General features: G+C 42.1%; 3 protein-coding genes across 3 annotated transcripts in view; all 3 read left to right on the top strand.

The window, feature by feature from the left end:
* Positions 1-816, top strand: part of LOC117730064 (glypican-5-like) — a 39,672-nt gene extending 38,856 nt beyond the window's left edge. The window contains exons 11-12 of the mRNA XM_034531550.1: positions 510-616; positions 713-816. Of these exons, the coding sequence (XP_034387441.1) occupies positions 510-616; positions 713-808 (203 nt within the window). The 3' untranslated portion in view covers positions 809-816. The remainder of the gene's footprint in view (positions 1-509; positions 617-712) is intronic.
* Positions 817-9,713: 8,897 nt separating this feature from the next.
* On the top strand, positions 9,714-44,295 carry LOC117729806 (glypican-1-like). The gene is made up of 10 exons (XM_034531177.1): positions 9,714-10,020; positions 32,824-32,982; positions 34,303-34,520; positions 35,735-35,908; positions 37,785-37,950; positions 38,794-38,924; positions 40,069-40,206; positions 40,535-40,665; positions 42,333-42,508; positions 42,775-44,295. Exons 1-10 carry the CDS (start codon positions 9,870-9,872, stop codon positions 42,954-42,956), a joined length of 1,626 nt encoding a protein of 541 aa, XP_034387068.1. The 5' UTR covers positions 9,714-9,869; the 3' UTR covers positions 42,957-44,295.
* Positions 44,296-47,909: 3,614 nt separating this feature from the next.
* On the top strand, positions 47,910-119,127 carry LOC117729331 (ephrin type-B receptor 1-like). Its single transcript, XM_034530308.1, has 20 exons — positions 47,910-48,003; positions 75,379-75,443; positions 76,044-76,334; positions 77,236-77,454; positions 77,563-77,743; positions 85,327-85,482; positions 90,184-90,446; positions 92,761-92,836; positions 94,117-94,241; positions 102,775-102,940; positions 103,278-103,383; positions 104,283-104,344; positions 104,441-104,638; positions 109,497-109,744; positions 112,188-112,255; positions 112,689-112,836; positions 112,989-113,138; positions 117,143-117,339; positions 117,427-117,585; positions 119,016-119,127. The coding sequence occupies exons 1-20, from the start codon at positions 47,910-47,912 to the stop codon at positions 119,125-119,127; spliced, it is 3,084 nt and encodes a 1,027-aa protein (XP_034386199.1).
* The last annotated feature ends 687 nt before the right edge of the window (positions 119,128-119,814 follow it).

A 119,814-nucleotide genomic window follows, 5' to 3' on the forward strand; every position in this document is an offset into this window, starting at 1 on the left:
TCTGTGTGTGTGTTTTTTATGTGTGTAAGGTCACAGTATTTGTGGTGGGTTGAAATTCATAAATTTGTTTAGGCCTAAACAACAACAAAAACAGCCATAAATAACGTAAGCTTACCTTCAGGCAGTATAACACATACTTTATTTTGGATTACATATTTGGAGAGCATTTAGATCTTTGAAATTAAACAAATGAGAAGTCAAGCAAAATTAGAAGCAGAAATAAGAAGCTAAGCCTATACTTCACATTTGTATGGCAATCATGAGCAAACTGCATTGGACACACTTCAATTAAATCACACAATCCACTTCTTTATAATGACTAGTGTCAAATTACATCCACTCCTTATAATCAGTTTACATGCTCATATTTGGAGCAGACCAAGCAGCGTTTCTAAAGGGAACCTCAGCTCTTCTGATTGGACAGTGTGGCACACAATCACTGCTCCACTTGGGCACTCATGCTGTGATGTACTCTGTCTTTCACTGCTTCTGTTCAGGTGACCAAACAGGTGACATATCCAGCGGTCATCGTGCAGTAACAAAGGACATGGCTCCTCCTCCTCCTCCTCCTCCTCCTCCTCGCCCCGTCCCTCCTCATCACCTCTCACCTCCACAGGTAGATCACGGCTGTTCCTCCTTTCACGGCCATTCTCTCCTTCCCCTGGCCCTCTGTTCTTCTTGTCATATAACATTATCGCATGATCTCTGTTAGGTGGTTGTTCGAGGCTCAGCCGACACGTTGTCTATTGGACCTTTGACCGTGGCGACCCTGCTGCTTCTACTGCTGTCGTCATGGGAACACCGCTGATCACTGAGAGGCGGTCTGACAGAGACTAAAAAGACTTAAGAGACAACCACAACGGTTTTGTGTTGAAGTTGAGTATTTGGAGTTGCTGTAAGTACAGGTCAACCACTCTGATTGTTTTTGTTTTGGGTGGGACGAGCTGTCGATTCATCACAGCTGCAGGTGCACTGTATGCATTTCTATGTTACCTGTACTGACCTCCACATGTGTTTGTTTATGTGTATTTAACTCTGATAGGATAGACTGCACAGCACTACTGACTTTTTTTGAAGAGAGATGTAAATACAAATATATATATATTATATATTTATATAAGGAATTTCTATAGATAAAAATGGCTTGATGTGTAAATAGAGAATAATATAGAAGTTTAGTTTAGTTTGACCTTGACAGAGACGGCTGTAGTTCGAGCTGAAGCAGCAATGTACTTACAGCGAAGGCACACTCGTGAGGACGTGTTCATTTTGAAGAGAACTCGGCACTCGATGGTCAAAACAATCTATAATGCGATACTTCAAACCATTTACAGATGGCTATGAAGCATAATGAAGAACTTGACAGCGTGGCCTGTAAGTCTGTGCAGATTGAAGCCCATCCGGCACTTTCTTTCACATAAACATGCCGCTTGTTCACGCAAGCTGGCGATTCTTTTTTTACATTTCTGCAGCAAGCATGCTGAGAGACTTAACTGCTAGTTTGACACATATAACACCTTTTTATATTAGTTGTGGGAAAACTACTGAGTTAACACTATTTCCATCTCAAGCTGTACAGTGTGCAGTTGTAAAAGCCGCAGAGGGAGGGACGTTGACAGCTTCCATGTCAACTTCAATTTCAGTGCCCCGGCCATGCTCGGCAGAAAGCTCTGTTATAAATAAAAGTATCATAAACAATAAAATGCATCTTAAACATGAGAAGACTCAGTATGGCCCACATGCAGCAGCAACAAGACATTTTTAGACATTCATTTTAAATCTCGTTGTCATGATTGTCTGATTGGGAGTGACTCCATTTTCTCTCATAGTCCTTTTAATTTCGCAGAAATGTGATTGACTGCTGAGACAACATAAAAAATACCATTAAGATCCTACACGTGTAAGTTATCCGGGCAGTGAGCCCAAATACTGTATTAGCTAGTGGGATGCTTTTACAAGATAATCTGTCAAACAAATGTGATATTACTTGATTCATTTTTAAACGCCATATCCAAATGAGATGATATTTTGGATATGAGCCAACCCCTTCATCTTTGACAGCTCTTGTTCTACGACCTACATAAACAAAGTTTTGAAAATGTAAACAATTTATTTGATATGCCTATTCTTTAGCTAAACATAAAATAATGAGCATTGACAGCCCTCTTGGGTAATAATTCAAATGAAATCAACTGGAAAGTGAAGGTCAAATTGATAATATGCTGTGACAAGTAATCCTGCGGATGCTCACCTTTAACGGATCGCAGGTTAAAATCTTTGCAGTGAATGAAGTGTGAATATTTGTAGTGCATGTTTGTATATAGGACCAAGCAAATGTTTTTCATATCGACAATAGAAGGGACTTTTTGTCGTTCCTATTGCACGGTGTTGTTATAATGCTTCACAGCATGTGTGTTGAGGCACACTGGTGTCACAGAGGGGGCTGTGCTGTGTGTCATCGTCAAATAGATTTAATTAAATGTACTTTATCAAGGTTTAACAGCTCTTTTTGTGTAGATATCCTAATGTTGTTGTAGCAGTATGCAGGAACACCAGGATGCAATGAACAGCCAGTTAGCTACAGTAGTATGGTTTCTCTCCCACGCTCTGAAAACCACTGTGGTAATTTTTTATTTGACTTAACCAGTGACTCTCATGTGAAACGTAAATAAACCTACTGTAATACATTGTGTCCTGCTACCCTGTTGTGTCATTAATCTACAGCTTAATATCATCAGTAATAAACTGTTTTCAAGTACATACTGGACTTTGTCTCTTATATATTGTGTAACTGTTTTAGTGTAAGATGAGTGACAGATATTGCTGAAATGAAGTGTAATTAAAATGTGTTACTCTAAATGTGCAGTGTATTTGTTTTTACCATCAGAGCATCCAACATATTTGGGATGCTAAAATGGGTTAAATCATAGAGCAGTTTAGTGCCATCCGCGCCTTATGTGTACATATATATGGGAACGCAGCTGCAGCTCCTTGGCCTCTGGCCCTTTGAGAGATTACTGTGATTGGATTGGCATGGTCAGGAAGTTGGCACGGATCGCTGGGCTGGCACAGGAAACTGCCAGGGGATGATGGGAAATAAAGACATCATTGAATGCAAATTGCTACAGAGAGGAAGACAGAGAGAGAGGGAGAAAGAGAGCATGAATTAAAAAAGACTGTGAGAAGGAGGAGCGTTCCCATTACTCATCCCAATGATGTATTTAAATGCAATATTTAAATATTTGTATTCAGTGTTGTTGGTTTATATTTGAACTCGCACCAATCCTGCAGCAGGCAAAAGAGGGCAAAGGGCCAGTGTACTCTGCCCATCCCTGGACATAAGAGCACGGAGACTGAAAGGTAGGCAACGGGCAGGAGGAGGAGAGGTGAAGAGGGATGCATCAGGTTTCATGACGGAGAGACGGAGCGAGACGGGGGATTTGCAGGATGTTGTTTCAACAAGCTGAATAAAATCCTTCCTCTGTGCCAGCACTAATGAAATCAGTGCTCTGATTATTTTAACCCTGTCAAAAGGTTCTAATTATTCATGTTCCTATCCTCGCCAGGGTTTGCCACCTTTGAGACAATCATTATATCCGATTACTCATTGTGTACATGTTGCAGCTCTCCATGGTGTCATAGCTGTTTGAAGCTATACAAGCATAACCAGAGGCTTTCTAAGGGATAGAGCTGCGTGGTGATCAACTGGGAAGACACAAAAAAACTGGATTTTATAATTGTTTTTTAAGTCTATGACAAGACTATAAATGTCAAATTAGAAAACGCATGCTCTCCACTAGACAGCATTTATTATTTAAATCTAAATCCATCCATCTGGAAAGGGGCCCATGATTTCTGATCTGCCTGAATCAAGTACTAGTTCAACTTATGTGTCTGTACTTCTTTATACTGAAGAACTGCAACCTGTGATTGAAGAAGAAGATATTTTACCTCAGTAAGTACAATAATCTAATAATAATTGGAACTCTTCTCCCTCAGGTGTTCAAATCATTTAAGTACTCTTTTGTGAATGTGAAAAGCCAATTGTTTTCTGAAGCTTCCACGGTTATTAACAGAGCCTTTTATATCAATGACTGCTGATGGAATCTGCATGGCAGTGGTGTGGCAATAATTGGGGATTAGATTTTTAGCATTGATTTAACCCTGAAAGATGATAAACTTCACAGTGGTTGGCAGCCTCCTTTTCCACAGTCTATGATATGCCAACATGGAGCAGCTCTGCTGAAGCAATCAGGGATCAAGTGTCTTGCTGACACATCAGTTTCTGTGTGAAAAGAGAGCCCTGAATCATCTCACTATCCTTAACACGCCCATAGTGTCCCAGTCATCCCTTTTATGCTCTAAATTACTAATCGTTGCCAGGAAAACCAGCAACTGCTGATTATTTTTTTGCAATGAAAGAGCAGCTGGAACAAGCAACAAGCAATTATTATCTCCTTTTGAGTTAGCAAGGTTGCCTCTTGACACATCCAGCATCAGCTCTGTCTCCTAAAATATAGTTTCCCACACAGCAATACTGCATTGTGATTGAAGTTTCCAGACTTTATTTATTTAGCTTTTGACGTATAAGAAAGACCTTTCAAATGAGTCCACTGAAGTCTGCACAGGTCAGAGATCAGGCTGATGGATAGAGACAAAGGAGACTGCAGTTTGTGTCCCATGCATTCAAAGTACGTTTGATGTCTAAGCATAACCAGGTACACTGGTTTGTTGCTGGTCCAACCTACTGTGTTCAGTACGAACCTAGCCTGCACAGGTCTTGCTAATAAGGTTAACAGCTCAGCAGCTAACTATTTACAACATAGAGACACAATAACACAAAAACTCACAAGACGTGTGTGTGAATCAGATTTGGCTCCTATTCCTGTGTCACATGTATTTCATTAGATTAAAGTGCTCTCCTTTGCAAAGATGTGCCATGTCTGTCTCATGAGCCAATCAAAGCAGTCAGGGCTTTTCAGGAGGCGGGGCTTAAAGAGACAGGTGCAAAAAAGGAGCGTTTCAAACAGAGGGCGAACACAGGTATATTCAGACGGAAAGAATGAGATGTTTTTAAACATTAAAGCATTCAAACGTGTTTTAAGATGAAACCCAAAATACAAGTATGAAACTCTAAAATGAGCATGATTCACGCTGCCCTGATTCAGTAAAGTCAGTTTCAGGTACAGATTTGTTCGTACACGTCGTGTTGATATTTCAGTTTGATCTGATGATCTGGATGACATCTAGTATTTCTCTCCCATGTCATTTTGTTAGCGCATATCTGCCATGGCTCAGAGATATTATTTTAAAAGACAGATAATTGTGTGGCAGGTAAGCTATTAAAATGTCATCATGTATGATGTATTGGTTGTACGTAGTGCGGGTGAGCTCTTTGATAGACACATAGGAGTGTATGCTGTGTCTTCAAAGGGTCCACTGCTGTTAATTATCTCTTGGTTCTGCTACAGATGCTACCAAGAATGACGTGGGAGTCAAGAGTGCCAATGGTTTAAAATCTGCTGAGAAGGAAGTATTTGTCTTACAGACTTGAAGGGAGAATGAGGAGAATCGAAAGGTACTCCAGCACAACACATTACAGGTCAGAGCAGGCTAAGCTGCAATGTCTTTCAATATTTTTCTCCCTGACATCTTAATGCTCTGATGCTTCTCAAGCATGGACCTGGAAACGCATGAGCCCTTTGATGTATCTGTATGATACTAAAAGGCTAAGTGTGTGTGGAGAGCAAGGTGCAAAGATGGCGAACAGGGAATAGACTGAAAAAGTATTAAAGTATTAAAAGGTTCTACAGTGTGTGGGCTTAGGTGGGGGCAGATGAAAGAGTGCAGGACGTTCAGATGAGGAGAAATTGGAAGAAAACCAGACTGATGCTGAGTTTAAAAGAGACTGGGCTAAGCTGATGAAGCTCAGTCATGTGGTTAATTCAAGTGAGTGTCAATGACCTGGTATGACTTGCCTCACATAATGTCTTCAGCAAAGATCTTAGAGCTCCAGAATTTGATAGAGACTCAGTTTAGAGGGAATGTTCTTGCTCAGTACAACGGGACTATAGTTTTTCTTTTTTTCCGACACAAACAACGTTTAGTCAGCGTTGGCTCAGTGGCCCGCAGTGAGATCCTGTGGCGCCAAAAAGGAAGATGGGATAAGACTCGACTCGTCCACAGACACTATCCATATTGTTGCATGGATTAACCAACTGAATATGTGTGCAGTTCCGACCCGTCTCCAATAGTGACACCTTTGATTTTTGCTGATGTGGAGCTCAATTACCGTTTCCTTGCATCATGGTGGATTATCCACTCATCTATCCATTATCCCATTATCCAAACCACTCTCTGACATTGGGCTAAAGCAGGGAACACCCTGGACAGGTCGCAGAGCACATAGACATGGACAACCACTCACGCTCACCTTCACACCGACGGGTCATTTGGAGTCCTTAAATCCTCAATTGAGTTAAGCTGCATCTCTTTGGAAGGGATCGGGTGTTGCTTTGAGGTGACAGTGCTAGCCACTACACCTCTATGCATGTTCATAGCAGATTTTAATAGTTAGTTTACTATATTATATTATAATTTGTATTATATTAGCAGTATGCTATCTTTTTGACAACATATGTTCACACACAGACCTGTCAAAGTAACCATTTTACCATGATGACACACACAACAACTGACAACAATACCAATGTCGTTGTCTAGTAAAGCTATTCTCATCCTAAATCCTATCAATACGTTTTCATAACAGGAAGATGGCATGAAGACAGATGTGGTCTGAGAGGGAAGCTGCTATACTTCACATGTTCCTCATCATTTTATCTCACTGAGAACTGATACAACACGTCTTTCTCCCTGAGGGCTGAAGTGGCTGGCATGTTGCTTTTAACACATGAATCCTCAGGGCATTTAGCCTGCCAAGGCAATAAACCATTGGCTGGATTAACACCTGCTCTCACACTCTATCGGTGTGTATGGAGCGGAGCAAGTGGGATTATGTGGAAGTGGAGCTCTAATTCTCTCTGAATTAGCTGGCCCATGAAGGTGTGACCTTCAGGTTTGGCTGAACTCGTTCAAATTAGTCGTTCCAGCCAAAAAATAAATGGTGTATTTGACCTGGAAGTTGTCCTCAAACAGGCAACAAAGTGGTCGTTAACTCCACGATACCCAATTTTATAGGAAAGGTAGTGACATTTAACTTCAGTTCAAGATGGCAAAGGTGTGCTTGGTATGTCATAAATAAAAAAGGCCTCTAGATCAACATGTTCAGGCTGCTGACAGAAAGGTTTATAACTAGCTTAATGCTTACACCTGGCACTGAAGTTTTTCCTTTGTGTAGTTCAGTAATTAATGACCGCCATCATGTGATTGTTCATAAGGAGTTGACGAGGACCAGCTGAGTGCACCATGGGCCTTATGTACACATCTCACAGGTGTAAATAATAAAATGAATGGTGTTCTGATTTTAGCTTCCTCTCTTTCAGGGTCCAGGTAGTTTGCATACTGGGGCTTAGTGGGACACCTAAATCCAACCGAGTCATTGCTAGTGTTATCGATAACACCTCCGAATTGACCAGCATGCTGCAAAGGAAGGATACTTTAGTTGTGTCTTGATGACAACAAGGGTTTTTCAGTTCTTGGCTAATCTTTTGGGTTCAGTTTACTACCTGCTCTCTGCAGGCCAACCAAGTTTTTCAAAACCAAACAGATCAGAAGTTTGGATAAGCAGTGTTTGTACTGTCTTGAGTGTTACATGGTTATTAAAAGATCAAACTGTGTTCAGAGTTTCTGACAATAATAGTGTGTTAAAGAAGTAGACACTGAGGTACAGTACACATAGTTACCTAATGTTCCGTATGTATTATTATTAATTAACATGTCTTAACCTTGAGCCTGAAGCATGAGCAGTGCTCACCGTTACCTTCACTCTCCTCTGCCACATCCAATTTAAAAGTAATTAGGGCGCATGTAAACCCTCTGTGGTTTAAGTTGATTCTATTCCAGCAGCATCTCTGAGGTGTGAGTCAGATTTTAAGGCTGCCTGTGACCTTTCCCTGGTAGCCGATGGACCCGGCACTGCTGATTTGGAGGACGGAGGAAGATTGGGGAGCGTCTGACAGCTTATCGGTCACGTCCGTCAACCCTGCCAGAGGAAGGCACTGAATCCTCACTAGACGCTTCCCTGCAGGGATAGCGTGTCTACAGCTTTGTTTTGTTTTCCAAAATGTTCTTTTTTTTATCTTTCTTTCCCATTTTATGAAGTTACTAGCAAAAGAAAAGGTACCCTTGAACCTCCGATCCAGATCTCAATATCATTGTTTAAGTGTGATGAAAGATTTGACTCGTGTTCCAACGCTGCAGGCCGACTGCGGTTGAAGAATAAATCAGTTTGTATCCCTTTAGCTTTGAATCTTCAAAAGATGTTTGACACAATACATTGTTTATCATGCTTATCATATCTATTGTATCCCTTGTACTTTTGATATTATATTTTATTTAATTATAGAGCAGAAAGTATTTTCCATGCAAAGTACCTCGGCCATTTTAAAATAATGTAATTGGTTGATATGCTTTAAATAGCATAACATTTATGAATACAGACATCCGATTATTTTGTTTCACGTGATTTTAAGTTCAATTACAACATGTTGTATTTTTTTAACTAAAATGTAAGCAAATCATCATAAAGGTTTCATCATTTATTTTTAAGCACTGCAATTGTACACATTGTTCTGGCTGAAGATAGATATTTGGGATTCAAAACATGGATCCCTATTTAATTTCATACTTTTTCTTTATTTGTGATTTGTTATCATTTTAAGCCTTCATTTTTGAGGATTGTGTCTAGGAATAATTAAACCATTTTCAATGAATGAGAAATACATATTATACATTGATGATGGGGAATCCCTGGAATACCATTCTTCGACGCTTTTCCCCCTGATAGCACGACCTGCAGGCGGCGCTGTTCAGGCCCTGGTCCTGCAGCAGAGGACACGCGCTCACATTCACACACAAAGAGAGAGCAATAGAGAGAGAGAGAGAGAGAGAGAGAGAGAGAGAGAGAGAGAGCATCGACACTTTCTACCACACACCGTCTCCAACACTCATGTCATTGTCCCAACGACTGGAAAGAGGGATTTAGCGGGCAGTTCTTCTCCTGTCCGAAATCTCCGTTAACTACCGGATGTTGCTTTTTTGTTCCCTTTAAACGGGCTGATTTCCATAATCATGAACCGGTAGTCTACGCGTGGTGGATCTGCACCCCTTTGACTTAGCGACACCTGCTCCCCCCCCCTCACACACACACACACACACACACGCACACACACACACACACACACTCTCTCTCTCTCTTTCTCTCTGTCTCCTTTCCTCTCTCTTTTGTCTCTGACATCTCTGCATCTCACAGCCAGCAGCGCTGAGGAGGAGGAGGAGAAGGAGGAGGAGGAGGAGGAGGAGGAGCGGGGTGTACCTGACACCTACAGCCGCGCGTCGCAGCTCTTCTCCCGCAGAAACAGGCAGCACTTGCACGCCCCGGGTGCCTTTTACTCTCGCCAGTGTTGTCCGTGCGTGAGTTAACCGGAGCTCTGTGCAGTTTGGACGGGGTTCAGTGTTTCTCCTCACAGACTTAAAACTCTTACACATTATATATATATATATATATATATATATATATATATATATATATATATATATATATATATATATTTATATATAAATATATATAAAAAAGCAACACAACGCTGAAGACAGGGGTCTTCTAAGAACTCCTGCTTAATTCACTCGGACCAGAAATCTTCAGGATTTTCTGACTGACTGTAAGAAAGAAAAGGACTACACTTCAGAAGATGCGTCTCCCGGTGCTCCTCTGTGTCTCGCTGTGTTTGTCCGCAGCACCGGGCCCGGTGGCCGGGGCGGACAGGAGCTGCACCGACCTGCGGCAGTTCTACACCGGGAAAGGCTTCACTCTGGTGGAGGTCCCCCAGACAGAGATCTCCGGTGAGTTTCGGGGAGATTTACAGAAAAGACACACACGCAATGCCACGCACTTCGAACCACTTATTAAGTCGGTCTTTGTGATTATGATTAAAACATGAAATCGCTGGCTTGCTCAAATATGAAAAAAATGATGTTGTGGATATAATGTTCTCAACGATGAGTTTTCTCGTAAATTGTGGCAACAGTGTGAATGCTCGGGGAGTGTTTTGTGAATACCTAAAGCTAGTTTCCCCAAGTTTTAAGTTGCATTAACATGTTTTATCGTTCAGAATGGCAGGTTTGATCATATTAGGCTATATCTCATTTTACGGCTCTTATTGTGAAATTCTCTTCATACACCCCTTTTCCCCCCATTCCACTCCCTGAGCAATGCACCCATCATAACTGAGGTGTTTCCCAGTCGATGCTCATCTCTGGGCTTTCTGGGGCATTTTCATTGTCTGCTGAAGTCCGGTTTGCAGATTGGTGGGTGTGAGCAATGTGTCTGGTGGCGCTATTATGGTCTTTTCAGGGCATTTATGGTTATTTGCTGATGTTTGCACTGCAGGTGTGAACATCTTTTCACATAAACAATAGAGGAGGATGTAGATTTGCTTTCTGCTCGTGTCTGCTGCAACTCCATGTTGAACCACACTAATGTGTTCTGGGACATTTTTCATTGTCTGCTCTGCTCAGGACTGCAGGCGTGGGGTGTGCATGTGTATATATGTTTGTGTGTGTGTGTATGTGTGACTGAATAGATGCTGAAATGGCCTGTTTATTCAATTTGCATAAAGTAATAATTTAAGCTAGCCTGGGGCAATATCCAATAGAAAGCCAGCTCAGCAGGATCACCCGCTGTCCCAAAGTTGGACACAGTAAAACTCATGATTGTTATTTTATTCTTTGGTTTCATTGTGGCACCCTCTCTAGTCAGTCAGACCATTCAAGCAATCATGTGTTCATTCAATTAGTCAATTACCCAGTCAGTCAATTAACCAATCAGCTCAACCCTCAGTCAGCCAACCAGACATCACACATCACAGTCTCTGTGCCTCATCTCTCTGGTCTCTGGCCACTCTTCACACATACTGATTAAATTGTCCACGGCCTTGAGGAAAGTGCAAATGGGAAATGTAGAAATGGGAGTTGTTTCCCCCTTCAAGGCAATCGCCGGACTCTCTGTCTCTTCCTTTGCTTCAAAGATGTACAGAGGAGGAGGAGACGAAAGAGAGGTGAGACTGAGGTGTGTCTATGTGCTCAGCGTGTATGATCTGAAGGTCATTTTATGTTGTGTCAAAGAAAATAGTCGTGTGCGGGGGTGAGTTATTAATATTGAATGTGTGTGTGTGTTTTAAAAAAAAAATAGAGACCAACAAAAAAGACAGGATTGAGCCAAAAGACAGAAACAGACATAAAAAGAGACAGACAGTGAGGTGGGCTGACAGAGACAGAGCAAGTGAGTCAGTCGAGGTCTCAGTCAAACCCGACATGCCCCCCCCCCCTCCCCCCTCCTTTCCATTAAAAACTCATCTTTTATTGACAGATGAAAAACACAATGCTTCAGTCACTTGGACCTTGATCTGCTCCAGTTATTTGAGCCAGAGTTCCTCCTCCCCAGAACCCATTAAAAAAAACTGACAACCAGATAGGACCCGGGCCTCTTCAATCTTTCTCATCCCGGAGACCCAAGGTTGGTAAATGTAACTTTTTTCCGCTTAGAGAGAAACCGACTCCCCTGGACTCCTGTCAGTGTCACTCTGGAGGGTGTTGGGGTCGCGTGGTGAGGGTTCCTCCTCTCGGTGCAACCGGCTGGTTGCGCACCTGAAATGCTGATTCATTCATTTGGATGCCTTTTCTGCACCTGTACGGCCATGAGGAGCAACATTGATTGTTTGGATGATGCAACTTCATTGTTACAGTTTATTTAGGGCTCAAAAGTCACTAGTCCATGCACAACTCTTATGTTGTTGTTTTAACTTAGAGCTTATGCGATTTATTTTTCTTCTCAATGTCTCCATAGGTTCATACAGACATCATTTAAAAAATCATTCTTCTTTGATGCCACTGCTGCCTGTCAGATCGTATTAAAGGTCTTAAAACTGACAGGCGGAGGACTGCTGGAGGAATTTAAGGCAATTTTAAGGATAGCAGATCTGGAATGTCTCTTTTTTTCAAATATAGGACTCTGCAGTTAACATAATTAGTAACTAGTAACTAATTAGTTACAAAATCCTCACAATACTAATTTAATTTACTCCACTTTAACGTGTGAATATGTGATTTTGTAAGCCATAAGTGTTTTGTCTGATTGTGCAGCTTTCCTAAGAGGGAGCCGAATAAAGTTATATTAATAGAATAACACGTAAACATGTTTTACTGAACACAACATTCAGGCTTGCTTGATTTCTAAATGTATCTTTGATCATTCAGCACTGGAAACACATATATAGATTTTTCAGCCATTCCTGTATGCAGGCTCATCTTCGGAGGAGCAATCAGTTATTAATGATTGATCCAGCGGTTGCCAGTCAAGAGTAGTTCAGGATTAGTGTGACCTGCAGAGCACCATAGTGTTCGGGAAGGTTACTTCTTCTTACTGAGACCAGTGGGAGACAAAGCCCTGATACAGGATACTAATCCTGGTTAGGAATGGCTATTTAAAAAAAATCTTATGATACCGATACCTGCATCTCAGTAACAAAACAACACCTCCCTCAATACCGTAGTTTGAGAAATATATACTTGTTTTTCCACAAAACCCTTCCATAAAGTAAAAACAAACAAAACATGACAAGCGTCTTAGCACAGTGCTTAAAGAAGACCAAGTAAGAAAGTATGAAACACAATATAAAGCCATGTGTACAGAAAACAGTCTGGATATGAAATGCATGTTATTGACGGTTGTAAACAGGTTGTAAGATATGTAAGTGGATATGATAAATAGCATAATGCCAAAGTAAACAGTGTGTAATTTGACAAGCAGATGCTCCTAATTCCTGCACAGAAATGTAAGAAACAGCCTCTATTCTTCTCAACCTTTTGTTTCGTAGCTTTAAAAACCTGTGAATGGAAGTCGTCTTTCCTGCTGTCTACCTGTCTTTGTGCCTGCGAGCGTTTCTAGCTCACATTGTACCTGGTCAATAGGTAAAGACGAGCTCCTCCTATAGTGCGCGTGCGTGTGTGTGTGTGTGTGTGTGTGTGAGTATGAGTGTGTGTGTGTGTGTGTGTGTGTGTAAAAGTCAGTGAAAGCCAACACCTTCTCCAGGGAAGACACTTACTTTTATTCACACATGCATTGTCCATGCGCAGCAGCACACACCCATGTGATCGTATGACACGCAGAGACTTTATGTGTGCGTTGTGTCGCCTACACATTGAGCATTTGTCATGTATTTGCTTGTTTGATAGAACATAGACATAATGTGTGTTTTACATACTGCACTGTGTTTTAGATTACCTGATTATGATACATTACAAGTTTGGTTACCAGTCAATAACTCCTTAACAATGCTGAGTCAGCGAGGGGCCCTCCATTCATTTACATTTACAACATTGTAATGCCCTTTCTTTAGATGCACTGTACCGGTTTCCTTCTGAATTAAGTGCATATTTTTGACAGAAAAACAATACAAAGATGCATTAAATAAGCCATTTTTTACAATATTTGATGATGAAAATTATCCAGAGTGTCAATTTTCTAAAGAATGGAGAAATTATGTGCGGCATCTTATAACGCAACTGCTAAAGGTGCATCTTGCAAATGAAAACATGTATTTTTTTTACAAGGAAGTGTGGTGAGTTCAAGTGCTCGGTCAGTTTCACACGTTGTTGGGAACCTTAAGGTGAAACTATGGTCAGAGAAAAGCAAACAGCTGACCGGTTTGCGTTAGCGTTCCCTGTCTGAAGAGCATTTCCTCTCTGTGTGTTTTTAAGTTTATTTTAGCTGTCAGAATTCAGCAATACTACAAAGCCCAGCATGCGTGAGATTCAAGCCCTGCAATATTTTACCTGCTCTAGCATCCGGTGATGCTGGCATATATTTGTCCACTGTGTCTGTCGGTCCCTTGTGTGTGTGTGAGCGTTTACGCATGTGTGTGTGTGTGTGTGTGTGTGTGTATGTGTAAGAGAGGAAATTGATACTGTCCGTCATCTGTCACACATCACATGCTCACTCAGGCGCTCACAGCACACGCCACCAAGTGGAACGCCAGATACCCAGTCCACACACACACAGACACACACACACGCACACACACACACACACACACATACACACACACACACACACACAGACACACACATTCCTGCCTCCACCTCTGCATTGCTTTCCAAGATAGGCTCAGCTCTATGAGAGGAGGGTTGCCTTGTGTTTGTGAGAGAGGAGGAGGAAGGGGTGTGTGGTTGGCTAGATCAGTTAAAAGCAGACCTGTGAATCTTTCATGATGTCTGATGCAGCGACATGAGAGAGATAGACAAAGATCGAGGTGAGGAGGGAGGAGGAGGAGGAGGAGGAGGAGGAGGAGGAGGAGGGGAGAGGATGTGAGCAGAGGAGATCAGAAGGAAGAAGGGTGGAGGCTATGTCCTGTCATCTCTCCTTCATTGACATGGGATGGATGTTGCTACAACAGGTTTGATAGTTTGATACTGATCCTGGCTCCATACTCCCATATCTATTATCCAGAATGACTGTGGGGAAAGGTCCAATACATCCATTGCAACATAAAATCAAGTCAAAGTGATGAATGAGTATAAGAGTCACACAGCCCTGCTGCGTCTCCACGATGATCCCATATTAAAGGAGTGGTAGGTAGAGGAAAAAAAAGCACAAACAGTTCGATGCCTTAACATCAATCTTTGCACCTCAAATCAATGTGGTATACAAACCAGCGTTGTTTCTCAATAACCTCTGCTTCTGTCTCCCCCTGCTCTGGTTCACACCTCTCCTCACTTTTAATGTTTACTTCTTTTAGACGCTATTTTTACCTCCTCCTCCTCCTCCTCCTAGTCCCCCTCTTCGCATCTTTCTCCCCCTCTCGGGGGGAGTCGAGCGTCCATCTGTTTTCCAAATGAAAAGATGCTCAGTTTGTCTGATGTAGTTGACTCAGTGGTTGTTTGGTTGCTTTATGAGTCAACGCTCTTAATACATATGCTCCACGGGGCCCCATTCACTGTGTGTGTGAGCGTGCATGTGTGTGTGTGGGATGAAGATTTATTGGTGTAACATGCATTTACATAATGAAATGACCTGGTGCCGAACTGGTTATACTGGTAGTTTCTGAGCTGATTCTTCAGTTACGTTAATGCAATCAAATAGCATACTCATTCAATAATGGAACAATTAGTGGATCAATTAAAAAAAAAATATATATATATATAATAAATTATATTATAAAAATATATAAAATGTGTATATGTTCTGGTTAATTAAGTAATTGAGTGGAAAAAACTGCACAATAGAAAATGAAAGTTACTTGCAGCCCTACATTCCTCGATTACTGCATTAATGTTCAGCAAAGAGTTCAAATACATTTTCATCGTGCATTTTTATTGACACATTCGTCATCTACATCTGATAAAAAAGAATAATGAACTATGTTTCATCAAGTAATAGAGTGCAACGTGATATATAGACGTGTAGTAATTTCACTCGCAGTTGAAGCATTTCTAATAACTTCTTCTGACAGTGAAGCGACAGGACGGGAATGGATGAGATGTGTCGGCTTAGTGCGATCACTCGCCGTTGCAGCTCCGCTTATTAACTGCCATGCAATGGCGGTTTGTAATTTAAGGGAAGGACACAAGTGCAGTCCCCTCAGTGAGTTATCGACAGGCGGTATTAGAGAATGGAGCGGCGCTTTACAAAGCCTCTCATGGCAGGCAGGATTTCTATTACAAGGATTGATATCCATTGTTATAATTCAAGTCCTGAGCAGAATAAATGTCAATAAGATTAAACACAATCAGTACAGTTTTCCATGACATTGATTCATCATTATGTAATGAGCTGATTCTGTTTGATTGTCTTGTATAAATACACACTAAGTTGCAAGTATATTAGGTACACCGAGCTAAAACTAATGCAGTGAAATACAACTCTGCTGACATAAATCTTTCTTTCATCAAGGAGGATTTATTGCAGGACACAAAAAGATGTTTCTGTTATTTAGCCTCCGCTGATTGATATATAAATGGGGTGAACAAAATTAAAGGAGCACCTGCTAGAAACACCGCTGTCTCAATGAAAACCAAGAATCATGACCATACGGCTTTACTGCGGGACTGCTGTATTAGTTTTAGCTCAGTGTCATATATCATATCATTTAGTGTTATATAATAATAAGTTATGTTTGTGAATCTTACAGACCAATAGAGTTGGTTAGTTTGCTGATCATTTGTGGAGAATGCAAATAATGTGGATAACTTAATAACACTCATCGTACATGCAGTCAAACATCAATGCATTGAAGTTGCTCATGGAAATATCAAGCTGCTGCTACAACACAAAGTAAGACCAACAGAAAAGGACTGAAAATCAATAAGGAACAATCTAATTTGTCAAGTAAAACAATGAAAAGGTCCATAAAACATAATGTATTCACATGGGAATTTGCATTCAATCTACAGCCAAGAATGTGTATCGGTCCAATTAGACTCAGCATGTGGAATGAGTACGCTGGTACTGTACAGCTACCAGGGGACACATTACAGTATTACCGCTAATCACATAGTTTGTAAGTATTTTCCTCAAACCCCAGCAGGGTTTTTTTATCCGTTTTATAGCTTGAACGATCTCCGTAGAAGGACATATAAAACAGCTCAGTGCTTTTGTAGAATAGAGGATGTTTTTTACACGCTTGCACACCCAGAGCCCCGATAGGATCTCCGTATTATCTCAGGACGATCTCGTAGAGGGTGATTGGGCCTCTGTGGCTGCTGTATCTGTCACAGCTCTACGAGCTAACTTAGCACCAGTTTCCAATAGCAACAGAGGGCAGTGATCACGATACATTACAAGTTAGTGGAGTGAACAGATGATTGATTTTAATGTCGATGAAGTGTATCTAAAAAGCCAGATCCATAAGGGATCATGCGGACACTTTCACCTGAATCCAAGTGTGAACTCTTTTGCTGCTTGCCCCCCTCTGGAGGGTAAAGTGTGTACAATTAAGAGAGAACGTGAGACTAAATGCCGCATCTCAAGAAAGGACCCTTCACAGGGGGTGTTTCGTGTTCCCATGTGTGTCTCAGATTGAGGCCGATAACTAGACATGTTTCTGTGAAAATCCAAACTTCATGCACATCTGCTGTGTTTTTGTTTCTATGAGCTTTACTGTGCTCCGATAGCCAGTTCCCCTCATACTTTTCTTTCCATTTTGTATTATTTATTATTTTAACATCCTGAAGTGTTGGCTCGGAGGCTATTTCATGTTATTCTTTATTGTTATTTTTTATGGCATTTCTGTTTAATTAGTTAGTTTGCTGGAGAAGATGGAGAAGTTTATTGTGTCCCTGAATTTTTCAAAATGTATTACATTTTGTGCAGTAAATACAACACAGTTCTTACAAAGCCTTGCCCAAAGGCACCATGGGAGACATAATAATACATTTTGTGTGAATAGACTTCCAGGCGAACGAAGAAGCGCTTCTTACCTAATTAAAATAGCTGCTTTGCATTTTCCTAACATTTGTTTTGAATCTTGTGAGACCTTGTCATTCATAGTCACGCTAGGCAGCAATAAAATAGGTTGAACCTACCCTGGCTTTGACAAACCCCCATGTTTTGTGACGAGTTGGCACGACTCCTCTATAAAGCACATTGGTGATGTGTTCGTACTCCAGAGCAACATGCTGACCTCTAATGTTTGTGGTACATTGACATACCAATAGCATAACTCATAAGTACTACACTGATTTCTCTGCACTTCATTGACGTTCAATGCCAACTTCATCAATGAACGATGCAATCTCATTGCAGTAAACAATTGGCAAACTAGCCTCGCAGTACTTGTAATCAGCATTTTAATAACAGCGCATGCACAATTTCCCCTCAGATAGTTATTGTTTTAAATGATAACCCTTTTTTATCAACTGCATGGGAGCTACAGATGGTGTTTGTGTGCATTACATCAAAGGCTTCAACAGAGTTTCAAATGTGCAGAACGCTGTCATTTCCTTAGTCAAACGTCAGATCACATTCCTGTCCGGCTCCCTTAAAAACCCTGTGCCTGTTCTCCCAGCAGCTCTAATCAGGCAGCGAGTGCCACATTCATTCAGTTTCCTCCACTGTTCTGACATTGAAGTCTTGACCTGGAAACGGCTGACCTCGGGGCTGTGACCTAATGTTCCCCCGACCACAGAGATTGTATGCTCCCTGCTGAGAAAGAGCAGGGACGGAGAATCTGCCCCCGACGTGCCCCCATTACCCCTCATCACACATTCACATACTCTCTATTTGCTTCCTCGTCGACCCCACCACCAGCACTGTGCATTTGGATTAGAGCCTGGTGTCTAATCTCCTGCTAATCCCGGCCTGATAATCTACGTGTTAACCGTTTTTCAGATCACAGCATGCCAGTTAATGCACTGACCTAGAGGAAATAACACACTCTCTCCTTGAGTAATTGCATATTGTTTCTGTCTGTTTGACCCCTCAGCGTGTTTATTTTTGCAGAAACACTCATTATTTCATATAAATCTCTTTTTGATTCATCACAGGGCAACATAATCTCTTGTTACGATCAACAATGCAAACAAGGACTAATCCCAGCAGTCAAAGATAGCTGATTGATCCTTGATTTATCCACATACTCACACAAACGTGCACCGTCAGACACCGACTCGGGATTTATGCCTGAGCATGGCACACATCAGTTGGCACTTTTTTACAGACTGAGTGAAGGGAAGTCAAAGCAGTAGTTAGTTTAAGAGCCTTTAACTACTCCCAGAAATAACATAGAATTATGGTATTATACGGTGAAGCTGTTGCCATGTGAACACACGCACACACACATGCACACACAGATGCACACACGTACACACTTGCTGGGCAGCAGACAGGGCTGGACTGTGGCGCGGTGAGGTATTTTTAGTTCAGTAATTGTATAAAATAAGGAAAGGTTCACCCAAAACACTGGTAGCCTACACCTCCCTCTCCTCCACTCTCTGCCTCATTCCTCCGTCATTCACCCTTTTATTCCCTTTTTGATTTCCTTTTTTATAAGTCTGGTCTCAAGACCTTAATAGATTCAACAATTAGATGTGTCATTGCTCTGTGTTGCATGTTTGTTGTGTCTCAATAAACGTGCCTATAAACAATAAACACAGTATTTCATATATATTGACCATGGTTAATGCGCTATATAAAGAATGGGCAAAGCAAGTGGTGGCACTTAAAAAGCACTACCGTCCACCACTTTGATTCAGACTGAAATATCTCAAAATAGCATCCTTTTGTGAGAATGTTAGCACCCTGATTTTAGCATGAAGCGTCACCCAAGTGCGGCCTCTCAGAGCTGCGAGCGAGGCTGCAGACTCTCAGAGTTGTTCAATGAAGGCTGCAACTATTCATTTCCCGTATGAATTAATCTGACGATAATGTTCTCGATTATTAGATTCATCCCTTAGTTTTTGAAATATATAAAACACATATAAAGATAGGTCAATCTAAAAGGTATCTTTTCTTCCAGACACGCCATGAGATGGACGTGCGATTTCAAAATACAAATTTCATGATCACAAAAGTCAAAGAAAAAGAAAGAAAACACTCACAATGGATCATTTGAAAGCTGGGGACGTTATATGTGAAAAGTTGGCATTGTTGCTTGAAATAGAAATTAAGAATAATTAATCATCAACATATTGACTAATCAGTTCACCTTGACTTGAAGTACAATTTGCATCGACAAGAGACTTTGTCAGTTTTCTTTGCGGTAAACATGCAAATATTGAAATAAGCCGCAAGTCAGGCGGCCTCATGGATCTGCGTGTTGACCAGCGCGTCCAATAGCTCTGCTTGCTGAGGGAACATTGTGATGAACTGTCACAAACTGCAGTGTCATTCCTTTTTTGTGATGATAGAGAATCGTGTTCAAAGTGTCTATCAATTACGCAGTCGTTTATGAGAAACTGTGAATAAATAAGCCCAAAAAAACCCACAGAGAAAAGACGTGAGCTTGAGATTTATTAGACACTTAAAAGTAGATTACAGCTTTACAACTTACTCCATTTCCCCTTTTCTTCTCTCTCTATCTGCTTTCTCTTCAGTCTCCGGCGAAGATATTTCACTCTTCCTCTCCCTCTCCTTTCATTTCCATTTTATTGCATTCTCATCCCTCCATCTCTCTCCCCTTTCATCATTACAGCTGGATAGTAAAAAGGTAAAAGTGTACTTTGGGAGGAAGGCCATGTGGAACGTTAAATCACATCCAGGTGCCCTTAAGAGAGTGTGACACGGAAGCACACACACATGCACACAGAGGCGCCGTCAGCCCCTCATTTAGGTAGCAGTAATTTTCCGCAGTAAGTGACAGGGTTATTGTAAGACGCTCATTAAGAAAGGGAAGCAGTGAATACACGTCTGACTGAAGGGAATAAATTCAAACCAGTGCACCACTTTTACTGCTCAGCAATAATCTGCTTTGATGTGGTGTGTGTGTGTGTGTGTGTGTGTGTGTGTGTGTGTGTGTCCGTTGTAATTTTGTCCTCTAACAATTATTTTACATGTAATGTGATCACAGTATAACGTGTATCGTGTATGTGTGCACGGGACTGTGTATTTGTCTGTTCTTGCAGCTTCAAGGGTCAGAGGTCAGATCAGTTACCGCGAGACGGACCGCTACAGCGGCGACACAGTGCGGGGTCACTTCCCACGACAAACTTTCATCTCAGCAGGAGAGAGGGAGGAACAAAGAATAAGAGGGATGGGTTGATGACATGAAAGGAAATAAAATGACTGGATCGAACTCGGACTTGGAAATCTGTCTGGGACATTGAATGACATTGAAGATGAAATACTTCAATGATTATTAGAACCAACAGTGTATTTCAGACTAAATCCATCACAAGACTCAATATTATATATAACGGTCTTTAGCTAGCTAGCGCTGCGGTTCAAAGAAGAGCCCAACATGGCCATTCTTTGAACCCGTTTGGAGTGAAATATGTCTGGATTACCTTGAACCTTTGTCCAGATATGTCCCCCAGAGAATGGAGGATACTAACGTTGGCGATCCTCTGATTTTCCCTCTAGCGCCATCCACAGGTTCACATTTTGTTTTGTTTCTGCGTGAAACGTCTCATTAACTATTAGACAGATAGCAATGTGGTGCATATATCCACAACCCCCTCCCAATGAATTCTAATAACTTTCCATCATCAGTGAACATGTGTCAGCATGTCAGCATCAAGCTAAAATAAGATGTAAAGTAAACATTGTTCCATGTTAGCATTGTCATATTGAGCATGATAGCATGTTTTCACAGTGTATTTTTCACACAAACCGACCAGGGAGCCAACATATTGTAGCCAGCATAACTTCAGAGCACATATTAGATGATGACATGCATTTAGACACACTCGAGAATTCTTTATATGCGCATATAATTCTCTGTTATGACAATGTTGGTCCGTTTTTTTTTTTTTTTTTGTCGCTATCATTTGTATCAGTTATGACCGAAGTAATTACTGAGTCCAAAAGGGCAACAAACTGTTTGTGAACAAGCCAAAGTCTTTTGCCAGATGATCAAAAACATTTTATTTTAAAGGTGAAACTAAAAGTTACTGCCTGGTTGATGTGGAGATTTGTTTGAAATATGTCGTAAAATCAGAGTTCTTGTATTTCCTGCTGACTTATCGGCAAACTGAATTATTTTTTGCGATATTGCCAAGTTTACAGATCACTGCAATAAACCAGGTGAAGACAATGTTAGTAACTCCGATAGAAATATTGAAAAGTGCGACTGATGTTGTAATAAACTGGATTTATCATCGAGGGTGATTCTTTCATGCTTTTAAACGAACAACTGTGATGTTCCACCCTACGGGAGAGCTGTTTGTCAAACTCCAATTTTATCCCTTTGTCAGCAGCTGAAACAGGTTGAGCAACGGTCTAACATCTGGAAACCAGTGATTGGAGAGACTTCAGTTATGCTTTACAGCGTGCTGAGTCAGCACTGTGTACTGTCCGACCTCTGAGAAAGAGCGGCCTGCCGTGTTGGTGCTGGTTATGTGTGATGGAACACTTTTGTGGCTGAGAGAGTAATTGGATCGCCACGACTCATTTAACCTGCTCGACAATCCCAGATATTGGAAACATCGCTTGAGTTTCTCAAGTGAAACCAAATTGATCTTGTTTTTTTCATGGGACAGAAATCGTCTCTCATTACTGTGCAAACAAGAACAACTTTCAACCATTTCAGCAAAAGTTCAGCCATGTAGATACTTTATTATGATTACAGTTACAATTGCGAAGTCTGGCTGTTTTCGAAGTTTTGTCTTCATTAAGTAGGATCTTCATTTTGTTTTAGCAGCAGTGGTCCTCAGTTTTTTTTACAGCACATTAAAAGCTGTGATGTTTGTACGTGTGTGTGTGTGTGTGTACGTGTGTGTGTGTGTGTTTTAGAAAGATAAGAGATTATCTTGTCCATACATTCCTTTTAGCGTAACCTACAGCCTCAGGGTATTATGTCTATAACATTAAACGTCCCCCTATACCTTGGTGGGGTTATGTGTGTGTGTGTGTGTGTGTGTGTGTGTGTGTGTGTGTGTGAGTGTGTGTGTGTGCGTTCATGGATAAAAGCTTACACATATCATTTAAATAACTGGTGTGCATGTGTTATGAAATACAGCGACCTGATATTTGTAATTGTTGACCCTGATCCAGCTAGTCAAGGCCACAAGGAGAGCCACATGTGTGTGTGTGTGTGCGTGTGTTCTCTTAAACTCCCATTCAGTGATGGAAATGGGCCCCTTTGCTAGTAGTATTAATGTTACCCCGTATAGATTGTGATGTATCTTTAGTGGTTTATGATTTAATAAGGAGATAAACCGGCTAAACTCAACCACTGTCAGATGTTGAGGACACAAACCAGAAATTGCTGACTCATTATAGTAACTAAAACGAGGAGCAACATGGTGTCTTTTGGGAAGTAAAGTGAAGCATGAAGTGTATTTTTGCTCAGATTACCTGCAATATGCCGACGGTTTAGACCAGTTTTGTTGCCATTTTGTTTTACGGTTTTGTGCCAACAATAGGAAAGTAGGATCCTCCTGATTGTAAAGAAACAACTCAACGTTTTGGTAAACGCGGTTATTCGCTTTCTTTCTTTCTCTTCGCGTTATCTCCGAGGAGCACTAATTAACAAGATATAAATCATCTGTTTAATCCACACAAAACAATAATATCAAAGTGATAATGTGTGGTTTTAGTGGGAGACAATCTATAAAGCGTTGTGATAAACAAGGTAATTGCCTCTGACTCATGCAAAGACATGAGATTGATTTTGATCATATCACCTAACAAACCCTTCCTCTTAATAGATGTCAAATGAAATATACAGATGTCACTGATAATGACATACAGTTACTTAATCTCAGTGGAACTACTCTAGTTTGATCGGGACTTTAATTGGAATTGGTCTCTAAAACAAACAGCCACACACAATGTGTGATGTTTTTGCAAACCAGTTCCAGTCTATGGTGATTGATGGACCAAAATCTGTGTAGTCACAAAATCTTCCCATGAATATCAAACATTCAATTTGCAGCATGCCACCATGTGTCAGACAGAGGCAAAAAGACAGCTGCTGTCAAGCGTTGTAATCAATTGCTGTATCTTGTATTGAATCTGGGAGTGGCCAAAACTAGAATATTTGACATATTTGAGCGTTTGGCTCGATGGGAGTTCGATTTCAGTCCCAGTTCATTTCTGCCCAAGTTAACGGTGTCTCTCCGAGACAAGAGGCAGAAAGAAGAACGAGTGGTTTTGATTCAGCTGGACGGCTTCCTGTCGCCCTGCATTGCGGTGCAGGGTACCTGTTCACCTGCTTGGCACGCGTGCTGATTGCCGGCTCGCTTGTTGAGACGGGCTCAGGTATGTTGGGCCTGCCACAAGGAATGCGACGAATAAAAAGGGAGACGGAGCAGGAGGGTGTGACAGAGAGAAGAAAGTGAGAGCCAGATGCTTTTGATGGGGAAGGAAATGAATGGCCAAGCAATGTTGTCTTGATGTGGTCTCCATGGCGACCTGCGTAAGTTGTTAAATGTCTGCAGGCGAAACCAAAAACAAGTTTCAATTTAAATGGATTTACTAATGATTAAGTGCAAAAAAAGCCCCGCAGCAGAACACGGTTCTGCAGTTTCTCTAAAGCAGCACTTAACTCCAGGAGGGCTGTGGGAAACTGTGCTCTCTACTTGGCACAATATGCCGCATTTAATGAATTCATACTCATAAATACTCCTATGAATCGCCACCTTAACGTGGTGGAGGAGTTTGAGTGGCTCAGTGATCCTGGGAGCTATGTTGTCCGGGGCGTCAGCCCCTGGTAGGGTCTCCCAAGGCAAACAGGTCTCGGGGGAGAGCCCAGACTAAGAGCGGTTCAACAAACCCTGATGATAAGCAGCCCACGGATTGTAGCCACCTTGCCCGGACAAGGGAAACCGGGGCACCCTCCCGGAGCCAGACCCAGGAGGGGAGCTCGTCGGCGAGCGTCTGGTGGCCGGGCTTTCGCCCATGGGGCCCGGTCGGGCTCAGCCCGAAAGAACAACATGGAGCAGCAGTCACCCTGTGGACCCACCACCCGCAGGGAGAATTATCGGGGTCGGGTGCTATGTAGACCGGGCGGCGGGCCAGGCGGGAGACCTGGGCGGGCCGATCGCCGGCAGCATAGACTAGCTCTAGGGACGTGGAACGTCACCTCACTAGCGGGGAAAGAGCCGGAGCTGGTGCAGGAGGTGGAGCGGTACCAGCTAGATATAGTTGGGCTCACCTCCACGCACAGCATGGGCTCTGGAACCAAGCTCCTGGAGAAGGGTTGGACTTTGTCCTTTTCTGGAGTTGCCCAGGGTGAGAGGCGCCGGGCGGGAGTGGGGATACTCACGAGCCCCCGGCTGAGCGCCGCTGTGTTGGAGTTTTCCCCGGGGAACGAGAGGGTCGCCTCCCTGCGCCTACGGGTTGCGGGGAGTAAGGCTCTGACTGTTGTTTGTGCTTATGCACCGAACAGCATTTCGGAGTATCCGGCCTTCTTGGAGTCGGTGGGAGGGGTCCTGGAAAGGGCGCCGCCTGCCGACTCCATAGTTCTCCTGGGAGACTTCAACGCTCACGTGGGCAATGACAGAGAAACCTGGCGGGGCGTGATTGGGAGGAACGGCTTGCCCGATCTGAACCCGAATGGTGTTTTGTTGTTGGACTTCTGTGCTAGCCACAGTTTGTCCATAACAAACACCATGTTCGAACATAAGGAGGCTCATAAGTGTACCTGGTACCAGAACACCTTAGGCCGGAGATCAATGATCGACTTTGTAATCGTATCATCTGATCTGCGGCCGTATGTCTTGGACACTCGGGTGAAGAGAGGAGCAGAGCTGTCAACTGATCACCACCTGGTGGTGAGTTGGATCAGATGGCGGGGGACTCGGCTAGAGAGACCTGGCAAGCCCAAACGTGTAGTGAGGGTGAACTGGGAACGTCTGGCAGAGGATCCTGTCCGGGAGGTCTTCAACTCCCACCTCCGGAAGAACTTCTCACAAATCCCGAGGGAGGCTGGGGACATGGAATCCGAGTGGACCTTGTTCAAAGCCTCTATTGTGGACGCGGCTGCTCGGAGCTGTGGCCGGAAGGTCATCGGTGCCTGTCGTGGCGGCAACCGTAGAACCCGGTGGTGGACACCGGGGGTGAGGGTAGCCGTCAAACTGAAGAAGGAGGCCTTTCGGGCCTGGCTGGCCCAGGGGTCTCCTGAAGCAGCTGACGGGTACCAGCGGGCCAAAAGGGCTGCAGCGACGATGGTCGCGGTGGCTAAAACTCGGGCATGGGAGGAGTTCGGGGAGGCCATGGAGAAGGACTTTCGGTTGGCCTCAAGGAAGTTCTGGCAAACCATCCGACGGCTCAGGAAGGGAAAGCAGGGTCTACCCCAGGCTGTTCTCAGCAGGGGGGGGGAACTGCTGACCCGGACTGGGGACATCGGCGGGCGGTGGAAAGAGCACTTTGAGGAACTCCTAAACCCGGCCAACATGTCCCCCGGAGAGGGGGCAGCGCCTCCCGGGGGACATGTTGGCCGGATGTTGGCCGGGAAAAGCTTATGCCAGGGTGCTGGAGAGGAGGCTCCGACCGCTTGTCGAACCTCAGATTCAGGACGAACAGTGCGGATTCCGTCCCGGTCGTGGAACAGTGGACCAGCTCTTTACCCTCGCAAGATTACTGGAGGGGTCCTGGGAGTTTGCCCAACCAGTTGACATGTGCTTTGTAGACCTGGAGAAGGCTTTCGACCGGGTCCCTCAGGGTTTTTTGTGGGGGGTGCTGCGGGAGTATGGGGTGCCGGACCCGTTGGCACGGGCCATCCGGTCTCTGTACGCCTGCAGTAGGAGCTGTGTTCGTCTCCTCGGTAGTAAGTCAGACACGTTCCCGGTGGGTGTTGGCCTCCGCCAGGGCTGCCCTTTATCACCGGTCGTTGTTCGTGACCTTCATGGACAGGATATCTAGGCGCAGCCAGGGGGCGGAGAGGATCCGGTTCGGGAGTCTCGGGATCGCCTCTCTGCTGTTTGCGGATGATGTGGTCCTGTTTGCCTCCTCGGACCGTGACCTCCAGCATTCACTGGGGCGTTTTGCAGCCGAGTGCGAAGCGGCAGGGATGAGAGTTAGCACCTCCAAATCTGAGGCCATGGTGCTCTGCCGGAAACCGGCGGATTGCTCCCTCCAGGTGGGGGCAAACTGCCTACCCCAAGCGAAGGAGTTCAAGTATCTCGGGGTCTTGTTCACGAGTGAGGGTAAGGTGGAGCGGAAGATCGACAGGCGGATCGGTGCGGCTGCAGCAGTAAAACAGAGGGAGCTGACAAGAGGGAGCTGAGCCGGAAGGCAAAGCTCTCCATTTACTGGTCGGTCTACGTTCCAACCCTCACCTATGGTCACGAACTCTGGGTCGTGACCGAAAGAACGAGATCTCGGATACAAGCGGCCGAAATGAGCTTCCTCCGTAGGGTGGCCGGGCTCAGCCTTAGAGATAGGGTAAGGAGCTCGGACATCAGGGGGGAGCTTGGAGTCGAGTCGCTGCTCCTTCGTGTCGAAAGGAGTCAGCTGAGGTGGTTCGGCATTCTAGTCAGGATGCCTCCTGGACGCCTCCCATTAGAGGTTTTCCGGGCACGTCCAACTGGTAGGAGGCCCCGGGGAAGACCGAGGACACGCTGGAGGGATTATATCTCCCGGCTGGCCTTGGAACGCCTCGGGATCCCCCAGAATGAGCTGGAAAGTGCTGCGGGTGAGAGGGAAGCCTGGGTCAGCCTGCTGAACCTGCTGTCACCGCGACCCGACCCCGGATAAGCGGGTGATAATGGATGGATGGATGGATACTCATAAATATTACATCAGACAGTTCCACATAATCAATACTAAAGAATTTACCTCATCAGGATTCGTGCCAGTCTAACGAGGTGAATAAACTATTTTCATCAAATAATATCTGAATTTCAATGGGTTTTGCATTCTTGACTCTGAGTTTATAGAACGCAGATTGAGGCCATGAGGTTGTCGGTTTGAGTCCCTGAGCTGCTGGTAAAATGTAAGAGCAGGAAGCGAGTGAGCAGTGGCCAACAATAGAAGAAAGGGATTGAACTCAGGAGCACTCAGGGTTGATTGTGATGATCCATTTTCATCCATCCATCCATTTTCAATACCGCTTATCCTCATTAGGGTCGCGGGGGCGCTGGAGCCTATCCCAGCTGACATAGGGCGAAGGCAGGGGACACCCTGGACAGGCCGCCAGTCCATCGAGGGATGATGATTATATAAAGAGAAGAGCAGAATCGTACTGGAAAGGACCTTCCCTGAATACATAAATGTTTAAATTATGAATAGGCAATGATTGTACAATAGGTTTTTAAGTCAGATTAGTTATTGTTACTTCTGTGTCTTCAACACATTTTTTGGCAAGAGTGTCAAATTCACACTGCGTTCTAAATAACACACTTTATCTTTTCACTTTTAGTGCAGCTCCCCGTACAAAGCGTGTGTTGCATGCAGTATGCATACTACTTCAGCATAACGTTGCGCCTTGAACTTCGACCCTGTTGCTCAGATAGCCACTGTTGCAGAGAATTGTGGGTCAGAATACCCAGAAAACCTTGCTGGCTTGCATGCTGCAAAATGCGACCGGATGCAGTGGAACGACCTGGTATCTTTGGTATACTGCGTTTGACATACTATGTGTTGGGAATATATTTCTGCCATACTAAATAGTAAGGCAGTATTGGCATTGCAATGCACAGAAGGTCTCTGCTTGAGCTGCACACTCTCAAGTTTCATCTTTGTTTCCCTTTCTGCTGATCAGATCTTTTCTGGGAAACAATAAAAGAACAAAATGTTCACAGCAGGGCACAACACATAGCGCTGAGTGGACAATCATCCTCACACTATTATTTTTCTTAGTGATAGTCCAGAAAGAGTTTGTCTCATCACTGCTGCATATTTATGGCTAAGTGTGTTTCTTTGTGCGGACCAATTTCCATTACAGACCTTGAGAGGGAGAACAGATGTTTTTTCTGGTCTTCACTTCTTTAAAGTGCTCTTTATATGTTAAAATTGGTTAAGTAATGCTGTGCCCTATGTCACACATCAGTTTGGAACAGAGCACCAAGAGCAATGGTAGGCGAGGACAGTCGGTGGGATCAGATCCAGAAGGTGCTCCACAAACATGGTTGGGGGGGGGGGGGGGGGGGTGAGGTGTCCAAGTGGAAATAGGGTAAATCAGGGATAAGAGTTAGTAGTATAGTTGTGATCAAATGTGTACTCAACACACACTTTCACATTGGCAGCAATTGACCTTTCGCTAAGCCCCGCCCCCCTGCTGCTACCATGGATGCCACACTGTCACTAACTGTACTGGAAAGTTTCTTTTCAGCATACTGTGGCCTGTAGGTTCGGGGACGCACAGTATTTTGAAAGGATGGTTGTGATGCTAACTGAACGCAGCACAGACGATCTTTCAAACATTCCTCTTTTATTGCATTTATTACTCCTGTCTCAAGGTTCAGTTATTGTCATTCTACAACACAGGGTTGAACAATAAAACACACTTGTAGTCAGTCCCTTTATGCTACACAAGAAAAACAAAGCAAAAACTAAATCAGTACTGCATTCCTGCATTTTTCAGATAATATGTCCGGCATCTTAACATTAACAATTCAACATCAGGCAAATAATTTTCCATCGGCTTTGACTATGTTTGAGCAGCAAGCTGTTATTATTGTCTCTCGTAATATCTCCTCCTCTTAGCATCTTGTTTTTCTCATTTGAATGAGGTCTTGGGCACAAGGGAATGCGTTATGGCAATGAGGGATGTGGGCTTTACTAAATATATACTGAAGCTTGAGGGAAAAAATTATGTAAGCACCCAAATCACCTTTAGAAATTGATTTTATTTGACCCGATTCTCTCCTCTCCTCCCCTCTCCTCTCCTCTCGTCTCCTCTTTAAAAGCTGTGTTTTCTCTTCAAGGCTTTGCTCAAAAGGACTTTCCACCATATTCTCACTATATGAAGATTGTTTTCCGAACCTGCGCTAGCTTCTGGTCTTTTCAACTCCTGTAATGTGTCCGTCTGCATGTATTAGCATGTTGGCGAGCTTTGTGTTAGTTAGTGTGTCAGCACTGTGTTCAGTGCTGTCTTTTCCAAGTAAATTGCAAAGTAGATTTTTATAGCAGGATGCTTCCATTACCCAGTAACCCGGGAACGCAGCAAAGCATGTGTGTGTGTGGTAAACGCCCGGCGTCGTCAAGGTTGGTAAGCAAACCAACAACTAAATGCTACTAACATGAGCTGCAGCATATGAGCGTACACATATGGTGTCTGCTGTCTCTGACCCACATGTGTAACACTGATGGTGTGGTATGAAACCATTCAGTCCCCATTCTGTGGAGCCATCTGAGCCATCTTTAGAGAGGTGGTCTAATCATAGAAAATGACGTTGATCGATACTTCAGATCTCAGCTGTGTCACACCTCTCCTCTCCTCTCCTCTCCTCTCCTCTCCTCTCCTCTCCTCTCGCCCGTAGTTTATTATGCTCCATTGACATTTTAGGACTGGCGTTGCAACGAGAAGCGCCGAGGATAGATTACCAAGCAGTCTCCAGGCCGATAGGGCCACATATTCACTGTGTGACCATAGAGTGTATACATGAAGTGTAGGTTTGTAGACTGCCGTTCTGAAGCCTTGAGTTCGGCGATTTGGCTGTCGCCATCTTGACTTTTTGCAACCGGTGATCGGAGGTTACCATTTTTAATCCGGAGGAGTCAGCTCCACACATGGCTCCGGTAGCGGCAGCGACCTGTCAATCACAGTAAGCCCACCCTAAAGCATTTATGGTCTATTTTACTCTAAATGAACATGATGAAGGAAGTCGAGGAATAAGTGACAATATCATTGAACTATTGTAGGGTTAATTGATTGTATGAGATTGTATAGGGGCTGCTCTCCGACTTTAGCATTTCAATATTATTGCTGAAAACCTGTTGCTTTCCCTCAGATGTTGACGTGAGCAGTCACTCAAACAGGTGAAGCAGTAGTTCTCTGGAAACTAGATCTACAGGATCCTGGTCATGTGAAAGTTAACAGCTAAGTGTGAAGATGCCGTGACATGTTTAAAACTCTTTACAACTTTCAATAATCAGACTGACACAGACAGACACACACACACACACACACACACACACACACACACACACACACACACCAGCCAGTGCCAATAAAAGATTCATGCAGGAGTGATGATTAAGGCGTCTACTCTTCTGCTTCACTTACCCTGGTGGACAAATTCTGCCCCCCAACCCACACATTCACAAACACAGACACACAAACACAGACACACATACAGGACCTGAAAAAGAAGGAGAGCAGTGATGCACACAGCTGTGGGGTACTAACTCACCCTTAACCTTTCCAGGCGTGGGCATACACAAACACACAAACACCTACACACACACACACACACACACACAAACACCTACACGCACACACATCGAGTCTGTCGAGAGACTGATGCTTCAGACTGCTTTCTAGGCTGTCTGGCAGACTCTTTGTGTGTGTGTGTGTGTGTGTGTGTATGTGTGAAAATATCTTTATTTTTACTCTCCCCTGTAGATGTATCCCCATATGAATAGAACAAAAATATGTAGAAGGGGGGCAATTTTCAAGCCTCCTATTCTGCATTTTTATATTTTCTAAATTATGGCAGGGGCTCAGATGATGGTCATGATGGTGTTATTTGTTGGCTTAAGGGTAAAATAACTGTTTGTCTTATAAGATGAAACAAAACTGCACAAGTGGGTCTTTAAGTACATTTACTCAAGTACTGCACTGTACACATATGAGGTACTTCCACTCTCATTGAATATATATATATATATATATATATATATATATATATATATATATATATATATATGTTGTGCACATCTATAGTTACTACTAACATTTCAGATTAAGATTTTACATTTAAAACATAATAAATAAATAAAGTTAGTTCCCCACGTATTAGATAAGCTCCACCGTGACAACATCGAAATGCTTCTTACTTGCTAATGCATCACTAATATTATTCAAATAGTACATGAATAATACATATATAGTGATACATTATTTTTTTACTTTTGATTACATTTTGTAATCAGTAAAATTATGAAGTATTTTCATTATGTATTGTTACTTTTACTGAAGTGAAACATCTCAGTACATCTCAGGGGACAGGAAATGAGGGATAACATGCAACAAAGGTCTGAATTCAAACCAGTGACCTTTGAATTGCAGAATATAAATTAAGTTTCTAAATAAAATAGGAATACAATCATTTTAATTTGGTCCCAGTAAGTCCCAAGACGGATATACAGACACAAACATAGAACTAAATGACCCAGAGCACACTGTGCGTAAGTATAGAGAAAGACAAACAGCTGTAAAAGAAGCATGGCGGCTAAATAAAGCTGACTGTATTTACTGTACAGAGAGCTTTTTTGGTTGGTAACTATAAAAGGAATCCAATAAATGATTCATGCAGTGGTGGGAGAGGCACTCAAACCTTTACATGAAAAGTAGCAGAACCACATTGGAAAACATTAAGTCAAAGTAAATAAGTATTATCATACCTGAATCCATACTTTAATGAACCCTACAAAGTTAATTATTAATGAATTTAATACAAAAGCAGAAAACAAAAAACATTGTTCAACCAAAGTGTCGTACTGTGGAGATCATTTAAGTCCTATAAAAATTCAAGTGATGAAAACTGTTCGATTAAAAATCATTTTATAAGCAAAGTTACAATAATTCCTACATGAATGTCTGAAAAAAATTCATGGCAATCGATTCAATAATAATTGTTGAGACATTTCTCTCAAAACCACAAATGCCGATACAATACGTAGGCAGTCTACATCCTCTGGGAAATATGAATGTTTGTACAGAATTGAAGGGCATTCCATCCAATTAGGTACAGTAGGGCCATGCCACGAGTGTTGATAATAATTTAACTTCGTTTTATTTAAGCCTGGTGACACATGCAGTGATTAAGATATGTAAATTGAGATGAATCAAAACAATTAACGCTGTGTCTTCCCCACCTCGCCAGGTGAACATCTGAGGATGTGTCCTCAGGGTCCAACTTGTTGTACCAGCACCATGGAGGAGAACCTGGGCGGTCTGAGCGCCCAGGAGACAGAGGGACTAATCAGAGAGGCCGGCAGGTCGCTGCAGTCTGCCTTCAACGCTCTCCACAGGGGCTTCGACAGTAAGTACGATACTGTGTGTGTGTGTGTGTGTGTGTGTGTGTGTGTGTGTTTGCAGGACCGATGCTCATTACTGTGCTCAATACCAAAGCGTCAGCAGTGGGCCCAGAGGAGTATGACATTAGTTTGTTTGGTATTTGTGAATTTGTGTTTGGAACAAGCTCTGGCTGTGCTTAGCGCTCTATACTGCAGCTTCAATAAAAACGGTGTGTACGTGTGTGTGTGTGTGTGTGTGTGTGTGTGTGTGTGTGCGTGCGTGCGTGTGTGTGCGTGTGCGAGGGCGTACGCGTGCGAGGGCGTACGTGTTTGTGTCCTGTGCGTCAAGGGGACCCCTGACTGGGTGTTATAATGAGAGCGGAATCAGCCAGACACAATGAAACGTGATAAGCCGATCCCTGATCTCAAAGGGGCACACACACACACACACACACACACACACACACACACACACGCACACACACACACAACAGAGGGGTGTCCCCTAGGGCAGTGGCTGGTTCAGTTAATGAGCAGTTGACCCACTGAGGAGCCGAGGCTGCAGATCACTGCACTTCAGAGCGAGAGAGAGGGAGGAAGAAAGAAGGAAAGACTGAGAAGTGCCACCGCTAACAACAGGACAGACAAATGCAGCAAGTGAGAAAAGGGTCATTAGTAGGGAAGAAACAGTGAGTCACAATAAATGACGAAGAAAAAGAAGCAGGAGGAGGAGGACAGCAGTATTAGTCTCGAGGCAGCAGGCCACCTCAGTAGCAGTAATGTGGCCGCCCATCTGGTCGTGGTTACAACAGGCTGGCATTGGTCCAGAGCCTTTGAAGCATGAGGGAAAAGGCCCAGACCTATATACCGTAGAATTATTCTTTCTGCTTTACCTCTCCATCACTTGTATACATCTGGCTGCAGAGAACGTTTCAAGGAAACCTTTTAACAATGTTCACAATAAATGGGCAGAAATTGAAAGAAATTGAACCACATAACAACCAAGGCCATTTTCTACATACAATCTAATTCCTTATTCATTCTTTATGCTTCATGAGTATTTCAGTTGTTAAATGACACTTAATGCTGCACTCAGATATAACTATGTGTCATGCGAAAGGGGCTCATAGCGACACTCTGACAATTACATCCCAACTCTGCAGCTTGAGGCCGCTCAGGTAAACCCCGCTACCTGTCCAGCATCAAAGAGCACATTAACAAATGTAGTGACCACCTGGTGAGCATCGTGGAGCATTTAGCAGCAGGAGTTGGTGTTCTTACTTCATCCTCCTCCTCTTATTCCTCTGTTCCTCTTATTTCCTTCTTTGTCTCCTCTCCGCCTCCAGCCTATTTCACAGAGCTGCACGTCCGCTCTGAGCGCTCCCTGCAGGAGGTTCTGTCTCCCCTCGGCCCCCTGTACTCCCAAAACACTCGTCTCTACGGTGATCTCTACGCTGACCTGCGACAGTACTACCGGGGCTCCGCTCTCAACCTGGACGAGACCCTGTCTGAGTTCTGGTCCCGCCTCCTGGAGCGCACCTTTAAAATCTCCGCTCCCACAGAAGTGAGTATATGGAAGTTCAACTTTTTTGACACATTTTGTATGACGCAACAGAATGATGAAAAAATAATAATAATTAGTGCAGTAAAGCAGAAAACAGAGCGCTGAGATGCTGGCTCACAATATGGCAGTGCCAGTTGTATTTTGGATGTTTAATAATACCCTGATAACGATCATAGATTATTCAAAAAGATGATCAACAGAAATTACCCCGGGACACTTTTCATACGAAGCAGGTGTCGACCCTACTCGCTCATTCCCAGAGCCAAACATGTCCCCGTGAGGAAGCACTGGGGCGTCACGATGGAAGGATTTTGTGAACTAGTTCTCCTGATCCATTCAGCTGCTGGCTGAACGGCCTCTCGTCACTTCCTGCTTCTGTTCTGGCTCTCAAAGAGAAAACACATTTGCAACATTTCCATTTTTAGATGCATCACGTTGACTATTTTCATCTGTTATTACTATTAAATGCAAAACCAAATGCTGATTTATGTTCTACCGGTATGAAGTAGATGCTTTTTGTCATCTCCTATATTGACATACTTTTTGTTTTGCATGGCGGATCATGTAATCACAATAGTTGGATTGGAGTCTGGCCTGGGACCTTTGTTGCGTGTCACCCAGCTCTATAATGCACGCTATCTATTAAAGGGAAAACAGGCCAGAACAATACTGGTAATAGAGTTTTTTCAACACACACAAACTGGTCCTTGTGGCTCAGCCACTGCTGCCACTAACTCATGTACGGACCAGAACTAACAATACCATGTCATATGACCAATGTCATACATTGTGTTGGTTTACACTACAATCCAGTAACAATGTCCATGTCTTCTCAAGTTCTGAGCATTGACCATTAACACATCAGTTATTTTCTGTATTGCATTTGTATTCATAGTCTATATTTACAGAATGCTACAAATGAAAATGCCAAACACGAGGTAATAGTGTTTAATATTTAACACACTAGTTTACATGTAGAAAGAGCTATTACTGTAATGTTGCATTGGTATGCAAAGTTGCGATGCAAAAGTAATTTTTTTAGAAGAGTTTAAAAGTGTTTGCTTCTAGAGATGTTATATATCTGTTATTCTTGATATCTGTTTTTGCTTTTTGTGTCGAGAGTTTTGATAAATTATGCTCTAGTTTCATAAATTATGTTTTAGCAGTTGCAAAAACACTTACATTTGTTCTTCCTGTCACCTCTTGTCTGGAAGGTCACCCTGTCAGAGGACTACCTTGAATGTGTTGCTAAGCAACAGGAGACGCTGCGGCCATTTGGAGACGTCCCACGGGACATGAGGGCAAAGCTGATCCGGGCTTTTGTCACAGCCAGGTCGTTTGTCCAGGGGCTGATAGTCAGCGGAGAGGTGGTCAGGAAGGTCTCACAGGTGAGAGTGCAGGTGTGTGTGTGTGTGTGTGTGTGTGTGTGTGTGTGTACATGAGATGTAAGGAGAGACAGAGAGTGAGTCAGACAGAGAGAGACAGGATGAGTTGTTGGTGTGACAGAAAGAGTTCAAGAGTCAGTGTTTGTGTCTTAGTGAGAGAAAAGTGTGTGTGTGTGTTTGTGTGTTTGTGTGAGATAGTGAGAGAGAGAGAGAGAGAGAGAGAGAGAGAGAGAGAGAAACTGAGGCCTGCTGCACTGAGTCCCAGGAAAGCAGTTATGATGGATGCGTGGTCGTCACACCCTAACTGTCAGAGAAAAAAAAATCCACCCTAATAATAAAAAGAACAAACAAAAAAACATAAAAAAATGAAGCGACAGATTCTCCCATCAGAATAAAGATCTCATTTGGAGTGAAGACAACAATGTTGTCAAATTACGGGTGTGATGATGTCTTTTCAGCTCTCGATGCAGTTGTTCACACTTGCAGACGCAGTGTGTCAGATGCTACTGTGGGATTGTTTTCTTCTGTGTGTGTTGTTGTGAAAAGGCTATGATTGTTAATATTTGACAATCATAGCCGTAGTTAGTGGACCCGTCTTTCTCCATCCATGCCCCTGAACATAAGCATGCTAGATTTACTGTAAATACTCCTATTTGCACTACTCCCATGTTCAGTTCTTCACAACACAGTAAATCATTTTTCAAAATGTTCTACTATCTTTCAGAAATTCAAATGTGTTTTTCTTCTTCAAGCTGTTTCTATTCATTTCCCATTGACGTAATAAACACACACATTCTTGAAACTAGCTTGACGTGTGTAATCTGTCACAGGGAACATCATGTAGGCATTATTCTTAACATTACAACACAACATAGTCTAACATTAAAGTAACACATGTAACACGTTTTTCTTCTGTAGCACATTTTGTACATGTTCCTTTTTGTTTTAATTTGTGTAAATTACACTGCTTTCACATTTAAATATGACTAAAACATACTTAGTACATTCATTTGTAATTTATATATGAGTAGCATAATTAAATCAAACAATATAAAATAACGGTGGTGCACGGTGGTGTAGTGGCTAGCACTGTCGCCTCACAGCAAGAGGGGCCGTGGGTTCAATTCCCGGTCGGAGCGGTCCTTCTGTGTGGAGTTTGCATGTTCTCCCCGTGGCAGCGTGGGTTCTCTCCGGGCTCTCCGGCTTCCTCCCACAGTCCAAAGACATGCTGCAGGTTAATTGAGCTCTAAATGTCCCATAGGTGTGAATGTGAGAGTGAATGGTTGTATGTCCCTACATGTGCCCTCGATGGACTGGCGGCCTGTCCAGGGTGTCCCCTGCCTTCGCCCTATGTCAGCTGGGATAGGCTCCAGCGCCCCCGTGACCCTAATGAGGATAAGCGGTATTGAAAATGGATGGATGGAATATAAAATAAATAGAGAGTACATCAATAAAATAGAATGAAAACATTACAAAATCATATTTGATCAATCATAGATACATTGACAAAGAATTATGCAGATGTGATGTTGATAATGATTATGTACAACTCAAGTCTGTAGACTATTCTTCATACTATAGAAACCTGTATCCAAATATCAAAAACATCTTGGAATAGTCACCGAAGTAGAAATCGTGCAAAACTTACTGGTGTGACCCCCCCCCCCCCACCTTGTTCAGGGTGTGTTCCTTCAGTGTCCAAATACCGCCCTCTGCTGGTCGTCCTTTTCCTTGAGCTATTGTTAGTAAAAGACACAGGACCTTGAAAGATCAAACTCCTGCCATATTACATGTCCTTCTTTCACTGCCGGCCCCGAGGTTTGTGATGCCCACTGCTCTGTGCACCCCCCCCCCCCCCACCCCCCCCATCCCCCTACAGGTCCACCTGAGTCCAGAGTGCATGAAGGCCCTGATGAAGCTGGTTTACTGCCCCCACTGCCGCGGCATTGCCTCGGTCAAGCCCTGCTCCAACTACTGCTCCAACGTCATAAAGGGATGCCTGGCCAACCAAGCTGACCTGAACCCTGAGTGGCAGAATCTTATAGGTGAGACATTGTGGAGAGTACTTATTACTCTCAGTGTATAGACAGACATTGGTCCTCATGCAAGAACCACTCGGAAACGATTCATTCTTATGTGGCTCATACTAATGATTCAGGAACATTGATGGAATTCACTCATTTTTTTTCTTCTAAGACTAATAAGTATATTAGAATTTTCCCTTTGGGAATTAATGAGTAGTCCTCATATTGAGCTTATTATAATGCCTTAATCCGAATGTATTCATAGTAAATATATAATAATAAAACAAAATGAATAATGAAGAAAAGCTTGGTGCAAAATTAATATTCTTTTTCACCATATCATGGTCATCACTGAGGATTTGTGATTGCATTGTCATATTTCACCACGGTGCCTCTCAGTGGTTGTCGGGCTATTTCTCTCACTTCAACAGCGACTTCAGGTTCCCTGTGCAGGTCACTGTCCGGTGCCATCCTCCGTTGCCACCCAACAATGACACTTGTCCATCCATAAATGTCAATTTTAGCAGCGTTGATAATGCTGGTGAGCACATCTCAGGAACTTGCTTGTCCTCAGGAACAGGTGGCTTTCATCCGGGGGAAATTAACTGATTTACTGACATGTTTATCCAGTTAATAAAGCGTCGGGGGAATTCTCCTAGGAAGTCTTGTACAAGCAAGTGTGACAGATCTGGACTAATTATACGAAAAGGTTCTTGCATGAGGTCCACTGAGTTTAAGTCATAATGCAACTGCAGATAAAAAAATAAACTGAACACGCATTTGTTGTGCATATAAATGTATCTGATTTCGAGGGAGCGTATCAAATTTGTATGCCCGCAAACATTCTTCTCTCTCTCCGTTCAGACACCATGATCCAGGTGGCCTCTAGTTTCAGCACGGAGCCCAGCCTCGATGTGGTTCTCTCCTCCATCCCTGCTCGAATCTATGAGGCTGTGCACTTCCTGCAGGACAACATGGACACCTTCACAGCAAGAGTAAAATATCTCACTTTGATTCGTCGCTCACAGGATTTCCCTGGGAGCGTTTGATCTCAACTCAAATGCCATCCCACCTCTGCAATCTCTCACTCATAGAATGATTAGTCATGTGTGTCACCTCTTTATCAGATTGTCTCATTAATACTGCAAATGATAACTTCAATTACAACATGTTTTTGACATATTTCTGCTCACGATATCCTGACGTTAGAACACGAGACAGATAATCTGTGAACACTTTTCACTGCTGATCTCTGGCGCAGTGCAGCGTGTGAACTCTGATTAAACTGTCAAACTAGGCGGCGCTGGTCAAATATGAAACAGGATTCTGTTACTGTATTGCCTGGGTTTGGGCCTCAAATGTCTTCAGAAACATATTATATTGTACTATTTGGCTTTGGTTGGTGGTTTTTCTTCAGGTGATATCTTGCACAAGCCATTATGCACGTTGGGAGCACCAACAGGAGGCAGAGGAACCTCGTGTGGTGTCAGGACCGTTTGATAAAATATGACATGAAGTCATTTCTATTCAAGTTACCAACTGTCGCTTTAACAGGAGTGCAACAAAGTTATTTAAAAAAAAAAAGGTTATTAACCTCCAGAAGTGCTTGCATTGAGCATAACTGATGCAGAGCTCAACAATGTGCTCTAGTTTTAATGGGCTCAACCTCTTAGCAGTGCTTTTTATTGGTTTTATAGATGCATCCTTAAAATAGGGCTTTGCAGCATTATTAATTAAATTGCTTGGCTTTCATACTTGTACTGATGAATACATCCAAGCATGTTTATTTGACAAGCAGTGAGGGCAGTTTTCAAAGCCAAGCCGCTCTAATCTTCTCTTTGTTAAGTGCAGTTTATGTTCAAGCTCTGCTCAAGTCTATAGTTTTAACATATATGTCAAATCAACTGTAATATTTCCTTAATATCTGCTTTTTCAAAACTTATCACTGGAGGCGATACCAATGCTTTTCTCTTGGACACATAGGCCATGGCAACCCTCACATGGCAACCACATATCCTCACAGTTTGAAAGACTTGTCCATGGCGACATCTAGTGGATATTTTTAGAGTTCACCGCTTCAAGTACGTGTTTGTATTGATGTGCGTCTGTGTATTCTTGTGTGTGTGTGTGTGTGTGTAGGTCTACCAGGCATGTGGAACTCCAGGTGAACCAGGAACAGGAAGTCCCCCTCTCCATGAGCAGAGGAAGAAGAGCGGCTCCCTCACTGCATCTGAGTACAAGCCCTCTCCGACCGCTGGGCTCAGATTGGAGATGCAGGTGTGTGTGTGTGGATGGGGAGATATTATTATTACTATTTAAAGCACGGGAAACAAAGAAAAGTGTGCATGTGAATGTAAGGGTTATTGATAGAAAGCCTCAAATTCCTGGCTATGTTTGAACCACTTACTTTCTTATGTTGAGACTTCATTTCAGGATGTCATTGTCGTTGCATTTATCAAAGCTTGTTATGCACTACAGATAATTTAATGGGGATTTAATGGGATTTAAAACCCATTCTGACTTGTTTGGGAATCGATACCCAAACTATATGATTTGGGAGTTGAGACTCACCAATGACGTAAAACAATACTGTCTCTGTCCTCAGGTGTCAGACCTGTCCAGTAAGCTGAGGGAGATGCGGCAGTACTGGACCCAGCTTCCTGTGGCCCTTTGCAGCAAATTGGCAGCAGGAGGTGCCGGTCAGGATAAATGCTGGAATGGCGTCACCAAAGCCAGGTGAGGAAGAAACCTGCTCCAGGATAACGTTGCTCGTCACGCACTGATCACAAGCTTGTTGAGGTTTAAGTTATGACTTCAAGCCGACCTGCTCTCCAGGAATCAAAATGCCCCTCAAATCCAGACTTCGTCTCGATTCTGTCAAACTAGATTAACATTAAGATGTTTCTTTGCTTTGCATTCGAAAACCTCTGTCTGCTTTGTGTGCATTCATTCCTTATACATTTCCGATTTCAAACCTTGAACCCATGTTGATTTTTAACGATGTTCCTGCGACGAAGCTCTTAAACCCGCCACTCCCCAATCCCCCCACAGAGAACTGGAGTGCAGAGTGTTGAATAAAAAACTTTCAAGGTCAGAAATCTGTTCAGCTCAAGTTTTATTCATGCAGCACGGAAATGGTACATTGCAGAAAGAAACTAGTGTTTTTTTAGCACTTAAAAGCCAAAGATACTCCTGACAGTATACGGCGAGGAAAGGAGGAGACGAGCTTCTGGAAAAGTTGCTTTGCCAGTTCTCTCCTTGTTGAAGGCCAAGTGTATCCTTTGTATAACAAAAAAGAGGCAACACGCTATTTATTCTCAGGCAAACTGAAAACAGTAATGAATGGAAATGTATTCCATGGTGTTATGAACTGACATTTCTTCCACATGCAGCGATTCTAAAGCCTGTGGCGAATTACATCCTGAAACAGCAGCAGTCATGGCCACACACGTACGAGCCCAGCGCGCGGCAATGGATTATAGAGCAATTTGATTCAATGTTGATACCCGTGCATGTTACCTCAACCTTCCTCCACACACACACACACAAACACACACACACACACGCACACACCTCGCATCCTGTAAAAGGGGTTGGATTACAGCCAACTAATGAGATTTGTGCTGAGCAGAACACTTATATATATATATATATATATATATATATATATATATATATATATGACAGTAAAATGGCGTGACATACAGTGTGTGCGTGTGTGTGTGTGTGTGTCCATGTGTGTGTGTGTGTGTGCTTGTTTGCGTGTGACAAAGAAATGTGAGAAAAGGCCATGAAATATAGATGAATTGCTTACTGCGTGTGACAGATACAATTAATCTGTGTGTCGGTGTGAATTATGGCAGTTTGAGACTCTACAGCGACATCTCGTGGATGTCTTAAAAGCTCAATAAACGTCACACACAAAATGATAACGAATAAATTCTCGGCGTGGAAGATGGAATGTAGTGTTGAAGTTTAAATGGGGCTATATTAAGTTTTAAGCAGCTGCAAGAACATACATTAAGCACCTCCACTAAGCATGTGGTGTGTGTGTGTGTGTGTGTGTACCTCTATCTTTGTGAGGACAAAGAGTTTTCATCCCTCATTTCTTTAAAGGCAAACTTGGAAGTTGAAGCATGTCAGGTTTTTCATGTGACAGACCTCGCTTGCTGTATTCCTTCACATTAATGATCATTATGAGATCCTGTCATGCTCCACAATTGTTCTCTTCCTCAGACTGCAAACATGTGTTTTCAAGTTCACAAAATAGTCCAATAGTGCTATATAGCCTTTCATTAACCAGATATTCTCCCTTATAACCATACAGATGTTCTTTAAACACCAGATCTGCCCTGTGGATGATGTCACACATTGTCCTTCCATCCCTGCTCTCCTCCAATTAGGTACCTTCCAGAGGTTATGGGTGACGGCTTGGCCAATCAGATCAACAACCCAGAAGTGGAGCTCGACATCACAAAACCAGACATGACCATCCGGCAGCAGATCATGCAACTCAAAATCATGAGCAACAGGCTGAAAAATGCACTGGATGGCAACGACGTGGACTTCCAGGATGCAAGTGGGTCCCTTCCTGATATTTGTACCCAAAGATAGTGTTCATATTTCAGACACAGCACACCTTTTCTGTTGTGTTTCTGCCTTTCACAAACGTGTACATATACTGCTGTCTGATAGTATTTAATGGTCTTAAACCAGACCAAATACTTTCAACTATTGACTAATTAAATCATTGATTCCATTCATGAAATGGTGCCCGCTCAGTAATTATGCACAGCTCATCAGGAGCTATTGAAGGTGACATCTTTCTTGTGTTGACCTCCCTAGGTGACGACATCAGCGGCTCAGGAAGCGGGATGTGCGTAGGTGGTCAGTGTCCTCGGAACAGACCGGGATTGTACGCCTACCCGCCCGACAACAACCGGGTCAGAGGCGCCGCCGCGTCTCAAACCCGCCTCAGTGGCCTCCTACTGCTGTTCCCTTTGGCAACGCTGCTGCTTCAGCGATGATGGACCGCCGCTGCCTCCAATCCGACTCTAAAGTCTAGAGGAGAGCCGAACGACGGGACGGACACAAAGGGGGTTTGGTGGGATGGGGGGGGGGGGAGATTAGAACGTAACTTTGACAAAAAATGAAAAGGACATTTTGAAGAATGAATAGACAGCGTTTTCTTTGAGCGAGAGGAGCAACACTTTGACAGTGACAATATTCTTTTTTTTCTTTCTGGTTTTGCTCAGTTTTAATGTCTTAGTTCGGGTGTGATTCAGTTTGTTGAGCTGGTTTCAATGGATTGTTGGACGAAGATGGAGATGAAGACGGTGACGAAGACAAAGAGAATGACGGCTGTGGATGACGATGAAGATAATGATGGTGATATTGATTTATTGACACTCTATCAGGTCCATTCAGCTCCAGTTTCCAGTCAGGAGGTGGCAAAGCTCAGTGAAAAAAACTGTTTTCTTCCCCGTTATGTGGTGCGTTCAACAAGGCTTGTTTTTTTTTTTTCATTTTGTTGTTTAACCCAAGTCGAAGTTGTCTACCTTTACGAACATTGTGTACGTTGTAAATGTGTGTGTACATTAGCTAAAAGACTGGCACCATATTGAGCCGTGAATGTACAGTATAATACTATATTGGCAATGAATCACCCCATAATCTGTGGTGTGGTCGTCCAGATGTTTTGGTGTTTGTTGGCATAAAGCAGATACAGTATCACAGTCCTGAAATGTATGAGATGTGTTGTGATGGCAAGTTTTCACCTCAACGTGGGCATTTCAAAAGAAAAAATGGAAATTACCACCTTTTTTTAACAAATCATCTCCTTTGTAAACAAGCACAGGCGCACGGTTTCCTTAAATCCATTCATGACACGCTAACGCCAGAGAGGACTCCTTGTTGAACGCACACCTGCATTAAATAACTTTAAATGAAGTCCAAGCAACACAGTGGGTCAAACCAAAGCACTTGTTACACTGAACACTTTCTTTCTTTCTATTTTTGGACATCAGACATTCCCCCCGAGTACGTTGAACATTAGGGACAACCCTTCCACAATGTTTTGTATATGCATATGTTAAAGGAGATAAATCATCACTAAACAGTACAGGATATGTGCAGAATATTGACGTCATGTGTACATTTGCCTAGTGATACACCATTTACTCGGCATGCCTTTCTTGCAGTCTACACTACTATACTGGTACATATGGGCCTCCTGATACACACAAGTCTCTTGAACATACACACACACACACACACACACCGGGGTTGGTTATGAAGCAGATTTTTATTCATCGGTGTATTTAATCACACATTTCATTCATTAAAGTCTGTTTGATTGTCGCAGTGGATTTTGCCATGTACATTTTGATTTGATTGTTTCTGATTTGCATCCATTAACAGGAAGGAAGCTCTTTATCTAAAGGTCAGACTTGTATAATGTCCTCCGTGGCTCTGGATGATGGAGCTTACTAAAGTCAGAGAAAATAAGCCTGTGGAAATCATCAGCTTTAAAAATGAAAAAAACAGAAAGATTGTGTCATAAACTTGGGGCATAACATTTGAAAGACGTTTCCAGACAGGGAGGCTCAAACTACAGTATTGAGTTGATGCATAAGAATCGAGTGTTTATGGAGCGTGATCCATAACAGGGACTATTGTCAGAGTCTGCCTCACGTTGGCCACACTGGAAGCATGTCTGTCAGGTGGTTCATCCCTTTGATCCTAAATCTCAGAAACCTTTGGATGGATTGCCATAACATTAGTGTTATGAAATGTAAGTAATGAATCCTAATGACTTTGACACCTTGGCTTTTGCTCTACAGCACCACAATGAGGTGGACATGTGTGGTTTTAAGTGAAATGTCTCGACAGCTATTGGACGACACTCATGTCCAGCAGGATTGATTCTAATCACTTTTAGGATTGCTTAATGTTTAATCAGCAAACCGAATCACATTCCCATGAGCCTCAGCTGTACGTAAACCGAAGATGAACTAGAACGATGGCATCGTCATTGCGAGCATGATAAAATGCTGATGTTCACATTGAGCTCAAAGCACCACTGTGCCCATTTACAGCCTCGAAGAGCCAGGAACGTGGACTCTTTGTGTTGTTCAAAAAGATCCCTAACTTTATGGAGGTGCGATATTAAATCACTGGACTACCCATATGCGTTATATATCTATGTTCCTCTCAGTGAAAAGTCATCTGATCCAGCATTTTTCTCCATTAGCCACAGAGATGTGAGCGAGCACGAGTTGCTGTGGTCTTCACATTGCCTGTGCCTGATGCTCGGTGGCCACCGGTTTTAGTCCGAACTCACTCCCTGATTTCGCTCTTTTTCTAGAAAAACTCAATTTTCCAGCTGCACTACGGCTATAAATAAGCATATAACTCTTTGTAACAGGCACTGACAAGCCTCATGTGTATAATAAATGGGGCCACGTGTTGTGTGCGAGGATGACAATCCTGTACCAGTCAGGGGGTTTGGAGCTAATGAATGATTTATGTTCCCGATGCATACGGCAGCATGAAGCAGAGCAGCAGGCACATGCACAAAGAGTGCACGATGGAAAAGTCTGAAAGGTTTTAGTCTCCATGGCTCACATTTAATTTCCCAACACCTGATCGGAACATCTGTCCTTCTTCTATGTCATGTGTCTTTCCTGAATTGTGTCTCGTCCTGTAATTGTAAATGATGTGTAATTAAAGGTAGAATCTGAACTGAGATTCAATGCCATGTGGGAGAACACGCAGTCTACCACACTGTGGATTTGACTTGTCTAGGCACGACGACGTATCGACGCTCAGCAACCTGTAGGTTGAGCTGTCTGTCTGATCGCCATGCGGAGTCCCCCAGGTGAGAGTTACCTCTCAACAAAATGTGCAACAACTCTTGCTGCACAAATTCAAGAGATGTAACGTAGCTCTGGAGGCAGATTGAACACAATCGTTCTGCTCTTGTGGCAGCCGGCAGGTCTAGTATTGATTTCTGGGTCTCCAACGATTTAAAAAGCCTCGGACTGCTGGCTTAGAGATAAGAAGTATATCTCCCTCTCTTTGTCTGCCTCTCTCTTACACACAAACATATAAACAACTCTTCAATACTGGTCAATGTGTACGAGGAAGCAGGAGCCACTGAATAAAGGCGATTGTTGCAGTGGTACATGGTGTAGTGACATGAAAGCTGCTGACAAGTGAAATGTAGTGTCTGCCCAGCAAATGAACAGTCTGAAGTGGACAATGCAGTGTCACACGATCACAGCTCTTTTCCTTTATACCGATAGTGAGAGACAGGAAGCTGCAGGAGTTGGAGGCGAGAGGCAGGGCAGAAACTTCAAGAGCAAATTGATCCAAGGCCATCAGGGGCTGACATGTAACCGAGTTCAACTTTTAGCTTGTGGTTGCAGAGGGCCAAATAAACTTTTTCCTTCTTCCGGTTCACTCATAGCTCCACGATGCAGCTATTAAGGATGTACCAACCTTTTCTCTCCTGTTACCAGTTCCAGGACCTTTAAGCACCAATCCAAGACAGATGCAGTGGTTTCCCCAAATTTAGAATATGTATATGTCACTCGGTGAAGCTGGTGATTGTCTGTGTCACTGAAAGCTGCATCAGTCGTAACTGAATGACAGTGGGTGACTGTAAAGAATTAATTCATAATGACATTCACAAAGAAACTGTATTTAATGTCACTGAGGAGAAAAAACTGCTTTATTTAGGTAATTAACCTTTTACCACCACCCACTGGTTCTGCCTGTGCTGAAAATATGAAGAACCTTCACAGACTGTGAGGGCTATTACAAGTTACATAAATATGAGCATGTATTATGCGTTCGATATTCATTTGGGCTAATTGTGGTTACTTTTTTAAAAAGAGCTCGCAATTGAGTCTGTCAAAACTTTATAGCAATGAGGTTTCAGATTGCAGCAAACTGAAACTCCTCCCGTGGGCCAAGTGTGAAGGAGAACTACAGTGGCCGACACAGTTGGCCCTAAATATCCAAAGCCAGTGTTTGGTCTGTCCATTCTGGTTTACTGAAACACGGCCATGAAGAGGACCCGCTCTGCGTGTATATAAAAGGCTCATTCTAAGGTTAAGAAAACACAACACTTCTTAGTTTTTACTTTAGTTTAGCATTTAATCAACTTGAATACATGTCCCACAAGGCTGTCCCAGTGCACCAGCACTTCCCAGCTGTCTGGCCTTCATCAGAGTAGCGTCTGGTCTGGCTGTTACTGGTACTAGTAATAATGTGACTTATAGATCACAATTAATTGCCTTAACAAAAACCTCAACTCTGGTGAAGGCATGGCCGAAAAGGTCTAGTGAATAAAGTCTAGTGTATTGAAGAGTGGTGGTGTGGTTTAAGTGTAGTAAGTTGTCTAAAGTCCTGAAACAGTCTTTAACTCAACAGTTGACCTCTTGTATGTAGATTTAAACACATACACACTATTTTATTGCACCATGCTTAAATACTGCAACTCTAATCCCCTCCTGTTATTAGGCACGAGCCATTTACATATGCACATGACCCTGTGGGTCCTCTCCATAGACTGTGGTCCTCTGGGTTTACCTGCTGTACTGCAGTTTGACCGCTGGGTGTCGCTGTCCCGTCGTACAATAGCAGCCATGCCGTGGCAAAAAGAGACCTGTCCATTGGGCATTCCGCCTGGGTCAGGTGGAAGGCAACGGGTGATTGGTTTACGATCCGCCATACTGTCTCCTGATTGGACAGAGAGGTGCGCGAGGCGAGAGAGCGCCGGAGATCCACCGGCAGTGTATCCGCTTCAGTCCCCGCTGACTCTGAAGAAGCACACACATGCAGACCCGCCCCCGCCCCCCCCCTCCTCCCCCCACACACACACACACACCGCGGGCTGGGATGTGACTGTTAACAAGAGGAATACGGCGTGTTTCTGTGGGATTGTCTTTTTTTTTTTTTGTTGGTACCGGATAATGAGAGAGGACGACCGGGGAGTCATTTTGGCCATGCGGGCCACTTGGGTTGCGGTGCTCCTCTGTGTGATGACTTCGGTGTGCGCAGTGGAAGGTAGGTGTGCAAAGAGAGGGGCGTGGGGGGGGGGTCTGTTCCGATGGTGCAGGGTGACAGCTTGAATTAATTGAACTGTGGTAGAAGCCGTCCTGTCTAACTGACCTGCTTCTTTTGTATCATCCTTGTTATATTCTTTTGGACTTTAACTTTCCAACAGAAACTTATCGTGTGATATTTAGAGTGACACTCCTTGAGGATGTATTGGTAAGTTTTCTTGTCAGGGTTTAAAATATATATATATATATCATATATATAATTGACCTATTTTGGACTGCAACTGTGGCTTATTGGAGGTTGAAGATATACTGTCCGCGAGTCACCGCCCACATTTCTGTCATACATGTCAAAATAAAGAAACCTGCAGGCTTCGTGTGCTCCTGCTCTTCTAGAAAATGACTATTTACATTTACACAATCATCTCATTGTCTTCTAATAATCTTGAGGGCCATAATATGCATGCAAACTGCTCCCAAGCATTGGGTATGGCATGTTTCTTCCAATAACATCATTTGATCGTAGAGTATTGCATCACAATGATGTTAGAGGCACTATTAACACACTTGGAGCAGCAAAGTGAATCATAATCATAGCTCACAGCTGTAGTCGCTGTGGTTGCTGCCACCTCCCCTGCTTCTCCTCCTCCTGCTCCTATCCCAACATAACCCGCTGCCTCGTTTGTTGCGCCTCTCCAAGAAAGGATCTCCTGCTACTTCAGCCAAAGCATCACCAGCTGATGCCCCTGCTGCTCTTCACTCAGAATCAGCTCCTGCTCCTCCACCACGAGCTTCGCCTGCTGCTGTTGCTGCTCCTCTTTGAGCATATACCCACTGCTCCCTCCTCTTCATGCATCTCCCACTGGCATCGCTCCTCTCTCCAATCCTCAACATGTTCTTACTGCACCTCCACATCTATGAACTCTAGCACCTTCTCTCAATGCATTACAATGCTCCTGCTGCTCCTCACCCAGAATACTTCCCCTCCACAAGCATCACCTCCTGCTGCTGACTTTCTGACAGCTGTAGCTGCTCCTTGCGAAGCACTGCCTGTTACGCATCCCCTCCTGCGTCTCCTTTTTCGAGCAATTCTACTCTGCTCTTTTACTTAAGAATAACTCCACTGAAATATTGCCTGCTCCTTCTTCTACTCTCCTCCCCAAACATAACTCTCCGAGCATCTCCTACTGGCGGTCCTGCTGCTCGTCCCCAAGAAGCACTCCTGCTGCTCCTCTCTGAACGTTGCACCTCTCCAACTGCCTCCTCTTCCTCCCCAAGGATGACCTCCTGCTAATTACCCTTCTCTCCCCCAAACATCACCTCCTGTTTTTTCCTGTTGCTCCTCTGCAAGTATCTCCTCTTGTTGTTCCTGCCCATGTGTCACTTCCTGCTCCACCCGCTGCTCCTTCTCACACTTTACCTGCTGCTCCAGCTGCATTCCTTGCTCCAACATCCTCCCTGTTCTTCCTGCCACTCCTTCCCACTTATCTCCCCTACTGCTCTCCTCACAGCTGCTCCTCCAAGGTCAGTCACTCATCCGTTGTTTTATCTGGGCCAACCCGACACCGTCACTGAGTTAGTTGGCTTAACCATCATGTATAATGGTCTGTCCTCTGCGTAACAATTGCAACTTGAAGTCGTACATGATGAAACCTGATGGAAGCATAGGTGAGGCAATAGCAGGGGACCCAGACAACACCAGCAAGTCATGCTTCACTGATGCAAGATCGCCCAGAAAATCTCCTGGTTATGTATGATTAAAGCCAGTTCAAAGGCACTGTCGGAGAGACAGGGACTATGTCCTCTAGCGCGTCTCCTCCTGCTCCTCCTGCTGCTGCTCTTACCTTACGGAAGAGCTAGATTAGTCTACTGCTGTGTTTTAATGGTGCGAGTAATGACAGGCTCCGTAGTGAGTTTCCCACATTATGAGACATGTAAATGAGCAGGTCTATTTTGATTAAACAGAAGTGTGTGTGTGTGTGTCTGTGTGTGTGTGTGTGTGTGTGTGTGTGTGTGTGTGTGTGTGTGTGTGTGTGTGTGTGTGTGTGTGTGTGTGTGTGTGTGTGTGTGTGTGTGTGTGTGTGTGTGTGTGTGTGTGTGTGTGTGTGTGTGTGTGTGTGTGTGTGTGTGTGTGTGTGTGTGTGTGTGTGTGGCCTTTTTATGGTGGGTAGGTGCTTAGTGAACTGATGCATAAGCGGATCTGAGTCTGTTGGTGTAAAATAGACCCTCTGCTGACACGGTCACTGCTATTTTCTCTGCTCTGTGAACTTTTTTACACTTCTATGTAAACGTTCAGACCTTTTGTTTTGTTGCAAGAGCCCGATTAATACATTCACTGTGCCATTATTATTGGCTGATATTGGCCTTTAACAGATCTATCGGTATTGATTGGAGTTTAATATGATGTAGTGCTGCAGCTCCAGATTATTTGATCAATTATCAATCCTGCCAATATCTTCTTGAATGGTCAATTAATGGATTCACTGTTTGGGCGATATGACGATAGATCTGCAAACAATATAAAAATGTCTATCATTTATATTTTGGCATTGCCGAGCCCCGCGCACCAAACCAAGATTACAAATATGCCTACAAAGGTGCACGAGTGATGACTGCTGGTTGCGCAGCCCTATTTAAGGCAATGTTGGCGTAAGTTTATGTTGCTTCATGTCCTGATCCTCAGACCCAGCCCAACCAAGACAAGAAGAGCTTGTAAGAAAGTCAGACACAGACCAGGAAACAATCTTTTGCCAAATGTGTTGAAAGTTTGTGCCTGTAGGTCCAAATACAGGCCGAGTTAGAATCAGTTGTCATAACCGGCACAGTGTGCCTTTTTTCTTCTTCTTCGCCTTAAATGGACTCCAGACCAGAGATAAACTAAAGCATGAACACAGTGTTTTGTTGGTGGCCGCTTAAGTAGGAACAGTATCTCAAAAATACAGCAGTTAACAAATACAAAAATTAAAAAAAATATATGGAGAAGCCATGCATTCTCTTTGTGAATCTCAGAAACTGATTGCCATTCACTTCAAAAATCCATTATTAGTCATATTTAAGTGTTTTCTCTTTCTGCCGCTGTGTTTTTCTGTTTCTCTTACATTTTTTCTTTCTGCCTAAACCCTGCTGACTGCTTTGTATGAAGTGAGTGTGTTTCTAGATTTTAAATGTTTTTGTCTTGATCATATCTGTTGTTTACAAATATACCCTCCACCAGCTTTTTAAAAGCCTAAAGTCAGGCATTCTTTGCAGATTTGGCCCAAAATACAGGAAAAGTTTGCTCACAGGAATGGAAGTATAATAAAAACATCACTCTGGCTGGTTGCAGTCATTTCTGTTTGCCTGATATCGCTGCACAAATACAGTCACCTTTACATCCCTTCAGGGCATACACCTTTTCATAGAGCCCAAAATGCAGTACAGTAATCTATAATTTGACTCTGTAATTTTGAAAGTCAATGCAAACCCTGACCCAGCGGATATTGTTGGGTGTAAGTGCTAAATATCCCACAAACAAGCCTTGGGAGGGGTGGAAAAGTCATCTGTGTCTGAACCGAATGCCCCGTCAGCAGCAGCGTCCGTCACTGAAATTGCTGATTTGTGTCAGAGTTGAGTGTTGAGAGGTCGAGAAGTTAATTTCTTTCGACTTTTTCATGCAAGAGCTGCTTCTGTAGTCGGAGCCGAAATAAAAAAATCCTGAATTTTTTTGTTGGTGCGGCGTGACTGCATGTAAAATATGCACTGAACAGTCCTTTCCCCCTAGAGCCCAAACACATATCTGTCATCTTGTGGGAATGCTAAAGGTTAAATATCGTAGCTCCGTTTTATTTATGCTGGTATTAACGTGACACGCTGTAATTTGTGACTTTGTTCGAAGCGTGTGCGTGTGTGTGTGTGTGTGTGTGTGTGTGTGTGTGTGTGTGTGTGTGTGTTTGAGACTGTGCGCAACTAATGATGAACAAATTATTTCCTCAGGGAAACCTATCACATACTTATCGCAAATAGATATGCAGATGATACACTGCACGTACATGGCATTGTGCATACATACACACACACACACACACACTCACACACACGCACACACACATATACTGTACCCTGCACCATGCTCCGCCAGCTCATGTTTTAAAGATGTGGGTTTTCTATATTCATCTGGTGACAGGTTATCAATGTGACAGACAGATTGTTGAACTGGGGAAAAGTAGGAGTCTGGAAGAAGATCCTTCACACCGGTCCTGAGGCTTTCACTCCAGCGTTTCCCAGTTTATTTTTCCTCAGGGCCTCCCGTCAGTATTAAATATTTATTTCCATGTAGCATTCAAATTATTCCAGAATGCATTTTCTTCTGTAAGGTACTTGGAACTGGTGGGAATATTTACCTTCTGCCGAGAGACTCTGATTCAATGGGCTTTGGGGCTGTGTGTTTTCCAAGCAATTTCTGATCAGTAAGTCTGGTTTTGGGAACTGTGCTTCCCTGATCCCACACGGGCTATCAGACCTCAATATCACAGCTTTCAGCCGTTCAGGAAGTCATTTCCAATAAAACATGCTCAATGTTTACTGAGGTGTGATTTAATAACTTCTATTAGTGTGAAAATATATCCTCGACTCTGTATCTTCACGCCTTGGCTGTGAATTTTCACACAACTCAACACACCACTCTTATATTCGAGGAAGAACTTGTAATCATGGTCAGTCATGTCAATTACTGAGGAAAGATAGCTTTTGATTAATGCATTACTATCCCAAATGTTTGGGCCACAGTGGACATCTGTCTAATAGATTGTGGATGAGATCTGTGCAACACGATCTTAAATTGTTTGATACTGTGTATATATACTATATATATATATGTGTGTATGTATGTATGTATGTATATATATATATATATATATATATATATATACATATATATATATATATATATATATATATATATATATATATATATATATATATATGGAGCTGTAGCAAATATTTGTTTTATACTAGTTGGCCCGCTCGCTGGCTACTTCCGTCAACTGTTGTGGACTCAGCGATGGTTTTCTCCAGAGGTGATGATGGAGCCATCTCGTGCTTCTTTCTCATCTCTGTGGAGAGTTGCACATGTTACACCTGTTATTGTTATTGTTGTTGTTGTTGTGGTTCCTGTGTAGCGTTAATGATCCGATAAGCCATATGATAACCTGATGTTGGATCAGTGCATTGACTTGTGCACTTGCAGATAACCAATCCAGTACTTTAGGTTGTATCTCAGGCTCTTATCTTTTAGCTCTGTTTTGTTGTTTGTTGATAGTTTCAAACTTTTCCTGCCTCATTTGTGCTCTGCAGGCCGTCGACTGTTAGTTTAAGACGGCGTTTTGCAACTGCCTTCTGGAATTAAGGTTGAGCATTTAGAGTGAACCAAACAATGAGCTGAGAGACACTACAGTTCTCAGTCGAGCTGAGGGGATTATATAGCAGCTTTAAGCTTGACATGGTGAATCCCTGCTTGTGTCCTACCTCGTGTAGAAAGTGCTGCGAAACAAGACAAGTTGTTTCTCCTGCAACCTGCTCAGTGAATATACGGTTCATATTAAAAACAGTCAATCAGCATCTGAGCACCTTTTATTACAAACATTTAACTCCCATCACTATTTCTACTCCACAGCTGCCGTCAATGGCATGTTTAAAAAAGAGTAAATTGATTTTAGCTGCAGAGAGAAGCAGAAGGCTTGTGCATAATAAAACACTTCACCACCCAAACTCCTCAGGTTATTTGCATAACAAAACCAGTCTAAATAGATTATATTTCCCTGATATGAGACTATAATTGATACATAGCACTGGTGGGCATGAAAGGAAGAATCCTTTGTTTTCACCTAAAATTCCCCTTTTCCTTTCACTTGGATCCATTATGCTGTCACTTCAACTAATTTGCAGCTCAAAGAGTCACATCAATACACCGCTGTACTAGACAGATGGAAATGGCGTGCTCCTTGAGTTGTTCTGTCTCCTCCGCAAGGTTTGCCCTTTGTTTCAGGCGAAGGCAAAACTATTTCTCTACGCTCTTTCCGTAGACTTCACCGATAGAAAAGCACCTTATTCCATCTTGATCTTAGGCCTCTCGCTGAAAACAGGACAATTTACAATGTCCATTCCTTTCACTGCAAAATTAGTCATAATGGGAAGGAAAGATGGCTCCAGATTGCGGTTCTTTCAGTTATCCTGTTGATGGCACACCACCATTATTCCACCTCACAAGTGTTACATGCATATTCTTGTGTGGCGCTGGCTGGCACTATATAGAATGTTAAGTAACACACTAATCTTTGACATTAATATTACAATTATATCTAAGTATAATGCGGTCAAACCTGGTTGGAACGCAAACACGTGTTCGGCTGCAACTAACTATCCATTTCATTGTCACTCAATCAATCGGTTACTTTTTGAAATAACTGCGTGGTTTATAAAACGTTCAAAGTATTAATAAATACCCACCGCATGTTACCAGAATAGCTGAGTTACACTTTAAGCTTTTGGAATAACTTTTTTTCTTGAGTAACGAGAAGTGAAAGGGATCTGAACTTCACTTCCTAAACCCCAGTAACGTCAACATGTTTGAGGATTGTTCTCTTCTGTGTCTTTCTTCGTGTTTCGTGGACAGGCGTGTCGGCTCGGCTCGAGGCGGGTGGAGGAACAATGCTTCCCCCAGGTCACTCCAAGTGGTTTCTGTTGGCGTGCCAACGTTACAACCTACAAGCGGTAATCACAGGGTAGTTCAGATTTGGAAGGTGTTTACAGTCACTTGGCTTCACTGGGCGGACAGCCGGTGTGCATTCACTGGGTCTAATGTCAAGTGTCTTGTGGCATAAGCTAGCTGTTCGTGGAGATGCCTCCAAACTGGAGGCGGAAACATGTTCAACCCCATTGTTTCACACGTGTTAAACACAGAATATGTGAGGAGCGGGTGCAGGAGGTTTTTGAAGTTGTTTAAAAGCAGCCTGGGAGGAGTAAGGTACCTTTGCTGTTGAGTAATTCATAGTAGTGCCGTAGTATCATAAAAAGTACACCCTTCTATTCGGTTGGGTTCCTTTCTTTTCCTCCCTCTGCATGCCGCATACTGCGGCTCTGAGCTTTAGACCTTTATAGCTCAGCATATGATTGAACATAATGGCCCATTATTTATTTGCTGGTTGAGAGTGGGCCCTCTGCCAGCATCTTCGGGGATCCTGCCGTGGGCATATGGCCTCACAGATAGCCATGCTGGATATTAAGGACTGTGTCATTGTTGAAGCAGAAGAAAATGGGGAGAGAACATAATGGGAGGGGGGGACAACGCACATCAGTGAATTCGCCTCACCTTGAAAAGGTTGTGGGGGGGGAAAAGTGTCTCATCAGGAATTTGAATCGGCTTGGATCTGAAAGCATGTTGAACGGTATAAAATTGTTCACCGGAATAGATTAACGAGTTTTCAAGCATTATTCAGGTCCCAATGTGAACAAGGAAAAGAGCATTTGCTGGCTGTGTTCCCTCGTAATGTGCTTCTAATGTCAGTAATGGGGGACACAATCCACAGCGCGGCTTCATCTGAAGTTAATATGATGCATCGGCATTCTGAGTCAGGCGAACGTTGATATCCTTTAAAGTTATAATACTCTCTATTAAATTCCCTCTTTGTGTTTGTCTCTGTTAGGCTGCAGTGAAGGAATAGTAACACAACCAGATGTTTTTTTTAAATAAAGGCTGTAACTCCAGAGATTTCCACCAAACAGTGTTTATCAGAGGGACGCGGGTGAGATTTAAACCTGGCTGTTGTGGTAAGTAATCAGCCTTAGTGCATGTGCTGTCTTACCAGGTTAGCTACCGGGGCATCACCACTAAATACATTGGAAGTGCATTAGGAAAACCACTTTCAATATTCATATGTGCAAAATAATGCTCTGGAGACTTCATTTTGTGATAAATGGCTAAACGGATTTACTTTAAAAATATTTTTTGAATATGTTTGCTGTTAATCTAAAATCATAATCAACAGTTTCGGCCGTGGACATTTCACATTTTCAGCAGCTGAGTTTTTGACCCGAGACCGAGAATCGTCTCAATGTATAAAAAAGCAGCCTCATTTCTATTTGTAGTATTTCATAACAATATTTCATAGTTGTAGTTCTCTACCTGCACAGAGTACAGGTGTTATTATCCGGTGTTGCCGTTTCAGTTTACACTGTCTCAACTTTAGGTTGACCAAGCGCCGACTGCACGCTCTTTCAAAGCGGCTTCACACTCGCTCGGTTTCATCCACGCCTGCCTCTGACCGCTAAGCTGCTGGACTGGAGCTGTGGGTGTTCAGTGGTTATGCTCAGGCACAGATGGAAACTGACCGCAGGAAAAAGAGAGATTACTGTTCGGGTCCATGGTGTGTACTCTGAGTGTCGGCCTCCGTCTGGCAAAATGTCACCTCCTTGGAACAGTGCAAATATTAAGACACAACATTTCAGGCTTTTTTTCCTTTTTCTTCTTTCTTTTTTCCTTTACATTTTTTGTATCACCATTTTGTTCTCCTTCCTACATTTTCATCACAACAGGGGCAAAGCAACAACCAGGGCAGAGCAGACGGGCGATGGGGGCAATTTTAGTTTGACAGTTTTACTCTGCGTGACATCAGTTCTGATAGAAAACCTCCTGAGAGACGGAGGGTGCAAACGAGTTTGAGCAAAGAAAAAGACATAAATACAGAGACGATGAGCCCAGTGGTTAGCCCTCTGCAGTTTGATATATGGAACAGAGAGCCAATAAGTGTCAGGTCCCACCCACTAGGGAGCCATTTTAACAAGCTCTTAGTGTTTGAGTGGCCGTTAGCAGGCTTGTGATCCAGACTGGCAATTTTCTGACTGCTGTGGAATTACAATGTTAACGCTGTGAACACATAGAAAGGTAGTCTCTTTGTTTATTATTATTCTTTAAGGTATTGTCTGAGGTAAAGATTGAAGAGATGGGAGGTTCAAGGGCCAAATTCAATATTCACACCGCAAACATTCAGCTACATGTGTGCTTGAAGCCCGTGGTCCTCCTTGAGCTCGAATACATTTCTTCAAAATGAGAAAATAAATGTTTGATGTGGGTGCTGGCCTGGAGTACACACAGTGTCCTTGATTGTCTGGTTGGAATCTCCTTCACTGGAACACTGACCTCTTTAGTGTCCTCTTCAACCTCATGTGTTTTTGAGCAGTTTTATTTGTATATCTTTCTTAATTCCGCCACCAAAGGAACACAGCAGAAGTGCGTTTTGCAGATTGAGATTGAGAAAGACGAGATTCATCTCTCACGTGATAACAGGAGCCCTCAACGCACATTGACTTGGGTACGATGCTGATTTCACACCCACACTATTCTCATCGGTGGTGAGTTTCACACCTCACGTCAGCCTCATTGATCAAAATGATGAATTCAGAAATATCAGATGTACATTAATTTATTTTTCGTACACATTTTTGTACGAAAGTGAGTAACAAGCAAAATAGAGACGTGTGTGTGCATTGTAATACAGTTCAATTAACAATGTGTAATGATACTTTTATTAAGGTTGATAAATAGTAGAGTCCCTTCTAATGTATTTTACATTTGAGCTGCTTCCAGCTGTTTCAGTTGCACATTCAGTTGCTAGTAGCAACCACCACTAACATTGTTACAGCTGCCATTTAGTCAAATATTGACAGACATCTTTTTATTTATTCCTGAAATGCTTTATTGGAGCTTCATCTGTTTTTATTATAGCTGCTTTGTGATTCTGATTTTAAGAGTTTTTAAATGTCTGTTATCGGTCTACTGCTAAGCAAGCTAGCTATTATACTAGATGTGTTGCACTGGGTCAAAAGGATCCCGGTTAAGTCCTTTTTTATTTTAAAAGTATTTACATTTTTCGCATTAAAAAACATGTTGCAACATTTGCATACAAATATTTAGCTTTTCCATGTTATTTGTCAGGCCTGTGCTGGATGTCATTTAGTGTTTTAGGTATCTTGTCTTTTTTAAGTTTATAATTAATAAATCATTAATTTACTGTACTGAACTGCCAGTAGCCTGTTGTTAAACATTGCTTTTGTTGGAAGTATGTTTACCTTGCTGCATAGAAACCTACAAACACAGTGAAGGGCGTCACATTGTTTTCAGTATAATTTTTGCCAAGATTCTGATGTCTGAAAAGAAAAATTAAAAAGGAATGGTAATAAGTATTGGTTGTCCTCAACATTGATATGGAGCTAGCTGTAAATACATGCAAATCGGCATTTTGTGAAAAACGAAGCAATCTGTGAAACATAATCTCGCTCTGACTGGTGATTGATCACATATTTAACTTTTGTCAGGAAAACACAACGTCAGTTATGTGTCGCAGTCCACCTTGTCCCTCACGTACTCTACACTGCTTGTCTGAGCGTAGAGTACGTATTTAAGGGACCTCGGAAGGCCACAGCAAAGAGGCTCACACTCAGTCAGGCACCCAATTTATTCTTGAACACTGACAAGCCGTGCTCCAAGACCCACCGAAAGTAAAAGACAGCAGTGATGGTTTAGAGGTCGAGATGGGGAGGGAAAGCAGAGATCCACGGAAGAAAAGTGGAGTTGGCTGCAGCTGATGTGTTGCAGACACACACACACACACACACACACCACGCACACACACAAAGGCTTACAGGTAGTTCTCACTATTTCTCCCTCTCTCTCTCTCTGAGCGTGAGCGCGGAGGTTGTGAGCTGAGAGCGATGGTGGTTTTTGTGTGTTTTTCTTGGTGAAAGTGGTAGACAGACAGTATTGTATGGTGTAGTGTCTCTGGGGTGTTGTGTGGTGTTACTGTGTGCGCGAGGGGGTTTTCTGTGTGAGTGTTGGCACAGCCGGCCGGCGCGTGCTGGCGGCGTGCTACACGGTGTGCTAACGGCGGGCGAGCGCGGCGTCATGGATCTCAGCTGGTTGACGCGGAGGCACGGTGTACGGGTTGCGCCGTGTTTCCCGTGCTCCGTGGACAACTGCAGTCTGGCTGTGGGGCGGGTGGTGGGTCACGGCAGCGTGAACAGCGCGGTCGTGATTTTTCTTGACAGCGTGGAGAAGGTGAGCCTTTGACTATGTGTTGTACGTGACCTCTGGAAACGGGAAGTGTTTCAGGTGCGGCCGAGAGGGGCATCAGGCCAGGGACTTCCCAAGTAAGAGGTCAGCTGAGCGGGACGCTTCTAGTGAAGCGGCTGCTGAGGGACAGAACCAGAAGGGTCCTGAGGGGGTCGGAGAGGACCGGCAGGAGGCACAGGGGGAGACGGGTGGGGCGCAGCAGGGTGAGGATGGGGTTCAGGAGGGGCTGGGTGGGGCCCAGCAGGGTGAGGATGGGGTTCAGGAGGGGCTGGGAGGACAGGGAGGGACGGGTGGGGTTCAGCAGGGTGGTCGGGTGGGTGCTGGAGGGAAAGAAAATTGTGTGCAGGAAGCGGTTGTCATGTTGACAAACATGACAAACAGTGAGGTTGGCATGGAGGAGGGTGAGGAGGAGCTTCAGGATCACCGTTTGAAGAGGAAGAGCAGGGAGGAAGGGGAAAGTTCACAGGCGAAGAAAGGAGCTTTGGGAAAAGGGGACGAGGAGTCTGAGTCTAGTATGGAGGAGGACTATGATTCTGAATCTGGATCCTCTGGGGGCAGTGATTCCCCAAGAGGGTACAGTCTTGGTAGAGTAAAGTGGCTTCTCCATGATAGGAGGACCCGGCAGGGAGTGATGACAGAGGAACATTTTTCCGATATAGAGAAACTCTCTAGCTCTATTCAGCGCCACATGGCCGGTGAAGGGAAGAAAGGCTTTATGCCTAAGGAGCGTCTCGGTCTGGGATAAATAGTGCAGGAAATTGAGGAAGGGCTAAAGGAGGGTGGTGTAGGTGAAGCACACAAGGCCGGAGACCCAGGGGAGCGGCCCTGAGGAGGCGGGTGAAGGTAGCCGGTCCTGGACTGCGAGGCGTGTTGGGCGGTGGCTTCCCTGCTCGGAGGACGAGGACGTGGAGGAGATGCTGCAGGAGGTGAAGAAGAGGAAGCTCCCGACTCCACAGAGACTTTAAACTGGATGGGGTCTCAGGACCACCTCCCAGGGACACAGATGGTGTCTATTTGTTGTTTTATTTAGTTAATGTCATTGCAATGTGTCTGTTTGTTCGTATTGTTTTGTGTAAAATAAAGGTTTTGTAAAAATCAAAACTCTCTCTCTCTCTCACACACACATAGCATCTTCAGGTCACATATTGGTACCCATCAAAGTGAAAACACTGCTGATGGTGAAACTAAACTCAGAGAATACAAGAATAAAAGAAGTGTAAATTAACAAATGTGTGTCTTTTCTCTGAGTTTAACTGAAGTCATCCTGCTCAGGTTTCGAGGAGCAAACTTAAAAGTCTGCTCCCACGGACCAACATGTCTCTCACATTGTTTAGGTATGCTTGGTTTACCTTTGCTTGCATGCAGAATTGACATAACCATCCTCACTGACTCAGAAAATAGCTGTGCCGTGTCACGGTACAGGCGACCTCTTGGCGAACTCTGCTTCTTAAATGACATCTTCAAGTCTAAATCTGTTTCTCCTCACCTCTGTGACACACAACTGGTAGGTTTATGAACAGAGAAATGGATTTTGAAGAGTTTTTCATGTCTGTTCAGTGCTGCACTTGATTTTCGCGGCACCTCTCCAAAATGTTTAAAGTGGCCTCTCAGCATTTAAATGAGGAACAGGAGATATGAAATGTTACATGTTAAAGCATTTCATACAGCAATTAAAAATGTCCATTCCACTGTTTGTAACAGTAATGATCAGATTTTATGAGGAATTTATTTATTTAACTACTATTTTGTAGAGGCGGTTTAATTTCCTTTACAAGTTGTGGTGGGTGTAATAGAGTTTAGCTTTATACTACATTCTCTCAGTCTTTGAACATGTTGTTTTTGTCTTTTGCTGTGTCGTTACGTTGGAGGGAATTGCGTATTGTGTTATTTTATCACCAACGTGATTGTGTAATTACTTACAGACTAAAGAAATTTACATTTCACGAGTATCTCATCCAGCATAGCTACACAGTTTGTAGAAAAGTTTTAAATAACACTACAAAGCTCAAAGAGCGTGTGTACGTATACAATGTAAGTTGTAGCTTCTTCACACTTAAAGCGCATATATATATTTACAAATATTTAAATTAGAATAAAGTAAAGAAAGCTGCTCTGAAGTCTGGTGGTCTGAGTCTGAGACCTCAGGCTGTGGCGAAGGGTGGGTACTGTCTTTTAGTATCCTTTGAAAATAATTGGTTGATTATGTTTCTCTGCGAAAGTCAATCTGCAAAAGTTGAATATTTTGTACACTCTTTTAACATAAAGACACAGATTTAGGATGGGTAATATATCTACGTTTATTCATGTCATGATATGAAACTAGGTATTGTCTTTTTTTTGGATATTGTAATATCGTAACATGGCATAAGTGTTGTTTTTTGTGAACAATTCGATTCACAAATGACTAATGGCCAAGGTTACGTCTTAAAATGTCTTGTTTTTATCTCAACCAAGATATTTATTTAACATTGATATAAAATAGAGGAAAGCAGCAAATGATCACATTTGAGAGGCTGTACAGTGAAACGGAGAATATCTGACCATTTTATTTAAAAAAGAAAAGGAAAAATTAATTATTTGTTTTAGCTGTTGATTCTTTTTCCAGTCCAAGCCTCACAAACACTTTTCTTTTACTTCCACATCCATTTTATTGGTTGGAATGCAGTGATTGAACAAGTCTCTCTCAAAGCCTCGACATATAAAACCAGAACTATCTGTCTGCGTGACTAAAAGGAGGCTCCAGACTCGCAGTAGATGTTCTACACCCACGAGTCACAGATAGACGACAGCGACCCAGCGCTGCCTCGTGATCTCCAAAGGTCTCTTCCCCTCAGGGGTCACGCCAGCAGCTACTCCACCCTCACATGGTGGTTCCACACAGAGTCTGGTCGTGTGCAGCTCCACGCTGACAGGACCCGGCGTCATACTGAGCGAGCATGTGTCTCTCAGGCATGTTGCACACTCTGCGTTAGCACAAGGTGTCTCACCGAGCGAGCGGATGTCTTCCCGGCTGGCTTCGGCAGAACATCCGTCAACAGATTGAGCCGATGATAGATGGAGACTGTCGGGGGAGATGCAGCAGAGGCATGCTGGCATGTGGGCAGCTGATATCTCCCTCTCTCTCTCTCTTTGTTCATCTCTGTCTTTCTCTGGCCGTCTCCGGGGAGACAAGCAGAGGCACATGCTGACATGTAATAAACAGATCTGTGACTAAAGGTCTGCCTTAATAGAATACCAATTAGACGATTAGGCGACCTCTTTTATGGCGAGCAAGGAAAAGCCAGGTTCACTATATAATGCTTCAAGCTGGAGTCTGCTTCTTTGTAATGATCTTCTTGTACCCCATATATGGGAGGGGGATGGCATACCACTAACACTGGTATGGCGATGGTGATGTGCTTTGATTTTCTTGGGAAAATATTGATTGGATTGTCAGGTCATTCTTGTTGTGGTATATAATGTCAGTAAAGTAAACAATAAATTCATGTTTACTTAATTATATCGTACCGTGCAGAAATCATATATTAAGATATCATAGGTTGTCCATATTGATAATAACAAGCACATACTAAAACATATTTCTCAGCAACTTGTATTTATTTTGCACCTCAGTTCTTCATAAAACTTCACAAATGTTCTAATTATCAGAAAATACATAGAACGTTTGTCAAATATTCAATTCATGCGGGGGTGTAGAAAAATAGGCTTTACGGTGTGATTATTTCATATAGACATTTATTTAACCAGAAATCATGCTAAATTGTGATGTATATCGTTATCAAGATAGTCAATGAAATATTTCTGAATTGGAGACAACTGAAAAAACAACTGAAAAAACAACGTAGATTCCCTGAACCTCAAAAAGGAAATCAGCTCCAATGGATCACTCAGTCTCACCTTGTTTTTAATGTCACCTGGCAACACAAAAGACAATGGAAAAGGTCAACAAAAAGATGATGGTCATGTTTCCAAGTTCAATTGGTGCCAGCATTTCAAAGGACAATGATGATATTGACACGGGAACATTAATTACAGTTGTAAGAACGTGAGCTGAGAAAAGGGCTTACACTTTTATGTAGTATTCTTATCATTATGCAGGATGACATGACGGCAATAATTAACACTCAAAACCCCAAATTGCTTTGCTGCTTTTTGACAGGGTCAAATGTGTCAACTGATGAGAAAGACACAGAGAAGACATTCATGAATTAATGCTCTCTGCAGTCTGCAAATTGATGCTGAAATCACAGAAATATTATTGTGGCTGGAGTCAACAAATTCATACTGCAGATAAGAAATGTGTCAGTTACAATTTGTTATACTGATTATGTCCATCAAAGCTCTGTTTAGTCTTTTTTGAAGCTCCTTTAGTTTTTAGTTCATTTTTAGTTAATTAATCTATTCGGTTATTTACAGAAAAGTTATAGATAGGACAATTGTTTATGTAATTTTTAAGGTATAACTGCAACATATTCACTGAATTCAGCTTCCCTATTGCCAATGTTAGCCAGCTTTCTTTCATTATGTCTTCAGTCATATACTAAATATCCTTGTATATGCCAGCCTGTTTTTTTTTTCTTTTTGGTATTTTCTTTTTCAAAGACCAAATAATGAATTGATTACTTCAGAGAGTAAATGTCAGATTAATCAATAATATAATGTTCCTCACAGAAATGATCATTAGTTGCACCTCTATATGTTTTTATATGCATTATCTTTCCAAGTCTAAAGAAGCTTAATTTAAGAACTCGACCACATTCGGCACCGCTTTAAGGAACTCTTTCTTCGGACAAATATAACTGTTGGCTCGGATGAAAATATTCAATACGCTGAAGATGTGTAATTTTTTAGACTTCTTTTTCAGTATCCACATCCTGATTGCACTTGTATAAACTTAGCAATGCCGCTGTGGGTGTATTCTTTGTGATTGGGATGAGCTTGTCACCGTTTGAGATGCGTTGTAGATGTACAGTATTAGACACACAATACACACTGTGGCCCACTTCCTTTCAGCTTTGTTCTATTCAGCTACCGAGTCCTCTTCCATCAGCCTTTTTCTGAGTCACATATGAAATTATTTTGACAACCCACTGTGATGGACTCCAGTGGGTTTCCAAATTATTGTCAGTTTACATGTAAAAATGTATAAAAAATAAATATAAAATGGAAATATATTCACTCGAGATTGATTTGATGAAGAATGTGGGGGATTAGGGCTCTGATGTTGCATGGGGCTCGGAGATTAAATGTTTGGAGCTGTAATGCTTCAATGTGTAGCTCTCAGTTCTGCCTCGTCTGATTTAGTGTCCCACACATCTTTCATTTCTGACTGGCAGCTCTGAGACGCACTCAGTGAAAACATTGCAAATCTCTTGATGCTCTTAAAGCCCTGCTGGATTTTGCTGCGTAGTTTGTGAGCTTCATAAAAGTTGAAGTTCTGATCTCATTCACAGTGTACTTTACAATGACAGTTTCTAACTAACCAGATATAAGTAACAGTTCATTTGATACATATAATCATTACCAGCCCATTAAATGCAGATGATGTGATCAGCCACAGGAGACAATTACTCATAACACCTTCTTTGCTCCTCTTGGTTAGTATTCAGCCGACTAAATAGTTGTTGTTCATCATCATCTGATGCTCTGTCAAGTCTGAGAAAATAACGGAAAATAACCCCAGAAATGCATCATGTCTATTGTGGTTGGAGTTTGGGGATGGCACATTTATAACAGAAATATTGCCTTAATAACGTGAACATTGAGTTAAAAAGATGTGGGTGTTGGGCACATGAAGGGAGGGGTCTACCAGAAATATGATGTTGGTTGTATTATGAAAAATGGGATTGAGTATTTTTGGAGCTTGACCCATACGAGGACCTTTTAAAATCATGATGTCTCTGCTTTAAAATTGACCAATCTGTTTTTAAATCTGTCTCTTATTAGTTCAACTGTATTGAAGTGCATCTTAAATCACTGAGATTCCCCTATTGCCTTTTAGATTTGACTTTTGACTTTTCTCCTATCAAATGCAACTATCGCACATGTCCAGGGGTGCATTAGTCAGGATTACAATGTATTTCAATTGTCAAATACTCTTCTTATGCTATGTGCTGATACCGAGTACTACTCCTTATCCAATACTGTTTTCACTTGCCCAATCTTCATGATGCTTCCCTGCTGCGTTGAACACATGTGGATCAGTCAGGTTAAGAAACACGAGGCTGTATCAATGACTGTAACTATGTCATTGTCAGCTCCTCGTGTTTGACAGTTCAGGCCCGCCACTGCCTTCACATTGAAACGCATCCATTGTGAAGCACATCGTATCTGGCCAGAGTCCTAAATGAGGCCTGCATCCTAATTGTTGCATCGCTCGCTTCAGCATTCAACAGCTGTTTCCTCTCTCACCTGGTCGTCACTGGGATGCCTCCAGATGGATGCTGACAGTCTTCATGCGCACGCAAGAATCTCCATTCAGACGCACCAGAAATCTATATATCCATTTTCCTCTAACCCCATTACACATTCCTCCGTTTCTTTTATTTTACTTGCATCTGTTTTGATCCCCGAGTAACAAAGTAGGACAAACGGCTGCCCGTCCCACTCATCCATATGTTCCAAAGTGAGCACATCCACTTGTATTTGTGCCTCAGCCTCACCGGTGCCCACTCATGTAGCCCTCTGAATTACCCGTCCCATCAAAGCACTCAACATTCACGCTAACAAATGATCTGGCATGGCAAGAATTTTAATGTGGTGTCTACAGGCGTCGCTCTCTTTAAAATACAGAGCATGTCAGTTGGAGGCCCGCTCCCCTTGTGTTAGTCACAAAGGCACAAAGCCTTGTGCAACATTGACAGACTGGATGCTTCACACAGTGCTTGTGTCTCTGAGCGAGCGTGCACGTGTGTGTGTGTGTGTGCGTATGTACGTGTGCACATGTGTGTACGTGTATGTGTGTGTGTTTCTTTTTGTGGTCCTGGCAATTCCATGTGAAGCTTTCTTCCAGAGAGAGAGGCCTCAGCAGGGCTCAGTTCTATAAATAAAAACCCAATATGTTCTTGTTTTATTGTTGCGTCGTTTTTCAAAAAGACAATAAGTTAGTTATATATTTATTTTACAGTGACTAGCACACCCCGTTGTCTAAAAACTCAATATGCTGCAGTAGTATTTATAGTGACAAGCCTCTACTTTGACAAGCAATCATATTCTGGAGAAGCACGATACATCTTCTGAGTTTTTAAAAGTCTGTAAAGGCTGCCCTGTTTTCCCGTGTTGTATTTAATTATCTAACATATAATATATCTTAGTGACAAGTCATCAAACTACACTGTTGTAAAGAAATCCAACATTATAGGAGCTATGTGCCAGCATTTCTCAATCTTGGTTTTCTAGACAGAAGCTGTAAAATGTTAAAACGCACAGTTATCTGGGGGATTCAGCAGGTTTTTTTCAGATAGCAGGTTTCTGTAGGACAGCGACGCTGTGATCTCCTTTGAAACAGTGATGAGCATGTCCTCTTTCATCAAGTGACATCATGACACCACACATTTTCTAGGTCAAAGCGGTTAACAACAGATGGAAGAGCGGAATGAGAGGAGAGGTGAAATCGGAGGCTGAGGGACACGGTAGAGAAAGGAACAAAGTCTGAGTCTGAAAGTGTGTGTGTGTGTGTGTGTCTGTGTGGGATGCTTGTTCAATAGGAGACTGTGACACGGATAAATGCTCATGTGTGACAGCTCGGTTGTTCTTTTTAACACGGCGGCCCTGCGTTTCATTCACAACAACGTGTCAGCAGTGACAAAAAGCACCTGATACCACGAGGCATTGGTTACACTTGATCTGATCCCACGGATCTGTCGCTGGGACAGCGGCACACTGCTTTGGCCTGAAAACGTCTACCATGAGTGTGATGGATGGATGGATGTCTTTCACTCTGTGCTCATTTGTTATCTGTTTATCACCTGTGGTCAGGTTGTTCATGCTGCTGCGTTGGATTGGTTTGTGGAACACTTTAAGATATATGAGTTTTCGTGCGTTAGCCGACGCTGAGCGACATAAGCATAAGCATTGTTGTCATCGCTTGATGAGCATCAAACAATAGTCAGTCTCCTTTTGTTGCTCTGTCTGGTCTTCATCAGTACGTGAGGGAAACATCTGGCGAAGTGCCCCCGCTGGTCGCTAACATCGTTGGCTGTTTGGTGCTGAGCAGGTAGCCTACAGTGAGCTTATCCAAGCTTCTTTTGATGCCAACAGCTGTCTTCTGCTGCTCGAAAAAAAAAAAGATGGAAAGAAAAAGTTGCCGAGCCGAAAGACACTGAAATGCTCCGCAGAGCTACGGTGGACTGTTGAGTCGGACGGTAATTATCTGTGGGTTGTTAATATCATGTGAAATATTTATTTGTGCAGTTTTTATTTAGTTCAATTCAATTAAACAGCTGGTAGAATATGTGCAACAGCACAAATCCCAAAAACATCACATGATAAATAACAACCTATATGTTCTTAACCCTCATATCTCACATAGCATGTCACACGTATACACAATAACACAACAGTATATCAACATAGTGGATTGGTGCATGTTGCGTGTAAGTGCAGAGATCAGCTGAGGAGTTCAAGGTGTGTTCTGTAGAGGGGAAAAAAAGAGTATATTATTACTACTTCTAATAAATGAGTGACAGTTGATACGGGCTTACACATAAAAGCGTTGTATTTTCCATTTAATCCATATTATATTCTCTAAGCTTTATGGTTCATGAATAAGAAGAGAAACAATATGTCACTGCATATACCAAGTGACTAATTCAGTGATTTGATTTATTAAAATAAAAAGATGAATCTGAATACTCAGTTAGCTTTCTGGTGCTTTACTCATATTTGGTGATTTAAGGACTTTCTTCAAACCCATTTTACCTGTTTTACTACAACTCTATGATGTAACTTCATGATTTATTGCATGTTGTTTAACTGAACCGCTCTATTCAGCCCGCGTGCCATAGCCTGTTCTAGCGGGGATGGAGTCTGGAATTACTCCTCTTGGTGAAAGGAGTTTAAATAAATACGAGTGGAGCTGACAGTAGCTGGAACCAAAAATAACTTAAAGAGGCGAAGCACCTAATTTAGTAGCTAGGAACCGGAAAGCAAACGCTGAACACCACAAGAGCATTTCAGCAACCTCAAGTGGAACTTTGACACAAAGACGCCTTTTTTTGATGAAGCTTCACCTTTTTTAGTTGAAAAAGAAAAATGTGAACAAATCCAATAGACTGCCACAAGGACACAGTACGATATGTCAGCACAGCTTCTTTAAGTAATCAAGAAGAAGGACGATATTAGAATTTCAATGAGAGATCTTATGAACTATCTCTTAATTTGCCCAACACTTCAACTAATGGCTTGGAATCCGTTGTGTTCATCATCAACGCTTATTTACTGTCAGGCTGCAGATTGGCCTTTACTGGTACGTGGTGGCCTGCCCGAGTACTGAGGCCCCTGCAGTGTGTGAAAGCAAATAAACAGAGATTAGCTGTTAATTCACAAGGACCAGTAGCCCCATGTGTCTAATTTGTTTTGTGCAGCTCACAGAGAAAGAGAAATCAAGAAGGGAATGCATTATTAGCCACAAGAGTTAGCAGTTATTCTGGGCAGAAGCCTCTATGTTACGTGCAGGCGATGCAAAAGTTTAAGTTTATGGTCTCAATCGGTAGTTTCAAGTCCTTCTTCAACACCACATAATGTTCATTTAGTAAATTCTAAACCCATTTAAATAGACCATAAAGCGGAGTATGCTTTAGTGCAGGCTTTCTGTGATTGACAGGTCGCTGCCGCACACCCAGTAATTTAGTAATTTTAGTGTATTATACCATACAATATATCTTCAAATTGCACCTTTTAAATAGTACCAGTATGTGTTAGTTCCACTCAAATGGAAAAAATATAGAAAATGCACCAAAACCAAACTCTCCTTCATTCGTGACACAATGGTGTTGTAGCATAATTGTAATTTTGTCCACAACATCCGCGACTCCTCATATAAATCTACTGTTGTTGCATAGTTATGTCTATTTTGTGCTGACCCAATGTGTTTCGGAACTGCTGAGCAGACTATTTTAAGACAGGGTCAGCCCATTATCCGATGCACTTCAGATTGTTGTTGAATGTGAAAATTATCAGGTGAGACTTGTGTACACCACTGAAGGGAACTGCGTGCAGATAAGTATCAGTTTTGAGACACTAGAGCATAATACCGAGTCTGCTGGAGCTCCTGTGGGTCTAATACAAGAAAACATGTTGGCAGGAGCTGAAACTTGATAAGACCTGTTATATACTTGCTTGTATTCTTTTCCTTTATAATCCAAGCCAATTTTTTGTTTTCATCCTAGTGTGTTAAATTATAATTGCATCATTTTTTTTTTCGAGACGTAAATGTTCGCAAAGGTTACGTGAAAGAGTTGTTCTACTATAAGAGCAGTGTGCCCTGCCTCATCATTGTCTTCATAATTGATTCAGGGGGGATGAGAGAAAAGAAAAGGTGCTGTGTGTGTTTGTGTGTGTGTGCGTGTGCGTGTGTGTGTGAGTGTGAGTGTGAGTGTGAGTGTGAGAGAGAGAGAGAGAGAGAGAGAGAGAGAGAGAGAGAGTGTGTACGCAAGTATGTGTATAGCCTATACGTATATTTGATTTGTGTGCACATCTGCGTCCGAATGTGTGTATGCTCTTGACTGAGTGGTCTTTCCGTGATGCTGTGCCATTTCACTCTAACGCCTGATTGGTCAACGGCTGCCTCCGCTGGCGGCATGACGTCGTTCACTCCAGGAGGGCTTTTAGCGTGCGGTCGGCTGGTGTGTCTGTTATTTTTTTTTTGTACAAACATTTATTTTGTGTTTCCTTAACCATAAATGTGATGCTCCCAGGCGTAAATAAATGTGATGCTCCCACACGCGCGCGCGCACACACACACACACACACACACACACACACACACATGCACAGACAGACAGACAGACAGACGCACTCAGAGGCATATAAATCATCACTAATTTGCAGTCTTTGAACACTAGACTAATCTGGTTTGAACACTCTAGGCTAATTAACATAAGATGAACCAACCTCACTTGCCATTTGACCACCCGTACTTCATCTCACCCACACACACCACCCACACACACACACACACACACACACACATGCAGAGAAAAAAAGAAATAGGAGTTGGCAGTGAAAGAGAAAAATTACTTAGAATTCAGCGTCTGTGATGGAAATACTTTTATTTCTCCCTCTTGGGCCACAACAAGGATGTAACAGCCTATTTGAGCGCTACAATATGGTTCAGATTGACCTGCTGTTTCTTCTGCCATACAATGTTTTGGGTTTTGTTCAGTGGTGTGTAGATTTGTTTGAGGAGGTGCAGCACTGCGGGGGAGGTGGGTACACTGCTATCACAGCATCCAATATGTCAAAAGTAATTAGGCTGATCGGAGAGTATACCCTATTATGCACAAAGAGGTGTGTGCTGTGCACCGTTAATTAGACTGATGAGTGTGCACTCTAATAAGCCCATCGTACACCTCTTCTCTTGTACACTGAGAATTCACAAGGCATGTTTTGTAATTGTAAAAAGATAAAAAGACAATCAGCCAATAAATTGTCGATCGAAAGGAAATTTGTACTAGCATTTCCCTTGTTTAGCTGACCCAATATAGACATATATGCTTATACATTTCCATACGAAGCCTTCTTCAGAGCGCTCGATGTTTACAGATTCAGTTCAGTAATAAACACAACGGCAGAGTAAACACACAGCTGAGCGTTGGATCCAATTATTTAGGAACCGATCACTTTTCTTTACCCATGGCTCTAGATACAGGGACCAACCATAATCATATGATCCAAACCCCATTACATCCAATATTGAGCTCCACAAAACACTGTCTCTGTCCATCATTACTGTTAAAACAATACACTATATGGCAAAAAGGGGGACACTTTAAATCGTTCATAATATGTTTAATTATAGGCTGGTATCACTGAGGATCATATATCAATAAGTGGCCCGTGTTCAGATTTGTAGTTGTCGTAGGTTTGCTTCAGCATAGTTTTGTGCAATGCCACATTCCATGCAGCTCGTACAGATTGCAGTTTTATGCACGGATATTCAGTGTTTAAGGCGTTATTGAGTTTCTCAAACATATGCTAGACCACAGGAACATAGTAACATATAGATCATATGTGTTGATTTACAGTTTTGCAGGCAGGAAGTTTCCTCCCTTTGTGGGGAAGATTGAAGGACTTTGTGCATGCTGATTTGCTGCAGCAGTCGCAGTTTCCACATGGGGACATGCCAGTTGTTGTGAGCCATGTGGTCTTGTTTTGAGTCATATCTTTGTACGTGACAATGCGTATAATTATGGGTGCGCCATTGAAAGAGTAAAGGGGCAGTGATTTTCATTGTTTCAAGCAGAAGTGGTTATGTGTCTCGTCAGTGCCTCTTTAATCTGTGAAGCACCGTGATCGTATTCTGTATTCATATTCAGAGAAACAGGCTCGCCTTGAATTCTTTGTTTTTGCTCATTAGAGAAGAGATCAGAGCGAGAGTTGGTGTTTACAAGATGCAGGGCTATCTGATGTTTGTATGAACAGTTGGGCTTTAACCTCAAAGATTGACCAACTGGGAATATATTTTATTGGGATGATCGCTAGCAGCATGCAATATTTGAGTTGCGTTGTCTTTTCTGTAGATGCATGGCTCCAGTTTCATTTGCTTGTATGGTCAAGTTCAAGCAATTGATTTTTGGCATTGCTGTATTCACAGATGATTTTCAGGAAACTGGAGCTGTTATTAGGATATGATACAATTTATATCAATTCCCCCTCCCAAAATATCACAATATCATAAACAGACCCGTTTTATAGCTTTGTCTTTGAGTGATGTGTTTTTTTCCCATTTTCCCACAACCAATCCCGCCCCAGAGGGCACTGTTGCTTTCCCCATCGCAGTCCTTCTCTGTTGGAGGTACCAGTTGAATTTAGATTGTGAACATTGCATAGCAACTCAGAACAAGTTGTAGCAGTTCAATAGCAATGCATTTCAGTTCAAAGTTCAAAGCCTCTTCATGGGGAATGCATACATCAAGGGAAACCAGTATTTTGTTCTCATTCAAAGTGCAATCACTCAGAATATTCATCTTTCCTGTCTACCCAGTTCATAACTTGACCGTTTAGAAACGTTGGAAATGATTGCTTGGCCTCCGGTATTGTTGATTGCAGTTTTACTCGAGAACCTCTCAGTTGTATCCTCTAGCAATGTCAGAGTATGTTTGTCATTTGGTTGCAAAACCTCACACAAATATTGACGGAGAGCGACGTTGTTCGGCTGTGTAGCAGTTAACAGGGGACCCCTCTCAATACACTACGCAGTGTCTACGTAACACACTGCTAAATATATCCCGTTGTTCTCAAAAGTTAGCACTCAACAATGTATTTCGTTGGATCCTCAGCAATACACCGGAAATATGAAGTCGACCGATGAACAGAGAAAGTCAAAGAGCAGCCAGCCAGAAAGAGACTCCTCCTATTGGACTATGACAAGGTGCTGCTGTAATGGCCAGGATACAATATATGTTGAATCTCAGTGAGATTTAAATAAATAGATTAATCAACAAAATAAACATAATCCATGCTGAAAATGATGGTTAGTTGGAGCCCATACAAAAAGATCAGCCATTTGGTTTCATATTTTCATTCATTTATTCAATTAGAAGTTTTTCCAACGTGTACATTACTCTCTCTGCACTTGGTCTTAATGTTCAAGCTGTGAACAGTATGTAATAACATACAATGATGAATCACAGAGGTCTCCCAAGAGTTCCTGGGCATTGTGGTGCAATCAATTTTCAATAAACGTATTACCAGCAAAGCTGCTATTGTATGCTAAAAGTGCCTGAGAATATGCCTTTAATACCCTGTTCTTGAAATATAAATATGCTGGTATGGTGGAGTATGACACTGCACAGCCATTATTATATTCTTTAAGCAAAGCCCTGAATCAAATCCTGTCTTCTTTGCTGGAAGGTATAGCTTGTAAGACCACATGAGCTATTCCAACATCTCTTCTGTCAACATTGTGGATTTCTCTCGATATTACCATTTTTCTTTTAAGCCTCCTTTTTTTAACCCAAACTTCAAAGACCTCTGAACAGGCAAAATATGCAAGGCAGAAATAAACTTGGCCTATATATTCTGCTGAGGATTGGTGTTTGAATATTTTTGTTGACAACATGCCACTAAACGCACTGCACCTACAAATTAGATAGGGACAATTGTCACCGTTTGAATAAGCTTTGGTCCAAGACTTGATAGACGACCACATTTTTGTGTGACAAGCATTTTCATTTTCACAAATGACTTTCACTCTCATGGGAGAGCTGAACAACTGGGTTCTGCTGTAATTAGGCTCGCTCGCTGGCAAGAAAAAGAAGCACCCAAGGTAGAGGGTGAGATAAAAGACAGGGAGGTAGAGTGAAGGAGAGGATGAAGGTGAGGAGGATGGAGGGAGATAATGAGAGGCAGGGTGACAGATTGAAAGAGTGCAAGAGAAGGAGAGCATGTCAAGAATCAAGGGGGTTGTTTGCCTTTGGCTTCCTCGTGGTGTGATGTCGTTGAATCTTCTCACCATGTTTTATCACAAAGGACTATGTGTTAAGGTCTGTATTGTCAGCATTCCAACTAACTTAAATCTGCTTGAGCGTCTCAGCCTGTAAACTCGCTGTACATTTTGCAGACAGCAGCTTAGCTCACCCACAAGTAACGTAGAGTTAAGAAACCACCTAAGCAAAAGGGTGCTTAAATAAACTGATATAACGAAGGGGACTTTTGTTGCTTTCTGTGTTGTTTCAAACATTATTTTGGTGGCCAAAACATAATTCTTTTAATAGTCTTTAGTTGCAGGAGAAGTAGCATTTCATGCATATTTTAAAGATGTTCATCTTGCCCCACTGTCTGCACCAAAAGTTTCTTCCATAACCTCAAACCTACATTTTATGGAGCATTCCAACAAATGTGCATGGAAATGACAGCATAATTCATATTTTAGCTCATTTTTAAATTTTCCAGTCTGCATTGCTTCGCATATACCAGAAATATGCAACAAAATAGTCTTGAGCAATATGTCTGCATTAACACACTAGATGTTGTAATATGAAGTGTTTTACTTTTACAATTAATGTCTTGCCATCTGAGAGAACATTTAACTTAGCGATGGAGTATGTTCAATGATGTTGCTGTGTCGCCTTGCTGTAATTCAGTCAATTAGTCAGGTTATTATGTGAGATTACTGTTGCAGATAGAGCTGATAATGTAGGTGAAGGCGGGGACATGTAGCCATTAGTGGCACCCAGATCAGCTGACTGCTACCTAAATACATTCATGATGTAATTACTATTGCTGGCACTGACTGATTTCACCTGAATGTAGTTGAACATTGTTGCGTTAATTGCTTTTAGTTGCTCACTTACTGTTCCTATCTGCCTTCTTTTGCAAACTGCAAATGCTTCTGCTAACTTCCGTCTGCTGCTAACTGTAACAGCTGTTTGCAAAGCAAGCTTTTAGTTTCAGTCTGTTATTGCTGTTCCTGTCTGACTTCTGTTGCTAACTGCTAATGCTGCTGCTAACGGCCTCTGTTGCTAACTGCTAATGCTGCTGCTAACAGCCCTCTGTTGCTAACTGCTAATGCTGCTGCTAACAGCCCTCTGTTGCTAACTGCTAATGCTGCTGCTAACAGCCCTCTGTTGCTATCTGCTAATGCTGCTGCTAACGGCCCTCTGTTGCTAACTGTTGGCGCTAACTAGCTGCAAGCTGCTAATGCTGCCAATCACTTTCTGTTGCTAACTGCCATCGCCGTTGCCTACTTCTATTTGTAGACCACAAGCCATCACTGTAAACGTATTCATTAATTATCAGATAATTAAATTGATAGACCAGGATTTAAACACATCCTTCATTATATCCTGTAGTACGTGATAAGGTCGTATGTACATTGAATGATAGTGTTACGCTTTGACACTGTCCAATATGAGATGGATGCTGACCAAGCTGGAAACACTAACATATTTTTTGTTTATATTTGTATAACATTTGTTGACACTAAAGCAACATTTTATAAATATGAATGACCTGAATCACTATCCAGTGCTAAAGTTGATGTCTGAGCAGACTGTTAATTAAACTCATACCTCCTTCTCACCTCTCTCCTTGTCTGGCTCTCTTTTTGTCTGACAGAGACCGTGATGGATACAAGGACAGCGACAGCTGAGCTTGGCTGGATATCGTTCCCTGCCAACGGAGTAAGAACAATGTGGAGAAGTGTAATGTGCTAGTGTGTAGGCGTACGGATGTGTATACTGTGTACCCTTGGGAAAGCAGTTTGTCTGTCAAAATCCTAATTACAGTTGCAAGGTGACACCAATTAACCGCTATTGATGCAGAACAGAATGGATTCCAATAGATCAGGGATATGGAGCTTACAAGAGTCTGCAAGAGACACATTAATAGAATATATGAAATACAATTGAATGAAATAGAAAAGGGTGATCCACCCACCTTGTTGAACTCCATGGCTTTTTAAATTCTGGCTTGGCTACTAGCCGGTTACAAGTGTGTGCGTGTGTGTGTGCGTGTGTGTGTGTTTGAGAGGTGAGCGGCTCTAATTGTGATGAATGGTTGTCCCTCTTCAGAAAGGAACACGGTAGCGGGGAGAAAAAAAAGTAAATGAGGGAGAGGATTGGGGAGGTAGGAAGAGAGAGAGAGAGAGAGAAAATGGGAGGGAGGGAAAGAAAAAGTTTAATTTGTGTCAGGTCTTGGTAAACCCATTAATCATTTTGGCCTCCCTTCTCATCCATACCCCCTGCCCCGTCCTCACACACACACTCTCACATGTTCCCCAGTGGGAGGAGGTCAGCGGCTATGATGAAAACCTCAACACCATCAGGACGTACCAGGTGTGCAACGTGTTTGAGCCCAGCCAGAACAACTGGCTCCTCACGACTTACATCGACCGGCGGGCGGCGCAACGCATCTACGTGGAGATCCGCTTCACCGTACGCGACTGCGCCTCCATCCCCAGCGTCTTGGGCTCCTGCAAAGAGACGTTCAACCTGTACTACCTGGAGACTGAAAGGACCCTGTCACAGGGCATCAAAGGGGTGGAGTACTGGGCCAATGCCCCTTTTCTTAAGGTAATGAGTCCAGCAAAAAGCAAAGCGTGTGGTCACACTACAAATGAGCATTTCAGAGTATGATTTTGATGATAATCTCAATGTTAAACAACAAGAAAGACACCATGATTTTATTAATTGTTTTCATTAAACATGGGAATGCTAAGTGCTGTAGGACACATGGGCCTAATCAGTACAAAATGTAGGCCAGAGGGTAGAAATCTGACACCTGTGCTAATTCAGTATATAGGATTGAAGAACCCATTAAATTAACTGAAAAGGTATTTGTCACAGAGTTTAAACCAGAATTTTGTCATTTTGGAGATGCATTGTTTTTACAGGAAAGGGACAATTTGCAAACCAAAAGAAAACTCAAAAATGTATCAATAGTCCAGAAGCTGAACGACTGCTGACTTTATTGAAAAAAGTCTCTAAGTTCCTCCAGTTGTTAGAATGGAACACTTACTGATTGGATGTGTTTTTTTCTGGTGCTGTTTGGTATTAATTCTTCCCTGAAAATGTAATTTGCACAGCCAATGTGTTTGCAGCTTTTTCAATTAACCAAATTGAATCAAGTTTCTGTGTAGTTTCACACCGCTTGTTGATGAATCAGAGTGTTGGAAACCATCCAAGTGTTGGAAATCTCCTAGCTGCCTCCTATGGTGCCATATCATCAGGGTTCATTTGGGAAAAATCTAATTATGACTAAATTCTAACGTAATGAATTGATACAGTATGTCGTCATAAGGGCAGTATCATACAGCAGATTCAAACATTACTGAGTCAATCTAAATCAGGAACCAAGGAACCGGGACAGAAGAAGTGAAAATAATTAGTTTGTTTCTTTTTTAATTTATCTTGCTTTCTTTTGCCATTCCAATCCTTCCTTCTGTCTGTCTCCATCTGTCTCTGTCACTGTCAGGTGGACACCATCGCAGCAGATGAGAGTTTCTCCCAGGTTGATTTCGGGGGAAGGTTAATGAAGGTGAACACAGAAGTTCGGAGTTTCGGGCCATTGTCCAAAGGCAGAGGCTTCCACTTGGCCTTCCAGGATCTAGGCGCTTGCATGTCCCTGCTGGCTGTCAGAGTGTTCTACAAGAAATGTCCCAGTGTGGTGCAAAACTTTGCTTTTTTCCCAGAGGTATGGACCAGAACTAACTGAAAACGGTGGTGCTATTTTCAGCTGTTCAACATGGATACAGACATTGAAGTACGTATATATTCTTTTTTTAATTCTGATTCTGTGCAGACACTGACTGGAGCAGAGTCCACCTCATTAGTGATCGCGAGAGGAAGTTGTATCCCTAATGCTGAGGAGGTAGACGTGCCCATAAAGCTCTACTGTAACGGAGACGGAGAGTGGATGGTACCCATCGGCAGCTGCAGCTGCAAGGCGGGTTATGAACCAGACAATGGCAACGTGTGCCGAGGTAAATCTTTGCATTAATGAGGCTGCGCTGGTCCAAATTGCGCTTGTAAAAAATGAAGCAGCATGTTCGCTGTATTAATTCTCCTTATTTAAAACCTGTTCTGATGACCTTGCTGCAGCAAACACTGTTGCATGCCGCACACACCATTTCATATTGTTTTGTAGCACAAGCCAATGAGCCGGGTTTGACAGCAAATCAATATCCAGCAAACAAGCAAACATGCTTCTAATAAACCATAGCAAACATGCTGTAGCAGCAGGCAATCTCTCACAAAGCATACAACAACAAGGTATCACCAAGCATGCTAGAATCCAACAAATAGTTTCAACTTTAATTTGATATAAAATGTGTGCATGATACAAATATGGTATTGAAATTCTCTTTTGAACAAAATGTTTGCATATCAATTTTCCTTTCTTATCCATTCACTATGAAACATGTGCCGTATGTAAGTGGTGGTCTGCTATAATGCTATATAGCACTATAACACTGAGTCAATTCTGTTGAAAATGCAATTGTTTTCATTTTGTGTAAGTGTGTCATTGACGGCAGTCCTAGCTGGATAATCGCATGCATGTATACATTTTCAGATGTATTTTTGACCAAGGGTGCAATGTTATATATTAGCAGAAGCAGACTTGGGGAACATGGCACAAAACACAAAAATAGCTCCTCTATCTCATTTACCTCCTTTTTATATCTGGCCTCATTCCCCATTTCCTTTTCGAAGAAGTACCCATCATTTCTTATTCTGCCTGGAGAGTCTCATCCAGTTTGTGTGTGTGTGTGTGTGTGTGTGTGTGTGTGTGATGTATGTACATATGGTGAAATGATAAGTGAGGCCGCTTCATCCCATGTTAATTAGTTTAGCGTGTTCCAGACAGATTAGTCTCCTGCAAATTAGTCCTGAACTGCCAGAGAGTGTCGACAAGATAGAGAGGCATCTGGAAGGAAAGAAGGTGGGAAGGAAGGAAAGAAGGAAGTAAAACAGCAGAGCCCTCTGGAGAGTTGGACTGGCAAGAAAGTAAAAAAAAAAAAAAAGGACAAACCAAGGACGGGAAGGTAAAAACTGCGAGGGATAAAAGAGATAGAGAACACAGACGGGACTGATGAATAGTATTCTATCTGTCTATATTACATTTTAGCATTGCCTTCGGTGTCGGTGTCTCTTGCACAGAAATACTTTTTCTACATATAATATTTGCGTGCGTACAAGGTAAGCCAGAATAGATTCATGGGAGACAGTGATTAAATCTGACAATATTACAGTGCTGTTGATTGCCACTGCAGGAGGAATTAATTCTCTGTTGATCTCTTAAAAGATATTGCGCTTGTAATTGTTGCCCTTCAACAGCCAAACTAGAAAGGAGATGGGGCGAAATATTTTATTGCAATAATAGGTTTCATATCAGTTGATGCGTTGAATACATTTTATATTAATGACAGTATAAATGCTTTTCAGCTTGAAATGACCACAAAGTGGATTCACAACCTGAAATGACTAAACATTATTAGAGCAGAAAACAGAATATCTAATTAAACACATAAATTAAAAATAAATTCATATTAAAGTTTCTAGATTTCTGACAGAGAATTGTTTCTTTGTTCCACTGTTCATATTGTTTATATTGCCCAGCCCAACTAGACATCCTTACTGGAGGCAGACCAAAGACAGACTTGACAGTTTCCACGTACACCTGCCCCGTGTGTTTTATTTAGTGCTCAAACAGTGATTTGAGATGTCGTGGGACAGAGCCTGTCCCGTCTGTCTCCGCCGAGCTCGCATCTTTTGGGTGTGCTCTTCTGCCAATCAGCTGATAACAACTTGGCAGGAAACTGGACTGACTATTGGAACAGATGGTTGTGTGGTTGTGTGTGTGTGTGTGTCTGTGTGTCTGTCAGGCCACTGTCATGGTGTTTATTTTGCAGCAAACCAGCATATTGTGCAGAACTGGCTCGACAGGACAAGAAGTGTGTTTAAAGTAAACATATTTAAATAGACCCTTACTTCAAATGCACCGAAATACAAATGTCAGCACTACCATTGAGTACACAAACTACCCCTGCTGTGGAGCTCCTAGAGATTTTGAAATCAGCAGAATTTCAACAAAGACACACACTCACACTCACACACACTCACACACGCAAGTCTTAAATAATTGATCAGTGAGTCTGTATGCCAACTTTAGACCGTTGTGCTCCACATGGTTGCTGTGTGACTATGCAGCTGGCTAAAGGCACAGAAGACAACAGAAGGAATAAGCTTTTCCTCTCTCTCTCTGTCCCCTTTTTAACTCTCATTCGCTGGAATTCTATGTGCTTTCCTATTATCTCTCCAATCTTTTGGCATTTGGGTTTTTGTTTTTTGTGTCTCCATCCGTTCTTAGATTTCTTCCGTTTACGTGATGGCTTTTCTGTCTTGTGTCAGTTAGAAGTCAAAGGCATTTTCTTTCATTCTTGTCTGTTCTATCAACATCAAATATGTTTACATGAAACTACAGGAATTAGAATACGTGTATCTACTACCTTCTTTTGTTACGGGGTTCACAGCTTTTTCCATTAAGTGATATTCAGTATAAACATTTTTAATGAAAAACGTATTAGTTAATAACGTTTAATACCCCTAGGTACTCTTCAAAACATTGATGTTAAACAGTGGTACACTATTGTGTATGTGCATGTATAGGCCGTCTCACACTAGGGGCGTTTTTTTCGTGCGATTAATTCACATGTCAATGTTGTTGTTTTTTTACTGTGTTTTTTTCGTCATGAGTACTTTCATACAGTATGTGAAGATATGCAGCAAAAAAGCTTCAGAAATATTTTTCAGAATGTCAATTTTCTGGACTTTGCGTCGAGGATAAAGGCATCAACCAATCGCGTTGTGCAGAGCTGATATATTGCAAACGTATACTATAGTGTGCAACAGCATGAAGCCTCCATAGACTGCACACTTTGTTTCTCCTTTCAACCTCAATGAAGGCAGTGCAGATCCACTCCTTCAAGAGGCAAATTCAATCAGAGCATTTTGCTAAAAGGAACCTCAAAAAAGCTTCGGCTTTACAACGGTTTACCTTAAACAGACTGATCCCGGATCCCGGTAATTGGTTCTCTGTCTGCACAAATCTATTTTAACCTTGAAAAAGTGCTGCACCTGTCCCAAATTCCCGTTGCTGTCGACCTTAATACTTTTGATGCAACATATTTGCAGGCGAGTATTTTTCATTTTTGTGTTGTTTATTTGTTACGACCCTTGGTGTGCAACGGCCTAAATGGTCAATTAAAGTCACACTTTGTTGATCTTACATTAATGAATGGCTTTGTAACATATTGGAGGCAGATAACAACTCAATCTGATTTTTTTATTCCGTAAAAATGGTACATATTGTTCATGTGTAACAATATGCACATATAGGGTTTGTAGTTTAAAATCCTGAGACAACTGGACACAAAGTGAGAGAGAGATAACTATAGGCTACAGAGAGTCCTCTAACAGAGAGCAAGGGAGCAAGACTCGTTGCTATGGTGACACGCCCCATGCATATGAGCAAGGTTGTTGAATAAATGACCTTGACAAGTCAGATCCCTATCTGCCTATTCAAGACACAAGCACGCAGAAAAAGGTACAAGCCATTGATGCTCCTGAAGAGACGACTTCAAAGAAAGGTCTGAACATAAAGAAACTAATAGAAAGGGGGCGTGACGTCGAAGGACACAGAGAAAAAGGAGTAAAAGTGTGTCTGACAAATGGGGAGATTGAGGAAAACATTGGGAGATCTGTAGCTGAAGATAATTTGAATGACGGATCACACTGGGGGCGTTGCAGTTCATGGTCGGCACCTTAACCCCTAAACTGCAGGTGCACCCCACAGATTTTTACAATTGCAATAGGTGATTTCTGAGACAACTTTTGGGCAACGGCAACCAGCTGTAAGCACAACATTGACATATTATCGCCTATGAAAGTTGTTCGGTTGAAGTAATCAGCAATCGGTTGCTTTTTTAGAGCAATATTATTATTCCCTTGAAGTCTTTCGGGTGAACACACGTCTAATATCCACTCTCATTTGGCTTTGTTTTTGGTCTCTCCCAACTCTCGAGGGAAATATCTGACTTTAGCTCGTAAATACTCGTCTACGTTCACCAGCGAGTCTCTCATTGGTCTGTCTGCTGTTTGCTGCCATGGTAGTACGCACAGGGCTTTTAGAGCTTTGGAGCTGAAACGGTTGCCTGCTGCGGTCAAAGATGTAGTATGAGAGTGGGGATGGGTATCGCTAGGATTTTATGGATACTAGTCCTCTTATTGATACTGCTTATTGGTTCAGTTCCTCATCGATACTCTTATCGGTTCTTTTTAATTATTTTGTGACAAAAAAGACAATTGATTAGAAAAGAATCAATAAGCAATGTTTAAATAACTCTCTATTGTACACTATTATTTCAATGCCAACAAAAATTTTTAATACATCAATAAACAGACCAAATAAACAATATTCTCAGCAGCAAAGCGCTAAATAAAGTTAACACACACCGCTGCTCCTCTTATTCATGAGTATGTATGAAACAACACAACATACACTGACAGACAGTATTGTTACCTTAATCCCTTTGAGACACCGTGAGAATGGCAGCTCTGTGACACTAGTCCACCCTCTCGTGTGTGTGTGTGTGTGTGTGTGTGTGTGTGTGTGTGTGTGTGTGTGTGTGTGTGTGTGTGTGTGTGTGTGTGCGCGCGTGTGTGTGTGTGTGGAGAGGAGGATTGCAACGCTGCATTTTTCCACGGAGATCTCACTCAGTAACTTACAGAGTACCGATAGCAGAACCATTAACTTCAGACCTTATCGATACTCCGGGTAATTACTGCAGTCATATCGGTTCCCGTTTAGAACCGAGTTTCGGGGGTCATCCCCAGGTGAGACCGAACCAAAACGTCAAATTTGAGCCCGACAGAGAAACAATGAGCAGAAAGTTCATAGTGACTATACAAGCTTGATAATGTCCTGCAATACGATACAGACTTCAAATCTGAGATGTGAGTAGTTTCTTCAAGCTCTGTGGTTCATGCACAAATTACAATGTATTATGCAGTAACACAAATGGGGGCAGAGCACAGCCTCCTCCATTGTAAGTCATGTTAAAACAAAAGCATAAGCAAGACCAAGAAATAACAAGATGGCATTTCAGGAAAGGGAACACAATAGAGCAGCGCTGCAGAAGTCGTGATATTGAGAGGGAAGAATAAAAACAGCATTTTCTTTTGTTCCCCCGTATTATCATCTGCTCAATTCCTTGGTCTTTCCTCTTTCAGTTTGTCTTTGTTTGTTTCCGTCTTTGTTTTTTCCTGAACAAAATCCTTCTGACCCCGAAACCCTTTAATGTTTGATTAAGTGACACTCTGAGGCTCTTAGCTCGCTGGCACTTTGTCTCATTTACCTCTTCCCCTCCATTCGAGTTATCATTTGGGCTCCAGTTTGTACGGACTCCGTAAAAGCCTGCTTGTGCAATCCTCCTCTGCCCGCCGCCATAAATCTGTGTAACATTTGCATTTTGGTCTTACAGCATCTGAAGAAGCATCTCCGAAATAAAGTGAACATTCATTACAGCTAAGGAAGTGCTAAAGCTTAATCAAACCTGGAAACGAGTAACATAAAAAAAACCTTATTTGGTTTTTCCCTCAGCCTTTTTGGTAGAGCTTTAATTTCAGTCTAATTTCACTCTTGTGTTTCCCTGTTCTGCTTTCTATTTGACTTGTAGTCATAATTCCGAATGCGTTTTTGTCTTCACCAAAAAGGCACTTATGAAATCCCATGTGTTAATTAAAAGCAGGTGTCCTCTGGGATGCAAAGTACTCTCACTTAATGTGATATAATCAGATGTTTGACCAATGTTGCATTTAATTTGTTTAGTGAATCTTTTTTTTTCTGCTTTTGCTTTTAAACTAGATGGAGGGTGTTCATTTCTAATGTGCTGTCAGTCACCAGTTAGCTGTACTCGTGCTGCTGTGGTGTCTGTGTTTCTTTACAAATTGGAGCTATTATCAAAATGCCTCAGATAAGAAACGTATTATGAAGTAATCTAGCCTGAAAAGTGAGCATGAACTCTTCTATCCCTGAATAGATGAACAGTTATTGCTCTTAAGCTGTAAACCTTAATTGATTGATTTCAAGCTTTTTCTTTGAAAGCTGTGCTTTTATTTATTATTTGTAAACTGTTTAGGCTTGGACCTGCTTGAAAAACAGTTATTCTGATCTCAAAAGAAAAAAGGTGAAATAAATATTATATATTGAAATAAATATTACCAAACACTGTTCCAGAAAACCTCTAACATACTGTGATTCATTTGATCAAAGAGATAGTAAAGTCGATACAGATGGATACATTTAACCGACACAGTAGAAGCCACGGTTACGGTCCATGACATTATATTCAGACAAAGGTCTTGCAATAAAAAATTAATGGCAAAAATGTAAAATGCAATGCTACTTTCAGCAGACCAGCTTGGAAGTGGATGATGCATACACGGGTGGCGTCTCAGGAACGCTGTGTTTCTGGTTAAAAACACATGAAGTGGTGTGCATTGGCAGTTATGAGAAGAAAGTACAGTAATAGTGATGAGTGAGACCTTTTTAATGTATTTTTTGCTTTTTTTGTGGAACTGTGTGCACGTTCCCTGAAGAATCCTCCGAACAGACAAAGCAATGCAGAGCACAGACTAGTGCGGACTTGTGTTCAAAAGCTTAGAAGTGCGTGAGGTTATTGTGTAACTGATGGGTATTAAATGCACATGCTCCGGTAGAGATAACTACAAAGGCTCAGATCTTTGTGTAAATGGGCACGGTTCTTCCTCAAATTCAAGGATGCAGAGGCACGCGTAACAAGACCTGCTGGCATCCACATTTAATGAACTGAAAGGGAGGGCCTTCATACAGCCTACTGAACACTGTAGATGAGAGACAGGCTTCCCTTTACTCTAAGAAGTGACACACCGACCCCAGCCTCCATTACTGGGCTTGACTTATTCCAGTTGAGTTCAGTTCAGTCACTATTATCCCAGATGGGAAAACTTGAGTTGCACAAGATACAAAATAAAGATGAAAACAAGAACATGCTACTGCAGTGCTAATGATGACAGTCCATAAAGGTGTGTACAAAAGCATGCCGTACACTCAGAACCAGCCGTTCCTGGATGAATAACCGTTGGCGAAAGGGAAACATCATCTTTGTGAATTCATATGTGTGTTTCATGTCACAAAGAATAATGAAAATATTGTGTATGTATAAACAACTCTGACCCAGTTAAAAATAACCATAGAAATTAAACTAATCTACAGTGAAGATAATCGGTGTGACACTGTGTTTTTTTGTGTATGAAATCCCCCTCTGTGCTGTGTCAACCTTATACTAGCAGTAATAATAACTCCACCACTGCAAGGTTTTCTAAAACAACGTTTGCCAAATGTCTTGCAATCAAAACGAGCAAAAGGTGCACAAACATAGTCTATTTGTCGTGTTTCATCCATGTCTATGTGTATTTGGTTTGTAAAGCTGTATCTCTCTCTCTCTCTCTCTCTCTCTCTCTTCAGCCTGCCCTCAGGGCACCTTTAAGTCGTTCCAGGGGGTAGGATTATGCCAGCAATGTCCTCTCAACAGTCGCTCCACCATCGAGGCCGCCACAATCTGCGGTTGTCGCAACGGCTATTACCGCGGAGACATGGACAAAGCAGAGGACGTGTGCACCAGTGAGTCTGTCTCTGTCTGTCGAACAAACGCACACAAAATACAAAAATACATACTCAATAACCGTTGCTAGTGCATAGCTAGTGTGGTTGTGCCTCAGGGGGACCGAGGCAGGTTCGTGAAGGCAGATTGTTGGACTGGACTTACCAATAGCTGACGTATTAGAGCATATCAGTGGGTGACATCACTGACAATCCAATATCTCATCATTGAATTAAAGGCCAATATCTACTTTGATTTATTATTCCAACCCTAATTTCATGCACCTCATTCAGAGCTGGTGTGCCGCAATGTTCCTGTTCTTGTTTGGGGATTTGGGGAGCAGTAAGTAATAACATTGCCACACTCCTCAGGCTTTCCATTGACGTGAATATGTGTTTAGTGTGTCAAAGAGGCTATATTGCCATGCAAGGCGAGGCACAGAGTTTGAAAAACGCTGCCTCTCCTTTCCACAGAGAGATGGTGTAAGTAGGTTGAGACATGAATCATTTTCGACTAGCTGGTCTCAAACTGTGAAAGTGTGTGTGTGTGTATGTGTGTGTGTGTGTGTGTGTGTGTGTGTGTGGGTGTGTTGGTACATGCCCGGGTTTGTGCACGCCCTGGTGACCTGAATAAAACTTCATATTTTTCGAGGCTATAAAATGCTCTGGTTCATTCATGGGCGGATCATTATGTTTCCGACTAACATTCATGAATGAATTTGCAACATTCTGCCAGAAGAATATATAAAAGGTAACCGGAAAACTGTAAAAACGTGTGCAATAATCTAATTATCACGATTTTATGAGCCCTATTTTTTGCCCTGTTTGTCCACTTTAGAACTAGTTTTGATCTCTGTCTCTGTCTAGGATCAGGCAGCAGCGTGTTTGGTTATTAGCAAGTATGAATACATTATTATTATCAATAGTATTATAACCCTATATTCATATTAACAACAGGCCACCACCCCGGGATCAGGGACCACATTCCTTGGTTTCAACCACATGAAGTCCCAACACTAGTAGCTTGGGATTTTTTTCCTTTGTTGACTAAACAATGTACTGCTACTTCTTCCAGACAGTTTGGATGAAATCGGGAAATCTGGGTTATTACAAATGGTTCTTAATGTGAAATTCAGAGCATATCTTTGATTAAAGGATTGCCGCCACACGGCTCTCAACACGGCTCCGGCTGAGCTGCGGTTTCCGGCGTATAAACGGCCGAACGATGTTCGTAACGAGCCACTAAGGCACACGCACACTAACAGCACCTGCAGCCGGACACAAAGCACAGAGACGCTCGGATGACAACACACAAAGAGTGACGACCAGTAGAAACGGGATGAAAAAGAGATATCTTGTGTTTTATTAGGGTCATTAGTGACTGCTTGTCATCTATGTTTCATTCACTTTTTTTATGGGGGACTGCAAAACTACATTACATGTCATTTAGCTGACGCTTTTGTCCAAAGCGACTTACAATAAGTGCATTAAACCATGAGTCCAAACTCAGAACAACAAGAATCAAGCAAGTACAATTTCTTCAATAACGTTAAACTACAGAGTACTATCCGTACGTGCCATTTAAGTGCTACTAAAGTGCTAAACAACAAAGTGCTATCGGTAAGGGACATTTAAGTGCTACTAGAGTGCTACTACGGCTCTAACTTCCCTATTCAAGGTAAACTAATCTTTAACTGTTTTCCCTTTCCTGTTGTTTTGTGCTAAATTCCTGGATTCACTTAAAGACACACATCTGTGTTTGGTCACCAGATGTTCTTGTGTAAGTGGAGCCGATTGTGCACCTGAAGCCGATGCAGTTTGCAAGAACAGATTTTTGAGGAACTCTTACTCTAGTTTGATTGATGGCTTCCTCTCCAGTCTATATGAATTAAACCAAGAGCTCAAATGCATCAGAGGTTAAGTGTGAAAATAGGCTGAGAGTCATACAGTAATCAATGTTGTTAGAAAAATAGTGACATAATGATCCATGATAAAAATCCATATGACAATGCATTATGTGATTTTTTTTTACCAATATAAAGTATGTATTCCAGTTTAGAGGGATTAAAGTTATTATTATTATTATTATTATTATTATTATTATTATTATTATTATTATTATTATTATTATATTGTTGGGGTTACATGCTGCAATATTTGCAATTGTTTTTGTTCTTTTACAGTTATTGCAATCAAACCATCTCAATAATGATGCTGTATTGCAGTATATTACAGAGGTAACATAAAAAGGATTTTACCTCAGTGGTTATGGAACAATTTCTGGGGTTATTCTATTCTGACAACAGAGAAATTGCATGAAAAGCCTCACCTCAACCGAGCAGCAGCACATTCTCTAGTTGATGCTGACAGATGAAAACAAATCTACTTTCCCAGTGTCGAGTGTCAAGTTACTCAGCCTACACAGCTTTGTGAATTAACTTAGTACATTCAGTTCAAGGGCAAAACAAAATTGAGTCACAAGTTTGTTTTCAAACATAAGCTCTGGAGAGGAAGAGGGAAAACTCTAAAAATATATCGGAAAAAACTACCACATAGGAAGGATCTTCAATTTATTTTTATTTGGTATAAAATCAGATCGGTGGGATGGAAGAGTGAGCGTGCAGTGTGCGGATAGCAGCCTGACGGAAAATCATTCCCTCAACTTGCCTCATTGACTGCATATGTATGGAGGAGGTGTGTGTGGGTGTGGGTGTGTGTGTTTACTGTGTCTGTGTGTTTTTTGTGAAGTGCATTCTTGGGTCAGATTAGGTCCGATTGATACTGAGAAAGACACGTTTAATACCGGGAGGCGGTTGTGTGTAGACAACATTTCAGCCGACCCTCTGAAGTGGAGCGCTTTCTATTGTTGCAGGAGTTCAAATGGCCAATTTAAAATGATCAATACCCCTTTTCTTACTTGTGTTGCTTTTTTAATGTTTCCTGTATTTGCTGTGAACTCTGTGGATTTCTGGCACTGTAAAATATTTGTATTTATTTATGCTATTCACATAAAAAATAAGATCTGTGTTGATTATTGTGAGTAGAACTATAATGCACAGTTTCTATCTCTGTTTATAAAATGGTACGACTTAGATATTCAACCCGTCACTGAACGTTAGCACTTTGATTCTGCAGTGTAGGTGTAATACACACATATTCATATTTCACAGAGCTATATCAGACGTTTCTTATGTCTCTGTGATGTAACATATGCCAAGGTTGAATGCCCATTTCATTTCTTGTAGATATGTCGGTGTGTGTCTTGGGTCTGCTGTGTGATGTGTGTGAACAGTCGAGGAACCCGCTAGGTTTAACCTTGTGAAAACTCTGGGTGTGCGTTTAAGACTCACTATAACACCCTAAAAGCCAGAGTTTCTCCTCCGATCAAAGAGGAGAGCTGCCAGAAAAGAGAGAGAACCACCGAGACACTGACTGACTGACTGAGTGAAGAGTGACAGGGCTGGTGGTGAGCTGTTAGGTCACCTTCTGACTATTAGAGACAGCGTTGGCTGAATCTTTACACTTACTGACCGTCAGTAAAGTAAAAGTAAAGTAATCGCCCTCAGATACACAGTGTCTTACCTCCACAGCGCTAAAGGAGTCTGACTCCAGACATTATCATTCTGGTATCGGGGGAGGGGGGACCTGGCTTGCTTATGATTGTTTTAAATATGATTGTCTTCGGCCCACAATGCAGCAACGGTACCCTTGCAAATTAAATGCAGACTGAAATAGGGGACCAATGGCGGGGTTATAACTACATTTTAAATCTGGTGAGTTTTTTTGAGTCTCTTTTCTAGAACTTTTTCTTTGGCCAATGAGTTGGTACCACTGTCCGCACTTTAATGCAGAATATAATAGTGGCAAATGGTGAATTAAGGGTCCCATAAATACATAAGATTTAAGGGGCCAATGTATGGAGAAAGGTAAATACCACGATAGCTTTGACCACATCTGCCTAGTATTTACAAACGGAGTTTTTTGAAAAATATAGAGAAAATGGGATCACTTTAATGAAATGCAGCCTTTAAAACCAGGAAAAGACAACACTCATGCCATATTGTTATAATGTATCCAAAGTCTTTGGACATTATATCACAATATAAATATAATATTGATATATTGCCCAACTCCTTTCTGTTGCAGCCCCCAGGTGTGTAAGAAGTATTTAGCTTCTTCAGATTAATATTGTGTTATGTGTTTTGTGAATAATTGAGGGTGCAGTCTGTGATTATTTTCCGTTTGAAACTTATTATTCACTTATATTGATTTTTGTCCTTTATTTTCTGTTGACTGACTAATTGATGTTGTCAAATATGTATCTAAAAAGTGTAGATAAAGAGATAAAGATAAAAAATAAAGATATGGTACCCTCCCATCACACATTTACTTTAATGTCAATCTGAGACTTCTTGGCCTGCCAGTCACTGTAATATCAGAGTGTATCAAACTGAAATGTTTCCAAACTGCTTATTGCAGTGATGTGCTGCTTATACAACAGCTTGCTTAGCTATAAAAAACAGACATCCTGTGATGGTAAAACAATAGTATCCAACCATTAGTAGGCACATGCTTAATAAAAAAAACAAATGATTTTCTCAAGTGCTCACCATAATGAGGTTCGATTGCATCCAGGTGTGGCGCAGTGATTCACTTCAAGTTGACAGACTCTGACACAGAAACATGTTGTCAACCCTGCAACGTCCAATCATCTTTCCCCAGGCGTCCCCTCAGCTCCTCGCAATGTGGTCTCCGTCGTCAACCAGACATCGGTGCAGCTGGAGTGGAACCCGCCGCGGGACATCGGGCACCGTGACGACCTGTCGTACAACGTGGTGTGCCGCCGGTGCCACAGCAGCGAGCGGCGGGCGTGCCAGCCGTGTGACGACAGCGTGGCATTCGTTTCAGGCAAGCAAAGGTTAAAGGAAACGAGGGTGAAGATCAGCAAATTGCGAGCCCACACGTCGTACACCTTCGAAATACAGGTTTGTCCACTGAGTTCCTTCCTGCGGCTTCATTTATTCAACGTGCATGCTGTTCAGTGTTGTTGAAGGAATACTCAAATGGAAATCTTTATTTTGACGATCACACGCTTACTGCCTCGAGGCTTGAAGTGTGTGTTGAAAGTCGACGTGTCCTTTCTGTAGTTGGGTTTGGCTCAACTCTTGTGTTGATATGCAAAGAGCTGTCAGATATTCACTGGTGCTCAAGGATACTGAGACTACATAGCTGCTTGCTGACATGGAATGGAGACTTTTATGCACAGTTTCCAGTTATATTATGGTCTATCAAACGTCAAGGCCACTCTGATGCAATATGAAGCCAGTAGGATGGTGGACCTTCAATCTTCTGCTATCGGCCGCCTTTACCATCAAGGCTGGGTGTCCAAGTCAAGGTCACATTCGTTGTAATTGTTAAGGAAAGGAAGTGTGTTTCTTTACTTCCACCATTCAGCCCTGGATTGTGAATCATAATTTTGTCAAGGAATACACAAGTTGATCCATTCTGAATGCAGTCTGTTCTGGAACGGGCGGATCAATAATGATGTATGAACGACTTTAACAATGACCCGATTGTGAAAGTATTGATTGTTATTCAATGTGCATCCTGAAAGCAGTCACTATTTAAGGCTGAATGTCCATGGAGATATCCATCCAAAATGTAATTATTATTATTATTATTAAGTCAAAACAACTAACTGCTTTTAACTAAATAAATGGTGGCATCAAAATTAGACTTTAATCTGCCAAATTAGATTTTGATAGAATTATCTGCGTATCTCGGAAATAGTCACTAGTGAAATGTAGAAAGAATGTTATATATTGGCAATAGTGATATTTGTTTAATCCTCAAAATCTCAAGGAAAGGAAAAAATAAAATAAAATGAGAAATGAGAAAGAAACAAACAAAACAACATCGAATTGGAGCTTGAAGGAAGCCATTAAGCTAGCGTCACTAATTATCACGTCTTTATTTAATGATCTGCTGTGACTGAAGACATTGCTTTGGCCGTCAAAATGATTAACTAAGTTCATGACAAACAATATGAGGCAGCTAATTAGGTGGTCTCGGAACCTGTTAATTGTGTCTTTGTGTTGGCAAGACGAGACAGACGGGGAGACTTCACAGTTTCATAAAGACATTGGCAGCGCTTCTACACTGAAATGTAAACCATCTCATTGTTGCTGTTAAATTTATGTTAAATCCCTCCTCTGAACAGCGATCATCCAATCACAGATTAGCATTGTCAGAGTCTGTCTTGTTCTTTAACAATCCGGCAACCTTAACCACTGAACAAACTCATTCTAAAAGCATTTCTCTTATTTAAATTGAAAAAATTAAATGAAACAAATGTTTAATAAATAAAACATAGATAAGTATAGGAAATAACAGTTTGATATTACATTTCCTTATCATACCTATATTTGTAGAACGAACTACCTCGACAGCGAAATATAAGAACATTGCTGTTTCTTTATTTCTGTCTTCAACTGGTGAAATGTCTCATTTCGTCTGAGACGTGCAGCTTTAGCCTTATTCTTTCAGTACAATATCATGAATATGTTCTCTGAGTGCATATTTAAGATCCATTTATGGTGCCATTCCATTGTTCAGACGGCCCATCATTCTGAAACCTCAATATTCCCAAAAATGTCCAACTGTCCCGAAATCCAATATGTCTGACAGCCTGTTATAACAAAAACAAACACTTATACTTCTCAATGCCCAATGGCTCCCAAAAAGTCACACTCTTCATGCAACCAACAGAACACATGGCTAAGTATTATGCAGATTGGACATGGAGACATGACCCGCCCTACTCTGCCTCTGATTGGCTTACCCCAATGTTTTACCCTTTCCAATCTCACTCCTCATGCCTAAATCCAGCCAACCTAACCAACTAAGTACTAGCCAGTCAGAGGCCGTGCAGGGCAGGGCATCGTTCCGACTATTGGGGTCTTGGCATGATGGGCCCTCGGAACAGTGGACAGTCCACCTTTTTACACTGGTCTCCTTTTTAAAACGAGTCCTTCAGTCAGTCAATGAGGTTTTTAACCAACTGAATTGTTCAGTTATGCAGTTAGAAATGAGAAGCATGCCTTTGTGTACCTCGGTCTGAAATCAAGTGCCTTTGATTGATTTGCCATATCAAGAGTTCCGAGTGTCTGCCACCATTAACAATGTAAAGTGCACATGTGCTGTGTGAGAAAAGAACGATTGACAGGCCGAGCAACAGCAACTATGGTGGTTAATGTCTGTAGGCTGGGTTAGCTGACCATTACACTTTTCACTCCACAGGCAGTCAACGGAGTCTCCAACAAGAGCCCTTATCCCGCCCAGCAACTGTCAATCAACATTACAACCAATCAGGCCGGTGAGTGGGGAGGGCAAGTGTGCTGTGTGCATGTGCATGCAAGCATCTGTGTATGTGTGTGTAAGCATACCCTGGTGCACAATGGATTATGCGAGGGAGGGATGGCAAGGGGGATAAAGGAAATTGAGCTACAGCTTTTTAATTCATAAAACATGTTATAAGCGTGTCATCGCTCTCCCTCTGTCTCTCTATCTCTCACCCCTCCCTTCTCTGTCTTTCCTGCACACCAACAGCTTTCATCCGGTTTTCCTCTTTCCCCTCTGCCTCTCTCTCTCTTCATCCCCTCTCCCTGCCCTCCTCCCTCTGTCCCCCTTCTCTCCATCTCTGACAGTGTAATTCTTAGAGACCATAAAGTGAGCGGAGTTACCGCTCCATCAATACTTTATAGAGACAGACACAAGTGATATTTTCACCGCTACCCAAATTTAGACTTAAAAGCTGCTTTGCTCTGATGGAAAACACATCATTTACCTCATCTACAGCAACCCTGGCTCATTCCTGATCGAAAAACATGATCCATTGTCACCCGGCTGCTTTCTGAGCGCACCGGTGGATGCAAAACTCTCTTACCCCTGAAATCTTTTAGTACTCAACAAAAACAGATTTATTTTCAGGTTGACTGCATTGGAGGTGGAGGCAGGGTAAATTATGGAATCGCTTTTGGTGTATGTGATGGGACCTCACTCGACATAGTGAACCCTGTAAAATGTAAATTGTGACAATATTAAAAATGACGGTGAGGTTTACAGATGACAGTTCGCTCACACAGTCAAATTATGACTCCAGACGACGTTGGCGCATGAGGTATTGCAGCATTTACTGAGGATTACGAGAGCCCCATGGTGTCCTCATAACTCAGCTGGTGTAGGATGGATACATTCTCAACATAACTTTGATCAATTTATTACATATTACTGGATACCGTAGTATCAATCTCTGTGTCTTGATTCCATGAAGTACAAATGTGATGAAAACCATCTCATAAAAGGATCTGGGAGGCAAAACCATGAACTACATTACAGCCAAGAGCTACTGCTTCCTAAAATTATGGGTAAAAATGTGTTGCAGACATAACTCTTGCTTTCCAATCAGTGACAAGTGCAGTCATTTGTTTTCATGAGCCTGGTTGAGGACACACTTTTCTCCTTTGGGTGTAAATAATCCTTGGCAATATGTCATCACATTACACACAATATTTCCATATTTATGGAATTTAAGCATGCTCACGAATTTTGTAACTAGATAATTGATTGTGTGTACTTGCATGTGTTTTTTAACAGCTCCCTCAGTAGTTCCCATAATGCACCAAGTGAGCTCAACCAGCCGCAGTTTCTCGTTGTCATGGCCACCGCCCGAACAGCCCAACGGAATTATCCTTGACTACGAGATACGATACTTTGACAAGGTAGAGTGGGATGATAAATGTCTGTGAGTGTTTCTGTGTCCGTCTGCTTTTTGGTGTTATGGTCACAGACAGTAATCCATTAGTCAATAAAACAGGCGAATCAATATCAACTGCATCTCAGTCATCTGTTATCAGGACTCACTGAGCAGCAGCGACCGGCTCACTGCTTCAAATACTGTCCAATACGTCAGTTTAACTTTCATAGAAGTGAGCCTCCTGCATACGGTCAGCAGGTATATGGACGAGAAGAAAAATGGCTGAATTAACCAATTAATTAAATTATGAATCAGACAACAAGAAAACAATAGGTCAGTTGGTAAATAAAACACCTTGAGAAAACATACACATGGCCATCAGGGAATTAGAACAAATTACCTAGAAAAGTGATACCAATCTCATATACTTTTGTTGAATATTAACAACAGCCAGGAGACATTAGCTCAGCAGAGCATGAAGACTGGATCAAAGGGGGAATACCTAGCATTGCTCAGCAGTAATCTAAATAGGCTAGAAGTCGACTCATAACCAGTCAGTGGAACCACAACTCGTTGTTGTTATACAGGTCGTGAGCTTTAGAGCTGCTGGTAGCAGATTGTATTCTTCACCTTCAGACAGATCAAGGCTAAATGTTTCCCGTCCTTATGCCGCCCTCAGCTTATTGTCTCTCGGCTCTCCCTTCATGATGCGTACTCCTCCATGGACATGAGAGCGGTAATGATCTTACGGCAAAGGAAGCAAATATGCATATTTCCCTTTCCTTTACGGAATAAAAACAAAAATGTTCTCCTGAAAACTTTGTCGGACATAAACGGAAAACTACAACAACATCCAAATAACAACCGCAGACTGCCCAAAAGTTGAAGAACCAGAAAGACAATGACGTTAGGTCGATGAGAACAAAGGACGACTAGGCAAAATTAATTAAATTAATTACATTAATTGTTTCATCTATCAAATTACCCAAACTTTGAGTAAATGCGTATAATACAACCTAATGTAAGCAAAACAGTGAGCAGGAGTTTTTGTAACCTAAGTTGCTGCCTTCATATTGTGAGATATTTTTTCAGCTTTTGAGCAAAACCTAAAATGATAAATGAAATACGCCAATTGCCACTGTTATTCCCATCACATATGCATATGTGCATATTTTTGTCTTTCAACGTGTCCATTGACCACAATGTATCTGTGTAGTTATTGTAACATTTATATAGTTATTATTCATCACTTAGCATGAGTAATAATGATTGAGTAACAATCCATATAATTATTATTATTTATTTGTACTATTCGTTGAGAGGCTGGAATGTGGTGAAAGCTGCTCCTCATAGACCTGACACGATCATTAATGTAGCTAAAGGCAGGAATGTGTCAACATATTTCATAGATTTATAATTCCAGTTCTTCATGTATTTTCAGTCAATGTCTATTGAAGAGTTGTGTTCATGTATCATCTTTTATGCAATATAATTTCCTGATGAGTCTGGACTGATCGATGCGTATTTCATGGAGCCTGTAGTCATACAGACAGGGTCTTACAGTGATGGAGAGCCTCCCTTTAATCCACCACACGTCAACTGTTGATCGTAGTCGTGCAGCAATCTATTCATTAATAAGTGGCTACAGCGGGATTCTGTACACTGTGAGACTACATCACTCCAACTAAATTGTGAAAGTAAAATGTATTGATTTATTTAATCTATAAAACTGTGTATATTTCTCTCATGAACAACGGATGCAGTTTGAGGTGCCACAGTTTCATAAGCTGGAACACACAATATGGAATAGAGTTAGGATCTGTGGGCTCTGGAAGATCCAATTAACACAGTTTTATTGGTCAAGTAACTCATTTTGTGTGACTTGTGAAGGCCGCACTTTAATCACTGGACGAAAAAGAACCTCAGACGATTATGGGCAATGATATAGACGAACATAAATTAGACCAAAGACATTTACTTATGATCCATCCAAGTTGTATTATTGAATATGTTAATAACTGTAGGAGATGAAACTATAGGTTTTATATAAATATAAGTCTTGTTCATTTTCTCAATGTAAAATGGACCGGCTTGGATTCACTATAGGCTTATAGGTGAGATTTCTGAGAGTCATCTCTTCAGCTCACTTGACTTTGGTTTTTCATCATGTGGCAGAAGAATCACAGACTACCTATTGGTTTATAGTTGCCTTTTATTTATAAAGCCTAGAGTTTTTCCTCCCAAACCAATTCACCACCATAGAGTCACAATATCTCTGCAGGAAAACCATCCATTTTGTCCGGGCTTTGATCTTGAAGATCTGTTTGTCTCAAGCTGCTGAGGTGGAAGCGAAACAATATATATACAAAATGATTAGTTGTATTCTCTTAGCAATTGACAATGCTCAGCAGATTTCCTATTTATTTATGTATTTAAACTTTATTTAATCTCATTGAGATTAACATTCTTTTTTTCTGAGTAAGAACTGAGCACAAGAAGCAATAACAAAAAACATAAATCAGCAGAACAGAAGGAATACAACTACACTACACAATAAACAGAAAAAATAATTACAAGAATCATAAAACAAAAATCAAATAATGAAGCTTTAAAAATAAGAGTCTAGATTTAGGGCAGTCTTTAGTCTATTCTATTAAAAAGGTGTTCTGCCAACATCAGTGCATTCACGAGGGATAGCCAAGGCTAGGTAGAGACTGGATCTCGTACTGTAGTTACGAGATTTAAATGAGTGAAGAGAAGTGAGGTAGTTTATAAAGCTCGAACACGCAAGCTTTATAAATTAACAACATGAGATGGCTATTTAATCTTGACTGTCTTGACTGACAGGAGGTCCATCCGAGCGTATGATAGAGGGAACAATGATGAGTCTGAAAATGATGACACACAGGGTTTAACAGCTGAAGTGGTGATTGGACAGAATATCTCCATCATCAAAGACAGACATGAAGGTTGACTGCACAATAATTTTCCGGTTGGAAGAAGACCGGCATCCTTTAATTCTAAACTAGAAGCGTAGTTAGATTTTTTTTTTTAAATATTGAGTCAAGTGTTGAATATTAATTTTGAATGACTGCTAGCAAGGCAAGTCTTAGACTTACTGAGTAGTGCCATTATGTCGTTTTACCAAACTCTTAAGAAGTTCTCCTTCCCCCGTTGGACCACTGTGCAACAGGCACTTCCACTACTTCTCCATCCATCCACTTCTCTCTGCTTCTCCGGGGCCGGTGGAAGTAGTCCAGACCTCCTCCTCCCCAGATAGTCTTCCAGCACCTCCTGCAGGATCCCGAGGCATTCCCAAGTCAGATGAGCTATACAATACCTTCCACGTGTTCTGTGTCTTCCCTGAGGTTCTTGACATGCCCAGAAAACCTTTGAAAGGGAGGCGCCCAGGAGGCTTCCTTAACCACCTGAACGGGCTCCTTTTTAATTTGAAGGAACCGCGGCTCTACTCTGATCTCCCTCCAGATATCTGAGCGCCTTACCCCATCTCTAAACAGTGAATGCGAGATTGAGTCACTCGACTGCTTTTTGCTGTGTATATCAACACCTTGAGAGCACGCAAAGATCTTTCTATCTCCCGAACTGAATCGCTTGAAGACTAAAACACCAATGTATTCGCTAGTGGATGCTGCTGAAATCCAAACCCCTACCACTCTGCCCTGTAAGAGCTGTCCTGTCGTGGACAAGGTCCTAGCACGCATGAACTAGGAGACTGAGACAAAAAGCACTTCACTTCACTTCACTTCATAAAGAATGCCAAACCCGGGGCACCAATGAGGGCCTCTGATTCAGGGATGAATCGTGGGGACCTGATTGCTTTGCCATTAAAGACTGCTGCTCCGGGACAGGGAAAGAACTCCAAAGAAAGGACATATCGTGACTTCTTTATAATTCAGTCAGTGGAAAGCAATGTATTTGGAGACTGAAAGTTAAATGAAAAGCATATCTCTATCACCCAAAGCTAAACATAAGAATGTTTCATCTTTTCGGCTGTAGCTCATGGGTAGAGTGGTCGTCCCGTACCCACAAGGTACCCGGCTCGATCCCCGCTCTCCTTGAGCAAGACACTGAACCCCCAGTTGCTCCCCGGGCACGTCACTGCAGCCCACTGCTCCTTAATAACTAAGGATGGGTCAAATGCAGAGAAGAATTTCCCCACGGGGATCAATAAAAGTGTACATTTCTTTCTTTCTTTTCTGAAGCTGAGCCAACAAGCTGCAAACACAGATAGACTTTCACTGCAGACTAAAAACAAAGAGCAAAGCACCTACAAGGGATTGTGTGAGATACACCAACAGAACTACATGCCTCCTCATCCACAGCCCACGTTTGATTTCCTGCCATCTAGCTTTCCTTTTTACAAAACAGAAAAAAGAATTCCACTGCTTGTCCCTGTGCTCATTTCTTTCTTTTTAATACATACTTTCAGTGCTTCCATAACCCACTAAAAATACTTAGATACAATCATAACCACAAACTGTAAATGCTCAGGACTGTTGTCAACTCTCTTTCTTATCTATCTATTCACTTTGATGGTAACACTCAGGCCGAGAGTCCATTGGTTCCAGAGATTCCAATTTTACAGCACAGCGTAGTGCAGTGCATGGCTATAATTTCACTGTGCGGCACAAGGGAGAGCGAGAGCTTGTGTCGTTTTCTGTTATCGTGGTTGCTCTTCTTGGTTCAGTGTGTGCTACGTACAGCTATTCATATCCTATAACTAAATGCGGCACAACCGCTATCATTATATAAGCTCTTTAACTATTACCACAAAGTTTTCCCTTTTATGTATCAACAATTTTATCAGTATAGTTTTACCCTATTACCTTATTACCATGCTCCTTCCTCTCTCCCTCTCACAACTAGCCACGTCACTAATTTTCTTTCATGAAGTGCGTTTTAAAAAGTTATTTCCGAGCTCATTGACTGTTATTGCAGTTACTGAAATGTCATTCTCAGAATGTGGTTCATGTGTGTTCAGAGCAGAAACATTGCAGATTGAACTTTGCAGAACTATCTGTAGCTCTAATAATAGTAGGTGTCCTTGCTGTCCTCACCAAATAAACCGCAGCGGTGTTGTTTGTTGAAGTTCCTAAACATTTATGATGTTTAAATTATCTTGTAAACAGTGACAGTCCTCTCCTAGTAGCAGAGACCACTCCCACCAACAGCCAGGACTGGTCTCTGTCTCTTACCTCAACTATAGAGGTGGCATCTCAGGAAATACTCTCATGACTATAATGAAACATTAATTTTAGAAGGCACTGAACAATATCTGTGTTATTGTCACACAAGGGCTGGAATGTTCATGTGCAGTAAAAGCCACAAAAGGAAATTGTACTTAAACAAATCACATATCAGAACATTAGACAAACCAAAAAGCACAGTATGGTTGGCCTTTGCAACATTTGGACTGCACCTGATGACATTATCTCAGTAAAGGAAAATGGCAAAGTTTGGACAAGAGGACTGCACTGAGTCGCCACTCATGACACTGCCGCGCTATTTAAAGTGCAGCTGCTGGATAAAAACTGCACTCAAACATGAATATTATGTCCATGCTGAACAGGCTGTCTGAATCTATAGGACGTAACCACCGAGAAAGCTCACGCCGTTCACGATGATTCAAAATAAATAAAAGACGTTGCCGGTAACGTAACGGGTGTAATGTGTAAAACATGCAACAATGCAAGTGCATGCCCAGAGGTGGGGGTGCTGCACCAAGTGTCGGTGGTGCTACTTTGCACAGTTTGTATAAAAGTTCCAGGGATTGACACAGAATAGCAGAGAGAGAAAGAGAAAGTTGACACTGCCTTGTGGAGAGCAATTAGAGAGAGTTAGAGTAAGAGTTTAGGACGGAGTGAGAGGAGCTGCACTGGAGAGATGGACTGTAGCTGCAGTCTGACAGTCACAGATAAAACACTTACATTGTCAGAATCAGGGCAGCGACTTTACTGTAAGCCGGACTTATTTGCCGCTGCCTTTGCTTTAACATTATTTAACATGGGAGCCAATAAAGACCCAGAATCAAAAGCTGGCAGTTAAGTTCTTTCATTGTTTCCTTTTTTTTGCATTTGTCTTCCTTGATACACATCTTTAAAAAGGGAGTAAGAATGCATTTTACACTGACAAGGTAACCACATAAAGTGACTAATTTTAGCTCATGGCTTCAAGTGAAGAATTCCTCGGGGAGGAGTTTGATAAGCCGGGCGAAAGAGAGAGTTTTACCAGACAGCTGTACTGTATCTCCTTTTCTGATACGTTTCTCCACCTGCTTTCGCTCCATCTCCTCCCTCCCTTCCTCACCTCCTCCCCCTCCTCCCCTCATAGCCACTCTATAGATAATGAGGTTTTAATGTTGTAAATTTGATATGGCACAGTGAGGCTGGAATTTTCCCCACTACTTATCTCTGGCTTCCAGACCTTCCCAGATGGGTTGCCCTCTAACCTTTTCACTGTGGCAGGCATCCATCCCCCTACACACACACACACACACACACACACACACACACGCACACACACACACACCCACACACACACACACCTCCAAATCCAAACCCTACCCCAACACGATACCTCAATTTATTTCTGTGGCCACTTCCAAATATAACTATATTATTATCTCCCAGGTTTAAAAATTGCAAACTGTGTAGTTAATTATGACAGTAGGAATCTGGCTGGTCTCAGTACAGTATATCAGTAGTGGAGTAAAATAAATCCCAGTAAAATGATGTTAAATACAGTATATTAAGATACTGTATATTAATAGTAAGAAAAAAAGAAAGCCACAAGCAACAACAACAAATCAAGTAGAACAACAAATTGTCTCAGACAATCAAGGGGGATTGTTATTAAAAATCATAATGATAACAGTAATGTCCTCTTTTGAAAACCCTCCCTCTTCCTCTCTCTTATCACCCCCAACCCTCATTTTCTTCAGGCTCTTTTCCCTCCTGAACTCTCCGCCTCATCATCTCTCTTCCTCTCCTCTTTGCTCTCTCTCTTCCTCCCCCCCCCTCCCCCCCCAACCTCCTTCATCCTCACGGCATGATTCCCTCCTCAATCCTTTCATGCCATCACCACACCATATCTGTCGTTCCTTCTGGACAGCTTCGATCTTGCTGCAATAAAAACCTTTTTTATTTGAAAAAAATGGGTGAGAGTAAGGATAGAAGGAGGGCATAGAATGATAGAGATAAAAGGTTGTAGCTTTGGGTTTAAAAGATAGGCCCGATAGGTCTGATGCCAAATTTACCTCAGGAGGAGGAGGAGTCTGTGAGCAATGACTCACTTTGTTATACCTGAAGGAGATAGAGAAAAGAATCGGTAAAAGAGGACGTGATTTAAGAGGATTTCTTCCCCAAATATGAAGAAAGTAGTAAAAAATTACTTTGATGATTTATTTTGGTCTCGCATTGCAAAAAGTTTTGGTGCCAAGGCTTTTAATCTGTCACTTTTTTCCTTCTCTCCGTCTCTACTCCAGTAAAATGGGAGTGAATAAAATCCAGTTTGTGCAGCACAAAACATTGAAAAATGACATTTTGTGAGATTTAATGGCAGCATGACCTTCCAGAATCAATTACCTTGAATCTCTGAACTTACTTTTACCAGTTTTTATAGTGACAACTTATTCAGTAGACTGTAGTTCACATGAAACCTTTCCACACCGAGGCTCAATTACCCGGGAGTAAGATATTTCTGCATTGACAACTTTCTGTTATGTCATTTTAAAACATGGCATGGAACCACTTTGAGAGTCAGTTACCAGCAACTGTGAGCTGAAAGCCCAGTCTCCTGGTTTCTCACCTTGCTGCTCCGATATAGAAGTTTACTCTCGCCTATGTCCGTACACCATGAGATGACTGATGGGTGTGGTATCAGACTGGATGTGAAGAGAGGTGCAACAGTGTTGAAACTTTAAGGCAGCGAGGACAGTAAAAATTAAACATATTCATCACTCAACGCTCAAAATACAGAAAAATATGATTTGGAAAATAAAACATGACCCGGTGACTCTAGATAATCTACACAGTTCTCTGTGAACTGCTTTCTTAGTGACTTTCCTATAGTTGAATATAATGGGGTCTTATTCTTTGATTATTATGAAGTAACTGGGACAACATAACAGGACTACGAACAACATTCCAGTCTCCTCCATTGTCTCGGTGTTAAGGCAAATATCTCCATATTGACACATACGAACTTATATATTTCTATGAATAGACAATAGACAACCAGGGGTAAGTATGAAAAGTGTGTGTCTGAGTTTTGGTGAACTGAACCTTTAAGAATTGAGACAAATGGGTAATTTAGGATATTTGTTACTGTTGGAAATCGACAATGACAAAGACATGTGATGGAGACTGGTGTGGTTTGACAAGATGAATGAAATAACTTTGGACCAATTAATCTTGTTTTAGCTGAAGGCCAAAACTGAGCAGTACATTTAGTTCCTCTTCAGTCAGTGACCGATGAAGTTATGGTCCGTCTTGACTTGCTGTGAAACATATTCATCCCTCTCTCAATCTCTTCTTCAGTCCCTGTCGTCGGTGCAGAACAGTTCAGTGGTCCAGAGCAACACACCCAATGTTGTTCTGGAGGGCCTGAGGCCGGGGACCGGCTACGTGGTCCAGGTGAGGGCCCGCACTGTGGCCGGCTACGGCGCCTCCAGCAAGGAAATGCTCTTCCAAACGCTCACCGACGGTAAGTGTGTGTGTGTGTGTGTGTTGGTGGGGTTTTTATGGTGGAGAGGAAAGAGAGTGCAGGACTGAGAGGAGGAATGTGCGAGGTGGAGCAAGAGTGAAAAGTAGGTGGTGAAGTAATTAATTTCTGCCCTACTTTGTGTGGGTATGAATGTCTGTGTTGCAGTCATGAGCCGTGTGAATGCTAATCAGTGTGTGTGTGTGTGTGTATTTTCCATTCCAGAAATGCTCAGCTGTGTTTAAGCAAGAGAGTCTCAAACATATAAAGACAATACTTCTCTGTTCAATGCGTGTGGCTGATTGTGTGTTTGTGTTTATGTTTATGTATGTTTCTGCAGATGAGTATAAGTCAGAGCTGGGACAGCAGCTCTCCCTGATTGCCGGCTCTTTAGTGGGTGGAGTGTGTATCGTCTCATTGGTAGCTTTTGCCATCATCTGTACTAGGTAACGCGCACACACACACACGCACACACACACACACACGCACACGCACACACGAAATAAGGGGTGAAAATGTGGCTATTTGTAGTGCAGACGCTCTGTATCCCAACAACGTATTGGTCCTTTTCACAGCAGACGTTTTGATTGTCATGTAGGAAAAGCACAGGTGTTACTGATAACATTATCAGTGGCTCCCCTCTATTCAAGTGTCACAGTACGTCCTGACAGTGTGACGGCGAGCCAGCATGCACAATACCACAACCCGGGAACTAAAGCAGGGAAATTGGAATTCACCCATCATTCATTCACACACATTGTGACAAGGATTCTTAATTCAGATTTCATTCACTGGCATTTCCCAGTCTTTTTTTTCCAACCACACCTCACATCCTGGAAGCTCAGTCACGTGATAACAGGTGTAGAATCCCCACCGCGCTCGTGTACGACCATCTGCTATCACGTAAAGCTCCATGACACCTGGGTAACACTGAGATGTGGATGACAGGTATTACATGTACCTTGAGTTCAGAGTTTTATTGTGCATAACAATGTTCCCGAGATTAGACTTTCACATGTGTAATTATTATTGTTACATTAATATTGATGCGTAGACATTAAATAAGACTTAAAGCAGATTAAATAGCCCATGTAGGAGAACGTATTTCTAAGCTTGACATGACAATTAATTCAAATTAGTTGAGAACAAAATGTAATTAATAGTATTTACAATACTATTATTTACTTTATTTATTTTAACAATGAGAACAGGGCTTTGCACGGAAATGTATTTCTGTGACATCGCGACCGCCCAGATGCAGCGCAACCAATTAGCATTTCTAACTTTTGTGTAACATTTCTGTCTGCCATTTCCCAAATGTCTCCGTGTGTGTTTGTGGCTGCAGAAGAAGGCAGTGTAAAGAGAGCGTGTACGGTGACAAGCTGCAGCAGTACAACGCGGGAGGAGGTACGGCCCGCACTAAAACCTCCATTGAATGTTACCTTGAGATACACCAACCTTCTAAAACGGAGTTTATATTTACACTCTTGCTTTCTTCCTCAGAGGTGACTCTGAGGCCTGACATGTTTAGTGGTCCCACCCCCACGGTGACCTTTCCCACCCTGTCTGAAGGGCATAATTCACCAGGGGTCAAGATCTACATAGACCCGTTCACCTACGAGGACCCCAACGAGGCTGTTCGGGAGTTTGCCAAAGAAATCGACCCCTCCTGTGTCAAAATAGAGGAAGTCATTGGATCAGGTAGAGATGTTCATAGACCTAGTGTCTTTTAATCCTTGGCTTGCCTCTCTCTCTCTCTCTCTTTCTTTCTCTGTCTCTCTCTCTCGTTGTTCAATATTAACTCAACTACTACCTCAACTAAAAAATCCATGGTTATTTCACTATGTGTGAAATATTAATATGAATTAATTCTATTAGAGTAGAGCTTTTGTTCAAGTGTAGGATGAAAATCAAATGTACGGTCCATGTTCATATAAACTATGAACTGCTTCAAAAGGGAAATTATAGAACAGAAACCCTGGTGTCCTCTAATGGCTAACGGTCACTTGATACAGCAGATAGTGTACACAGTAAATTAATCAATTTCTTCAACTGTGCCAGATATTTGTGTTAATGAAAAGATCTGGAAACATGCAATGTCAGTTTTCTTTTGCTTTCTTTTTTTACTTTGAAGTCAGGAGAGATGTTTTATTCATGCGGAAAACTTTCACAGGAATAAATTAAAACTGCCTTTGTGCATTCTCTTTGGCTATCTAATCTGAACTATAGAAATGCTGTGTGAAGTTTTGGCAAATACAGAAAGTTGGATGTGAAATGGAGTCCCAGTGCATGCTCCGATTTTTTGTGGGGACAGAGTTTTTAGCTGTCAGATGGGGGGGAAAAAAAATGGAAATAAGGAACAAGAAATATGGCCATATTTTAAAGTTGCTGAGATGAAATACTTTCTTGTACCACTGAGTACTAAAACCATCCAACATCTTCAATCATTTCACTCAAAATGTCGGGAATAAATCAGGAAGACAACCTTGAATTATTGTAATTTTGGGATTAATTAAAATGTTAAACTACGGTAGGTGCTGCATTAAGACCTCATCTTGTTGTTCACCTCGCTGCTACTGCGGTCCCCACCAGGACGCCAACACCGACGTCACGTTGCTGGAGGCCCATGGTGATGTGGATGGACCCGCTAGAGGCAAGGGGAGGCCAACTGGCCGCCGTAAAATGAAAGGTTTTCAGAAGGGACTTTGGTGCTCGGACACACTACCACTCGTCCAAAGGGAAAGCCAAAATTGACACACAACGATAGTTCCTTGAAGTAGCTTTAGGCGTTAAACCCCATCGACCGCTTTGTTTTGTTTTGGTTTTAACTGATAAACAACTCATTATCTCAACAAGATATTTCTTAATCCACATTAAATGGAGGAACGTTTTTACTATTATCCCCCAGTTAAATCATTATTCTTTTTTTCTTCATTTCTTTTTTCTTTGGACCAAATCCAATCAAACCCAAATGGCCATTGAGCTCTAGGTGATAAAGGTCATGAACCAGATTCAGACCCTCACCGCTGTGGGTATGTGCTTTCGGCTTTGGTCTGTTGAGCCGCTCTGAGAGGCTTTCCGTAATCCCTCTGTTTCTCGCTTTATTTCTCTCAGGGCAAGGTTTCTCACCTCAGCCAGGGGTGACAAAGGAGAGATGAAAACAACGCGTAGGGAGAGGAAAATATGAACCGGGTGATATGAGATGTGGCTGGACTTTGAGCCCTTAAACTGTCTCTCTCCCATTCTGCTGTGGTAGAAAGTAAAAATATATCCACATCTCTATTGTTCGTTTCCCTCTCTCCAACTTTCCCTTCTGTTTTTTTTCTTTCTGTATTTCTTTGATACTTCCTCTTATTTTCATATCTCTCTGTGATTCAGCCCCTGTGGAGTTTTAGAGTGTGTTATCGCATATAGAGAAATGCTAAAACAAAGAACCAAGGGGGGAAAAAAGCAGAACAACAGATTGAGGAGGGAAGATAAAAGAGGAAGGCAGCCGAAGGAGATGATAAAAATATCTCACCTCTCTTTTTCTCTTTCCTTATTACTATCACTCGTAAAAGTCCCTCATAAAAAGCCCTTTAAGCCCTGAAACACTTTAATTTACAATTGAAATGAGTGATAACATCTCCCCTGACAGGCCAGTTCATTTACTTCGACTGCATTTTGAAATACAGTAGATTTAAGACATAAAACCAATGACTAATTCTCTGTTTTAGAAAATTGTAAGTGACATGTCACCTGAACTCTCTCTTCCTCCGTCCACACTTTGTTCACTCTTCTCCCATATTAACAATACTGTCTCATTTCCATCCTTCACTCGGTCATTTCGTTACCCTCCATCCCTCCTTCCTCGCCCCATCCTCTCTGTCCATTCTCCCTCCTATTTTGCCCTCCATCCATCTGTACTTCAGCTGCTTTACAACAGTGACAATAGATGGTTTTTAATGAGCAGTGAGATGTGGAGCAGAGATCACAGTGAGACAGGACGACACAGCCTGTCATCCAATTCCCCATCACTCATCCATTATGCACACATGATTTATATCTCTGAGATGACGGCTTTTATTTTGAAGTGATATTCAATGTTCACGTCCTCGAGCAGCATATGGCTGCATTTATTTTGACAAAAGACATCTGTGTCTCCAGCACGGTGGGAAATTGTCTGTACATTGAACACGGTCTCGACATATCCTTGGCATTGTAACCGGCTGCAACCAACCAATTCATAGATCATCATAGCAATGCATAAAGTAAGCAATAACGAAAGCCACATGAGGAATTTCTTCTTCTTTTTGTTGTGTTGCCACCGGACTGCTTTACTCTCCTCTGCACTCTGTGGCTTTTGTTTTTAACATTGTGGGACATTACACTGACTGGTCCAAACGAGAACATGTCTCACTCGATGTCAGCTCCACAGGAATAATATGGGACACCAGCTGGATCACAGTTCTGCTTTATGAAACTGCAAAATGGTTAATTAATATATGAAGTTATTAAAGCCTATGTGAACTCACACAGTTGTTTCAGTTAATCTGGCTGATTAGATCTGATTACACCTTTTTCCTTCCTGTTGGTAGATGGAGATTTGTGGCCATCATCGCAAAGGTCTAATCAGACCTTTGCTTGTAAGTAATCAAATTCATAAACACAGAAAAACCTATGGATTAAAGGGGTTATTTCTCCCTCTCAATCTTGTTCTCATTCTCACTGTGCTTTCACTTTTAAAGTGACCAAACGAGTACAATACTATAACTGTCTGTAAGTGTGCGTCATTATCCCAGTATTTAAATGATACCGCCACCCTTCTCTATGACGCTCATCATTTTTATCATCTAGATGGCTGTTCAGTACAATTAGAATCACTTTTAAGTTGTACCATCTAGTTCTGGTTTAACATAACGCGACCCTAAAGTCATCTGTGACTGGATCTTTTTTAAAGTCTGAAGTAATAACCCTTATTGTGAAATACTCATTCTTACTTCTTGTCAGGTATCAAACGCTAACTAGTAAATGAATGCACCAGGACACATGAGACGACTTGGAAAACTGTTCACCCTCCAACACAAATAAAACTGCAGGCAGGGATTGCGCCTGTGATCTTTTGTCTCTTTATCCACAAGGTCACCTTGGTTCTTTTGTTTAAATTATGAGAGGAAACTTGAGGTGTGGTGTGCAAAGCCAAGTACCTTTGCAATTATAATGACATTCTCCCTTTTATCTTGTTTGTCACCCCTGCTACAAACGTCCTATTCCCCCCGAGAGGCGCTATTGAGGGGATTCAATTGTTGGTGTTCTTTCGGTGTGCAAAAATACCATCAATGTCCTCTTTACCAAAGCCCTCAACCTCAATCTGCTCGAGCAAAGCTGCTCAAAGGACATTAGTATGAGACGAAGCGGCAGCCTTTGCAGTCTGCACAAATAACACAAAAAGAGACTCAAATAGTTGGATCGGGTATCAGTGGCGATAGGCCGACCTGGTATCGGATACCGTTATTTTAATAAATAACAATTCAGTACATTTATACCTATTCATTTATCTGACACATTTAGTTTCACAAAGTTAAGAAAGCAATGTTTGAGTCAATCATGATGTTGCTTTACATATAAAAGAATGCTCCCAGTCACTTCCACACAGTGAGGCGTACAGCTTATTCATTTAACGCTGGCGTCGGAACGGTTCTCGGTAATGACCGATGCCCAAAGCCCAGATATCCATATTGGGACTGAAAAAGTTGGATCGTGGATCCCAATAAAATTCGGTGATGTAAAATGTATGCAAATAGCTACACACACACACACAGTGAAATGATTATCACCTTAAAAGAGTTTGTGTAAGTGAAGCGCACTGACAGACTTGGGTATTTAAATAAAGTCACATTTAAATTTCTTGCCTGAAGTTTTGAGGTTTTGAGTTTAGCTTGGAGGCTAAAAAATGTAATTTTTCTTTTTCTCTCTCTGCCTTTTGTCTGCCTCCTGTGTTCTTGGTGCAAAGGTAACATTCATAATTTGCCACATAGATAATTGCAATCGGATGCAAAAAAAAAAAGGGAAAATTGTACTTGGTTGCAAAACGTTATGGGTGCGTTTGTGCTGTACGGGGGAAGGAAGCGGTTGCCAGTGATGTGCAATTCATTGGGCTGTCGGTGGCCGCAATCCTTTCTTTGTGAATTCCCCCATTAGGGTGCAGAGGGCAGCTCCCATGGGAGAGTGTGGATGGCTTTAACACACACTGCCCTTCTCGCTACTCCCTAACTCAGCTGCTGCAAAGGACAATATGCTCCTTCTGGTTTGATTGATGGAAAGTTTTCCATAATGAATAGTAGTCAAATAGTTTGAACTTCAGCCCATCTGATTTATCAGCCTGGTGACTCATTTCTACATTGGAAAATGAGATTGAATGCAATTATTTCACCGCTTTTAATATGTAATTCAAAGGAGCCTGAAAAAATCCCCAATAATGTACTTCTGTCACATACTGTTTCTGAATAACGTTACATGTACATTGTACCTTTTTAATTGAGCTTTAATGTCAGCCACATAATGGTTTATTCTTCTTCAGGTGAGTTTGGGGAGGTGTACAGAGGTCGCCTGAAGCCTGTCGGGAAAAAAGAAATTCCTGTGGCCATCAAGACCCTGAAGGTTGGTTACTCTGAAAGGCAGAGGAGGGACTTCCTGTCCGAGGCGTCAATCATGGGCCAGTTTGACCAACCAAACATCATCCGACTGGAGGGCGTCGTCACCAAGAGCAGGCCTACGATGATCATCACAGAGTTCATGGAGAATGGAGCACTTGACTCCTTTCTCAGGGTAAATAACTTACTGTAATTACTGTACACACATACATGTATAGATATTTCAACATGTTGCACTTTATTAAATCGTATCTTCAGTTTAAATGTTGCCAGATGCAGAGGAAGTCAAGGAAGGTACACTGTACTACTACAATGACCACAAACGCGGTTGACGGTCTCAACCTAATGTCTGCATCCTAGCTTCTTCTGGAGCTTTCTACTGTGTCACATGGTCCTCATCAGCAGGTTGAGCCGGACAATGCAGTTGAAAGCAACAGAACGAGCTGAGATTAGTTTGTCATGAAAGCCCTTCGACATTTTACAGTTTGAAACTAGTTAATAAGTTTGACTGAGTAACATTTTCTAATACTAGGTACATTTGACATTTTTGTGAAATAGCTTACACACATTACATACTGTACGTGTTGATGCATTTGCCTGAAGCATCTATAGACACACTTTTCTTGAGTCCAGAACCTACTGTTGTCCAAACACATAGATACCCAAAGGAAGAGACAGATGGAGAGGGGAGGAGGGGGAGTTATTTGAGAATGGGACTCAAAGACCGAACCAACTTCCTGCTCTTCTTCTTCTCCTCTCTCTATTCCGCGCTCTTTCCTCCTCATCCTGCGAGGATGTCTGTCTGTCAGTCAGTCTGTTCGTCTCTTTGATCCTGCCCTCCTTTCGAGGTGCCTCTAAAGACAGAGAGAGAAACTCTTTGATGTGTGGTTCTCACAGCGTGACCCCTTTTGACTCAGAAACCATCCGCTGACTCATGCGCACACACACACACACACACACACATGATCGATCTCACTGGTGTTGCTGTGACCATCTTGCAGCCACAAGACCCAGAGGATCAATGTGTGTGTTTGTGCGTGTGTGTGTCTGTGTGTGTGTCTGTGCCTCCAAGAAGGTTTTGCCTGCGGAGGATTAGGCTAGAAGAGCATCAAAGGCACGGTTTGATGCACAAAGTGAATTAAAAGGCGCACACACACGCACACACACACCTTTGACTGCTACTATGTCAGCAGGGAGGTTTATAAGAGTCAGAGACTTTCTGGCCCAAAGGTGAAACGAGTAAAATAGCAAAAAGGTTTTTGTCAACATGTCTCATAACTACAACAAGCCTCCAGCTCCTCAAAATGTGTGTTTCTTTTCTGTTGATTTTTAGTATTCAGCTCGTGCTTGTGTACATTATTTACAAAGATTATGAAAATGTTTCGATAAATATGTCCTCTTAATTATCTGATTTTAATTATTTAAATTATATGATTTTTTTCAGATATATCTTGAGGACAATGAAAGCCCATCATTTCATGTTATCAAAGTCCCTGTTTAATAATTACAGAAACACATTTGACGGATAAAACAATATTATTAAAGCACACTTATAGATATTTTGCAAGCTATAAGCTAAATGGAAACAAACCAATGTTGGTCCTTATTTGGACATTTCTCATTTCAAGGTTGAATGTGGCTCGAATCTTAATTCGGCCATTTCTGTGGACGCTGTGATGTAACGCCCTCTAATCAGACCCCCCTCCTCGCCCCATGGCGTCTATCTAACTGTGTAGCATTACAATTACGGCGCAAGCCTTTTCACTCAGTTCTATTAACTGGATACAAAGCTATCAGAACATCACAAAATCAGTTTTAATAATGAATGAATTATCTCTCTGGCGATATTAATCGCCTTTCATGCGCTGCGACAAGTTCAAGTTGCTACAGTCGCGACGAAGCGTGTGCCCGCCCTCCTCTGGGTCGAAGCTGTTTCCCAGCAGCGGGAAGTGAGGTGGAGGGGGCGGCTGTGGATCAGTGGTAGAGCAGCGTCGTCCTTCAATCAAAGGATCGGTGGTTTGATCCCCGGCTCCACTAGTCCATGTCGTTGTGCCCTTGGGCAAGACCCTTAAACCCGATTTGCCCCCTGCTGTGTGTGAATGGGTATGAATGATTAGTGCTGATGTACAGGTGACACATTGCATGGTAGCCCCTCCCATCAGTGTGTGACTGAGTGAATGATGCCATGTAGTGTTAAAGTGGCCGGAAGACTAGAAAAGCGCCATACAAGTTCAGTCCATTTTCCATTTCCATTCATTTTGAAATTGCGGGGCAGGAGATTTTAGACAGTGTTTAAGCATACCGAGGCCCTTTATAATGATAGAAAGTACAACATGTAATCATTCAAATTGTTACTGTAAGTTGAAGTTAAAGCATGATATATTTCCACACAATGCTTAGCCTGCCTTTCTATGCTCGTCCTCCACGTCACCGTAACCACATGACAGACACATTTTGTAACATGTAGGTTTGAAAAGATTTGTTCCTCTCAAAATAGCTTGTTATAATTCCTGTGTAGACATTGTTTGTGAAATACTGACATATATATTTGACTTCCTCAAAATAAGTTTGAGAATGGAAAAGTATAAATAATTCTGTCACGGTTCATGGTTTTGCAGCAAAATGATGGGCAGTTTCCAGTGATTCAGCTGGTTGGTATGCTGAGGGGCATCGCGTCTGGAATGAGGTACACACACACACACACACACACATGCACAAAACACACACACACACACTCTTCTGCTGGGGGAATATTTTTTTTATTATAAAGAAATATTTGAATGATTGCTGTGTGAAAATAGATTTGTTTTATTTTATCTAACAATACCAATTATATATACTATACATACACACACACACACACACACACACTCACACTCACTAGATCCTATCTGTGTTGTATTGCCGGTATCTGGCTGTGATGGCACACAAACGTACATCTACACAGACATTACATCCCATTCCTATTTCATCAAAGGTGGCCTGCAGTGATAACACACACGCATACACAGACACGCACAGTCGCACACACACTGAATCCCATTTGCTTTTTTTGTAGCCCAGGTAGCTGGCAATGAATAACACACACATCCACGCAATACATCTTGTTTATGTTACAGGTACCTTGCGGAAATGAGTTATGTTCATCGGGACCTGGCTGCCCGGAACATCCTGGTTAACAGTAACTTGGTGTGTAAAGTGTCTGATTTTGGATTATCACGATATCTGGAGGAGGACACCTCTGACCCCACCTACACCAGCTCACTGGTGAGGACTCAGCTGTAGTTACTACACATTAGAAAAGGAAGTTGTCTCACAGGAGGCATCATCAGACTTAGTATCGTGTGATGCATGTGTAGGTGTTCACGTCCAGAGTGGAACTAAACTGCTTTCTTTCCATCGTCTATCTCTTCTCCCAGGGGGGTAAAATCCCGGTGCGGTGGACAGCTCCAGAGGCGATCGCCTACAGGAAGTTTACGTCGGCTTCAGACGTCTGGAGTTATGGGATCGTCACCTGGGAGGTGATGTCCTATGGAGAGAGGCCTTACTGGGACATGAGCAACCAAGATGTGAGGCACTGTGTGTGTGTGTGTGTGTGTGTGTGTGTGTGTGTGTGTGTGTGTATGTGTGTGTGTGTGTGTGAGAGACTTTGTCTTGTTTTCTTTTGTTCTCATTGATTTCTAAAACTGTATAGGATTGTATACGTTTACCCTTTTTTTGTCACAAACTGCCTTTCTAGAGAGTGTGTGTGTGTGTGTGGGGGAGGGAGGTATTTGTTGGCGTGCATGTTTGTTTCCTTTGCCGTCTCTCACAGCGGGGTGTTTGCAGTTCTTGGAAAAACACAGAAAATGAGGGCATCAATTTAAGTGTCACAGAAATGTTTGTTTCCTGGAACATCAGACCAAAAGGCTTCAGGATTTGGTTTTCCATCTTTTCTTCAGGGAATATCTCATTGTCTTGACAACTTTATTCCAATTACCTTCACAGTATGATCAATTTGCTGCAGCATTTTGATACCTTTTTGTTCTCCTTTCGCTGGCATCTCAATGATGCTATTAAGTGGTTTGAGGTTTCATTTATCCCTGTGCTGTTTAGGCGAGACATGATTGGCATTTATTTTCTTTTAAAGTTCTCAGTTCTCTGTTAAAATGTGTCATATTAAAACACTTTAGACTGAGTATTCAATTGTACTGTTTAAACCTAAAGGGGATCACATACAGTACATGAAAAAGGAGGTTCCAGAAGATCGGATTGCTGACATTTTTATTTTTAGGTTTCTATTCCGAGAAGAAATGTGATACTCACATTATAGTTCGTTTTGGCACCAAAACCCACTTCAAAGCAATGAGGCTCTAAATTTCAATTCTTGCTTTCTGGAAGTATTTATCTAAGAGCTTTGACACAGAGGAGCCAGGGACTTTACAAGCCTCCAGTTTGCTACACTGCTGACTGCCTTAGTTGTGCTTCTCACATGGAAAATATTCAAAATAACTTTCTATTTGGAAATAATAGCTATGAATAATTCCTTACTTTCCTAGGACGTGACAGTTTCAGACACAAAGACACTCCAGCAATCTTTAACCTGCTTTAGACCTCATTAACTTGAACTATATGGGAAGTTTTCTCTAACTGGGTAGTTGTCCGATTGATGAGGAGTTAATCAGTTAAGAAATGCCCTTCTAACTGTTAGACGGACACACATTTTCAACTAATAGAAATAAATCATTCCCCCATTTTTTGTCAGCAGAAAACCATTTCCCTGCATTAGCGTCGACATCACTTTAACCACCTCTTTCCCGTTATTTCACACTTTCAACTGTCTCTTCCCTCCCCCCTGCTGTTTCTCCTCACCTCCTTCCTTGCAGCCTCACCCCTCATTCTCTGAAAGCGAAACAGTCTATACAGCGGTAATGGCAGAGAGTCAGTCTAATGACAGACATTTTTTTAATGGCACACACAGTGTATAATGATGGGGAAAGTGCGCGTTACCTCTATAGCTAACGAGGGTCTGCTGGGGCATTAACTATGCATGAACCTCACACCCTAAACTCACCCATTCTACACATACAGCTGAACCACACACATGCAGTCAGACATGCACGCACACACACACACACACACACACACACACACACACACACACACACACATGCAGGATTTCAAAGAACGGTGAAATTGTCAGCGGAAGCCACCACAGGTGCTGTGTTCGACATGAATTAATCATGAAAGAGACCTGTGATGTTTTACTACACTCGCTGCTATTTTGATTGACAGCGGTGCTTAGAGAGAATTTATGCGGCACAAAGCCTGAGAAGTGTGTCGGGGTCAAGTAGAGTTCAGTCAGCGAGCAGCCAAATCCCCGGTGCTGAATTGCACTCCCTCAGCTTACTGTTCGGTAGGCTTACGAGTACACAGACACAGGCTAGTAACTTTACATTTACGGGAAGTGCGGGCAGTATTATTTCAAGGAATTTTATGGCACATCTGCTTTGTTAAAGGCAGAATCTGTCTTTAAAAAACGTTGCAGCAGCACCGAAACTAAAGGCACAGTGTCAATGCTCAGAAGCGAGGTGTGGCCTCAAAAAGGCAAAATAGAGAGCACTGCTTCAGATCAGTTACGTAGGGAATAGAGAGCATGTGTGCAGGTGATGGAGAAACACACTCGGGAGGGACAACTGGCCGGCAGACAAAAAACATTTTTTAAAAAGATGTAGAAAAGCCAGAATGCGTTGACCTTAAACTGATCTTTCCTATAACTCCTGGCTTATCTCACTGTAATAAACAAAATAATTCAAGGAAATAGTTTGACACTTTGGGAAATATGCTTATTTGCTTTCTTGCCGTGCACAAAGACTTCAAAGGTAGCACAAGCTGTCTACCAGCACCTCTAAAGATAACAAAAAATGAACATGTTATATCTCCTTAATACGTACAAACACTGAAGTGTAAATGGATAATGGGGGTTTTATGGGGGTTTATGAGCGTGACAATCTTTAGTCTGGGTGCAGTGATTTCCTGGAGTCCACTGTTTGCATGGGAACCTCATGTATAGATCAGCTAAATGACTCCTGGTGTTTGCGGTATATTTACTTTACTCAATCCTCTCATCTAACTCTTGCCAAGAAAGCAAATAAGCTAATTTTCCAAATATGTCAAACATTTCCTTTGAACATAAACGGATGGTTCAAATAGTACTTTGGAAAGTGCTTTCCCGTGTTACACATTATGATTACTGATGCTGGCATTTTTCCAGCTTCCACACAGTGGTCATTACAAAAGGTTTGCAGACTCCCTGTTTCCTGATGCTACAAAGGGTTCATTTGCATGAACATATCCATTGGGCCTTTAAAGGATAGAGTGTGGAGGGTGAGAAGAGAGATGAAAGATAGATTTTATCTGAAATCATCACAAATACAGAAAATGTTATGAGCAAGTCCATTGGGTTACACAACAATGTGAGTTTAATGCATTACTATCATCATTTCAGTTTGGGAAACATTCACACATTCCTGGCTCAGGGGGCTGATTAATTTGAGATAATGATCAAAGAACTTTTTCCTTTCCTTGATTTTCTTTTCTGTTTTTTGGTGGCAAGGCAGCTAGTTCAGTCTCTTTCAGTCAAAGGGTGTTTTATATTCTATGCGATGTTCGGGATAGTTACATTCTACACTCAAACGTATGCTGGCGTATTTAGCACAACCTCTCTGCAATACAACATATTTGGCTCAAAGTTTTCACAGAAAAGCCTTGACGGATCTTTATCATGTTCAATATCTGCGTTGGCATAATGAAATCAAAAGCCCCTCAGTGTAAAACTACCTGCCTCCACATCAAAAACTGCAGCAGACGCCACCGCTGCTTAGTGATGAATATCTGGATACACGGTGCGACTGCACGCTGTGTCAGGATGAAGTTCTCAAATGGAAATTGAATCCAAGTTTTCCTTTTTTTTGTACATTCAATTAAGGCTGAACGAGGCAGGATTCTACAGTAAAAAAAAAAAAACCTTACAAAATCACAAAGGAGCTGTTGGCAGAGAAGACTGAACTGTTCTCTGCCAACAGGAAGTCAGAAATCAAAATCTGTAGTCTCCCCGATACTTCTTCATCTTACTGCCTCTTTCCTTCTTCTGATATCCTCAGCCTCACAGACCAGCACCATGCTGAGTGCAATTTACTATTGTCTGCTCACAAGTAAATGCTTTTTTCCCTTCACAGTTCTCGTTCTTTTTCCAATACATGTCAATAATATGTCGATCTTTATATTTTTTTCTTTGTACAAATCTATTTTTTTGCTTGTTATCCTGCTTAAAGTTGTTGATGAATGTGCTAATAAACAGTTTCCTATTTACACATTCAACAGCTACAAAGAAACACTAGCCTTTGTTTTCTTAAATCTAGTGACCTGCAAAGTACCGATGAGAGCGGTGAGCTGAACCAAAACTGTTACGTTTTGGGCTGTAAAACCAAAATAAATGAGCTGAGAGTCAGATATTCATTCTCTGTGGGTTTGTCTCCTGCTTCTCCTTCCTTCCTTCCTTCCTTCCTTCCTTTCCTCTCTCACCGTATCCCAGGTGATAAATGCCATCGAGCAGGACTTCAGGCTGCCAGCTCCCATGGACTGTCCGGTCGTGCTGCACCAGCTGATGCTAGACTGCTGGCAGAAAGACAGGAATGCACGGCCCAAATTCCCCGATATTGTCAGCATGTTGGACAAAATGATACGCAACCCTGCATCTCTCAAAGCCGGCACCAACAACGTCGCCCCCGGGTGAGGAGAGATACGGATTTGCATACACAAACACACAGAATTGTTGTAACACCTGCTTGTGTTTCCTATTTCATCTCCTGTCTGTAGTCCTTCCCATCATCCCTTGTTAGACCGTGGAGCTCCAGACCTGAGCAGGTTGAGCTCTGTGGAAGACTGGCTGGCTGCGCTGAAGATGACCCAGTATCGAGACTCTTTCCTGGGCTCAGGCTTCACTTCTTTAACGCTCGTCACACAAATCACAGCCGAGTAAGTCCACTCATTTACCGCCTCTCTGTTTTTTTCTACCTGCCTACTTCTCACACTGCTCACCTGCCAAGTCGGTGTCTTGTTAGTCGGACAACTGGCAGCGCGGCTGGTTGGCTGACTGCTCGTCTGTGTCCACTCCTCTCTGTCTCTCTGAACAATCTCCCAGAATGACTTGCTTCCATCATCTCTTCTTCTTTGTATCATCATTTGACAGTTACAAAACAAGTCTGTCAAATAAACTGTAATTGCTGGAAAGGATTTGAACCAGTGAAAATAATAAGAATTGATGGTGTTGTTTCTTTAAAGCTTTCATGCAGCTATACCTGGCATACCTGGTGTTTCTGCTAAGCTTTTGTGATTGTGTTTTGATCAGCATTTCACTCCTTTCACCATCTGCCATTGTGATAATTGATGTATCTTAATGCACAGTGGAATTAATTTGGTTGTTAAATATTGAAAGAATGGTAGATTATTGCTTTTCCTGCCTAAACAAGCCTCTATAGGAGGCACATTAGCACCACTCCTGTCTGAGAGCTACATTATCATCAGATGAGACACCAACCTCAGGCCTGAGTTGCTCCCTGTGCACTTCACTGAGGCTCAAACATATAGATGATTTCCCCCACAGGGATCAATTAATAATATTGTAACATATAACCATTGTGGAGACAGCAGATAGAGCCACACAGAATTAGCTATGTGCCACTAAACGGTATTTAAAAGGCTTTTAATGGATGAGGCACAGCTATGCAGAGGAAAAAATGGACTCTACACTTTTCTATTTTTTTCTTCTTCTGGAATTGACCTAAACATTGAAACACAAATGTATGGTGTGTTGTGTGAATTAGATTATATTTTGAAATCCAGGCCCATTTCCGTTCCTATGAAAATGCATCTGCCCATACAGACCATAACAAATAATGGCAGTACACAGTCTGACCTCATATTGGCTAAATAGGTATGTTTGCTTTTCATCATGAGTTTAAAAACAAATTCCCCCAGATCAAATAATATAATTTATATTTCACCTTACTGTTTTGGTATGCCTGCAGAATTTACAGTTTCTAACATTTAAATAAGACACAAATAAGAAATCTGTCTTTGCTCCTTTTATTCCTCGAAGCAGTTTATCCACACAAAAGATGTATCGCTACTTTAAAAAGCTAAGAGAGAATTATGCATAATATTTCTTAATTGTGTACTTTTCTGATGATGATGATGATTTGTTAAACCCATAAGTAATCAAACCAAACACAGCTCTTCCCCAGCATGTCATTGCTGTGGTCATTTAAAGCACACGTATTCCAATTCAAGGCCCACTCATGACTAATGTAGATTCACTGGTGGCAAATACCGCCTCTAAGTAGCCATGTTTGTGATGATGATGATGAAGCAACCTCATATCTGGGCCTCTTTCTGTGTTCTTCCAGAGATCTTCAGAGGATTGGAGTGTCTCTAGCTGGACACCAGAAGAAAATCCTGACCAGTGTTCAGTCAATGAGGCACAGCATCGATGACCAGTCTCCTACTGAATCTGTGTAACCACAAAGGGGAGTGACCAAGTATGAAACATTTGACAAGTGTACAGTCTGAACGAGCAGGCTGTCACCTTTACACTTCTGTTTTACCCTCATACATCTCAACAATGGGCCGCTCCTGGAGATCTAACCCGCCATGTTTTCAACAATCACTGTGGCCATCTGTGTGTCTGCGTGGCCTCAGCAGCCTTCAGTCATTGGACAGACTTCTTTCACACCCTTCAGCAAATTGATGTGAACTAAACGCCTCTTGGTGGGAATTCAATGCAGAGTTTGTGCATTAAAAATAACACGGCAGACATGATCTGTGACTGCAAAACAACGTTTAAAAAAAAAACTAGTTTCTGGCCCCTTAAAAATCTCACTGCAAGATAACTTCCATCATTGAATGTTTGATTCAATGGCCGGGTTTCTTTAAGGATGAATCACACAACCACGCGGCTGTGAAAAGGAAACTGACTGAACAGACATTTCTATGAAGGGACACAAACTGGACTAAAAGCCTGACGAAAGGTGATTTAAAACCGTGTTTCTGGAGACCCATCGCAAGCTTTGTTGTTGTCTCCGGCATGTTTTGTTGAGACTGAATTGCTAACATCTGAATCCAGTTAAGAGCCAACAACAGTTGATGGGACTTTGTGTGAATACATCTTCATATTGAAGAGTCTGTACATATTATGATATGGGATGT

This window comes from Cyclopterus lumpus, chromosome 4 (genome assembly GCF_009769545.1).
Source record: "Cyclopterus lumpus isolate fCycLum1 chromosome 4, fCycLum1.pri, whole genome shotgun sequence".
In the NCBI taxonomy this organism is placed as follows: domain Eukaryota; kingdom Metazoa; phylum Chordata; class Actinopteri; order Perciformes; family Cyclopteridae; genus Cyclopterus; species Cyclopterus lumpus.

Excerpts from the sequence above, each read along its gene's own strand:
- LOC117729806 (XM_034531177.1), top strand. The coding sequence starts at position 9,870 with ATGCGTCTCCCGGTGCTCCTCTGTGTCTCGCTGTGTTTGTCCGCAGCA. Across the intron at positions 35,909-37,784 it reads TGGTCAGGAAGGTCTCACAG|GTCCACCTGAGTCCAGAGTG; the intron begins GTGAGAGTGCAG and ends ATCCCCCTACAG. Across the intron at positions 37,951-38,793 it reads TGAGTGGCAGAATCTTATAG|ACACCATGATCCAGGTGGCC; the intron begins GTGAGACATTGT and ends CTCTCCGTTCAG.
- LOC117729331 (XM_034530308.1), top strand. The coding sequence starts at position 47,910 with ATGAGAGAGGACGACCGGGGAGTCATTTTGGCCATGCGGGCCACTTGG. Across the intron at positions 76,335-77,235 it reads CCAATGCCCCTTTTCTTAAG|GTGGACACCATCGCAGCAGA; the intron begins GTAATGAGTCCA and ends TGTCACTGTCAG. Across the intron at positions 112,837-112,988 it reads CCACCTACACCAGCTCACTG|GGGGGTAAAATCCCGGTGCG; the intron begins GTGAGGACTCAG and ends CTCTTCTCCCAG.